At 36.6% G+C, this 143,680-nt stretch overlaps 10 protein-coding genes and 1 long non-coding RNA gene across 11 annotated transcripts in view; 2 read left to right on the top strand and 9 right to left on the bottom strand.

Moving 5' to 3' along the window:
- Window positions 1-4,573: 4,573 nt before the first annotated feature.
- Window positions 4,574-16,561, bottom strand: LOC121413409 (tubulin alpha-3 chain-like). Its single transcript, XM_041606213.1, has 4 exons — window positions 16,133-16,561; window positions 14,602-14,824; window positions 6,982-7,130; window positions 4,574-6,204 (listed from the first exon to the last, which is right to left on the bottom strand). The coding sequence occupies exons 1-4, from the start codon at window positions 16,133-16,135 to the stop codon at window positions 5,221-5,223; spliced, it is 1,359 nt and encodes a 452-aa protein (XP_041462147.1). The 5' UTR covers window positions 16,136-16,561; the 3' UTR covers window positions 4,574-5,220.
- A 5,496-nt stretch (window positions 16,562-22,057) lies between these two features.
- Window positions 22,058-42,797, top strand: LOC121413407 (uronyl 2-sulfotransferase-like). The gene is made up of 8 exons (XM_041606212.1): window positions 22,058-22,821; window positions 24,629-24,822; window positions 25,993-26,112; window positions 36,396-36,490; window positions 37,327-37,474; window positions 39,289-39,389; window positions 40,270-40,433; window positions 41,739-42,797. Exons 1-8 carry the CDS (start codon window positions 22,710-22,712, stop codon window positions 41,903-41,905), a joined length of 1,101 nt encoding a protein of 366 aa, XP_041462146.1. The 5' UTR covers window positions 22,058-22,709; the 3' UTR covers window positions 41,906-42,797.
- LOC121413406 (cytochrome P450 4F6-like) lies at window positions 29,365-35,643 on the bottom strand. Its single transcript, XM_041606211.1, has 7 exons — window positions 34,720-35,643; window positions 34,411-34,557; window positions 33,691-33,884; window positions 32,775-32,925; window positions 31,753-31,842; window positions 30,610-30,761; window positions 29,365-29,868 (listed from the first exon to the last, which is right to left on the bottom strand). The coding sequence occupies exons 1-7, from the start codon at window positions 35,059-35,061 to the stop codon at window positions 29,421-29,423; spliced, it is 1,524 nt and encodes a 507-aa protein (XP_041462145.1). The 5' UTR covers window positions 35,062-35,643; the 3' UTR covers window positions 29,365-29,420.
- Window positions 42,798-42,933: 136 nt separating the features above from the next.
- LOC121413408 lies at window positions 42,934-45,075 on the bottom strand. Its single transcript, XR_005969739.1, has 2 exons — window positions 43,392-45,075; window positions 42,934-43,080 (listed from the first exon to the last, which is right to left on the bottom strand). It is a non-coding gene; the product is annotated as an uncharacterized LOC121413408 (long non-coding RNA).
- Window positions 45,076-48,506: 3,431 nt separating this feature from the next.
- LOC121412558 (leukotriene-B4 omega-hydroxylase 3-like) lies at window positions 48,507-53,524 on the bottom strand. Its single transcript, XM_041605348.1, has 7 exons — window positions 53,186-53,524; window positions 52,265-52,408; window positions 51,592-51,785; window positions 50,407-50,557; window positions 50,060-50,149; window positions 49,417-49,568; window positions 48,507-48,998 (listed from the first exon to the last, which is right to left on the bottom strand). The coding sequence occupies exons 1-7, from the start codon at window positions 53,522-53,524 to the stop codon at window positions 48,551-48,553; spliced, it is 1,518 nt and encodes a 505-aa protein (XP_041461282.1). The 3' UTR covers window positions 48,507-48,550.
- Window positions 53,525-58,844: 5,320 nt separating this feature from the next.
- On the bottom strand, window positions 58,845-70,439 carry LOC121412557 (cytochrome P450 4F12-like). Its single transcript, XM_041605347.1, has 7 exons — window positions 70,035-70,439; window positions 67,942-68,085; window positions 62,234-62,427; window positions 60,576-60,726; window positions 60,224-60,313; window positions 59,635-59,786; window positions 58,845-59,292 (listed from the first exon to the last, which is right to left on the bottom strand). The coding sequence occupies exons 1-7, from the start codon at window positions 70,371-70,373 to the stop codon at window positions 58,845-58,847; spliced, it is 1,518 nt and encodes a 505-aa protein (XP_041461281.1). The 5' UTR covers window positions 70,374-70,439.
- Window positions 70,440-77,326: 6,887 nt separating this feature from the next.
- LOC121413405 (cytochrome P450 4F6-like) lies at window positions 77,327-85,203 on the bottom strand. Its single transcript, XM_041606209.1, has 7 exons — window positions 84,616-85,203; window positions 81,377-81,520; window positions 80,679-80,872; window positions 79,327-79,477; window positions 78,975-79,064; window positions 78,318-78,469; window positions 77,327-77,888 (listed from the first exon to the last, which is right to left on the bottom strand). The coding sequence occupies exons 1-7, from the start codon at window positions 84,952-84,954 to the stop codon at window positions 77,441-77,443; spliced, it is 1,518 nt and encodes a 505-aa protein (XP_041462143.1). The 5' UTR covers window positions 84,955-85,203; the 3' UTR covers window positions 77,327-77,440.
- A 1,595-nt stretch (window positions 85,204-86,798) lies between these two features.
- On the bottom strand, window positions 86,799-93,723 carry LOC121412556 (cytochrome P450 4F6-like). The gene is made up of 7 exons (XM_041605346.1): window positions 93,340-93,723; window positions 92,844-92,987; window positions 91,370-91,563; window positions 90,848-90,995; window positions 90,537-90,626; window positions 89,409-89,560; window positions 86,799-87,974 (listed from the first exon to the last, which is right to left on the bottom strand). Exons 1-7 carry the CDS (start codon window positions 93,676-93,678, stop codon window positions 87,527-87,529), a joined length of 1,515 nt encoding a protein of 504 aa, XP_041461280.1. The 5' UTR covers window positions 93,679-93,723; the 3' UTR covers window positions 86,799-87,526.
- A 5,533-nt stretch (window positions 93,724-99,256) lies between these two features.
- Window positions 99,257-105,518, bottom strand: LOC121412555 (vesicle transport protein SFT2B-like). The gene is made up of 6 exons (XM_041605345.1): window positions 105,398-105,518; window positions 103,241-103,327; window positions 102,919-103,007; window positions 102,335-102,452; window positions 101,489-101,547; window positions 99,257-99,606 (listed from the first exon to the last, which is right to left on the bottom strand). The coding sequence occupies exons 1-6, from the start codon at window positions 105,464-105,466 to the stop codon at window positions 99,537-99,539; spliced, it is 492 nt and encodes a 163-aa protein (XP_041461279.1). The 5' UTR covers window positions 105,467-105,518; the 3' UTR covers window positions 99,257-99,536.
- A 6,618-nt stretch (window positions 105,519-112,136) lies between these two features.
- On the bottom strand, window positions 112,137-126,099 carry LOC121413404 (phenylacetaldehyde reductase-like). The gene is made up of 9 exons (XM_041606208.1): window positions 125,991-126,099; window positions 120,999-121,200; window positions 120,187-120,368; window positions 119,360-119,494; window positions 117,713-117,919; window positions 117,071-117,151; window positions 115,889-116,010; window positions 114,738-114,943; window positions 112,137-113,609 (listed from the first exon to the last, which is right to left on the bottom strand). Exons 1-8 carry the CDS (start codon window positions 126,013-126,015, stop codon window positions 114,779-114,781), a joined length of 1,119 nt encoding a protein of 372 aa, XP_041462142.1. The 5' UTR covers window positions 126,016-126,099; the 3' UTR covers window positions 112,137-113,609; window positions 114,738-114,778.
- An 8,030-nt stretch (window positions 126,100-134,129) lies between these two features.
- LOC121413403 (serine-protein kinase ATM-like) overlaps window positions 134,130-143,680 on the top strand; it is a 61,900-nt gene continuing 52,349 nt past the window's right edge. Inside the window, exons 1-7 of the mRNA XM_041606207.1 lie at window positions 134,130-134,202; window positions 137,671-137,773; window positions 138,554-138,722; window positions 139,344-139,427; window positions 141,045-141,209; window positions 141,680-141,845; window positions 143,245-143,407. Of these exons, the coding sequence (XP_041462141.1) occupies window positions 137,702-137,773; window positions 138,554-138,722; window positions 139,344-139,427; window positions 141,045-141,209; window positions 141,680-141,845; window positions 143,245-143,407 (819 nt within the window). The 5' untranslated portion in view covers window positions 134,130-134,202; window positions 137,671-137,701. The remainder of the gene's footprint in view (window positions 134,203-137,670; window positions 137,774-138,553; window positions 138,723-139,343; window positions 139,428-141,044; window positions 141,210-141,679; window positions 141,846-143,244; window positions 143,408-143,680) is intronic.

Here is a 143,680-nt window from a genome sequence, read left to right as displayed (position 1 = left end):
TTTCCTTATAAATTTGCTGAATTATTTCCTCCAAACTTGTGAGTTTCTTGATTTTATTTCATTGAATGATCATTTGAAATCAATGATGTTTAGTTTAAGGAGTTACAGTTTGGATGGTATTTGTCCTTGTTTCTTCCCTAGGTTTAAATTGAGGATGTACAACATGACAGAATTATAGAGACTTCAAAATTAACTAGACAGTGTATGTATTTTGATGGGAAAATGCACCCCCCCCCCTTCCTGAAATGATTTAGACCCTATTGAATTATTATTTTTTTTAAATCAAGCTTTAATGAAGTGGATAAATAAATTGACAATGTATTTTATCAAGGGTGAAATTGAGAAGACATCCTAAGCTCATCTGGGGCCCTGTGAACAAAAACTTGGCAATACATTGTTATTTTAAACATTCCAAGCATACTATAATACAATTACCATGGCTTTAGACTGGCTAACACCAATTATTTAAAGGGACTATTTCCTGCCAGCTCTCTGTTTTACACTTAAGTCAGTTGTAGTGTTTGCTAATGAACAATGTCTTACCGTGGAAGTAAGTACTACTCTGACAAGTTAGTCCATGGTCTTACCAAAAGACTGTAGAGTGAGATTTGATCTCCATACCTTTCAAGTTCACATTCTATTATCCACTCTTCTTCACACATTCATTTGCTAAGCTTGTGGTACAGTATGGGATTGGTATAACTTATCGTGTTATTATTTATCACAGTGCAATGGGACTTAGCCAGGATTTTAAACCAGGAGCACAGAAAAGTGCCAATTTCTTTCTCACTTTTTGACAAGCCAGAAAAAAATATTTCCTACTCCCCAAGAGGATGTAATTGTTTTTTAAAAAAAATGTCAATCAGAAAAGATTGTGTTCTTATTTCAAAGGAGAAGGGGGCACTACTCAGAAAAGGGAGACATAATGCACACTTTAACAATTAAAAAAAAAGGTGTGTGCCCCTTTTGGATCCATACCTGACCGGATCAACATTCCTTGAGCATTTATACCTATTTAGCATTAAAGAGAATAGTTACAATTTTCATTTGAAAAAAATTGTGTATTTTCTTGGTAACCAAACAATGGTTTCTGTCAGACTGATTCCAGAACCATTCTGTTACTTAGTCATAGGATTATATGAATATTGGTAGCCAAGTTAAATATAGAAATAAATGTCTACCCAACATATGGTTATTGTTTAAATCTGTCATTTGTCCAGCTCATGCAATATCCAATCGATCATGTAGTGCAAAGAAAGGAAGATTAATTCCCCAAACAGTATTGTTTTACTTGTTAAATTAGAACTGTGATCAGGCTTTGTGAAACACTCGTTGGTTTGCTGTAAAAGTTAGAAGTTGAATTTATGATATTATGTATGCAAAACAAGAATACGACATTCATTCTTGTTTAAGTAACGTGAAAGCAATATCTATTTCCTTTTTCTTGTATTTCATTTATTTGCTGTTTTTAGTATTATTATTCATGTTATTTTTATTTTTATAATTCTTGTCATGTTCAGTAATGCTTTATTTCCATTGTGGACGACACTCGTATTTGTATTATGATTATTTTTGGTCTGATACAAGTGTTCTATATGAATATTCATGTCGACTGCTCTGAATCCCAAAAAGAAATGGTCTTTAGACTAACAAATAATCAAGTAATAATCCTGTAATATAAATTATTTGTACATTTATTGACCTTACCCACTTATTAAAAGGAAAATTATGGTTTATTAATGAATTAAATGTATAAATGAGGTAGTCCTCTGCTCATTTAGTTGATGTATGGTTGGATATATAGAGAGATCAGTGGAGTGTTTCATGAAAGGACTTGTCGGATGTTTTATCCGACAAGTCCCATTATATCTGACAGTTACCATAGGAACTGTGCTTCTCAGCGAATCAAAATCAAGGAAAGTTGTCAGATGTGACAACTTGTCAGACAAGATATTCATGTAATGCTCCCTAGGAGAACATTTTAAGTTGCCAGATGTGACAAATTACCTTGATTTTGTTCGGCTGAGAATCACTTACTATGGTAACTGTCAGATAAAATGAAACTTGTCAGATAAAGTGTCGGATTTCTTTCATGACTGACATGCTCCCCAGAACTTTGTTTACAATGTACACAATTTCTAGAAGTAAAAAAAACCCTGTTGAATTACTGTAACGTTTGGTTGATGTCTTTGCCCATTTTGGTATACTATCAACGATAATAGATTGCTAGCTATGTTCCGGTCTATGTCCCATGCATCTTAATTTATACTATGCAGTCAGTATACCATTTAAATCCCATTTCTATTGAATGACTATTGAGTATTGACAAGCCATCATCTGTAAAACCTTCGTGATCAGATATTTGTCTCGTCTTGGTTTTTTTTACAAATGTGACAAAATGATGTACAAACGATTAGTTTGTATTTTTGTTTTTTTTTCTTCTCAGAGCCGTATCTACTTCTATCTGTAGAAAATGGAAATATGTTGGTCCTCTGACCCAATAAATGAAAATAAAATGATGAAAAGAAACTCTTTGAAGCAAATCAGATTTATTTTACTGGATGTGGTTACTCTTTAGGTTTATCAATTAAAAAATAAAAAGTAGGAAAAGAGAGAAAAGGAAAGGGAAGGGAGAGGGGAAAGAAGGGATACGAGAGAGGGGGAGAGAGAAGGGGGTGAAAAGGAGAGGATGGAAAGGGAGATATATATGTTCAGTGTTTATAAGGAAGAATGTCAAGAATATATTTGAATACCGGTAGTATGTGAACAATACACAACTGTCTTCTTCCTCTCCTCACCCTCTTTCTCCCCCCCCCCCCCCTCTCTCTCTTGATCTAACTTCTGTTCTTGTATTCAGATCGGTATGTTGCATAAAATTTTCTGCCAGTGTTTACTGATGAATTGTGAAGGTAAAATTTCTTACAGCCAAGTAGGCATTCATTGCCAATTTTGTGTCAGTGAAAGAAAAGTGAAACAGGTTGCTTTGCTCTGCCCCCCCCACACTCTACCCCTCTCCCTTTATTAATCGGGGCCCGTTGCATAAAACTTTTTACCTGGGAAAACTCAGGTTGTTTTTACCAGAGTTTTCGTCCTGTGATAAAGTCAATGGCAGAAATCAGACTAACCTAGTTTTCAGTTTTTACCAGAGTTTCCTCAGGTAAAAAGTTTTATGCAACAGGCCCCTGGCCACTTTTTTTTTGGGGGGGGGTGGTTGGCCCTCGTGGACCCGCTTCTGATCTGCGGTACAACTGTGCACTCATCTACGTAAATAATTGAAACAGAATAATGAAATTAGTTTGAATGTATCAATGATGAAAATGTGGATAGCTTTATTATTTAAAAAAAGACATACAATGTATCATCAGAGCAGCTCTTGTGAGTTGTAAGCAAACATATCAAATCATGCCAAATTTGAAAAGAAAGCCTTTTTTTTATTTTTCATTTTCCTTTTCGCAACAGATTCTACTTATTAATGATAGTTAACACAAAGATCCTATCGATTGTCAAGCGGTACATTCAAACAATAACAAATTTAAAGACTATCGACAAATAGATATGAAAGGCATTAAAAAAGAGCAGTTGTAGTTTGGAGGTAACAATATTCTGATTGTTATATCTCTTTCGCATGAAATGTCATGCCGAAATAAATGTAAACTTTGGGCACATCGAATGTTCGATTTGTTATTGTCAGCGTACGTAGTCAGATCATCATTTTCATGTAATATATATGATTTCCAAGGTATTGGCATTATTGAGTTCTGAACAAAAACAATATACGTTTTTTCCGAAAAAAAAATCTTACCATGATTCATCATTTACAAAACAGTCTTATGATTGTTTTTATATATATGTATAAGAATATGTACAGACATTGGGCGCTCCCTCAAATAAAAATGCGTTTAGAATGCTCTAAAACAGCTTATTTATGGAATGTTATGAAATAATTTACTAAATAAATTCCTATGTTTCTACCACTAATATATTAAGAGATAAGGGAGGTGTCATTGTTTACAAGGAGATTTAATAAGTAAAAATACAAAATATCTAAGAACGAAAATCATATATGCGATTGCAAACTACAATGGATGAACAAATAATAGCAAGGATCAATTTTATTTCAGACAAGATTAAGATATAATCTACGATACAATCATTGTCATAAACACGATTTAATAAAGTTGTTCTTTAGAAAAAAAAAAATGAATAATATAGAAATGACTGAGGGTCAGGATTACCATTGTTAAGAAACTAAAAAGAAACCCAAACTTATCCATGATAAGGCAGTTCGAAAAGGAATAATTTATCACACTCAGGCAAGGAATTAGTTTCTCCAACCTATATGGTATGGCATTCTTTTGTAACCCTTTAGGAATATGACCTTTTGCTCAAATTTTATTTCTGAATAGGCCTTTAAGCCCTTTGATTGAGGAAAGTGAGGGAAAAATTAAAGATTTGTGATGATTCAAAATTTGACATAACTGTTATAATTTCATAATTTGACATTCCTTTTGTTTTTGTTTGCCCCCGCCATGTTCTCAACCTCTAACGTTGGAGAGCTTTCGTCAATTTTTGGTTATGCTTATTTACTTTACAGCATGAGCAAACCTGTAATTATCCCACAACTATCCAAATCGCATATAAAGTGATAATTGCGCAAGTGCAGTTGACAACGAGGGATAACATATCCCTCCCAATCTCAAAGGCAGTATAGCTTAGTCCTCCACCAATCCCCTCCTGTGGGTGAATTCATAGTCCTTTCCCCGAGATTTGTACCTTAGGCATGGTCTCAACGTTGTGTCCCTCGAAGATAATGTGTGTCCTTATTCCTGCACTTGGTCTCGGATAACTACTAGTAGTCTTATTGGCCTAAAACTTGGCCGAGGAGCTTTAAAGTGTTTGGCCTTCGATCCTTTTCCAAGGACAATCTGACCTCGACCTTGGCGGTGCGGTCTTCCGTACTACACCGATCTCGGATATTTACTCATGGAATATCGGAGGATGATTTGGATGAAAACTCTTTCTAAAATGTATTCAGTATCACAACCGAAAATATAAATATTAATTTCACGAACAGTGATTTTAAAAGAGTAGCAAAAGAAAGATGTAAGGCACTAGGGAATGCAGAAGAAAGAGCCTCCTTGTACCTCCATACTATAATTTCAAAACTTTAATAAATTAATATTGCATGCATACATCTACAGAGAGAAAAGTTTTTGTTATTTAATATTCATCATCTTCTTCGGCCTCCTCTTCACCATCGACCGAGTCAACACCAACTTCTTCGTAGTCCTTCTCGAGAGCAGCCAAATCTTCACGAGCCTCGGAGAACTCTCCTTCCTCCATACCCTCTCCGACGTACCAATGGACGAAAGCACGCTTGGCGTACATCAGATCGAACTTGTGGTCGAGACGAGCCCATGCCTCGGCAATGGCTGTGTTGTTGCTCAACATGCAGACGGCGCGTTGAACTTTAGCAAGGTCGCCGCCAGGGACGACAGTGGGTGGCTGGTAGTTGATACCGACCTTGAAGCCAGTTGGACACCAGTCGACAAACTGGATGGTGCGCTTGGTCTTGATGCTAGCAATTGCGGCGTTGACATCCTTGGGGACGACATCACCACGGTACAGGAGACAGCAGGCCATGTACTTCCCATGACGAGGATCACACTTGACTAGCTGGTTGGCTGGCTCAAAGCATGAGTTGGTGATCTCTGAAACGCTTAGTTGCTCATGATATGCCTTCTCAGCCGAAACAACCGGGGCGTAGATAACTTGGGGAAAGTGGATACGAGGATAGGGCACCAGATTGGTCTGGAACTCCGTCAGGTCGACGTTTAAAGAGCCATCGAAGCGTAACGACGCCGTAATCGAAGATACAATCTGTCCGATCAGGCGGTTGAGATTCGTGTACGTCGGACGCTCGATGTCAAGGTTTCGACGGCAGATATCGTAGATGGCCTCGTTGTCGACCATGAAGGCGCAGTCGGAGTGTTCCAGTGTGGTATGGGTTGTTAAGATTGAGTTGTAAGGTTCCACCACGGCAGTTGAGATCTGAGGTGCGGGGTAGATGGCGAACTCGAGCTTGCATTTCTTGCCGTAGTCGATTGAAAGTCGTTCCATGAGAAGCGATGTGAAACCTGATCCCGTGCCTCCACCGAAACTATGAAAGACCAAGAACCCCTGGAGTCCAGAACACAGATCGGCCTGACAAAATAAAATGTTGAACAGTTATGAAGATCGGGGTGCTTTTTCCATGTGTGGACAATTAAATCAATATAAAGAGAATTAGGGTAGTAAAAACTTATGCAATGAAGAGAACGGCGTCGGGGAAATGAATGGATGGATGAAACAAAGAAAGTTATGTGGCGTATTCGTGGTCTGTTGACCGGTTGACGAAAGAGGAGAAGAGAACCAGGAGGGGGGAATTCGAGAAAGAAAGAAGGTTAATGGGAGGAAGATGTGTGGCAGGAAGAGCAGGAAAATGAGGAATGGCAACTGGATGGGAAGATGTGATATTTTTTGTATAAAAAAAAATCGCTCCATAAAACAAACTTTGTCTTGAAGCAAGGATTTCAATCCCTCTACAATAAACAATGCCACCTTACAATACGAACCAACGTTAACCTTGAAACACTTACGTTTACAAATTATTGTAATTTACAAACAACTCCGATTTACAATATAGCAATCTATGGTATAATGATAATTATAATATTATATGATGTCATAACTGTGATATAACTGACCAATTACACTTTTCAATCGCAATGTTTTTTTTTTAAAAGTTACACTAGCATTTTCATCCATTCAATGTATGATAGAAAGAACAATGCATCCAAATGTCTTGCCCAAGAAGCCGTGATCGGGAATCGATCCTCGGACTTTCATGTAGGTACCTTAGACTAGACCAGTCGGTAACTCCACTTAAAAAAAAGGAAAAAAAAAGAAGTGATATTAAGGTCAGCGCTTATCGATACATACCAGCTTCCTAACCCTGTCGAGGACGAGGTCAATGATCTCCTTGCCGACCGTGTAATGACCACGGGCGTAGTTGTTGGCAGCATCCTCCTTACCGGTTATGAGTTGTTCGGGACCGAAAAGTTGACGGTAAGTACCGGTTCGAACTTCATCTGGAATCGGAGAAGAAAATGGAAAGGGTATGAGGTCCGTGTAAAAAAAAGATACAGACTATTTACTTTTATCTACATTTTTTTGTTAAATAGCCTTTCCCTTCGCATATGAAGCCCCTCAATTGTCGATAGTCTACTGTGAACTATAAAATTACTATAGTTTTTTGCTGAAATTCCTTCTCTATTTTTATTTTTTCCTAAGCGATTAGAGGCATGCTTTGTGATAAGCCCTATACAAATAATGTTAATTCTTATTATTATTTTTATGAATAATACACAATGAGGAAAATGGTAAATTGGGGGGAAAGGATGGGAGCGTATAGGGGGGCGATTGCTTATAGCAATTAAAGTGCCCCTTGACTGTGTAAACATGGGAAGGGGGGAAGGAGCTAGTGGAAAGAATTTAAATGTTAAAAACATGGTAATAAAAATTTATTCAATCTCACTCTGTTCTCTAAAAAGCCCTTTATTTCTCCCCCCACCCCCTTTCTCTCTATTCAGCTTTCTGACGAAATAAGCAATGATTTTTAAAACGCATGGAATACATCAAATCGGTTGTACAATTGCGCGTATTATAAACCATGTCATGGAATGTATAGGCCTATTTCAGCAGGTGATAAAATTGATCGTTACCCTCTTCCGGCTATCGATCATAAATGGCGGGAAAACAAGAAACAAAAAGTCCGAGGGTATGGACATAAATATTACGAAATAGGAAAGTCTACTTAATCACTCTCTCATATCCATTGGTTTAAATAACCTTGTTAGTATTGAAAATCATCGTTGTAGTTGATATACACATGATACATTAGGTGTAAATTACAAATTTTAAAATCTTGAGTATTTGTGAATTTGTGATCATCAATGGACGCGGTTGAGTTAAGGCAGGCACCATGCTGCCCATAAATATTGGAATACTACACTGCAATAAATCGGGTGTTATGTGACACCAAATTGGTGTTCGTTAATTTGTGATGTTACGCTAACATTGCCTGATTCATCTCAAAATATTCAGGAAGTATAGGGGTATTTGGGGGTTTTTTTTGTTGCTTTTTTGTACTTTAACGAGGACAATAATCTCTGGTTAATCTAGTCGATGTATGAACAATTTGTGGACACATCTACGCCACAGTAAACCGCAGGCCGCAGGGTGCTGTCTCTGGCTAAGTTGAATTTACTACCAGTGGTGTTAAATCAACACCATACACATGATGAATGCAGTGTAGGACCTCTATGTGTTGAATCAAATTAACACTGAAACCTGCTTCATATATATATATATATATATATATGTTTAACCACTTCAGTACTGTTTTATCATCTATCGGTGTAGCCTTCTTTTAACAGTGGGTTGCGTTAGATAGATATAAAACCCGATATAATAAATATATTTTTCGCAGAGTTTTTACAGTAGTGTACCCCATTTAACCAGTATTAAAGACAATCGTGATAATATAATTCATATTTGATCGAGAATATATTCTGAATCCTGAATACTCTGCTTAAATTACTGATAGTATTGTCTTAATTATATTTCAGTGACTGGTGTGAAGCGCATTAAAGTGGCAAGGTATATATTGTCGACACCACCAGAAACACATTTTATGGAGAGCCTATTTACTCATACAAACTAGGTAAGGATGTAGAGTTACTTCAATCTCAATGGTTATATACCTGTCTCACTTTTCGATTTTGAGAACGACACCATATCCATGTACCTTATATCTAAACGATAACGGTCGACATCTACACTAGACACAGTTATGACCTAGTACAACTCTTAATGTCAATGGCATAGTTTTAATATCACTTGATAAAGCATAGTCAGTGATTATCAAGAGGTCAATGATACCAATGGAAGTATAACCGATTCATATAGTTTCCATTTTTTGTTTGACAATGAAGAAAATGAGATTCGCATACGAATTAGAGTTTCATTTGTTTCAAATATCATATAATATAGTCATACCACTATGCTATTTTTTTTTATACTTTTGGTTTGGACAAGTTTGGGATGTATTGTACACACCCTTTAGATATACCAGGGACCGTTACATAATGAGGCCTAGCTTTAAGCATTCTAAAGTCGGTTACGAGTGTTTTGAGCGAGAGCGTTTTACTTCTAGAAATGTTCGAATTTAAATTAAACGATTCTGGGATAATGGGAGAGGATATGGAGGGGGTGGGTGAACATTATTTCCATGTGGCTTGAAATGAATTTGTATGAAACAAACAACAAATTTTAAAACAAACTGTCAAAAGTTTAATTACTCCAAAGTAAACAGTGGCTATACTTCTAACGGTAGCTTTGTATATTGGACTTATGATGACCTGAGTACTGATAAAGCACGTTGATAACGATAAACTTGAAATAGTTATTTCTTAGTAACGACGTTTCTATATCGGGGAAAGACGTCCATTGAATCTCCCGGCACGGGCCATTTTCGATTAAGATAAAACGGTCAAGTTAACTTATTTGAGGGGGGGGGGTGCGTGCCTGGGGCAAAAAGTCCCTTGCTCACGAATACACTACGTTTTCTTAAAAAATACTTTTTTCAAACAAATAATATTTCTAGGTCTATGAACATAAATGTAGTGGAGGTACTGGTCATGCTGGTGGTGGTGATGGTACGTTATCAGAAGTAGTGTGGGGGTTAGTGGGGGTGGTGGTGGTGGTAGTAGTAGTAGTAGTAGTAGTAGTAGTAGTAGTAGTACTACTACTACTACTACTACTTCTACTGCTACTACTACTACTACTACTACTACTACTACTATTACTACTACTAGTACTACTACTACTACTACTACTACTACTACTGTTGCTACTACTACTACTACTAAAGTAGTAGAAGTACTACTGTAGTAGTAGAAGCAGCAGCAGCAGTAGTCGTAGTAGTAGTAGTAGTAGAAGTAGTAGTAGTAGTAGTAGTAGTAGTAGTAGTAGTAGTAGTAGTAGTAGTAGTAGTAGTAGTAGTAATAATAGTAGGAGTAGTATTAGGAGTAGTAGTAGAAGTAGGAGTGGTAGAAGTAGTAGTGGTAGTAGTAGTAGAAGAAGTAGTAGTAGTAGTATAAGAAATAGTATTAGTAGTAGTAGTGGTAGTAGTAGTAGTAGTAGTAGTAGTAGTATTAGTAGTAGTAGTAGTAGTGGTGGTGGTGGTGGTGGTGGAGGTGGTGGTAGTAGTCGTCGTCGTCGTCGTAGTAGTAGTATAGTAGTAGTAGTAGTAGTAGTAGTAGTGGTAGTAGTAGTAGTAGTAGTAGTAGTAGTAGTAGTAGTAGTAGTAGTAGTGGTGGTGGTGGTGGTGGTGGTGGTGGTAGTCGTAGTAGTGGTAGTGGTGGTGGTGGAGGTGGTGGTGGTAGTCGTAGTAGTAGTAGTGGTGGTGGTGGTGGTGGTGGAGGTGGTGGTAGTCGTAGTAGTAGTAGTTGTTGTTGCTGTTGTCGTAGTAGTAGTAATACTACTACTAGTAGTATATATATAATGTTGGTGGAAGTGATAATAGTGGTAAAGTAAGTCAGGGTGGTGCCAAAGAGAAATGGGGGGGGGTATGGCCTCCTATATGATTTTCAAGTATAGTTAAGGGGGAGGAAGAGTATATAAAGGTCTGATTGTGTATCTATGAAAACCCTTATATTCTGGATTTACTGTAGTAGTTGAGTTGTTGCTTTCCCTGTAAGTTACATTGAACATTCAAATCCTATATGAATTATCTGCTACTATATGGTGAAAAACGTATTATATGTACATTGTAAGCTGGTTTGTCAAAATATTGCTATTTGGCAAATTGCATGATACCAGAAAATAGGATCAATGTCTATTGATACCACACTAATATTGTCACGTTTGCATATCCAATATTTGATGGGTAACATTATGTCGTTTAAATCTCCTTGACGGTATATTGATGTCTCGTTTTTTTTTTCATGTATATCTAAAGAAAAAAAACATGATACTTTGGACATCATGTTTGCCTCTATCTAATCATATGTTTGCATTTCTGGAGCTAATATCTATCTAAAACACACATTTGTAGTTTAGTAATTATGTCTTTCATTTTCCAACAGTAATATCATGCATTTTGTATCCTTGATAAATTATATTATATGGCTGAGAGCATGAATATAGCTGAACTTTATGATTGAAAACTATGTGTGCTATCATTTAAAGGAAAAACAACCATGACAAAAATAGTAACAGCATTCAAAGTTGGCTATGAAAATAATTATTTATAATCAATATGACAACGTTTTTGTTTATATCCCGTGTGAATATATTAATTATTTCCCGGATGTTACAAGACATTGATAACACCCCCTAAAAAAATAACTTTTTAAGTTATATTTTCTAGGCAACAGATGTGTTTCCAACTATGTATAAGGAATTTGTTCATTGAACTCTGGTGGTACAAAAATAATTATCTTAATGAGTCATCGAATTTTCTTTCTTTGTTTTGTTTTGTATAGAATGAAACAAAACACCGATATGATAATGATCATTTTTTTGTTCTATTGTTGTTTATCATGCTTATACGCGTGCTGCCAAAGTTACGATTCCTCGTTTCTATGGTAACCGGTAACAGATGCGCTGAAAAAGGAACGTGTACTGCACGATTTTAATACCGTGATGAAAGTTGATACTAGGCGTTAAAAGGATTCCCATTCGAAAAGACTAGTATATCTCAGGCGAAAACGCCAAGATTTATCACGTAATACTAAATAATTTAGAACGTTGATAGAAAATTATTTGATGGGGAGCACTATTGTCTCTTCAACAGTCATCCATTCATGATGATAAGAGTAGAACTTGTCGTGAGGATCTACCGGGAACCGTACACGTTTAGAATTAAAGTCAAGTGCAGGCATGGCCCAAATATTGATAGGAAAGTTTGAAACCAACGCTTTTAAAAACAATATATTGGTAATAAGATTTGACTGAAAGGCTGCAGCGTGACTTTAGCCCAGAATTGACAAAAATTAGGTTAAAAATTTTAACAGTTCTGGTCGAAGAAACCATATTTTTATTCGAATTCTCACGATCAATCTCACGAGAAATAATCTCGCTGATTTGTTGATGCTCGTGCGGTGCAATCATCTAGTAAAACTATGCTGGGCCAATATTTCACTGAATTCGAGTTTCTTTTAAAACACATAGTTTGTAGATAAAAGAGTTGGACTATTTTACTGTGCCAAGTCTACTGCAATATATTGAAAATACCAAAGACCAAAGTACACGTAGGTCCTTGGTTGGTTTCGTCGTTTTCGAATTTTATTTGTTTGTTAAATCGTTTCAAAATATTGTCTTTAAAACTAAACTCATGTTATCATTTTACCATCAACACAGAGCAGAGGATAAACGAAAATATCAGAATGGGAACATGTGAATAAACTTTTAAAAAGTATAGGAAAATACGAATAAAACTTGGGGAGAATTGGGACCATATTTTTTCCTTATTCTTCGAAGAAGGATCCTGCAGAAAAGTACCCATTTCAAGTACCCTCCTCGTTTCCTCCTCCTCATCATTACCTTGACAAACATTAGTGACAGTAAGAATAGCTAGAGCATACAGAGGGATTAGTTGAGATCGATCTCGGTGTCGCAAAGTGCCTCCTTATTTACGGGTGGATTAACTAGATAAACAGGGGCGGGATCGCTCTATGTACAGGTGGATTAAGGGATTAGCTAAGCCATTGTCCTCCAATGGACTCTAGGGAATGCTGGTAACTTCTTTCGGCAAACAACCTCCATATGAATGAAAGAGTTGACTTTTAGCGCGGACTTGATATCAATAACTGATATAAAAGGGGTTTGTTGTAACAAATGAAGCTATCGTGTTTTATGGACAATTTGCAAGGTTGTTTCTTGATCTGCTTTGTGTTGTCAACAGGTTCTTGTGAAAAACGGTTAGCCATTTCAAGTCAAATAGGCACATTGGGTAAACGATTCTTCTTCACAACTTCCAAAAGTATCCAAGAAACGATAATTGTATTGGAGCAAGAAATTTCATAAAATATATAATGACAACTACAAATTGAAGAAAAATTTATTTTTTTTCAAAATAAGGAATAAAATAATAAATGATTATTATGTACTACCTGCGCATCAAGGAAAAAAATATGTGTACAGTACAGTGTGATCGAAAATGGCATATAAAAAGTATTTTTTCAAAAGAATTTTCAAAGTTGTTGCAAAGTTGCGATGGGTATAAGCGTGCGATTACATATTACACAACAATATTGAGCGTCCTTCACTTCAAACAAATGAAGAGTGAATGTATGACATTAATATGTTTTCCCCACTTTTTATCTCCAAGAGTGCATATATATCAACACCATTGAGGTTTAGTTCATACAGGCCTGTTTGTACACTGATCGTTATTATTCAGGTTCGGCTATTACAAGCGGGGCATTTCCGCCCTTTTCAGCTGCCTTTAGCACTAAACCGCGCTAAACTGGACTAGATTTACGCTACCACTCATGCCCATTTCACTGGTCATAACAATCGATTTTTACTCCTCTTCTCTCTCATTCCATTATGCTTTTATGTAGAATATAGATGTTGTATCGACCCTCATTTTCGCTTTGAATTACACCATTCATGACACACCACCAATATTATGATCTGGAAACAAATTTGGTTCGGTGTTTTTTTTATTCTATGTTGTTGATTTATTTGCTGTTGATGCTGAAACCGTGAACACTCTGAATTCAATCTCACGCCCCGAATGAGAAATTTAAGAAAATTTACCATATAAAATATGTATTTTGAATAATAAAAACAGTGAACGGAGTACAATATGTGAATGAGACTGAGAGGGACGGGAAGGAATTGGATCAAAAGGAGACAAAAACTTAAGCAATTATCAATGGAAGAAAGAGAGAATAGAGGGAAAATATTACTAACAGTCTGAGAACAATCATTGAGGGAGAAGGTCGGTGTGAGGCTCAATCTGAAATAAATATTTGAAAATTAGAAGATAGGGTCAGGTGATTTCACTTATTCATTTTTACTAATATCAGACTGTTTTTTCTAAGTAATTTCTTGTTTGATTCTTAAAAACTAATCAGAAATCATGTCGTGGCTGACGGGGGATTTCTTGTATAGTCACGAGATGGTGAACGACCCAATTTGTTTTTCTAATTTTTTTAATGAGAATCTAAGTTCATGACAATTTTTTACATAATATCCAGAAAATGATGTCATATTTTTACCCCTTTTCTTTTCATTTCCTTTTTCTTCATTTTCTTGCTCAGTCGTGGAACTTGGTGGTGACGGAGGGGTGGGGGGAGGGCGCCCCAAGCCACCACCCCATCTGTACAGCAGTTGTAAGATTCTTGATTAGATGAAATTATTGCACCCAAACTAGTCATTTTAACGAGTGTGATTTAGAATTATTATGATAAGCATGATGATGATGAATTAGAAATGTATTGCAAAATAAAAAAAAAAATCGGATTATGATTTTAAAAAATCGCTTACCAATGACTGTAGGCTCTAAATCCACATAAACCGCTCTTGGTATATGTTTGCCGGCTCCAGTCTCACTGAAGAAGGTGTTGAAGGAGTCATCACCACCTCCGATGGTCTTGTCTGAGGGCATCTGACCATCAGGCTGGATGCCATGTTCGAGACAAAACAACTCCCAACAAGCATTGCCCATCTGGACACCGGCTTGGCCGAGATGAAGGGATAGACATTCACGCTATAAAAAAAGTGAATGAGTGGACAGAGAGAAATAAGACAAAGATAATACGAAGGGGATGAGAAAGAGGAGAAGAAAAAAAGAGAAAATGAGGAAGAAGAGAACGAAAGAGAACGAAGAAGAAGAAAAAGAAGGAGGAGAAGAAGGAGGAGGAGGAAAAGGAAGAGGAGAGAATACAGTATTACTTAATTTTTCGTCCAGCGCAAGAAAACATGATATAAATTATTCATCTTATACAGAATAATGAATATGAATGTTTTATCTGGACATGCATGTCTGTTTAATTGATTGTACTTAAACCTAATAGATTGTTCGAGTTAAGGTATTGAAGAACCATTTTCTACCCCGATGACTTATTGATTTAAATTTTTTGAAGGTAGATTGGCACCTTTAATTCTCATACACACTTAAGAATAACGGCGTAATCACAGCTCAAGGTCTAAACAAAATTCAACCGTTTCATTATCAAGAAAATCATTAAAATGCAAATAATGTCTAGGGCAAAAGCCGTGATTTGAAAAGTAATCCGAAGTTCAATTCAAAAATATCAAATGATTATCGATTGCCCGCCGTTGTCATGGTGATACTATACAAGCTGACATACTATTATTCGATATGATTTTGCAATACGTTACTAAAAGTATGTGATTGGCGAGAGAGGAGTGAGAATAGTAATGGAAATCAATGAATGTGATGAAAATCGATTTAAAATCAATCTTCTAATGATCAAGGAGTGGAACATTCAATTCTCTCTACGCTTTCCCACGATCACGAATATCAAGTAGTTCATAAATGGAAGCAAACTCGTCTCTATTCTTCACAACCTCTGCTAGAAATCATATCACTCATCCATGATTTCTACATTTTTCTGATAGATCATTGTTTTTATGAATTTAACTACGAACAATGTGTATAAACTATCACCATTTCTAGGTAAATGGCTTAAATCATTTCATTAGATGTTTCAAAGTAACATTAAGTACTGACAATCGAATTCGTTCGATTAATGACCCCCTTTACATATTTAGCTAATTTAGGATTTAGATAATCTTTATTGACATACATATCTAACATATTTTATCAAATTCTAAAGGGTCTTTTGTGGAGAAATAATTTTACCGATTTAATCCTAATCATTAAATTCTATCGATTTTTATGTGTTTTAAACAGGTACAATGTAGCTCATTTAGATAAAATCGTCGCTCATTCAGATAAAATCATTACTTTTGTGTAGGTAAAGCATTGCTCCCGATGAATATTTCAAATCGATCAATAAATTTATTATTTTGATACGAAACTTTTACTTACCATTTTGAGGTTTTCCGATGAAAGGGATCTATTCTAAGAAGTGGTGTCAAGTTGACGACGAAGCAGTGATAACATCAACTTATTTTGCTTTACTCCAAAATCATTCACTCTTTCATTCAAAAGCACTTCTTTCCCCTTTTCAGAAACAAATCTTGGCTTATTCGATGTATCAGTGATTCAAGAGCTGCTCATAAGCGAAAAATTTGAAAATTGTTGAGAGAACTCTCACGGCCAAACAATCAAGGAGTTCTGGTGAGACCAAGTAGTGGAACGATCGGTGGCTATCGGGGTTTTATATCGATACACGCTGTCGTCTGCTTCGCGGATGACTACATGTTACCTAGGAACAGGGCGTGAACCATAGTAACTCCAAGTGAAACGTCGAGGCGATGAATAATGATGGTGTCAGATTTAAAAATCGGTTGATGCAGCCTTTTGTTTGTAGTACGGTCATAAAAGTAAAAAAAAAAGATACAACGAGCATCGTCCAATCACCTTTTTGGTCAGGTGCTGCTGCGGAAATGTGCTACCAGCATGAAATATAGGTTAGCCTTTCTCAATGTGAAGAACAAAAAGCTTATCATGCTAATGGTTTGTTCCAATCCGCTCAGAAACTGTTTGCATACAGTATTTTCATCTGGGTTTTTGTTTTGTAGTCAACGAAATTTCAAGGGTGTGATCATTGCTCTTGTGAGCTATCTCTTGTTTCCACGTACTTGATAATCATTGTACTGATTATCTGCATCTTCTTTGATATGTTTAAGATTTACTTTTAAAAATCATGCAGGTAGAATTATTTTACAACTGATAAAACCGACGTCTCGGAAATAAAATATATGAGCCACAATCTACTTTATCCAAATGTACATAAACTTGATTAAAAGCGGTTTAGAATTTTTCATTCTTTTTAAATTAAGGAACAAAATTACTTTTACCGTAAAACATTAATTTTGCTGCTCCAATTTTAACATGTTTAAAAAGCATCTGGTTATCTTGTTTATAAATGATGAGAAGATATGTCAACAAAACCATGAATTTAACATTTAAAGAGATGATCCGCGCTGAAAATATTTATATCTAAATAAAAGGAGTAAAATTCACAAAGCAAAATGCTGAAAATTTCATCAAAATCGGACAATAAATAACGAAGTTATTGAATTTTAAAGTTTGAAAACAGTTATGCACATTGTCATGAATGTTCATTAGGTGGGCTGATGATGTCGTATCCCACTTTCCCTTTTCTTATGTTATTACATAAAATCATAATTGATTCATTTTTTCATACGTGTTTAATGATGTGTCTCCATCATGATGAAACAATTTGCGGCAATAAATAACTAATGCACTTTAATCAGTTGTCAGTCCAATTGTTTTAGTTCTTCGTAGAAAAAAAAGTAGACATTTGATTTGCCTTTTTGTAGCAGTGGAAAGAACCCTGGGGAAAGAATCAGGAAACGTGTTCGGTTTGTGAAACCGGGTGTGAATCGAGGTGATTATCGGTTCCTGGGGCCCGTTGCAGAAAAAGTTGCAATCAATCGCAACTCTAAAAACATTCGCAACTTGATTTTCAACCAATCAACAGCGCGCATTTGGGACTTGCGATTGATTCTTTGGCTTGCGTTTAAACGCAATTCTTTCTGCAACGGGCCCCTGGTGTCTCGTGTGTACAATAGATATTATTGGGTTATGCATACAATGAATACATTACAGATACTAATCATGTTTGTCAATGGTATCGGCTAGGTACATTAATCTTACCAGTAAGATCAGCATACCCAATATTTGAATGTTTAATAACTTGAGGAAATAAGTTGAACCGCCGTTTCAGAGAAAAGTGATTCCTTGATGACTGATGCTGAGATTTCCATTAAAATAATGTACACTTGACTTTCTTCAAAACAATATAATGACTTATTTTTACCATAGGCCTAATAACTCGGTGTTAAATTGATTTCTTCGAAGTTGTATAGGATTCTACATGGTGATGTCTGTTATATAGCACTTGGAGAGCAAGGCGCTCTGGGCAAGGTCATACAAAAAAGTCGTACATAAATACTATGTATATCATGCTGGCATGAGATCATTTGAAATCTATAATGATAATAATACATTGGTGAAATTTATAATAATGAAATTGATATTGATAAAAATTACAACTTAAAAAAAGGTCCAACGATGATGCAATATTACACTGTAAAAACTGTGGTGTTAAAACTGACACCAATTGGTGTTAATAGAGGACCACACCCTGAGGTGTTAAAATAACACCCTAGAGATTGAACTTAACACCAAAGAGTGTAAATGTAACAACCATAGGTGTTGTAATAACACCTATAGGTGTAAAACTAACACCACCAATTTAAAACCGGTGTAAAATAACTGGTGTGGTCCTCTATGTACACCAGTTAACACCACAGGTTTTGCTGTGTACGGACGGATAATGAACTGTGAAATGAAACCGATCTTGATTGGCCAACACATCTCCCCCGTTGCCTATCAACTACCTGTTCTACTTTACAGTTCTCCCATGCTGGTCCACTGATTTCAGTGGATTAAAGGACAAGTGCACCCAACAAAAAGTTGATTTGAATAAAAAGAGAAAAATCTGAAAATTTAATCAAAATCGGATGTAAAATAAAAAGTGACGACATTCTAAAGTTTCGGTTAATTTCACAAAACAGTTATATGCACATCCTGGCTGGTATGCAAATGAGGAGACTATTGTTTGTTTGTTTGTTTGTTTGCATTTATTTCTGCGTTCAAAAACACAATACAAAATTATTTATAATTACAAAATACAAAATAATTCATAATATAAACAATGTGGTCATATTACATAATAAATACAAATAAGGATGTGAGTATAAATTAATCTTTTATGAATGTAAACATATACATATAATGTAATAAATGAACACAGGAGACCGCCATCGTGAGCGGTTAGGCTTGAATTGATGGCGGCCTCAAACTATGACGTCATCCACTCACTCTTTCTTTTGTATTTTATTATATGAAATATGAAATATTCTAATTTTCTCCTCATTGTCAAGTGATACAACAATTGATTCCTCCCCGCACATGTGGAATTAGCATTGTTTAATACTATATGGTTCAGTCAAGTTGGTCCTCATTGTCAAATCTATAAAAAAATGAAATATTGTATAATTCAAACAATAAAAAACAAAAGAAATAATGAGGATGGATATCATCGACCGACTCACTTATTTGTGCATATCACTGTTTTGTGAAAAATAAGCGAAACTTTAAAATGTCATAACTTTCTTATTTTACATCCAATTTTGATGAAATTTTCAGCACTATATGCTAGTTTGATTTTTCTCTATTTATTCAAGTCAGCATTTTTCTGGGGTGGACTTAACCTTTAAGGACCCAGAGTTGTATTGTGAACATAACAAAGGCTCTCTGCAACGTGTCTGAGATTTGGGTGGTCCTTTTCAGGGCCAACACTTGCCCAAGAAAGATACATGGTGTACCGTGAAACCTACTACACTATTCATCTTCGCCATGGAATACTTCAGAAGTGTCTGGTTTTGCACCCTTCCAATAACTTTAATCACTAAATTTATTTACTTTCCATCAATATGAACTCAAGGATTTTATTAATGGGTTAATAGTATAAATTGAAAATGAAGACACATTGTCTGCAGCAAAGTTTGATCATTGTCTATATATTGGTATAGGCCTACACTCTGAAGCACTTTGTCTCCTTGTCATGGGGTCATGCTTTGCTGACAAAATGAACAATTATATAAAATTTAAAACCCCAAACTGAGAGTTACAACCATTGTAACTTTAACTTTGCCATTATATTAAGGCAGCTACCATGGTAACATGGCCCAGCAATCAATCACAACAAAGGTTACCATAGGAACTGTAATATTGACAAATTACGTTGTAATTATTGTTAATCTTTATGAAATGGGTCCAGGGGTACAGAAATTAGAGAGAAGCGAAAAGTAACCCTCAAGAACAATGAACAATAAAAATGTATTTTGGCCTTTGACCTCTTTTATCATACTTTGTTATATATTATATATTGTTATATTTGTTAATTTATTTGTTCTTTATTTATCACTAAAGTTGTTGATTAATATTGATTGACCTTTTCAAATTCTTTTATAAAATAATCATGATTTGTACAGCGCATATACCCACGTTGTTAGTTTCTCAAGGCGCTCCTATATTACCCCGGTTAAGCTATAGACTATCTATTCCGGTGCGCACAGGTTTTTGAGTTACTTCTTGCCGGCATAGGCGGCGGATGCGGGAGGTTGATGACCTTTTTTTTTTGGTCATCTTCCTCATTTTCTTCATTTTCTCTTTTTCACCATGAGAAAAAAATAAAGGGGTCGGTCACCTTCTACCCCCACCCCTCTGGCGCCTCTCTTGATTTCGCGACTAATTTTTTTGTTAGGTGTACTACCGAGGTCTCCAAAAACCGTCAGCTCGTGATAAAACCGTCGAATTGTCAAAGAATCTGATGTGATATTCACACTGATAGAGAGTGGAACCCTTGTTATATCACAATTTGGTAACCATGTGTTCGCCCTTTCGTAGCCCCACCCCCTCTCCACCTACCCCGTCGGAAATGACAGTCAGGACAGGTTTATGACAATGACGTCATTTCAGGGCTTTGCGAAATGTGGCAATTCTATTGATTTGACGTGACCTTCAAGCATTTATCATAATGATTACATACAGTCTATGATATAAGAATACGCTATGATATTGAACGCACTTTGACACGCTACAATGAGGAGAGATACCCATGATGATATATCATTTCAAATATAAGAATGTTTTACTTTAGTGTGGAAAGGGGCATGGGCTTCAAATAGGTCACAGACAGCAATCTCAAAAGATTTCCTGTTCCAGCCGCCAATTAATCTGAAAAAACGGACTACAGAAATCTACTCTAATGTGAAAATTAACCTTGTCCTACTTGAAACTATATGAAAAATATTAGATCATTGTCAAAATTACAACAGTTTCATGAGAAAGACCCAAAATATATATTTTCCATGACATAAATCATATTGAGTGCACCCCTCTGACAAAGGTATCTTTATAGTAGATTGTAGATTGTTTTAGGATTATTTTCATCATCAAAATTATATTATAAAGTGCAAACACCTTTTATAAGATTGAAAAAAATAATTAAAATATCATGATATCTATAACTAATGTAATAGAGATGCATGCATAATTCAGATTATACTTTGGGGATTGGCGTAAAATTGACAGAAAAGTGGTGATGGCGCTGTTGCAAATTTATAAAGAAATAATGATTGTTTTTATGTTGTGAATTGTGCATGAAGGGGAAATCCCAAACAATGAACTGAAGCGTGACCTGAAATAAAATGCACATGGACATCAGCCAAGTATTGTCTCTAGACCTGCACATAGAACAAAGTTATATTTTCATTTAGGCCTACAGTGAAAAGGTAGTGTAATATCAGAGGCGGATTTGAGGGGGAGGGGTGATAGACCACCTTTTGTCCCTTTTTGGGGGGGTGCTTCTGGGGTGGTAACCTCAATTTTTTTTTTAGTTTTTATACTCGGCAGAAATAGTTTTTACCAGCCACACCGACCCCCCCCTGGCCGCCCCCTCATGGTCAAGCCTGGACCCCCTAGGGTAATATATAGAGCAAACATGGCAAAATGTCGGAAAATTTGGGGGTTGCTAAGATATGTCAGGATATTCAAATTTACCCAAACCTGTGTTTTTTTTCAACTGAGGAAAAAGGAAGGATTTTTCAGCTTAGGTAAAATGAAGAAGTTTGAAGCAGGTGAAATGCTAGACGTCAACAGGAAACCAGCTCGGCTCTACCCGAACTTCTCGCAGACACTGCAAATTTCACCTTATACCTTAAAGTAGCATCATCGTTATTATATGATTCATTACCCTTTGCGTGTTTGCTCTCTTCGCAGAGCTCGCCACTATGAACTCAAGTCAGTGAAAGGTTTCTATAGGCTTTGGAATACAAACTCCAGGGTCGAGAGTGCGCGGGGCTATGATATCATTTTGGCTGATATTTGTAAGGATATCGGTCAATGAAGGTCATGAAAGGCTAGTTTGCGAGTATTGGAAGCACGTATATAATGAGGCGCCGAAAGAAGAGCTGTGCGTATATATACGATTTTTCACTGCCATCATACCATTACCAGGCAATTGGATTTGGTGATTATTATATTTATTCATATCCTGTGTTCAACTGTGCAGGTTCTGCCTTGCTTTACTGATTGCCCATATCGCATGTGTTCTGGATGAGTGCAAAAAATGAACGGAATATACCTGCATTGAGGAAAGACTCACTTCCCTGCCTGAATATTATGATAGGATCAGGAGCTTCGATCTGTGCAGCCTACCCCACGGTATTCAAGGTATTCACTGCAGAATATATCGTTTTAAAACAACTAGAGGAGGAATGCCGTACTCAAAAATATAAACTGTATTCCTGATAACTCTGATGCTGTACTTGTTTATTACAAACCCACACTGTTCGAAGCAGCTCCCCAACTGAATGCGTAAACTAGTATTTTAAGGCTCTGTGTTATGATGACGAGGCTGATCGGTTGTACACGTCTTTCTCGGATAACCATTGTCATCGTAATGTTTGCGCTGATTTCGTCGATTTTGTTCACAATCAACCTGTACCATAAACGAGGTAAGACCCGGGGGTATTAAGACAGATTATATCTTGTGAGCGAGGGGTGGGGGCCTGGCCTAGCTGGGTGGGGGGGGGTGAAGGGACGCCACAGCAGTAGTAATAATTAGCCCCCTACACCAATATCACCATGTAAATGTTCGAATGAAGTGTGGAAAGATGTCAAGCATGATCTTTACATAACATAATTCTGTTAGGTTTGTATGTTCTTATTTTTTCGCCTTTTTCACAAAATCAGCTTGATGATTAGATTTCAAGTGGATAAAGTGCTCTATACTATGAATGTTTATTGTATGATTTTATACCGAAATTCTATTGTTCTCAAGAATTCAAGCGAATGTCGTTACCTAAAACTGAACACATTGCCTTTGTTTCAGAAACATTCTCTTTTAAATAGGAGTTCCATGTTTTCACCTATTCCTTTCCTCCAACTGACGTTCGATAGCTTGAACTTGACAGTCTGATGATGGTACATGACCCCTTCTGTCAGGATTCATTAAATTCACATCAATACCATCCATTAACTTCCTGGTTAAATAGTTTGACCCAGCCTACTTCATCAAGGGTAACGCCATTGGGGTCAGGGCGACGTACGTCCCCCTTCGATTTGACAAGTGATCAAGAATATAAAAAAAGCATGAAAAGGGAAGAAAAATGAGGGAATAACTGAACTGATTAGATTGGACTCGGGATATCATTTCCCTATTTATTTTCATCGTAAATGAGGTTATTGTTGAGTCCTCTACAAAATTCACTGAAACCGCCCATGTAAATGTACTTCAATCGTATGTTAAAGGTAATAATCATGCTTACTCGGGGCCTACTGTTGTGTCAATGTTTATGTGTATTGGAAATAATGCTTGTAAGCGGAGATCTTTATTTTATTTAAACCACATCTATGGTTAAAATTTAAGTAAACTCCGAAAATACATAATACACCCCTCCACAACCAAGAATCTTGTCTTCCCAATTTAAAGAGAAGTTTGCAAAGTACGCACCCTCGGAATGGCTTTCCTGATCAAAATTATTTTGTAGAGACTCAGCTGTTCAGGATATGTAGTTGTCTGTGAAGTCGATGTGATTTATAAATGAACTTGAGACGTAGCTAAATAGAACACCACATGACAAAGCTATTTCCTCTTCGCGTAATACATACATCCTTTATGATTTTTTTAATGTATAAAACAGTCGATGAAGTGAAATGAAATAACGGCGAAGGCAAGGAAAGAATGTACAAGTCGAACACAGATCGAAGATTTCCGATTACAGCTTTATATATTCGGCAAGTTCGGTATCCGTGATGATTCGATATTATCCGAGGGTTGGGTCAATCCGAAAACGAAAAATGGTTGTTCCAAAGAATTTATCGTTTTAATTCGAAAACGAAAGAAAGTTGTTATTTCGAATAGCTCGGATAGTCCGAATATGAAGTAAGGTTTGGATAGTTGAACAGTAATATTCGTAATATTGAAGCTTCGTGATAATGCCACAAATATCGGGACTCAAGGAATCTCAAACCCTTCGCATGTTTCGGTATAGTAAATTTCGGATTATTCGAACCTTCGGAATAATGACCACTCGGAATAGTGACAATTCAGAATAACGAGAGTCAAGAACATGTATCACTTTTAAGGGTGATCATTCCTTGGACAGTGAAATTCACCCTCAAATCTCTGCCCTTTTAAAGAGATTGCTTTGAAAACATTTATTTGCGCCGCAGCATAGGATCGTCGGAAAGGACAAAAACAAAAATTCAAGTTATAGACTTCAATTATTTTTTACTTTCTCTGCATTTTCATAATTTCAGATGTGGGCTTATTCCGAGAAAACCACAACTTTGTGTCACGTGACCAATGTCCATGTGTCTCTGGATCAAGAATAGACCCTATTCAAGCTGTTTATAATGATACCAATTTGGCTTATAACAGCCTTGACAAGTCACAGAGATTGACCATTGTAAAGCCATGTGGATCTCGTTACGGAAAAGCTGTTTTAGGTGACGTAAGTAGAAATGATTAAACTAATTTGTCAAAGTTAAGTACATAAGTTGAATAAATAAATGACTTAATGAACGCGAAGCGGAGGTTAAGGTAGCCGATTTCTTTAATAAAAAATATATTGCATGAGTAAATTTTGTTAATATATTTCATATTTTAGGAGTTTACTTACCTTGTGTTTGGTTAGTAGTTTGTACTATATTGCTTTGTTCCTCGGTTTTATGGTTTTTGGTTTTGGACAGGATCAAGATTCAAGGCTCATTTGAATAATGTCTTTGGGAAAAGAGATCAAAATCAATTTCAATTAGCCCTGTGAATTTGTGAAACCGTCAAATGAATGTCTTTGGCTCATTGCGGATTTGATGTCTTTAAACGGTTCTTTTGTATCAATCTCTTGCAATCCACTCCCCCGCCGCTATCATTATGATACAATGACAAAAGAGAAATCAAAGAAATGAGAGATTTCTAGATAATTTCTAAAAAGAATTACATGTGAATGTAGTTGCGAGAAAATTTATTCATTGCCTCGCCATAAAGTCTTCCTAGCCAGCCCAGGGTCTCGTAACACAAAGGTTAGCAATAATCATTGATTTTACATTGTAGCCAATGCAATCAATCGTAATAAAATGTTCTACGATCATTGCTAAGCTTTGTGTTATGGGCCCCAGATGTTGGTTAAACAGATCTGGAGTAGACTTTGTGAAAGTTCAAGCGGGGGGTGGGGGGGGATCATAATGGCATCATGAAACAAACTGGAGCAGACGACCTAAAGCAATGAGATTGACCTTATTCCATATGGGGGTCAAAATGAAAATGTACAGTAATAGATATCTTGATTTGACTGTGTAGTTTTGAAGGAATAACCCTAAAGTATTGTGTGTGAAATTTTTAAGATTAAGTTTCGCAAAAATAAAAATTGATTAACCATGGACCTTTTCCCATCGTCTAGTTTCAATCCTCTGGACCATGTGGACGGTGCATGCACAATATATGCGAGTGTTCCCTCTATGCTGTAATAGTCAGATTGAGGGAAACAAAAATTTTATGGAATTCATGCTCTTGGTGCTTAAACTGATTGATTTGTATGCTTTCATTAATTGAGATTTGGATTTTAGATAACTTTTTCAATATATTTTTTTTCATTTGTGATCATGTGTTTTTTCCGAATCGGCAGGACATAACTGTAGTCTACAACCGAGTACCGAAGTGTGGTAGTCGTATGTTGATCCACTGTGTTAGATCTTTAAAGAACCACATCCACGGTCCACTTTCAATGATACCACAGAAATACAAGGTGAGTCTAACAATGTCTTCTTTCCACTTGTTGATTCACTTTATTGATTTTTTGTTCTACCAAAGCAATCAAAATATCGGGGTTTTTCGGCAATAAGGGTTCAAGCTTTCATTCCTGCAGATTTGCATTTTAGGAAAAATAAAATCCGTTTCCCTATGGGACACAATCTCTTGAATTAACAATAGTAAAATGGTAAAATCTTATCCAACTTTCTGAGGAAATCACTGGCGTACAGATGGGGGTGGGGGCTTGGAGGCCATTGACCCCCATTTTTAACTACCAAGAAAAAGAAAGAAAAGGGTGAAATGTGATATTATTTTCTGAATATTCTGTAAAAATCACAAATTGCAGTTATGTAATAAACAAAAAGTCGAAATTTTTCCTCGCTCGCTCGTGACTTTTTATAAATGTTGTCCTATACGCCATATCTTGCCCCCTATTTTTTTTTGTTGCTCATTACGCCACTAGAGAAAATGACACATCAAAGATTATGAGAAGTCCCAAAATTTACACTCAACACTTTCAAATCCTTTGATTTGTGTTCACTGATGTATTTTCGCAAAACCTTATTATCAAACAATATCATATCGTTGCTTTTTAGCAAAATCGGGATAGAGAATCCCTCAATCGTGACAGCTTAGGCTGAAATGCGAAAATGAGAACATGTTAATATTTCAGGTTTAACAAATAAAGACAAAAAGGAACAAGTCATGAATCTGATATCTGGTACTTGGATAGTTTCCATATTGTATGATATCATCCAATAGAGACCAAATCGGCACCCTGAGGCTCGTGCTCACTTATATTAAGTGAAAGCACGGTTACTGGTATGAAGGGGGTGGGAGAGGTTTCTTTTGATCAAAATCAATCACAAATTACAAAGCAAAATGAAAAGGAAATAACATGAGTTGCCTTCTATCAAAACACTGTCCATAAATTGTATTCAACTCCATTGGCGGCGGAAGCCAAAAATTTTAGGAGGGGACAACAAAAAAATTTTTGACAAGCAAAAAAAAAAAGGTTCTCAACCCCACAACTTTAGGGGGGACGTAGAAAAAAAATCCTCAAATTTAGGGGGGACACGTCCCCCCCCCCGTTTCCGCCGCCTATGTTCAACTCACATTTGGTATTCTTCTTTTTTTAATGTTTTCGGTTAACATTCGGACGGGGCGTGTCCCCTTGGCCTTGCCTCCATGCAGAACACGTCCCTTCTAGGCATATATTATTTTGGTACCTGTTACATTTCAATTGAATTACGATTGTTAGTGTAAATGGTAATGGGATCATGGGGTGCTGGGTTGAGAGATAGTTTTCATATCAGTGGGATGTCACAGGTATGGTAATGTGATTCCGTTTTGACGCCGTATCCAAGAGATCGTGATCGATTTTAGTCTATTCATGCAGAAGCATAATGAGCACTGGCGTACCTAGGATTTTCCAAAAGGGGAGGGGGGGCAAATTTTGTGGAGGATATTTCGTCCGCGAAAAAATTTGACAAGCCCCCCAAAAAAAAAGTAATCTAAAAAAAGGTCTTCAACCAAAAGTCAAGGAATTCTTACCAGAAAAAAATGACAAGCAAGAAAAAAAAGGTCTTCAGGTTCAAACGTCAAGTTCACACGTCTGTTTTCATTGCATTTTTACATTACATAATATTAATTTGGCTTCTCAAAGGGGGGGCACGTCCCCTGGATCAATTGTGACTCGTCAGGGGGGCAGGGATACGTCCCCTGCATGAGTTGTGAATTGTCAGCCCCCCCCCCCGTTAGGTACGCTAGTGATAATGAACAAGAAATTTCAAGGGGGCCAGACATGGCCTATATATGTGGCAAAATTTCTACGAAGTTGCAAGGGAGCAAAGATTATGATAGATTTTGAGGTAACATTAAAAGAAAGATCTCACATTTCACCCTTTTACCCTTTTCTTTTCTCTCCTATTTTTCTCGTTTCTTTCCTGGGCGACAGACTTCTGAAGATTATGACCCTATCAGTACGCCAGTTTATTCATGGCAATGAATCATTTATTTATGCAAAAAATACAAGTAAACAAGCTTTATTGAATTTGTTTAACATTACAAAGATATATGCTCACATCATTATCATCAGCAATGTGTGTTGCCATCATAGTGAATACCACACAATAAAAGTAATTATTGGTTAAATATTGTATCTCTAAATGCAAGACTTAGTAGTTTTCTCTTTCATAGTTTTCTCTACTATGACTATAATGATCATTTTGGTAAAAATACGAGCTACATTATATGGATAACATGCAATAAGAATTTCTTATACTTGTATAATATACATATGAAACGATACCAGCTAAAAGGAAATATCTTGTCCTTCTGGGCCCCGTTGCAGAAAGAGTTGCAATCAATCGCAACTCTAAAATCATGCGCAACTTGATTTTCAACCAATCAACAGCGCGCATTTGGTACTTGCGATTGATTTTTTTTTACTTGCGTTTAAACGCAACTCTTTCTGCAACGGACACCAGAACATATACAATATGAATACAAGGGGGCTATTTCTTGAAAAAAAAATGCAATCAGGCAAGTATAACATGATACAGCAGCCGATCAAAATCAAGGTTACCATAATCGTAAGTTTTATATAACAAATTCAGTACTATTTACATGAATGACACTATTCAAGCGCATATACAAGATATATGAGATGATATAAAAAAAATATCGAGACCATGATATTCCTTCATATCCGTTACATGCCACTAAATAACGAATTCGTTCTTTATGATATTATTGCTACAAATGTTGTCAATCCAAATGTTTACCAATGTATTATTTTTTATTTATTCATTAATCCTGCGAGGAGCAAGGTTCATTTAACCCTACATGTTGAAAAAGAAAAGAAAACACAAAATAGAAACAAGGAAATGAAAAGTAAAGAAACAAAGGAAGAAAACAATATAAAAGAAGAAAAAACAAAAAATGAAGGGGAAAGAAAGAAAAGATAAATAACTTAATTATGAAAGAAGCTATAAATTCTTTTTAAAAAAGCTCCAAAAAGCAGTGGCAAAAAAGTTATATCATGACTAGTTGCCAGCCAAACCAAACAAGGAAGAAGTAGTTATCGTTTTTTTTTATTAATCTGTGAAATACTATACAGCTATTTTAAAAATGAATATGAATTATGTTTTGTGTGAGAAGACTTATTCCAAGGTAAGGGATGTCTGGGACAGTATGACAAACAATCCTTTTTGTGTTGATGGAAAAACGTTGAAATTAATTTTTTCTCTTTCTATAGCAATTTTTGTTAATTGTCAAAAAGAAAAAGCCAGTTTCACAGAGTCATTTGCCGTTCCGTGGATGAATGCCGAGTAGTATTTCATTTTGAGGCACGTTGACTATTTTAAAGAATGTTTTGGAGTCACGGAGCAAAGTAAAGCCAAACTTGTCGAAGATTCGAATCGCTGCTATTTGCATCTCCTGAAGCGCGAACTGTTGGCCGATGCAGTTACGCGCACCAGCGGAGAAAGGAATGAAAGCGAATGAATCTCGACTCTCGACGTTCTCGCGATCGAAGCGGCTTGGTTTGAATGTCATGTGATCGCCTCCCCATACATCAGGATTGTGATGGAGTTGGTACGTGAACATGGCGACGACAGTACCTGTTGGGATTGTATAACCATCGATGACCAATGGTTCGGTTAGCAGACGACCTGGGCATATGAACGAATACATACGTTTACTCTCCTTTATGCATTTCATCAGAAACGGAGTGTTGCGGAGATCTTCACTGCAAAGCAAAAGAAAAGAAAAACAAAAATTGATCAGTGCTACCTCAGGCGACCTTCACATATGAAAACTGAAGTATTTCTATTTGTCTAAATGTACCTGATCATTGCCGAATTACCATTTTCTTGTAATGTTGTGTGATTGTTAATCGTTTTATAATTCGACTCGGTAACTGAAATTACGCTTACACATGTTTGAAAAGTGTTGGTCCAGATAACCAATCTGTTTCTGAATATGGGCTTGAGCGAAACTCTTGGTCAAAATCAACCCCAAATTTTCTAGTTCCTGGATAAATCTGTCCGTCTGATCAATATAATCTTGATAAAGTATTCCTGAGAGTAGTAGAGAAACGGAAAGTTTGTCAGATATAAAAGGCTTCATTAATGGAATGATTGGTGCAGAACGGTTAATTTGTCAATAAGATGCGCTATGAAGGTGCTGTCCAGTGTTTCAACTTTGCACCATGTAGACCAGAACATAGAGGTCGGAAGGGTTTTAACTGATAAAAAAAATAACGAACTCAATCCAATAACACCTGTTACAACAGGTTAATCAATATGTGCTGGTACTCCTAAGAGTTCAGGGAAGTGTTTTATGAAAAGCCCAGTGAGATATTCTCTCTGACGGATACCGTAGTAATGGCTTCTGGTTCTCAGCCAATCAAAACCCAGAAATGTTGTTGGATCTGACAACTTATCGCTCCCCGGTTCTCCTTTAATGTTTCTTCATTATGATTCCTTACCTATGTATCTCTCGATTCTCACGATCCTTAAAGAGTTCATCAACTTCTTCCTGAACCTTGGTCTGGTATTCTGGATGGGTAGCCATCAAGTATATAAGCCAAGTGAGGGCGCTAGACGTCGTGTCGATCCCAGCAAACAAGAATGTATTCGCCTTTTCATCAAAACAAAGTAAAGCAGAGAAAATATGTGAGCGAAGTTGTGTGAATTTGAAATTATAAATGTCTACTTCTGGGGACACTTCCTTACATTTTACCCATCAACCGGAGACGTTCTACATCAGGGGGCGTCCCCGGTCAAGAAATCCATCCATCGCATATAGGAGGTTCTTATTCGGCCAATTAATCTTAAAACATGTATGAGAAGCGTCGTCGGTAGCCCTATACATAATGCTGTGCTATTTCTGAAATGAGCACGGTTAGTGGTTTGAATTAAGACCTTAGAGTGAATGAGACCTAAGCTCACGTCCCCACTTTGACGATTATTGATAATTGAGTCCTCGATTGTCAAATTACAAGACCGTGTAGGGGTAGGTAGGAGTGGGCGTGTATGGAAGGGAGGGTTAATGTTGATGTGGGTGTGAGGGTGTGTGTGTGTTAGAGAAAAAGTGGATGAGATTGGATAGAGCATGGAATTGCGTGCGGAGATGCGTGTGTGGGGGTGTCTATATCTTGGCCCGTGTGTTTTTGTGTGCTTGGACATAATGCAGGGAAATAGACATGCATATACACGTCCCCACTTTGGCGATTAATGATAATTGAGTCCTCGATTGTAAAATTACAAGACTGTGTAGGGGTAGGTATAGGAGTGGGCGTGTATGTATGCGTGTGTTGGTTCGTGCGTGTGGGTGTGTATATTCTGGCACGTGTGTTTTCGTGTGTGGGTGCGTGCTTGGACAGATTGCATGGATGAATGCAGGGAAATATATATTTTCATAAGCTAAAGTGTCTTTACAGTTGAATGTATGGGATAATAAGGGAAATATATATTTTCATAAGCTAAAGTGTCTTTACAGTTGAATGTATGGGATAATAATGGGAAATCAAATGGTTTGCTAAAATTAGTGGTAGATTACAATATTTCGAATTAAAAAGACATTTCTTAAATATCTTTAATGAAATAATCTAATTACTCTCACGTAATACCTCGTCTCTTATCTCTTCATCGGTAAGACCTCCTTCAGAATCTGTTGCTAACATAATTGTGTCGAGAAAATCCATTCCTTTGATGTATTCCTGTATAACGATAAAAAATATTTGTATTAATAAGGGAAAAAATTGTGCTTAATTATCATATTGCTGATTCAGTATAAATTTTGCATTTGATTTACTTTGATCTGGGGAGGGTGTAAATACTATTAACATCAAACCTTTCTTTCATTTATTTTCATTATTATTATTATTTGTTTTGCGTCACCTGTGCCTTGGAGGCGAAAAGCGAACAGAATTACTACATGACCCGCAGGTCTCTCTTCCCGATATAACTGATTTGGGAATTGCAGGTGGACCACCACACCGGTTAACGTCCTATCTGAGGGACGGAGTGTTTTCCGCGGTAACATAACATCCATCTATAGAACAGGGGAGTGACGTTTACACACATCACAGGCTTCAGTCATCCGCCCGTGGTGGACTGGAACCCACGACCTTTGGTTCGTCAGACAGACGCTTTACCGACTGAGCCAGCTTCGCTCTCGAATATTATTTATTTATGTATTTGTTTATTTATTACCAAAATACCTATTTATTCAATCTTTTATTTATTTATTCATGGTGACTTGCTACAGAGTAGGTATCCCTTTCGCGAAAGCTGCTCCTTGAATGGTGCCACATTCTATTAGATTTTCGTAAAACATTTTGAGGCGCGATAGCTCAGTCGGGGGTTTCGGATTCCGGTGACCCGGTTTCGATTCCCAAGTGGTGCGCTAGTGCCCCAATTTGGTAAGGCATTTATCCTCATTACCAGGTCCCTCGGAGAGGACCTTAAGCCGTTGGTCCCCTGGTTGCTTGCTCACAGGCATTCGTGCTTTCTTAGCAGTCGGGAAAAAAAACCTTGGTATGTTTTCTTTGAGAATTTATACCTATTTACCAAAAATAAAAAATGGAAAACTGGGAAGCATTGTACATAACTGTTAAACGAATGCATTTCCTTTAAGTAGGGTACTAACCATTGTAGATCCACTTGTTTTGTGCTGTTCTCTACGATCTGAGATGATCTTCTTGATGAGTGTATGGACGACATTGATTGCTTCTCTCCATACTTTGTAAAGTGAAGACCTCCGGAAGATGAACTCGTAAGACAGGACTGCGCTAAAGCCTCTTTAGAGTAGTTTAAAAGAACATATATTTTCTCGTAATTTGGGCGTTTTACACCGGTTGTTTGTTAACATATCATCACGGTCTTAAAAAGAATGATCAGATTTATATTGCACATATTCCATCTGAATTAGATTGTCATTGCGCTTGTTGGCACTTAATAGGGTCAGCTCTTGGTGGAATTTGTGGCGTTAAGAGTCCTGTATTCGATAGTGAGTTGATATCGATGCCCAAGATTCTCGAGCAAAAGAAATAAATACCAAATATTTGTAATGAATTTGATGATATAGAATTGAGTGGGTGACGGTGGACGGCGTGCATGGCCACGGGTATGTCCGATTCGCTGCTCCCCCCCCCCCCCCCCGTATCTTCGTCCTCATGGCATCCTATTTTCATATATCATGTATATACGCTGGAAATGTATATATGGATCATTACGCCCAACACTTTCTCGAAATTCGTGTGAATGTGAAGTAGGAGATCTCCAAATATAGAAAAATTAATTATATGGCCATAAAAATTTGTGGAGGTCAACAACTCGAAACAACTCCTAGGTCCTCTTGTTCTACTGGACCATTCTTATTTTTTATCCTTGGGTATGTTCAAATTTGAGTCTGCAACAATATTAAAATATTTTGCCATTGATGACACAATTCCCCAATTGATTACCTAACTCGCGGCACTGAGTTTACCATTCGATTAATAAACATATAGATATTATCATCATTTTTTTTATGACATTTAAAATATTGAAACTCTTTCCTGTACCTTTTTGTAACAATATCTGCCAAAGTGTGGATTGAATTCACGAAGTCGGACTCGCCAACTTGACAGTCCGACTTGTATGAAAAGACACACTGAAGGGTGACGTCACTGGCAAAAGAACACATTGTTTTGTGCAGTTCAAGGGACTTTCCCGCCTCATTTCTTTTTGAAATGACAGACACCAAGGTATCCGCAACCTGAAGAAAGATATGAAACATTTCCAAACATATTGATAGTCTTTGATTTGATTATCTATGATAAAAAATCTTTTAATTCAATTTGAAAAAAGCTCCACATTCTCTTTTGAGTATCTGGTGTCATTGTTGAAGAGAACGATTGGTTCATTGATTGATGAATTAAAAGAGAGGAAAAGAGAGACGAAATTATCTCTGAAATAGCCATGTCATGTAAACAGTTTTTTAAATCTTTAATTTCCGGTATAATTTATCGCGTTAAACAATTATAGAAGTAAGAAAAAATGATTCCATACAAACCTTATTTCATACTAAAAATACTTCACTGTGATAACGCTGTTTAAGCGCGTCACTTTATACTGTTAAAACTTTTAAAACAACTGTTTAAACTTTTTAAACAAGTTTTAAAAACTTTAAAAAAAATTACACAAAGATTAAACAACTTGTTGTTAGAGTAACAGGCTTAAACAATGTACTATTTTTTTTTACTGTGTTGTAGGCTTAGCTTAAAAAAATAGGACCTATATACCTGATTTATCCTGGGGATGTATGTCTTGAGAGCGTTGAAATGGAAAGTGTTCGTAATAAGTCTCCGGTGTCTTTTCCATGAATTTCCATCCGCTGTGAGCATATTCTGACCAAGCCACTCGTGAAATATATTATAACCCCAAAAATTCTGTGCAAAAAGAAAAGACAGCAAATAAGATAAACCATATATTGAAAAGATATAATAATGATGCTGCGATGCTACTGATATCTGATAATAATAATGATAATAATTATAATAATTAAATGATGATGTCGGAGTTGTTGTTAATACAAATTACAAATAACTTACTTTTACGGTTCCAGTGTTGCCATTCAGGACATTCCTCACAGAGTCAGGATGATTCAGATTAACGATTGGGTTCCAACCAGCCCAGAAGACATGGATTTTTGGATAGGTCTTGGCCATGTTTCGATGCCACTCAAACCCAGGAGTCAGTGGTCCTGGTTCTTGGAGGGCATTGCCGAACAACCAGTGAGGTTTGGGACCTGGAAGAGTACGTCGAATATGCATAATCCTCTTCAGTTCTCCCCATGCTGCTATCATGCAGAGGAAGAATCGATGGCCCGCAATGCTTATCAGCAACACGACCAAAACTACCAGGGTTGTTCCATCAAGTCCTCCAAATTCCATGATCAACACTTTTCGTCTTCAGATGATATTTTACTCTGTGTCGAAACTGTCCTCTGTGCTACAGTCTCATGTGATATACAATGTTCATCAGAAACATTTGATGTCTTTCGTGTTAGACCTGCTTGTTTTATACAAACAAACATTGAGAAGTCATGACCATGACCTTGTAATATATGCGATCAAAGACCGCCAATGAACGTTTCTTATCGATATAAGATGTGGTTCAAGTTACATTACTGCCTGGCAAAGATCAAACACACACGAATGACAACACTTTGACTATAAATTATTCCGATGTATATGACATTGGATGAGAATGTTATTTTTCAATAAAGGTGATGGATTTTTTTCCTTGTAGGAACGGACTGTTTAGAATGCGTGCGGGTATGTTATTATATGAACACGTATACATAACTTAAAGGTATGCATTATGCATCGAATAAGCCTAAACTCACACGTAGGTTTGGGTGGGTGTTTGCGTTTTATATAGGGGTACTTTGCAATTGCAATGTGCGTTTGATATTATACATGTCGATAATAGATTTTTAATGCATCTGTTTTATATGAGATTTTAGTATGTTCTTACAGATCGTAAAATAATAATGTATAGAGCATGCATGGTAGGCAAATGTTGTCAGTAAAGGTTTCATCGATCACATTATTTGTAACCGATACATCCCTCTTCATCCTTGAAGATGGCGTTTTATCGAAGGTAAAAGTGCCTTTAGATGCAAGATACGGATCCGGGATGCGAATTTCTCATTCCTACATTCATTACGAAGATTGACGATTTATTTTGCATGCTAAATACATAGATCGTTCTTATTCATCCATCTCGATACCTTTCGATCCCCGTCTCAAGTGCCGTGTTTGGATTATAAAGAGAAATATTAAAGCACCCTTCTCGCAGTGAGATATCTATATTGTGATTTTGTATTTATTCCAAGGCCTAATATGAGACGAAAGCACATTACGCATTGATACAAAACGAAGACGCAAACAATCATGTCTGTCTCATCTTATACATGGTCGCATGACAACATCATTATCTGTTTCGTCACACCTCCCCAACACTGTAAAAATGAAGTGCTAATTTAGCACTTACAGTACTTGTATAGTGACTGCACCAAGAGTGCTGGTGTTCTTGTTCAAATTTAAACTCGAAAATCAGCACTCGGAGTGCAGTCACTATACAAGCACTGTAAATGCCAAATTAGCACTAATTTTTTACAGTGAAGTCCAAAAGTAACTGACATCCGGAGTTCATTTTATGTCTATAATTGTTAGGCTTATTCTGACTTTTTCAAACCACCTTCCTTTTCCCGTATCACTAGGATGAGTTGCCTCTCCTGACACGCTCGGTAGATGGGGTCAAGTCACGTAAAAGGGCGTTCCTTGAAGGTCACGTCAGATTCAACAATTTTCAAGAGTAAGTTGGATTCTCAAACATATTTTCTACTAACATTGTCAGGATATTTTGTGAGTCTACGAAGCCCTTGGAGTTGTTAAGTGAAGTTCATCATTTTCATGATTGATAATACCGGTGTCCAGTTCACTTATCGATAACCAGTTAACAGTCAAGCTTTATGCCATGGTCACATTTGTTCTACGGCGGCCATACGGCTAGTCGAAAACAGCCGTTTTAATATTTTTTGTCCAACTACATATAGGTGGTTTGAATCAAAATTGATAAAACGGCTGTTTTCGACTCGCCGTACGGCCGCCGTAGAACAAATGTGACCATGGTATAACTAGAGAGATTGCCAATATCAACAGCAAAGGTCACTGCATAGTTCTAACCACCCAGGTCCTGGGAAGCGTTTCATCAACATTTTTGTCCAAGACGTTATCACATCTGACATCTTTAATTGATTTTCATTGGCTTAGAGGCACTGTTACTATGGCAACTGTCGGATAAATCAGGGCTTGTCGGATAAAACGTCCGACATGTCCTTTCATGAAACGCTACCCTGATCTGTAAAGCATGACAGTCTATCCAGACAAAATTAAACTGAAATTATTAAACGAGAGAAACTCCCACATGAGAGTTTAAAGAAATGTACTGGAAACGTTCATAAAGACTTGTTTGTAAAAACAACACACACACACTTTTGATTTCTATTAAATTCTCTGCTGCATTGATTAACTCTTAAGAACATGAATTCAATTATGATCGAAAAAAAGACTGAAATATATCGGACCAAACTGAAATTAGGGATAAAAATTTTTTTACACTGAATTAAAATGTGCACTTTTTTTCCACAGTGAGAATGTGTACTTCTTCAACATGGTGCGAGATCCGTTGGATCGTTTAGTCTCCAGCTTTTACTTCAACAGACATGGAGATGGATTGCTTAGTCCTAAACAACTCGAAGAACTCAGGAAAAACACACATCCAGAAGTCATTGATGAGGTTAGTATAAAAAAAGGCGTGGCCATGGTAAAGACGAATGTATGAATCCCTTCACGAATGCCAGGAAATATCGACTAAATTAGACGGTGAAGATGACCCATGCGCCAGACCTCATCACGGTCACCATTAATGAGTGTAATCCCATCTTTATATCGCTTTCCAATATTGGGCCTTGTGCCGTGGTGTAGCGGTTATGACTCTCGCCTTGTAATCAAGAGGGTCGTGTGTTCGAATCCCACCATGGCCGAGCGTCCTTTGGCAAGGCGTCAATCCACACTTGCAACTCTCACCCAGGTGATAATTGGGAACCGGTAGGAAACATCCGTCATTGTGGTTGGTTTAGCAAGTTTGCGCTTAGCAGGCTTCTTGGAATGCTATGAATCAAGTAACCGGGTAATATTAATAGTGAATCGCTTTGAACAGTCGTAGATTGATAAAGCGCTATATAAAAATGCCAATTATTTTAAACTACCCTTACATCATACTCGATTTACCAGTTTCTATCAGCTAGTTTATGCCTTCTCTCAAGAACATTTTGTCCTCGGATTAGGTGCAACCAGGGACCGATTGCGACTTAGTGTCGGAACTTGATGTTATATAACACAAGGGCGGACTACGAGCGAGACCTTGGATTTATCCAAATCATATGACCTATGAATTTTATTTTATTGAATAGCTACTTTGCTATTCTTTCATATCTGTACACTCACACTAGCACAAAGAAATGCATTGAAAATGCCTATTTTCTATGCAATGACCCATTTTAATGTATTACTCATACATGTTATATTCACTATAATTATGGATGCATACATATCCTGCCTGCATACAGCCCAGAAGTGAATGTAATGACAATAGGTCCCTATTAATTGTAATATAAAGGTGTATTAAATTTTGTGTAGATATCAGGATACCAGAACTGCCTCAAACAAAATTACCAGATATACATGAGATTGAATGAGGAAACAATAAAAGTATAAGAACATACTACTTTAGTACATTTGCATTTGACCTATTATATCAAAATTTTCCTAGGGCTATTGCCTCTCAGATGTAAGAAGGAAGAGATACATAAAATTAGATAGAAGAGAGAGAGAGAAAAAAAGAGAGATAGAAAGAGAAAGAAAGATGATTTCATAGATGGCATGGCTTATAAAGAGGGGGGGGGGGTAGACTAAGATTGGAGCACACAGCCACACCCCCCCATCCCTCCATAGTTGAGCACTATTAGCCCTTAGATACCTTACCTTACTTTGTGCCTTTTTCTAAATACCTTCTTGAAGGTACCACTCTAGTTTGGGTCGAACGAATATCTTGAGCCCTCCTGATGTAATTAGGCTCATGGCACCCAAAATAACAAATCTGTCCTCAGCTTGAGGTCAGGCGAGGTCGCACGCGACAGAGATCTGTCATCGCTGGGCGAAGTCGCCCGCGAGGGCTGTTACATAACACAAGGGCAGATTCTGCTGATAAGCAAGAAACCGATTTGTCCTCAGCGTGAGGTCACGTCGCACGCGACTGACGTACTGCAGCATGCTTACCGTTACGTAATAGAAGGACACGGAGTCTGACCTCAGGAGTGCTGGGAGGACACACAAGCAGTTGGGATAAAAACAAACTCGTGAATTATGCCAAGGGCTATGTAATTCATTGGCATGCATACTGAAAATGCTAACAGTAAACAAAAAAGAAATCAAAATTTGTGACAATATACGGTATAATCAGAGAGTTGAGATGAGACTCCTTGGTATAATCATGCATTTTGATGTTGAGACAAAGGTTGTTCTTGTCCCTTTCCTTTCATTCCTCTATAGACCTTTGATGAATGCGTTCACCATGAGAGGTTGTCATGTACGGGGCCTAAGATGCTCGGTTACATGATGGGATTCTTCTGTGGTTATCATCCAATGTGCAGGTAATATTTTCAATCAAAAAGGATAAACAATCTAGTGAATTTGTGTTGTTTGGCCACTGTGGAAGAACATCCTGTAGGGTAATGTTTTCACAAAAGATTAGCTCACAGGCTTGTGGCATCATGTGCTTTTTTAGATGCATATGATTTTGTTTTCTCAGTTTATTATTCGAATTACTGGTTGATCCTTTGCATCAATATTGTAAAAAAAAGTCAGAGCATTGGCATGTGATAAATGATGGTTATTTTGTTGAAATCTCCTTTACGGAAGTGATCATCATCACCATCATCAAAATCATCATCACATCACATCATCATCACCACCATCATCAACAACAACATCAGGACCAACACCACCATCATAATTACTATCACCACCAACATCATCATCATTAACACCATAATTAGCAACATTATAATCATCACAATCCATCATCTTTAATCGTAATCACCACCACCAACAATCCACCATCATCACCACCATCATCAGCATTATCACAATCATCAGCATCATCATCACCACCATCATCATCATCTTCATCAGCATCATCATCATTATCATCATCATCTTCATCATCATCACCATCATCATCTTCATCATCATCATCTTCTTCATCATCATCGTCATCATCATCATCATCATCATCATCACCACTATCATCTTCATCATCATCTTCATCATCATCACCATCACCACCACCATCATCATCATCATCATCATCTTCATCATCACCATCATCACCATCTTCATCGTCATCATCATCATTATCATCATCTTCATCATCATTATCATCACCATCATCATCATCTTCGTCGTCGTCATCACCATCACCATCATCATTATTCATTACAATATCTCCCTATCGTCATCATCATCATACAGGAAACCTACTCAATGGACATTGGAAGAGGCAAAACGGAACCTCGATTACTACACGGTGGTGGGCATCGTGGAACAGTATAACTCATCGATGAGAGCGTTGGAGTTTCTTTTCCCATCGATGTTTTCTGGTTTGGTGAAGAAATACTACTCACATCAGGGAACGGGTAAGGGCGACAAGACACCGATTCAAAGCTAGATCGGTAGGGGTATTGTTCTTCCGAATCTGGTGCCTGTTTCATAAAACGTGGTCTAATATCAAATTCGCAATATCAGTTAAAAGCTACTGAAATCCTTCTATCTGATTGGCTAATCGTAATTTTTTAAATAGAAATTCTGTATTTGTTACTGTAACAAGTCTCCATAAAACGGGACCCTGAACATGAGTAACTTGGAGGACGGGGAGAGGGCCGAGAGGGTACATGTTTTTTTTCATATACCCCTTTCATATTGCGCTTTTCACCGGCGAACTTCACCGGCGAAGTTCGCCAGCGAAGGGGAAAGTGTCCAGTATGAAAGGTACACAGGAGAACTTCACCGGTGAAACTTTTCACCGGCGAAGTTCGCCGGTGAAACAGCCAGTATGAAAGCAAACCGGAGAACTTCTCCTCTTTAATGACGTCAGAGGTCAATTTTTTTTCTCTCCCAAAGACCCCTGTACCGAGATTCCGCGCGCGATAAGTTGCAAGCTCAGCTGAATGCTATGGCCAAGTATATACCCTCGAAAATAATTTTTTATTACTAACAATATTTATTTAAAAGCACTTTTTACATGTATAAAATGCGCTAGAATATAAAAACAAGGTGATATTGTTTGTTTTTCTCGAAATACTTCCAAAATATGTTGTAATTAATTTTTTGATACCTTTTTGTAAAAGGTAAGAAGTAATGTTTACAATTTTCTTTCGTTTTGTTCTGCAATCGCCCGTTGACTTTCGCCGGGGAAGAAATGTCAGTGCGAAAGGGTACATTTTTTTCTTCGCCGGTGAAGTGAGGAATGCGAGGCGGAGAAGTTCACCGGCGAAGTTCGCCGGTGAAAAATGAAAAGGGCAATATGAAAGGGGTATACGAGAATGTGCGACAGGGAAGCAAAATACCCTCGATTATTTTCACTCTGAATACATTGATATGTGGAGCGGAGGAGAGATTAGGGAATGGGATTGGGAATCAGGCGGCCCTCCTGATTGGCTTTGGGAAAGAGAACTTCCACATATCAACCACAGAGCTATGGATCAACGTCCATTCTAGACTAGGGATTATCATGTGAAAGCTTGAGGATCTGTGTTTATCTGTGACACGGGCATTAACAATTATACATCCATATAACTATTCAAAGTCCAATTTTGATTATATTTTGATTATATTCGTGACTGCTTTATCTGTTTATCTGTTTCTACATTCTCGTTTACGCTCTCTCTCTTTCTCTTTCTCTCTCTAACTCATATCATGTCTATCTTACATTTGATTTGTAGATTACCAGGCAAAGAGTCACGCTTACCGGTATGTACCTCCCTCCCCTGAGGTCAGGAAGCTGATGAAGGAAAAGATGAGACTGGAATATGAGTTCTACGAGTACGCTAAATTAAGATTTGATATGCTCCTTGACGAGTTACATCTAAAAGACAGTGATGTTAGATGACAATAGTTTTCGTGTAAACTGACTCAATTGGTGGAATATTAGATGAATTTGTTGACAGAAGTGCAATAAACTTAAATCGCGGCATTGCATAGATTTTTTTCCTTAAAGTTCTTAGCTCTTGTTACACAAAACAAGGTTTTGTTTAATCGGGTGCATGCCCTTGAAGATTGCTAGATCCGAAATGTGGTAGTGCCAATTCTATCGGAGAAAATATATGATCTAAAAGAAGAACTGGCGTAATAGAGGATCTTGTTATCATTCAGTAAAAGACTTGGTATATGAGATCAACATGACCAATGACAATATTTACCATTTACATATCATCCCTTTATTCATTTTTCGGCACTTTAAAACACTTAACTTACAAATTATATATCATTCTCGATAGGACCAATATGCAGAGATTACTAAACACATGTAATTTTATAACATTTCACTCTGTGCGTAGTACTGCCCAGTGCATATAGTACCGGCCAGTGAAGAATAGAACAAACCTTTACAATGTAACGGTAATGCCCAGCCCCAACCAATGCACTGGGAAGACCGGTAAAAAATAATCATATACCGGTAGACAAATTGGATGATGTTGAAATGATACAGATAAATAACGTAAAATAAACCCCCTTCATATGGAAACGAAAATCTCATTAATATTTTAGAAAAACAAAATCTAAAACTAAATTTAATATGAAATATAAAATCATTAAATGGTAATAGTGTTCACACCTTAAGAGCATTGAATTAATAATAGGAGTTGAATTGCAATTGAAATCATAGAATCATAATATATTTGTTCTGATATTTAATATCTTAACTAAATTGGATTATTTAACTGGGTACATGGTTGGATATACTATGAGAGTAAATAACGATAGCAACGTATACGATTACGTAAATGCATATCATGATGATAGCAATAAGCAAATATGACACCTCTATATTAAAATCGAATGCTCAAATAATTATGACAATAGTTAACTAAAAGGTAAATGCTGCTACATGAGGCATGACTATAAGATCTATATGTGTGACTGCCGCACTTTACCCTTGGTAACCAATGCGGAGTTTCAAAGTCAATACACTCCAAAAGAAATATATTCACAAAAATGGTGTTGGCTTATGTGAAATGGTGCTTTATTTCATCATCCCAGACGAACCAAGATTGAGATAAAATACTGCAAATACAAACAAAGAAACATATAATAAATCATAATGTATAACAACTGAAACTAATAACTAAAGCACTAAAGAATAAACTTGCCTATTCATACAAATACTATACTACCAAGGACTCTTAATTCTACAACAAAATGAAATACGTATTGATCTACATTACTTTACAGGTTTATTAAATAAACTTATTGATACAACTATTTTCTTATAACAGTCGATATGTCTGTTAACGAATACGATCCATCGCAAGTATGTTATAGAGTAACATATATCGCATTATATAATACTTAAATTACTGAAAGAATTAACTTACCAATTGGAGGCTTTAAGCAGATTACACCCTATATAGCTCACTTGTAAAATCTAGATGAGAAGCTTGTCAAAAGTACAACTTAGGAGTTCTATCTCTTTCTCTGAATCTCTGTTGCTCTCTCTCTGAAAACTTTGATAAAACTGATAGCTGAAAGCTTTTTCTCTCTATATAAAGCATGCACAAACTGAACCAACATAGATTATTCTTTTGCTATGTTCTTAAGTTACTTATTGTTTCCCAATTAGAGTTGCTGGTACTCTGACCATGTCTTAACAGAAAACCAGACAATGAACTTGATTAACCTATTCAAATCGGAACAATATAGGGTAGACCTACAGTTTGCTCTTTGGCTTGGATTTCTCTATGCCTATACATTAACACATAACCTGCCCTATGGGACTTTATGTGGAAAAGGATTAAGAAAAAGATGCAGAAATGAAACATCTAGGAAAGTGGAAATTCAATTAAAACAACATATAACAAGAAATATAAACAGCCTAAAATTACATACATCTCACTGCACACTGCTGCAGTGACAATATGGTTCACATGATTGTTTACACGATATCTTGAATGCAAATTGACAGCTTTAAGATAATTATATAGATGATGAATATGGAGTTGAACTACTAAAGAAAACATATATAATGTCATTTCTATATAGTAAGATGCACGTATAATACTTTTAATAATTTGACAGATGCATTTGACACCTAGAAATAACAAGCAGGTGTCCGAGACAACAAGATTTGTGTGTGATACCAATAACCCCATCAATTTAGAAAACCGAATGCGAGACCAAAGATCCCACATTTCAACGAATGAAAATTGAATTGCGTTTAATTTCACGAGTTTGTGTTTGATGAGAACTCTTTCCGCAGCGGGCATTTGGATCACTTGTTGCCCACCTGTCTGTCCTGCCATGTCCAGTATCTCTTACAATAAAAGCTCAGATTTATATCTATTTATTTCATAGTTAAAACTCATTACAGTGATACTGCCTAACAAATGAAGTCAAAATATTTTCTGAAAATGATGTGATGCTTCTGGTGAAGTCGGAATATGTTATGACTTACAATATCAAACTATACATCTGAACTTGTTTAATAGTTTCTTATATTTTGATTAATCAATTTATAAAAAAATAAAATCTTGATTAAAAATTGATTACTGAGAATTTTTTGTTTTGTGTGAAGTCGGTGACCTGTAATGTAAGGGGGTATGAACCAGAAATTGGGTAGGGACATAGGTTTGGTTCGACAGATGGTATACAAAATAACAAAGCAAACTAAAACTTAGGGAAACATTAGAAATCAGACAAAATTTTGTAAAAATAGAAATATAATGCAAATCATATTAATCATATTTTCAAACTAATATGACTGTTTTAACTTCATAATCTGATTTGACTTATACAAGTGCGAACAAAATGATTTAAGAAATGGGTTGACTGGTTATTGTGGCTCTTTTTTTCACTTCTTATCAGTAAGTGGTAAGTGACAAAGTTAAAAACCATTCCAATGTACTGACATATATGCATTCGTGATTTGATGATTATTCATTATGTTCATATAATTATTTCTTCTAAAAATAATTATTTTCATCACATCCAAGTAGTAGTCAATGTACAAACAAGTGGAATGCCTCTGGTCGTCTAACCTGAATCACGCGGTTCAATAGCAGCAGTGCTGACTTTGAAAACTACTCTAACTTGCACAAGATGTTCAGTGATACATGGTTATTCTTATGTCCACTTTTTATGAACTAGACCAATAAACTTACAGAGATATGGTATCCAACAAAAAACCCCAACATGGCCAAAGTTCATTGACCTTACATGACCTTGGACCTTGATCATGTGACTTGAAACTCGCACAGGATGTTCAGTGATACTTGATTACTCTTATGTCCAAGATTCATGAATCAGATCCATAAACTTTCAAAGTTATGATGGTAATTCAACAGATACATCCAATTCGGCCAAAGTTCATTGACCTTTGACCTTGGTCATGTGACCTGAAATGCGCACATGATGTTCAGTGATACTTGATTACTCTAATGTCCAAGTTTAACGAACTAGGTCCATATATTTTCTAAGTTATGATGACATTTCAAAAACTTAACCTCAGGTTAAGATTTCGATGTTGATTCCTCCAACATGGTCTAAGTTCATTGACCCTAAATGATCTTTGACCTTGGTCATGTGACATGAAACTCTAATAGGATGTTCAGTAATACTTGATTACCTTATGGCCAAGTTTCATGAACTAGGTCCATATACTTTCTAAGTTATGATGTCATTTCAAAAACTTAACCTCAGGTTAAGATTTGATGTTGACGCCGCCGCCGTCGGAAAAGCGGCGCCTATAGTCTCACTCTGCTATGCAGGTGAGACAAAAGCGGAGAATGAAATAGACGATTTTCAAACTCGAACACTGACGTACTGTTCGGAGTTTTTTTTATTCTGCGCATGATTAGAAGAAGGTAATTCTTACTAAGGGCCTTTTCTCTCATGAATCTTGAATCATAATTAAAATAATGATTGCTATTGCAAACTCGACTGTGATTAGCGTTCGTGATTCTAGTCGTGTTCTAGTTTGGTTTCACACGTGCTAAATATTCCTCATTAGCATTATTTTTCACTGGAATCATCATTCAAATTACGATTTCTTAACCGTGTGAAAGGGCGGTAAAAGTGACATGATGGTTTAATATAATGAGATAAACACCAAATCTGACGTCTTGATTATTCCTATATTGTTTTGAATTTGTTTTTCATTAGATCCACACAAAAACAACAGTGCGCCCACTAGCGAGTGGTATTTCACAGTTGGCCAACTATTGTTATATAGCAACTTGTTAATGCATTCAAAGTAAAAACGCAACAAATAGTTTCATAGAGTGTTCATTGGCCAGCGTGCTATTCAAGGGCCTTTTCACACGTGAATCTTGAATCGTTGTTATAATGACTGCAATTCGTCTTTAGAGCCATCGGACCTTTCACACGGAAAATTCGTACCGAAATTTGAGTGAAACTTAACTGGAATTCAACCTCCGGAGTAGAATTTGAATCCGTGATTGTGATTAACGTTTGTGATAATAGTTTGGTTTCGCACGTGCTGAAAAGTAGTCACTAGCCTTATTTTCCACTGGCACCATTATTCAAATTACGATTTTTTACCTTGTGAAAGGGCGGTTAGTCATTTCTGCATCCTGCTATGTAAGGCATGCTTGCATATCTTACCTTGAAATCTGCCTATCATACCAACCTTTCACACGGTACTTAAAAAGTGCCCTTTTTACGCAAGAAAAATGCTCCCTCACGAATGTGTACTGTGCCCCTTTCATCGGAAGAGGACCCGTTTAAGGTTTTAACAAGTGCCCTTTCTCGTATAAGTTCCAATTTTTCCCCAAAAAAGTACCCTCTCACGGACGTGTTTTGTGCCCTTTTCAACTGAGAAGGACTAAGCAAGTGCAATTCCTTGGTATCAGTTCCCAAATTCCCCCCCCCCCCAAAAAAAAAAAACAATCCCCTCACGAACATGTCCTGTGCCCCTTTCATCTGAGGACACGTCTTATGCCGTTAGCAAGTACCTTTTGCCATCTTATAGGTGCGCTTTCTCGTATCAGAGACCACTTATACCCAAGAAAAGTGCCCCCACGAACGTGTCCTGTGCCCCTTTCACCCGAGAAGGACCTGTTTTATGTGTTAACGAGTGTATCTTTGCCTTTTTATAGGTGCCTGCTCTTCATATCAGATAAGTTGTCCAGAAAAAAAAATCTTTCCATGCCCGATGAGCGCCCGGTTTCTTTATGTAGCGCCGTTCTGTTCCTCCTGCAAGTGCATAATGAAAAATAATCCTACGTGCCTTAAGTTTCATGAGTCATGTGAGTTGGGAAAATAAGTATTTTTTTTCTTTGCAGTTGCTCCCCCCTCCCGATTTTTTTACTGCAGATTTGTCACAAAATTCACCAAAAGTATGCACAAAATCCATCAATTTCACTTTAAAAAATGCAAAAGTGCATCAAAGATAAGCTTGGTCGCTTCGCTCCCTCGCTTTTGAGTTTTCTACCAAAAAGTTCACGCGTGCTGCCCCCATGCGAACAATTTCTGAATACGGCCATGTTTGAATTAGTGTCCTTTTTTTAAAGAAAATGTGCCCTTTTTATGTCTGTGCCCCTTTCAACTTCGCTCCCTCCACCCCTATGCTACTCCCTCACACCCCATTCATTACTTTATGTATTTCCTTATTTTTGCCATAATTTTTCAATATTCACATTTACTCCATTATGGAGTCATTTTTATTAATTTGATTAAATTTCGATGTACTGTAACTTGTCTGTTTTTAGAGATGTGAAATAAATGAATTTGAATATTCCAGCAAGTCAATTGAAAAAAAAAACATTGACGTAAACCTTAGGTCGTCCTGCCCCTAATGAAAACCTTGGCGCCACCCTTAATGTAGCATATCCAACAAGTCCAAGAGTTCCTTGAACACAGAGAGTATTACACGGGGGCAGACCTTTACGATTAAAGGTCAAGTCCACCTCAGAAAAATGTTGATTTGAATCAATAGAGAAAAATCAAACAAGCACAATGCTGAAGATTTCATCAAAATCGGATGTAAAATAAGAAAGTTATGACATTTCAAAGTTTCGGTTATTTTTAACAAAATAGTTATATGAACGAGCCAGTTACATCCAAATGAGAGAGTTGATGATGTCACCCACTCACTATTTCTTTTGTTTTTTATTGTTTGAATTATACAATATTTCAATTTTTACGAATTTGACGATTAGGACCTCCTTGCCAGAAGCACAAAATGTTAAAGTAATGGAATTCCACGTGTCCAGGGAGGAATGAAACTTCATTTCACATGACAATGACGAGAAAATCAAAATGTTTCATATTTCAAACAATAAAAAACAAAAGAAATAGTGAGTGAATGACATCATCGACTCTCTCATTTTGATGTAGCTGGCTCGTTCATATAACTATTTTTGTGAAATGAAGCGAAATTTTGAAATGTCATAACTTTCTTATTTTACATCCGATTTTTGATGAAATTTTCAGTGCTATGCTTGTTGAATTTTTCTCTTTTTATTCAAATCAAGTTCTTCTTGGGGTGGACTTGTCCTTTAAATTGACTTTTAGAACATTACTCTTCATTCCTTGGATGAATGCCAAGTAATATTTCATCCTGTGGTGCGCTAACTATTCTGAAGACTGGAATGGAATCCTGGAGCAAAGTAAAGCCAAACTTGTCGAACATTCGAATCGCTGCTATTTGCATCTCCTGAAGCGCGAAATGTTGGCCGATGCAGTTACGCGCACCAGCCGAGAAAGGAATGAAAGCGAATGCATCTCGACTCTCGACGTTCTCGCGATCAAAGCGGCTTGGTTTGAATGCCATAAGATCATCTCCCCACACATCAGGATTGTGATGGAGTTGGTACGTGTAGATTGTAATCTCGGTTCCTGCTGGCACGGTAAGACCATCGACAACCAATGGTTCGGTTAGGAGGCGGCCTGGTGCGATTGTCGAGTAAATACGCTGACTTTCCTTGATGCATTTCAACAGAAATGGAGTATTGCGAAGATCATCACTGCAAATGAACAATATATATATATATGAAATGTTTTAAATGATTTTAATTCGATATGTTGGGTTAAGTTCTCAAAACACATCATCTAGCATCGAGTTTATGTGATCATGCGGCATAAACATAAGCACCCTTAGGCAAAAGAAAAACGTGTTAGGTATAGGCCTATCTAAACACTACTGTAATAAAACAATGTCGGAAGGCTTTAATGCCAGGAAATCTTACTAAATTAGACGATAAATAGTACCGTGGCCGAGTGGTCTAAGGCGCCTGGCTATACATGAAAAGCACTTGTTTAAAAAAATAGACGATTAATTTGTCCAAGACAACAGATGGTAAAGACCTCATCAATATCACCATTAATCTACAGTAACTGTAATGTAAACCTATCTTCAGATTGCCGTCTAGAACCTTAATTTACCTGTATATCTCTCGATTTGTACGATCTTTGAAGAGTTCATCAACCTCTTCCTGTACCTTGGTCTGGTATTCTGGATGGGTTGCCAACAAATACAACAGCCAAGTGAGGGCGCTAGATGTCGTATCAATTCCGGCAACCAAGAAAGTATTTGCCTTTTTTAGAAAATGAAAGAACATCTGACAGTCTATTCAACGTACAATTATTATCATATTAATAGATAACGTTTACATTCTGCTTAATAGGTAGGTTTCTGAGTGCACAACCATTAACCAAGAAGATTATAAAAATGAATGAACCATTTTAAGACAAGTAAGCCTACAAAACAATCCCGAAAGGGGTCCAAGAGTGACAGATTCGCTTTATCTGTTGAAAATGCACTTTTCGCCCATGTCAATTTTTTGTCGTTTCTGTGTGTCGAGTGTATTAAGACAAAAATCTTGACAAGTGTTAAATGTGCGGAGACGTTTGGTTGCTAAATGAAAGGTGATATTACTTTCTAAAAGGACCGGTGGACAAAGTGTACATCAACGGTCAGATGATGGAGTCTTGCGGGACTCCATAAAACAGCGTGGAACTTGTAGGGACAAATTGCCTGTTTGTCTTTTGTTCTGAAGTTAATGGCTAATTACTGTCATTGAATTACCTCGTCTCTGATCTCTTCATCCGTTAATCCTCCTTCAGAGTCTTTGGATAACATTACTGTGTCAAGGAGATCCATCCCTTTAAAGTATTCCTGGATTGATATACAGAAAAAAAATCTTACGGTTAATTAATTTGGACAAAAGGGACAATGTGCCATTTGCTTTCGGAATTAATCAGAATCTAGAAGAGAGATGGAAACGTCAAAAGTGATTTAGTCATATTGAATATGCTTTATTTAAAGTATCAATCATCTGCTAGAAACATATACCGGATTGCTTGTGAAATCTAACTTTAAAAGTATAAATGTGTTTACAAGACAAACATTATTTTTCTGCTCACAATACTTACTAAGTTAGATCCCCTCGTTTTGTGTTCCTCTCTTCGTTCCGAAATTATTTTTTCGATACATTCATGAAGGACATTAATCCCCTTTCTCCATGGTTTGTAGAGGGAAGATCTCCGGAAGATGAATTTAAAAGGTAAGACCGGGCTAAAGGATCTGCATGATAAACATAAGTTCTTATTGTATAAGAGGTTTTCATGTTCAATGAAATTAACCGATATATATACTGTATATGATCATATAGAAAGACAAAAGGATTATTGGCAGTTATTAAGTAACTTATTTTGCCCCGGCACTCCAGTTGTTATTATCTTCATTTGCTGAGTAAATAATACTAACTCCTTCTTCTGAATAAAGGTAACATTTAATATGACGTCACAGAATCTCCCATTGACAGTGGTCATCTTGCCAACCAAAATATGAAAGTCGCCCCCCCCCCCGACATGCTGGAAATATTGAGACAAGCCTACTATTTATTCGAAAAAAAATATACAGTTATGGGTTGCACACTTATTCCTCTTTCTTGGCCTCGGACTTTTCGAGCTTCACCTTAAGCCTGGCCTCGCCTTTTGGCATTGTGCGTGTTCACGTGTACTGAAATATACTATAAAAATTCAGATATAGTTTAAAAAATAGGCCTATATACGTTTCCCTTGTGGCTAGTTCGAACCGTGGCAAAATACGAAAAAAGCTAGAAAGGTGTCCAAGAAATAGATCAAAATTAATATATAAGGGGGCCGGTTAAGAATTTACTCAACATGCTCAATGTGCCTTCGAAAAATTACCACTGAAGTATACACGTCCCCCTCTTGATGTTTACGCCAAGATGATTAACTATTCTGAACTCAGGTTTTATTTAAACTCTGGTTTAAAGTTGTGGTTTAACTATGGACAGCAAATGGTGACATCAATCTTTAAAATAAGAGGTTCAACATGTTTAATGTTAGCTCATTTGACTCTCAAGTCATTCTTAATTTTCCTGGAAGGTAAGTAAGATAGTTGTCTTTACTACTGAAGGATTAGCAAAGATCACAGTAGGCATAAGAATTATACAATGTAATAAAATTGTGATATTTTTAGCTTCCCACATAATTTTAGCACCAAGTTAGATCATCTTCTAAGTTAAACCCAAGTTCAGTGTATGGGTCTTAAGAGTTTACTGCGTCCTTTTCAGAAATATCATACTGTACCGTTTCGCAACGATATCCATCAAGCTGTGGGATGACTGTACGAATTGTGATTCGACCTTTTGACAATCAGACTTGTAGGAAAATGCACACTGAAGAATGACGTCACTGGAAAATGAAGTCATTGATTTGTAGACTTCTAGGGGCTTTCCTTCTTCACATCTCTGCGCGATCACGGAAACCAAGGTCTCTGCTACCTGAGAAGGACACGATGAATTGAACTGGTCAGTTTTGCTATTTGGAGCTATAAAGAGATGGACGATAAACGCGGGTCTCCCTTTGACATGTTTGATACAATGATAGTCGCCGTCATCTGATTATGCATATGCATCTCAAACATGTTAAATAAGAACATAAAGGTGCTTTGACAACAGCGACTACCAAGGAACATTTACAAAGGAACAGTTTTCCTGGTCTTGGTTTGTGTTGGCTAGCTTGATACCCTGATTCAGGATAGGTCATATGCTTTTTCAATCAGCATGCTTAAGTTAAAGTTAAGGTTTCACTCAATATCATAAACCTAGCATAAAACCCTATTGCAACCATAACTTTACATCTAAGACGAAATTAAGCCCCGAGCAATTATCGAAGGAGCAAAATTAATGTCGTGCCACCGACGTGAGAGCCATTTTTCGTGAAGTATGATTATTTTTCTTTGCATATTAAATTTGAATACCTGGTTTATCTTGGGAATGTTATTTTTGAGAACGTTGAAGTGGAAAGTGCCTGTAATGAGTTTCCTGTGTCTTTTCCACAGGTCACCATCTGTTATAGGCATGCTTCGACCGAGCCATTCTTCAAACAAACCATAAAGTGAACTCTGCAAGGATAAAGAGGCAAGAATATGATCAGTTATATCGATATAAGAATATTGAATCTCAGTTATACCAAAATGTATATATACCATTGCCTATATACCAGAAGTTGCGTGCATAGGGGCAGGGGACGGGCAAGTGCTCCGGGTGCATACCCCCCCCCCCTTACGATGAGGTCTCTGTTTTGGAGTCTTTCAATCAGTCTTTAAACATGTTAAATCAAATATTTACAGTCTCGCCTCAATTTTTGATAAAAAGTTCGAAAAATTGTTCAAGGCTAGTTTTCCAGCCAGAATCAATGATCTTGTCTGCAGTAATTTTATCTATATCATGTATCGTGCCACACCAGTCGAGCTGCGTTCGAAATTACTTCATATTCTGTTCTATTAATATTTATGAGGGCTGAGGCGTGGTCTGACTTAATATTGGGTAGAATTTATGTAAAATCATGTTAATTATCCCTTATCGTATAAGTGGGGGGGGGACGCACCCCAGGTGACACTTTAACGGGACGTAAATTAACAAAAAATAGGAGGTAATAAATGAGGAGTATATACAGACCTTAAGGGGGTGTAGAAAGAGAAATAATGGGGGAATAAAGACAAATATACTAAGAGGATTTCGTGACCATTCCTATTTGATGGTGAATAAATCAGAACTAATTATTCATATGAATCTAGAATACAATGATAAAATTGGTACCATTCATTTGCGAATTTTATTCGCTTTAAATAATGACTGGTTCAAGCGATAGAATAGTCAGGATCAGGGTTATGACTCACTTTCACTGTTCCGACTCTGTCCGTGAGAATTTTCCGAATCGAGTCTGGATGATTCAGCCCTACAACCGGTTTCCAACCAGCCCAGAAGACATGAAGTCTTGGATAGGTCTTGGCCATGTTACGATGCCACTCTAACCCAGGGGTTAGTGGTCCAGGTTGTTGAAGGACATTGCCGAACAACCAGTGAGGTTTGGGGCCTGGAAGGGTGCGTCGAATATGAAGGATTCTCTTGACTTCTCTCCATACTGCCACCATGCAGAGGAAGAACCGATATCCTAAAAAGCTTACCAAGCAGGGCAAAAGCACCGTGGCTACTGGACTAATGCCGCCAATATCCATTCTTTTCTAATTGGTAACGAAATCGGATGATAAACTGCTCGTCGAGGCTGTTTAATGTCGGCTGACTGATATTTTTCACAGGGGCCTTGCATACGAGTCAGCAAGATAAACACCCCCGAGATATATCATGTTTACTTTTTATGAATTTCTCAATTTGCCAAGTCATGTATTTCTGTATGTAGTCATGTATTCATGTATTTCATGCCAAGTCATGAATTTCTCAATTTGCCAAGACATGACCTTGAAGTTGTAGGGATCGAAGTCTGCATGCCCTGGTGATACGATTAATAATGAACTGAACGTAGCTGCCGCATGATATGTTTAAATTGTGTTGAATAATAAGTACCTCTTGAGTTAAGATGGGTGGATTTTTAGGTGGGTTCAACTTCCAAGTTTTGTCCTTGACCGGGATAATGCATCATGTAGATAAATAACTCTAATTACATCAGGACCAATTAGAATGAAAGATAAATCACTCATTTATGAATTTTATTTTCCATTGTCTTTTTTAATAAATTTTTCATAAGACAGTGTCCCGTAAAAAGTCATAGGGCGTCGCAATGCTATACAAGCATGTCGTAAACCTTATCTAAAGGTTGCTCAAGACTTCGAACAGAAAAGAGTCGAGACATTTTACGATGTTATTTTTCTGCGCTCCGGAAAAAAAATGTGTGGAACGTTGAAAAGGGGTCCATGGCCCCCCCCCCCCCCCCATTCCTTTTACTATTGAGCGTGCATCGATTAATTCTCAATGTACACGCTTAACTAATGGCAAGTCTACCCCATCAAATTGATGTAAATAAACGATATTAAGATGAAACAGACAAATTTGAGAATAAACTAATGAAGTTTCACTTTAATATTGCAGATGAGAGAGTAAATGAAATCAAACACTATTTCTTTATATTACATTAAATATGAAACATTTCAAATTTTGTAGCTTTAGTATCATGAAGTGGACAATTCTATTAAAATAAAAACTTTTTTACAAGTTGTTTTCAAGGGTGTGGTATACAAAATATTATACGACAAGAAAACTCGAAGCAAAGAAATTAATATTTCGTACTTAAACTTGATTTTTACAATAAAAAGATAACACGTTTTGTTGGTGTTTGTGAAAGAATTGTTACATTAACAATTATCAAAATCATTTTTTTTCAAAGCTTCAGTAAAGTAATTAGCATTCGAAAGATATCTGAATTGTTTTTTCTATGACCGAGCATCACTGAACACAATCAGTGTTATTATGAAGTGGTGGACAATAGCAAGTGGTTCTCTTTCACTGTAGGCAAACAGATTAGAATCATACGTTTACTCTGTAAATATTACTCAACTAAATCTATTTTCATAATGTTTGAATTTCATTTATTTCAATATTTTCCCAGCAGAATGTTCTTAAATAAAAAAACAGAATGGGAGACATGATGAAGCATAAGTTCTATTCCTTTTCGTTTTTCATCGTTCACTATCATGTCCACTATGCGGTATACATACAGATTGGAATCATACGTTTACTCTTTAAATGTTACTCAACTAAAGTTCTTTTCATAATGTTTGAATTTCAGTTATTTCAATATTTTCCCAGCAGAATGTTCTTGAATAAAAATAAAAAAAAGATTACGAGACATGATGAAACATAATTTGGAAAGTTCTAGTTCCTTTTCATTTTTCATCGTTCGCTATCAGACTATGTCCATTATGCGGTATACAAACAGTTTGGAATCATACGTTCACTCTGTAAATATTTAGTAGACTTGTTAACTGCAAAAACGCTGCATTTTTTAGTACAAATGTCCCACTTGGGCACAAATGCTCCTTGAGTCAAAAGAAAAAGATTCATCCAAAGAGACACGCTGTATCTATGCAAATAAGCAAGTAATATGTATAAATTTGCATATTATGTCTATATAGTGAAAACAAATATTTAAGATTATATATTTAACAAGAACTGCCCTAAACTTGGAAATAAAGACTTCGGGTTAGAAAGGGAAGAAAAGTGTCATAAAATTATTGGGATATCCTTGTTTATTATTACCTAATTTGCATATTATTATGCAAATTATAATTCAAAACAGAGTATTTTTTCATGAATCTTCAACTGTTTTATAAATAACAGCAATTAATACACAATGTCAACATTCTCCATGAAAGAGAATATATTAGTGAAAACATCGATATGCTTCATGACAGTATTGGTGTCTTAATTTGCTTAAAAAGAGGGCAAATATGTCATAATGTATGACGTGATATTGCGCTATTAAAATAAAAACGAGACCAAAACAACCTCTATGTCACAGTCACACTCACGAATCCGACTATAGTAAAGCGATCAATGGTATGTCATTCGAGATAACACAATCCCAACACAATAGCTTCCATCGGCTTCTCGTATCGCTTTTGTTGGTGTGTCTGCCACACCGTAATCTATGGTATATACGGGCAAAATGCATTTCGGTATCGGTAAAACACCATTTAATTTACATGTATTTGTTTCTAATTTGTTTCCCTTAAAATTAATAGGAGACATTGCTTTGCAGGTTACTGCTTTAATGAAGCTCTGACACATGAATCTTGATGAATGTACCTCACCTCAATCCATATTTTATCTGTATTAAAATATATATCTTTTGGAGACCCCGATGTGGCACAACTGGATTCCCCCGGCATTCCCGCTACTTTACATAACCATTATCGACTTGGAAAAGACAGATATATGAGACACCAGTCATCATGTTTCCTGAAGAAAGTTTTTTTGTTTATTTAAGCCTATGCCCACGGGAGCCCTCCGAATTTACCCAATCCCTTCTCCTTATTTCGACACTGAATAAAAAATATCGTGTTTTAAAGCCATCCGCAACGCAACTTGCGTTTATTGGTATAAAAAAAGCAACTTGTATGTCTATATTTTATATTTATCAATATTAATATTATAATAATTATTATTATTACTATTATTATTATAATTATTATTATTGTTCTGCAGTTTGTAATTTTGCTCTAGCCCAGTAAGTGACAATGTTGAAAACCATTCCACTGTACTGACATATATGCATTCGTGATTTGATGATTATTCATTATGTTCATATATTTCTTATAAAAATAATTATTTTCATCACATCCAAGTAATAATCAATGTACCAAAAAGCGGAGAATGAAATAGACGATTTTCAAACTCGAACACTGACGTACTGTTTAGAGTTCTATTCTGCGCATGATCAGAAGAAGGTAAATCTGAGTAAGGGCCTTTTTTCTCATGAATCTTAAATCATCATTATAATAATGATTGCTGTTGTAAACTGACTGTGATTAGCGTTCGTGAATCTAATCATGTTCTAGTTTGGTTTCACACGTGCTAAATAGTCGTCATTTATTTTTCACTGGAATCATCATTCAAATTACGATTTCTTGACCGTGTGAAAGGGCGGTAAAAGTGACATGATGGTTTAATATAATGAGATTAACACCAAATCTGATGTCTTGATTATTCCTATATTGTTTGAATTTGTTTTTCATTAGATCCACACAAAAACAACAGTGCGCCCACTAGCTTGTGGTATTTCACAGTTGGCCAACTATTGTTATATAGCAACTTGTTAATGCATTCAAAGAAAAAACGCAACAAATACTTTCATAGAGCGTTCATTGGCATGCTCTTCAAGGGCCTTTTCACACGTGAATCTTGAATCGTTGTTATAATGACTGCAATTCGTCTTTAGAGCCATCGGACCTTTCACACGGAAAATTCGTACCGAAATTTGAGTGAAACTTAACTGGAATTCAACCTCCGGAGTAGAATTTGAATCCGTGATTGTGATTAACGTTCGTGATTATAGTTTGGTTTCGCACGTGCTGAAAAGTAGTCACTAGCCTTATTTTCCACTGGAAGCATTATTCAAATTACGATTTTTTACCTTGTGAAAGGGCGGCTAGTCATCTGGTATATACAATTTCTGTATTCTGCTATGTAAGGCATGCTTGCATAGTATCTTACCTTGAAATCTGCCTATCATACCACCCTTTCACACGGTACTGAAAAAGTGCCCTTTTTAAGCAAAAAAATGCTCCCTCACGAATGTGTACTGGGCCCCTCTCATCGAAAGAGGACCCGTTTTAGGTTTTAACAAGTGCCCTTTCTCGTATAAGTTCCAATTTTTTCCCAAAAAAAGTACCCTCTCACGGACGTGTTTTGTGCCCTTTTCAACTGAGAAGGACTTAGCAAGTGCGCTTCATTGGTATCAGTGCCAACCCCCCCCCCAAGAAATAAACAATCCCCTCACGAACATGTCCTGTGCCCCTTTCATCTGAGGATACGTCTTATGCCGTTAGCAAGTACCTTTTGCCATCTTATAGGTGTCCTTTCTCGTATCAGTGACCCCTCATACCCAATAATACTGCCCCCACGAACGTTTCCTGTGCCCCTTTCACCCGAGAAGGACCTGTTTTATGTGTTAACGAGTGTATCTTTGCCTTTTTATAGGTGCCTGCTCTTCATATCAGATAAGTTGTCCAGAAAAAAAAATCTTTCCATGCCCGATGAGCGCCCGGTTTCTTTATGTAGCGCCGTTCTGTTCCTCCTGCAAGTGCATAATGAAAAATAATCCTACGTGCCTTAAGTTTCATGAGTCATGTGAGTTGGGAAAATAAGTATTTTTTTTCTTTGTTTTAAGATCATGGCCGTACGCATGGGGCAGTTGCTCCCCCCTCCCGATTTTTTTTACTGCAGATTTGTCACAAAATTCACCAAAAGTATGCACAAAATCCATCAATTTCACTTTAAAAAATGCAAAAGCGCATCAAAGATAAGCTTGGTCGCTTCGCTCCCTCGCTTTTGAGTTTTCTACCAAAAAGTTCACGCGTGCTGCCCCCATGCGAAAAATTTCTGCATACGGCCATGTTTGAATTAGTGTCCTTTTTTAAAGAAAAAGTGCCCTTTTTATGTCTGTGCCCCTTTCAACTTCGCTCCCTCCGCCCCTGTGCTACTCCCTCACATCCCATTCATTACTTTATGTATTTTCTTATTTTTGCCATAATTTTACAATATTCATATTTACTCCATTAATATGGAGTCATTTTTATTAATTTGATTAAATTTCGATGTACTGTAACTTGTATGTTTTTAGAGATGGGAAATAAATGAATTTAAATATTCCAGCAAGTCAATTGAAAAAAAAACATTGACGTAAACCTTAGTTCGTCCTGCCCCTAATGAAAACCTTGGCGCCACCCTTAATGTAGCATATCCAACAAGTCCAAGAGTTCCTTGAACACACAGAGTATTACACGGGGGTAGACCTGTACGATTAAATTGACTTTTATAATATTACTCTTCATTCCTTGGATGAATGCCAAGTAATATTTCATCCTGTGGTGCGCTAACTAATCTGAAGACTGGAATGGAATCCTGGAGCAACGTAAAGCCAAACTTGTCGAAGATTCGAATCGCTGCTATTTGCATCTCCTGAAGCGCGAAATGTTGGCCGATGCAGTTACGCGCACCAGCCGAGAAAGGAATGAAAGCGAATGCATCTCGACTCTCGACGTTCTCGCGATCAAAGCGGCTTGGTTTGAATGCCATAAGATCATCTCCCCACACATCAGGATTGTGATGGAGTTGGTAGACGAAGATGGTAATCTCGGTTCCTGCTGGGACGGTTAGACCATCGACAACCAATGGTTCGGTTAAGAGGCGGCCTGGTGCTATTGTCGAGTAAATACGCTGACTTTCCTTGATGCATTTCAACAGAAATGGAGTATTGCGAAGATCATCACTGCAAATGAACAATATATATATGAAAAGTTTTAAATGATTTTAATTCGACATGTTGGGTTAAGTTCTCAAAACAGAGCACCTAAGCATCGAGTTTATGTGATCATGCGGCATAAACATAAGCACCCTTAGGCAAAAGAAAAACGTGTCAGGTATAGGCCTATCTAAGCACTACTGTAATAAAACTATGTCGGAAGGCTTTAATGCCAGGAAATTTTTACTGAATTAGATGATTAATTTGTCCCAGAAAACAGACGGTACAGACCTCATCAATATCACCATTAATCTACAGTAACTGTAATGTAATCCTATCTTCAGATTGCCGTTTAGAACCTTAATTCACCTGTATATCTCTCGATTTGTCCGATCTTTGAAGAGTTCATCAACTTCTTCCTGTACCTTGGTCTGGTATTCTGGATGGGTTGCCAACAAATACAACAGCCAAGTGAGGGCGCTAGATGTCGTATCAATTCCGGCAACCAAGAAGGTATTTGCCTTTTTTTAGAAAATGAAAGAACATCTGACAATCTATTCAACGTACAATTATTATCATACTTATAGATAACGTTTACATTCTGCTTAATAAGTAGATTTCTGAGTGCACAACCATTAACCAAGAAGATTATAAAAATGAATGAACTAGGCCAACACATGCATTCATGCACGAGACAAGACAAGAAAACCTACAAAACAATCATGAAAGGGGTCCAAGAGTGACAGATTCGCTTTATCTGTTGTTAAATGTGCGGAGACGTTTGGTTGCTAAATGAAAGGTGATATTACTTTCTAAAAGGACCTGTGGACAAAGTGTACATCAACGGTCAGATGATGGAGCCTTGCGGGACTCCATAAAACAGCGTGGAGCTTGAAGGGACCATCGCCTGTTTGTCTTTTATTCTGAAGTTAATGGCTAATTACTGTCATTGAATTACCTCGTCTCTGATCTCTTCATCCGTCAGTCCTCCTTCAGAGTCTTTGGCTAGCATTACTGTGTCAAGGAAATCCATCCCTTTAAAGTATTCCTGGATTAATATTCAACGGAAAAAAAACCTATGGTTAATTAATTTTGACAAAGAGGACAATGTGCCATTTGCTTTCGGAATTAATCAGAATCTACATGAGAGATGGAAACGTCAAAATGATTTAGTCATATTGAATATGCTTTAATTAAAGTATCAATCATCTGCTAGAAACATATACCGGATTGCTTGTGAAATCTAACTTTAAAAATATAAATGTGTTTACAAGACAAATATAATTTTATTTTCTGCTCACAATACTTACTAAGTTAGATCCCCTCGTTTTGTGTTCCTCTCTTCGTTCCGAAATTATTTTTTCGATATATTCATGAAGGACATTAATCCCCTTTCTCCATGGTTTGTAGAGGGAGGATCTCCGGAAGATGGATTTAAACGGTAAGACCGGACTAAAGGATCTGTATAATCGATACAATTTCTTATAAGAGATTTTCATGTTCAATAAATAAACCGATATATATATGATTATACAGAGAGACAAAAGGATTATTGTCAGTTATTAAGTTAACTATTTTTCCCCGGCACTCCAGTTGTTATTATCTTCATTTACTGAGTAAATAATACTAACTCCTTCTTCTGAATAAAGGTAACATTTAATATGACGTCACAGAATCTCCCATTGACAGTGGTCAGTCTTGCCAACCAAGAAATGAAAGTCGCCCCCCCCCCCCGACATGCTGGAAATATTGAGACAAGCCTACTATTTATTCGAGAAAAAAAAAGTTATGCCTTGGGTTGCAGATCTATTCTCTTTCTTGGCCTCGGACTTTTCGAGCTTCGCCTGAGGCCTGCATGGCCTCGCCTTTTGCCATTGTGCGTGTTCACGTGTACTGAAATATCATTTAAAAAAATTCAGTTATAGCTTAAAAAATAGGCCTATACGTTTCCCTTGTGGCTAAACCCGTGGCAAAATACAAAAAAAAGCTAGAAAGGTGTTCAAGAAATAGCTAAAAATTAGTTTTTTAGGGGCCGGTTAAGAACTTACTCAATGTGGGTTCGAAAAATTACCACTGAAGCATACACATTCCCTTCTTGATGTTTACGCCAAGATGATTAAAGGTCAAGTCCACCTCAGAAAAATGTTGATATGAATCAACAGAGAAAAATCAGACAAGCACAATGTTGAAAATTTCATCAAAATCGGATGTAAAATAAGAAAGTTATGACATTTCAAGTTTTCGCTTATTTTTAACAAAATAGTTATATGATCGAGCCAGTTACATCCGAATGAGAGAGTCGATGATGTCACTCACTCACTCTTTCTTTTGTTTTTTATTGTTTGAATTATATAATATTTCAATTTTTACGAATTTGACGATTAGGACCTCCTTGCCTGAAGCACAAAATGTTATAATAAAGGAATTCCACGTGTTCAGGGAGGAATGAAACTTCATTTCTCATGACAATGACGAGAAAATAAAAATATTTCATATTTCATATAATAAAATACAAAAGAAATAGTGAGTGATTGATGTCATCAGTCCCTCATTTGCATATACCAACCGAGATGTGCATATAACTGTTTTGTGAAATGAAGCGAAACTATAATATGTCATAACTTTCGTATTTTACATCCGATTTTGATATTTTTCTTATTCAAATCAAATTTTTGTTGGGGTGGACTTGTCCTTTAAAATAGGAGGTTCAACATGTTACATGTTAGCTCATTTGACACTCAAGTCATTCTTAATTTTCCTGGAAGGTAAGTAAGATAGTTGTCTTTACTACTGAAGGATTGGCAAAGATCACAGTAGACATAAGAATTATACAATGTAATCAAATTGTGATATTTTTAGCTTCCCACTTAATTTTAGCACCGAGTTAGATCATGTTCTAAGTTAAACCCAAGTTCAGTGTACGGGCCTTAGAGTTTACTGCGTCCTTTTCAGGAGTATCATACTCTACCGTTTCGCAACGATATCCATCAAGTTGTGGGATGACTGTACGAATTGTGATTCGACCTTTTGACAATCAGACTTGTAGGAAAATGCACACTGAAGAATGACGTCACTGGAAAATAAACTCATTGATTTGTAGAGTTCTAGGGGCTTTCCTTCTTCACATCTCTGCGCGATCACGGAAACCAAGGTCTCTGCTACCTGAGAAGGACACGATGAATTGAACTGGTCAGTTTTGCTATTTGGAGCTATAAAGAGATGGACGATAAACGCGGGTCTCCCTTTGACATGTTTGATACAATGATAGTCGCCGTCACCTGATTATGCATATGCATCTTTGATAAGAACATACAGGTGTTTTGACAACAGCGACTACTAAAGCATATATGATCATTTACAAAGGAACAGTTTTTCCTGGTCTTGGTTTTTGTTGGATTGATATCCTGAATCAGGATAGGTCCTATGCCCCCGGGGGGGCCACTTACATTGACGAGTGGATACCATGCGCGACCAAAAAAACACGTAAAAAGGATGTCTTTTTCACGATAGGGCACGTTACGTACGTAACGTGATAAGGGTGTCAAAAACACAAAAATAATGAAAAAAGGGTATCTATTTCGCTAGGAAAATTACGTGTTTAGGGTCGAATTTTCGGGGATGATAAAACAAAATTAAAATGTTTCATAAAGGATGTCCTTTTTGCCCCAACACTTCGTGTTTAGAGTCCGATTTGCGCGAGGTGTAGAAGGTGGGGTCATACTAAACCAAATAAAGTAAAGCCGACGACCGAAGGACCCGTAACAATAAAACATTCCTGTACTTGTTTAGGGGTTCATTTCAGGGAATATATGCCAAGAGTATCGTTTTGTTTCTAATACTTGTTAAGGGTAGGGTTTCACACGCCAATACTTGTTAAGGGGTGCATTTTCAGAATATGGAAATTACGTGTTTAGGGTGCTTTTCGAGACCCCATGGTCGCGCATGGTATCCACTTGTGAATGGAAGTGGCCCCCCCGGGCCTATGCCTTTTCAATCAGCATGCTTAAGTTAAAATTTAGGTTTCACTCTATCCTATACCATAAACCTAACGTAAAACCCCATTGCTACCCTAATAGTCCGGCAACCCAGGAGGTTTATTCAACCGAAAGCCGGACAAGCAAATGACCCCATAGCTGGATGGCATGGACCTTGAAGTTTACAAAAATGCATTGCTGCCGGGTTCTATGCGTGGTCTTCCCTCCGAAATGACTTAATATATGACGTCACTACAAAATGGCCCTATTTCACCATTTTTCAGACATTCTACACATAGCATGAAGTCAAGGGAGAATATCTCAGCCAAATCAGGTTTGTTTTGTATGAAACTTTCACATTATATTGTTCAAGTAGTGCATAAGAGATACGCAAAATTTCACAAACAGAAATTATTGTTTACATATGCAAATTACGTAATGAAATTTGCATATCATTAGTTTTGGAGATTTCTCGCATAAAAAATTGTCAAAAATCGATTCAGAAATTTATTTTCTTTTTTAGTGTACTTTATTTGATATTTTTCCTCTCAAGCATAATATCATTGTCTTTATCTATATCTCTACTTTAAGAAAATATATAACAGTAATTGAAAAAGACATTATAGACTGTGATTTCAGCCCCCTTTCCAATATGGTGCGCACGTAGAAATCGTGCGTTTTTGGCCTATTTTCGCCATATGGCTGAGGTGTGCGAACGATATGCCTACTTTATTGATGTTTCCTGCATTTTGCATGATATTAAATCTTCCAAACAACATATTTTCTTCTTCATTATGTCTCTGGTGATCAATCAATGATTTCAGCAAAAACTGATTGCCCACTGGGCAGTCTATAGGCTACGTTTTCAGCCTAGTTTTCAACAACGAACCTATACCATGTAAGACTGCATCGTTGTAGTCGAGTCGGATAAGAGGTCCCTGTGTACCATCAAAATATTTTTCACTCAATTTTCAATCAACGTTTTGGTATTTGTCTAAACTGTCTCGTTAATGAATCTTGATGTTCCCTTCCCAAAATCGTGTCCAACGGGGTTCAAAATTGATATCTTTGGCGGCCCTCTTGGACTTTTTTAAAATGAAAATCAATTATTTTCATATTTTATTGCACAGAATCTGACAATGGGACAATCTTTCAATTTATACGCATTTCTCTATGATTGGGATAGTAGAAATCGATTTAATTCATTCGTTTTCTGATGGTATATTTTGAAATAAAATTTATCCCGAAATGGGCATGATTTTGGTCAAAAATTTGCATGTGCATTGATATCTATCTGTTCAATCATTAACATCAACAACTATTTCAAAATATCAGCATTCGACACGAAAGAGGATATAATATACTGATAATACTTTAACGCTACATGAGAGCATGTATGTCTTTATTTGCTTAGTTAAAGGGCAAATACCATTATTACCCATTTATTGGAAAATATGCCACTTTGGAGCCCATATTAAGGCAAAAAACGTTTCTGATATGGAATAAAGCCACTTTCATTCTTTTTAAACTACATGGAGATAAGAAGGGTAGAGTTTCCTCTATCTGCTACTAGCATACTGAAGCATACCCCCTTTAGGGAGCGTCGAAATCACCCACCCTTTTTCATATTTTACCTATTTGTGGGAAAATATGCTTTTTCAAGCCCCCATTGAGGCAAAAAGTGTTGCTGCTATGTAGTACGGCCACTTTCATTGTTTTTAAACTATGTGGAGACAAGAGTAGAGTTTCCTCTATCTGCTACAAAAAAGGTGTGCTGGTACAGCAAAGCCTACCCCCTCTGAGGACTACTAAAGTTACCCGATACTTATACGTAGTTTGCCCATTAATGGGAAAATATACTATTTTCGAGCCCCCATTGGGGCAAAAGTGCTTCTGCTATTTAGTAAAACCACGTTTATTATTTTCAAACTATATGGAGACGAAAGAGTAGGGTTTCTTCTATCTGCTACATATAAAGAGGTGTTGGCATATTGGAACATACCCCTTAGGGGGTCTCCGAAATCACTTACCCTTTTTCCATATTTTACCAATTCATGGGAAAATGTGCTATTTTCGAGCCCCCATTGAGGCAAAAGGTGTTTCTGCTATGTAGTAAAACTACTCTTATTGCTTTTAAACTATATGGAGACGAAAGAGTAGAGTTTCCTCTATCTGCTACATATAAAGAGGTGTTGGCATATTGGAACATACCCCCCTTGGGGGGTCGCCAAATTCACCTACCCTATTTCATATTTTAATTATTTATGGGAAAATATGCTATTTTCGAGCCCCCATTGAGGCAAAAGGTGTTTCTGCTATGTAGTAAAACTACTCTTATTGCTTTTAAACTATATGGAGACGAAAGAGTAGAGTTTCCTCTATCTGCTACATATAAAGAGGTGTTGGCATATTGGAACATACCCCCATTCAGGCAAAAAGCGTTTCTGCTATATGGTGAAGCCAGTTTCATTCTTTTGAAACTACATGGAATTAAAGGAGTAGACTTTCTTCAATCTGCTGCTAATAAGTGGTTGCACAGCAAAGTCTATCCCCTCCGGGGGTTCCGAAAGTCACCCACCCCTTTTCCATATTTTTTCCAATATGGGGAAAATCTGCCAATCTTGGAGCCTCTGAAGAAGGTAGCAGTCGATGTGCCAGCACTTTTTTTACATGTAGCTGATAGAAAAAATGTCTCTTTTATTTCCAAGTGGTTTCCAAAATCAAAGCTAGCTTTACTATATAGCAGAAATGCCCTTTTGTCTGAATGGGGGCTCAAACATTGCATTTTTTACAATAAAGAATGAAAATAGACATATGTAACTGATAAAGAAGATCCTACTTTGTCATCTTTATGTGGTTACAAAACAAAAACAAGGGCTTTACCGCAAGGCAGAAACACTGTTTGCCTCAAAATGACTAATTTTCCGAGAAACTGGCAAGATACGAAAAAAAGATTGGGTGACTTTGGCAGCCCCCTGAGGGGTAGGCTTTGCTATGCCCCAATTTCTTTTATGTAGCTGATAGAGAAAAGTGATATAAAGGAAAAAATTACATACTCAAAACAAAATTTTACCACACTGGGGGCTCCGAAAAGCACGATATCATAATAGTCAAGCTATAATGGTATGGTACTGTATGTAACATTTTACTGGTTCTTGTGGGACTATGCTTTAAGGTGCCAGAGAGTAATTGCATGCAAAATGAAAATGCAGAGCAATGCCTCGAACTTCTCTCTTTTTCAAGAGATTTAATTATCATAAAAATTGCTTTGTGTAGAAAATGCCTTTTACCCTCATACACATGATACAAGTAATACATAACTTTCTATCGATCGCTAAGTACGTTATTTTCTGGATGTTAGGCACATCAACAAAGGCGATCGGATGCAAGATGAAACAGATAGATGTCAATGCACATGAACATTTTGGTTCAAAATTTTTGATGAATTCTTTTTTTTTTAATATATTAACCGGACTATTCAGAAAACAATTTCAACCGATTTCTACTATCAAAATCCTAGTGAAATGCGTATTGATTTAAAATTTCCCATTGTCAGACTTTGTGCAATAAAATATGTAAATAACTGATTTTCATTTTAAAAAGTCCAAGAGGGCCGCCAAAGATATCAATTTTGAACTCCGTTGGACACGATTTTGGGAAGGGAACATCAAGATTCATTAACGAGACACTTTAGGCAAATACCAAAACATTGAGTGAAAAATATTTTGATGGTACATAGAAACCCCCTTATCCGACTCGACTACAACGATGCAGTCTTACATGGTATAGGTTTGTTGTTGAAAACTAGGCTGAAAACTTAGCCTATAGACTGCCCAGTAGGCAATCAGTTTTTACTGAAATCATTGATTGATCACCAGAGACATAATGAAGAAGAAAATATGTTGTTTGGAAGATTTAATATCATGCAAAATGCAGGAAACATCAAAGTAGGCATATCGTTCGCACACCTCAGCCAAATGGTGAAAATAGGCCAAAAACGCACGATTTCTACGTGCGCACCATATTGGAAAGGGGGCTGAAATCACAGTCTATAATGTCTTTTTCAATTACTGTTATATATTTTCTTAAAGTAGAGATATAGATAAAGACAATGATATTATGCTTGAGAGGAAAAATATCAAATAAAGTACACTAAAAAAGAAAATAAATTTCTGAATCGATTTTTTACAATTTTTTATGCGAGAAATCTCCAAAACTAATGATATGCAAATTTCATTACGTAATTTGCATATGTAAACAATAATTTCTGTTCGTGAAATTTTGCATATCTCTTGTGCACTACTTGAACAATATATTGTGAAAGTTTCATACAAAACAAACGTGATTTGGCTGAGATATTCTCCCTTGACTTCATGCTATGTGTAGAATGTCTGAAAAATGGTGAAATAGGGCCATTTTGTAGTGACGTCATATATTACGTCATTTCGGAGGGAAGACCACGCATAGAACCCGGCAGCAATGCATTTTTGTTAACTTCAAGGTCCATGCCATCCAGCTATGGGGTTATTTGCTTGTCCGGCTTTCGGTTGAATAAACCTCCTGGGCTGCCGGTCTATAACCTTACATCTAAGACGAAATTAAGCCCCGAGCAATTATCGAAGGAGCGAAATTAATGTCGTGTCACTGACTTGAAAGCCATTTTCGTGAAGTATAATTATTTTCCTTTGCATAATTTGAATACCTGGTTTATCTTGGGAATGTTATTCTTGAGAACGTTGAAGTGGAAAGTGCCTGTAATGAGTTTCCTGTGTCTTTTCCACAGGTCACCATCTGTTAGAGCCATGCTTCGACCGAGCCATTCTTCAAACAAACCATAAAGTGAACTCTGCAAGGAGAAAAAGGCAAGAATATGATCAGTTATATCGATAAGAATAATATTGAATCTCAGTTATACCAAAATGTCTATATACCAATGCCTATATACCAGAAGTGGTGCGCATAGGGGCAGGGGTGGGCAAGTGCTCCGGGTGCATACCCCCCCCCCCCCCCTTACGATGAGGTCTATCTCTGTTTTGGAGCCTTTCAATCAGTCTTTAAACATGTTAAATCAAATATTTACAGAGTCTCGCCTCAATTTTTGATAAAAACTAGCACTTTGAAAGATTGTTCAAGGCTAGTTTTCCAGCCAGAGTCAATGATCTTGACTGCAGTAATCTCTCAATATTATCTATATTATATATATCGTGCCACACCAGTCGAGCTGCGTTCGAAATTACTTCATATTCTGTTCTATTGATATTCATGAGGGATGAGGCGTGGTCTGACTCAATATTGGGTAGAATTTATGTAAATTCATGTTAATTATCCCTTATCGTATATAGACCAATTTCACGGCCGGTTTATGTATTTGGCCCTCTATCGGCGACGCCATTGCTGCGGTGGGCAAGTGCGCTGACCGCTATTGGCTCTGTGTACAAATTCAATGAAAGATGACAGATAAGCTCTGATATTGTGTCATTAACTTCATCATAAATCAATAAAATAAAGCATGGACACCTGGGTAGACGATGTAAGACAATGGCCATATCTGACCGATGAAGGTATGATGATTTTTTTGCACTTTGGCTACTTTTTCCCCTTAGTTTTGTCAGTAAAAGTGAGTTGATGATGACCAAGAATCGCTGTTGGTTTTCATCAGGGAGCTCACTTCTTGTTGCTAGTAAATTGTGTTAGAGTAGCGGGAGAGTGAACGAGACATAGAGTGAGAGAGAGAGAGAGAGGATGAGAGAGGGGAGAGGGGGAGAGAGTATGTGTGAGAGGAGGGGGATAGTGAGAGGGAGAGGGGAATAGTGAAAAAGGGGGGGGGGTAGTGAGAGAGAGAGGGAGGGGCTAGCGAGAGAGTGTGTGAGAGAGGGATAGTGTAATACAGAGAAGGGGATAGTGAGAGGGAGAGAAAGAGAAAGAGAGAGGGGGATAGTGTGAGAGAGAGAGAGGGAGAGAGGGACTGATATTTCCATCTAAGCATGATCAAATAAATCCCCCCCCCCACAAAAAAAAACCCACCACCACCACATTTTATGCAGGCCTATAAGTATCCAAAAGGAGGGGACAAGGCAAGAGAATAAAACAGAGAGGAAGGAGAAAGGAGGAAGGGGAAGAGAGGGCCACTGGCGACGCATTCCTTCATCACGGCCTGGAAACCTATGCAGGGAGTACGGCTTCACACACAAACAGGCTTCATGAGTCCAAGGCGAGTGAATTTCACATTCACTTTGCTTCCAATTCTGAAGCTTTCTCCAATTGTTGTGGCAATTGAACACAGCACAGCTGCGACCTGAACTTCTCCGATTAATGCTCATTGTGAATCTTACAAGAAATCTGCTCAATTGGTCCAAAATAAAAAAAAAATCGAACGAATGTACCAAATACCCTATTGACTTGTGTAGTATAAAAGTTGATTCGCCCACCGCAGCATGGCGACCAGTCTGCTGCCCTCTCACCTTGTGAAATTGGTCTATAAGTGGAGGGGGAGCGCACCCCAGGTGGCACTTTAACGGGACGTAAATTAACGAAAAATAGGAGGAAATAAATGAGGAGTATACAGACATTAAGGGGGTGTAGAAAGAGAAATAGATAATGGGGGGAAATAAAGACAAGTATATTAAGAGGATTTCGTGCCCATTCCCTATTTGACGGTAAATGAATCAGAACTAATTATTCATATAAATCTAGAATACAATGATAAAATTGGTACCATTCATTTGCGAATTTTATTCGCTTTAAATAATGACTGGTTCAAGCGATAGAATAGTCAGGATCAGGGTTATGACTCACTTTCACTGTTCCGACACTGTCGGTGAGAATTTTCCGAATCGAGTCTGGATGATTCAGCCCTACAACGGGTTTCCAACCAGCCCAGAAGACATGAAGTCTTGGATAGGCCTTGGCCATGTTACGATGCCACTCTAACCCAGGGGTTAGTGGTCCAGGTTGTTGAAGGACATTGCCGAACAACCAGTGAGGTTTGGGGCCTGGAAGAGTGCGTCGAATATGAAGGATTCTCTTGACTTCTCTCCATACTGCCACCATCCAGAGGAAGAATCGATATCCTAAAAAGCTTACCAAGCAGGACAAAAGCACCGTTGCTACTGGACTAATGCCGCCAATATCCATTCTTTTCTAATTAGTAACGAAATCGGATGATAAACTGCTCGTCGAGGCTGTTCAATGTCGGCTGACTGATATTTTTCACAGGGGCCTTGCATACGAGTCAGCAAGATAAACACCCCCGAGATATATCATGCTTGCTTTTTATGAATTTCTCAATTTGCCAAGTCAGGTTTAACATGACCTTGAAGTTCTAGGGTCCGAAGTCTGCCCTGAATGCATGAATCTTTCTGGTGATACGATTGATAATGGTGGGTTTTAGGTGGGTTCAACATCCAAGTTTTTCCCTTGACCGGGCCTCATGTAGATAAATAACCCTTATTACATTAGGACCAATTAGAATGAAAGATAACTCACCAATTTATGAATTTCATTTTCCATAGTTTTTTTTTGTACAAGAAGTTCAAGTTGTATTTGTTATTAGACAATGTCCCGTAAAAAGTCATAGGGCGTCGCAATGCTATATACGTATGTTGTAAATCTAATTTCAAAAGTTGCGCAAGACTTCGAACAGAAAAGAGTCATGACATTTTGCGATGTTATTTTTCTGCGCTCCGGAAAAAAAATTATTTTACTATATTGAGCGTGCATCGATTAATTCTCAATGTACACGCTAAACTAATGGCAAGTCTACACCATCCAATCAATGCCAATAAACGTTAAGATGAAACAAACAAATTTATCATAAAAACATCAAAATCGGTTGCAACAGAAGAAACTAATGAAGTTTTGCTTTAATATTGCAGATGAGAGAGTAAATGAAATCAAACACTATTTTTTAACATTACATTAAATATGAAAATTTCAAATTCTGTAGCATTTATTATATGAAAAAGAGGACAGTAAAATAAAAACTGCTTTACAAGTAGTCATCAAAGGGTGTCAAATATTATACGACAAAGAAAATTCGAAGCAAATAAACTCATATTAAACTTGATTTTACTGGCTGTATCAATAAAAAGATAACACGTTTTGTTGGTGTTTGTGAAATAATTGTTACATTAACAATTATTAAAATTATTTTTTCAAAGCTTAAGTAAAGTAATTAGCATTCGAAAGATATCTGAATTGTTTTTCTATGACCGAGCATCACTGAACACAATCAGTGTTATTATGAAGTGGTGGACAATAGCATGTGGTTCTCTTTCACTGTAGGCAAACAGATTGAAATCATACGTTTACTCTGTAAATATTACTCAACTAAATCTATTTTCATAATGTTTGAATTTCATTTATTTCAATATTTTCGCAGCAGAATGTTCTTGAATAAAAAAACAGAATGGGAGACATGATGAAGCATAAGTTCTAGTTCCTTTTCGTTTTTCATCGTTCGCTATCAGACTATGTCCATTATGCAGCGGTATACATACAAATGAACCAGGTAAATTTTTCATTATTTTCTTTTTCCAAAAATATTGTGTTCAGTGATGCGTGGTCATAGAAACATGATCGAGGTAACATTTGAATGCCTATGAGATGTACTGATTTTACATTTTTACCAGGAAAATACTTTAAAGTTGGGTCTTCTTTGTTCTAGTTCACCCTGTAAAACACGTGATTAAAAGTAGCGGCAAGAATGAAATGTTTCGTCATTAAGCAACCACGCTTAAAATGAGTGAGTTCAAGAGTTCAAGATACATTTTATTCAATTTAGCAGCTACGAAGGCTGAATTGACATTGAATTTACAATAAAAACATATAAATTGCACATAAACATGATAAAATCTCAATTACAATAATAATCTTAATTCAATATAGCCATAATAATTCACATATACAGTGATAATTCAAATTTACAAAAATAATGATTCTAATTGCAATAGTAATTTCGATTAACCATAATTATTTCAATGAACAATAATGATTCCAATATAAGAGAAATGATCAGTTGAGTGTGTGTGTAAGGAAGCGTTTACAAGTAGGACATAAAGAGGAAAAAACTGTCTTGCTGAACACAAAATCGAAAAGAATCAACATAATGGGAATAAAGATATATGGAAGAGGGGGGGGGGGGTAAAAACCATCTTTCAGCAAATTATTATTTAAGTTTCAAAATAGATGGGGCATTGTTAAATTGGCCATTGTTTCGTTCATCTGGTGTTTGGAATACAACGAATATATAATTATTTGAACATACATGGGAAATTGATAGTATTCAACATGGATATAAAAAGGGTAATCAATACATTATAAGATCATTCGGGGAAATACATAGCACGTTTAAGCATTATCATTATGAGTAATAATCTTTGCCAAAAATGATACGCAATGCTCTTTTCTGGATAGATTCTATTTGTTTTGATTCATTGGCTGTTATGGACGAGTGCCACACAGGTGTAGATAGCATGTAAAGATAGTTAGGTCTTTTCTAGAGAGGTTGAACTTTTTCAGGCTACGAATCATGTACAGTTTTTTACTTGCTCTGGATACGATGTCAGTGATGTGAAGACTCCACTTCAAGTCATTTTGGATTGAGACACCCAACAGTTTTACATGATTTGAGTTTTCGATGACTTGATGATAAAGAGTTTTGCTTACTTTATACTCGGATGATTCAATTTGGGGGAATGAGATATCGAGAAGAGACCTAATGGCCCGAATTCACAAAGGTGAAACCATCTTTCAGCAAATTATTATTTAAGTTTCAAAATAGATGGGGCATTGTTAAATTGGCCATTGTTTCGTTCATCTGGTGTTTGGAATACAACGAATATATAATTATTTGAACATACATGGGAAATTGATAGTATTCAACATGGATATAAAAAGGGTAATTAATACATTATAAGATCATTCGGGGAAATACATAGCACGTTTAAGCATTATCATTATGAGTAATAATCTTTGCCAAAAATGATACGCAATGCTCTTTTCTGGATAGATTCTATTTGTTTTGATTCATTGGCTGTTATGGACGAGTGCCACACAGGTGTAGATAGCATGTAAAGATAGTTAGGTCTTTTCTAGAGAGGTTGAACTTTTTCAGGCTACGAATCATGTACAGTTTTTTACTTGCTCTGGATACGATGTCAGTGATGTGAAGACTCCACTTCAAGTCATTTTGGATTGAGACACCCAACAGTTTTACATGATTTGAATTTTCGATGACTTGATGATAAAGAGTTTTGCTTACTTTATACTCGGATGATTCAATTTGGGGGAATGAGATATCGAGAAGAGACCTAATGGCCCGAATTCACAAAGGTGAAACCATCTTTCAGCAAATTATTATTTAAGTTTCAAAATAGATGGGGCATTGTTAAATTGGCCATTGTTTCGTTCATCTGGTGTTTGGAATACAACGAATATATAATTATTTGAACATACATGGGAAATTGATAGTATTCAACATGGATATAAAAAGGGTAATCAATACATTATAAGATCATTCGGGGAAATACATAGCACGTTTAAGCATTATCATTATGAGTAATAATCTTTGCCAAAAATGATACGCAATGCTCTTTTCTGGATAGATTCTATTTGTTTTGATTCACTGGCTGTTATGGACGAGTGCCACACAGGTGTAGATAGCATGTAAAGATAGTTAGGTCTTTTCTAGAGAGGTTGAACTTTTTCAGGCTACGAATCATGTACAGTTTTTTACTTGCTCTGGATACGATGTCAGTGATGTGAAGACTCCACTTCAAGTCATTTTGGATTGAGACACCCAACAGTTTTACATGATTTGAATTTTCGATGACTTGATGATAAAGAGTTTTGCTTACTTTATACTCGGATGATTCAATTTGGGGGAATGAGATATCGAGAAGAGACCTAATGGCCCGAATTCACAAAGGTGAAACCATCTTTCAGCAAATTATTATTTAAGTTTCAAAATAGATGGGGCATTGTTAAATTGGCCATTGTTTCGTTCATCTGGTGTTTGGAATACAACGAATATATAATTATTTGAACATACATGGGAAATTGATAGTATTCAACATGGATATAAAAAGGGTAATCAATACATTATAAGATCATTCGGGGAAATACATAGCACGTTTAAGCATTATCATTATGAGTAATAATCTTTGCCAAAAATGATACGCAATGCTCTTTTCTGGATAGATTCTATTTGTTTTGATTCATTGGCTGTTATGGACGAGTGCCACACAGGTGTAGATAGCATGTAAAGATAGTTAGGTCTTTTCTAGAGAGGTTGAACTTTTTCAGGCTACGAATCATGTACAGTTTTTTACTTGCTCTGGATACGATGTCAGTGATGTGAAGACTCCACTTCAAGTCATTTTGGATTGAGACACCCAACAGTTTTACATGATTTGAATTTTCGATGACTTGATGATAAAGAGTTTTGCTTACTTTATACTCGGATGATTCAATTTGGGGGAATGAGATATCGAGAAGAGACCTAATGGCCCGAATTCACAAAGGTGGATTCTGCAAAATCTACATATTTTAGAATCCGCGGATTTTTCAGTCCAGGGATTCTGGAAAATCCGCGGATTCTTCAGAATCTACCTTTATAAATTCGGTCCAATGGGTACAATTCGCAATCTGAGGGATAAATATATACATGTAGTTATTTATTTCAAAATATAACTTGGGCCATTATAATTTATCGATAATTTTGAAAACCAACAAGCGGCAATAGTATTTATCTGTGACCGATTGGTTGGAGTATCTTCGGAAATGAGAGTAGTCCTTTAGAGGACTGAGTAACCAGAAAGATTAGAAGAGTTTGATTAGTAGGCAAGACGAGAGGAAAGATTCTTTACTCTCCAAACTCCACTTTCTCGCCTCTCTGCTCTTACCTCACTTCTACTGATATCCACTTTCTCCTAGCCCTGTCCAGCACATCATGGTATACCGTACACCATTTGTGTGCTTGTCATATAAACTTATAGGATGTAGTCTGTCCATATATACAGCCTTTCTGCAAGAACAATGCGTAGATCATTTCTGACAAATTCTTGCTGGATTTTTTTTTTTAAGAGAAAAGATAGATTTAACTTTTGCAAAAAATTAAAGTCACCATCCTACTGAAGGTTAAACCTCCTATTATCTATATTTTAACTTAAAACATTCTTACCATTCTTACTTTATGAAAAATAAATGAATTTACACAGAAGTGAATTACATAAACCATGGGCAATTAGATGGAGTCGTATTATTACGATTTGCCAGAAACCCTTGGAGACAGAAGCTCGGAAAATGAAGCGATTTAACTGGGTTGCTCAGTCTGCGCTTCCGTGGACTATAGGCCCACCTTTAACGCAAAGAACCTCACAATGGACCGTTGTTAGAAAAGGCTAGGATGTGCATGTTCGGTTGCTCTTACAATTCATCGTCCTCAAAGCTTGTCTGACAAATCCTTAGCTCACTTATTGATATATGCAGTGGCGTAAATCCGTGTTGATGGGTGGGGGGATGATTGAAATATTTTAGTATTTTTTTGCAATCATGTTTTTAGATATGCAAGGAATTGTCATTGATATGTCCACAGTGGCGTACCGTGGGTCACGGAATTGTGGGGGCACCAGCAATACTTTTGAATCACTGAGTGATCGAGCGCGCAGCCAGTTATACTGACCTAATAGAGACATTTTAAGGACAATGTCATTAAACGGATATGTATCTCACTGATCAAATAATGCGAGCGCGAAGCGCGAGCTGAAATTTTTTTATATTCACACCTAAAAAGGGACATTATAATCAAAATGTGTGTAATCATGATAGGTACCTGTCTCTATAAACAATGCGAGCGCGAAGCGCGAGCCGAAATTTTCGTTTATTTTGACCCCAAACATCGAGATTTTAAGGAATATATTTTAGGAATCCATTAAGAGTATGCATATCTCACCATAGTCATCTCATTCGAGTGCCAAGCGCTTGCTGATTTTATTAGAATTACATCTGAACACATGAAACACTTTTTGTAGTCATTGCAATCATGATTATCATATGCATCTCACTAATCAAATATTGCAAGTGTGAAGCGCGAGCTGAAAATTTAGACCTGAAGTGGGGCATTCTAAGGTTTCTTTGTACTAGGAATTAACTAGGACCATACGTATTTCATTAACCAAATGATGCGAGCGCGAGCTGATTTTTTTATATTCAGATCAGAAGAAGGGACATTTTAAGGACTGATTTTAGGAATTCATGAAGAGCAGACATATCTCACCAATCCACTAATGCGAACGTAATCACGGACAGGAAATGTTTCATATATACGAAGACCTTAACATGGGGCAATCACTTTTTGAGTCATGTAAAAGAAGCATATGTCACTACATAAAACAATGATAACTCAAGTGCTAGGAAATATATTTGGTTTATATTGACTTGAAAACGGGGTGTTTTAGTACAGCAGGATTATATATCTCGTTAAACAGACAATGCGAGCATCAGGAACAATGAAGACGTAGGTCCTGGGCAAATTATGTTTCATGAATTATGTTTCTTATGTAATGTAACATAACATAATTATTATATAACATTATATTGAATAATATTTTCTTCTTTCCCACTACATTTCTCTTCCTTTCTCCCTCTTTTCTCCTTTTCCCCTTTTCCCCGTTTTTTTGCCAGCCGATGGGGGGGGGGGGGGCATGTGCCCCAATGCCCCCCGTAGTTACGCCACTGTATGTCCATATGGCAAATACCCCTGCAATATTATTATCCTTTTTACCCCATAATGGTTTAATGGTTTTATTAGAGATTACAGTAAAAAAAAATGACATTCCATCTTAATCCCTTCCCAAAGACCCCAACATTGAAGAATTGGAAGAAACGAGGGTTTCTCTTCATTGTTATAATAAGGACATAAGTATTTCGTTTTGAAATTGTGAACTGGCTCTCATTATTTGCATTTTGTGATTCAATAATATTATTTTATTTGTTAAGCTGTATTTTAGGAAGAATTTTCACCAATAAAACAATTATCTCACGCGATTTTTTTTTTCATTTCTTTCGTAAAAATTGGGGGATGTTTGTACAGGCCATCCCCCCTCCTCGAAAAGGGGGGGGGGGATATATCCCCCCATCCCCCGGGATTTACGCCAGTGGATATATGTAAATGGGCGATGAAATTGATTTATAAAATAGAGTTATTTTTCATTCCGTGGATGAATACCAAGTAGTATTTCATCTTGTGGCGCGCTAATTACTTTAAAGACTGGGAGGGAATCTTGGAGCAACGTAAAGCTAAACTTGTCAAACATTCGAATCGCTGCTATTTGCATCTCCTGAAGCGCAAACTGTTGGCCGATGCAGTTACGCGCACCAGCCGAGAAAGGAATGAAAGCGAATGAATCTCGACTCTCGACGTTCTCGCGATCGAAGCGGCTTGGTTTGAATGTCATGTGATCACCTCCCCACACATCGGGGTTGTGATGGAGTTGGTAGACGAAGATGGTAATCTCGGTTCCTGCTGGGACGGTTAGACCATCGACAACCAACGGTTCGGTTAGGAGGCGGCCAGGCGATACAAACGAGTACATACGCTGACTTTCTTTGATGCATTTCATCAGAAACGGAGTATCATGGAGGTCTTCGCTGTAAAATGAACACATTTTTAATTTTTAATTCTACTCGGTTACAAGCTGTTGGGAAAAGTTCTAACTACACAACATCTGGCATCCTATTTTATAGGAATTAAATGGCATAAAATCTAAAAGAATGTGGTCATCATTTTCTGTTTAGGATTATAACTTGGAGCATATATTATAGATCTACCTGAATACCCCTGCCTTTAAATATCTGACAGCCTATAGGCAGTGTTGTACCTGCTGATAAAATTCTTCAGGAGAAGCCCAAAGCCCCCCCCCCCCGGAAAAAACCCAAGAATGTAGGTCTTCAACATTCTATTAGAGGACACCCTGGTACGTAAGTTCCTCTAAGGATTTCAGATGTCCCAGTCACCACACCTCATCAATATAGTATGTAATTCCCATCTTCAGATTTCCGTCTAGAACCTTAATTTACCTGTAAATCTCTCGATTCTCACGATCCTTAAAGAGTTTATCAACTTCCTCCTGAACCATGGTCTGGTATTCCGGATGAGTAGCCAACAAGTATATCAGCCAAGTGAGGGCGCTAGATGTCGTATCAATTCCGCCAACCAAGAAGGTATTTGCCTAATTGTAAAACAAAGAAAAAAATTGCTTATACTTCACCATTCTATATTCATTTCCTGTTCATTATCATAAAAATATTTTCACTAACATTGGAAGCACCAGCTGAGTTAATGTCAGTCTTCTGGCTCGTTTTTATTTCATACAGTCAAGTTTACCTTATTGAATCGTTCAACGAGCAATAATGAGCAACAATTGGTAATTTTGTACTTGGCAATACAGGTGAAAAGGTACAACCCTTTCTTGAGTCGAAATTAAAAAAAAAATCAACTAAGGTTAGAACATGAACTGTTCTGATCGAAGTGTGTCAAGACCGGGGGAACGTTTCATCAACATTTTCGTGCGACACCTTTCCTTGAATCTGATTGGCTGAAAGGTGCACGTTTAGGCGAAGATGTTGTACATCATTTTTAATTCTTCACATGGATCTAAATCACCTTAAAATGGATTATGAGGTACGAATTGAATGTATTCTATGTTTATAATAGTAACTACTGTCAGGCAATACCTCGTCCCTTATCTCTTCATCTGTTAGTCCGCCATCGGAGTCTTTGGCTAGCATGATAGTGTCAAGAAAGTCCATCCCTTTGAAGTATTCCTAAAAGAGCAAAAGTATTCATCTCGTTTATTCATATTGAAAAAAAGAGAAGGATGTTACTAGCTTGTAAGCCTTTGCTTTCCAACATAACTCTAGCTGAAAGATGAGAACGATAAATAATTCATTTCGCATTTTGAATAGATTTTGTTCCTGTCATCTTTCAGAAATCATACTGAAATGCATATGCAAATGAAACTATTCTAACTAGTGTCAATGTGATCACACGAGAAATTTTAATTTCCAGCTCAGGCGATCGACTTACCAAGTTAGATCCCTTTGTTTTGTGCTCCTCTCTTCGTTCTGAAATGATATTCTCTATAAGTGTATGAAGAACATCAATCCCCCTTCTCCATGGTTTGTAGAGGGAAGATCTCCGGAAGATGAATTTAAACGGTAAGAACGGGCTAAAGGATCTGTATAATAAATATATTAAATTTATATGAGAGGTTTACTCATTTACACTCTTCAACACGATCACACTCAAGTCATTTGCGACCTGCAGGTATGTTGAAGTGAAGTGAACAGGGGTACATGAGGAGAAATATACTGATCTACTGCTAGTTCTCTACGAATCCAAATAAGTGGCTCCATTCCGGTCGAAAGATCACCCTATAACATGTTCTAACCACATTTAATCCAGGGCCCTGTTGTACAAAGAGTTACGATTGATCCGATCAATCACAACTATGTACGGCCAGCATCGTCAACATCTATTATACATGTTTGTTCAAAATATTTCCTAGCTGTGATGTATATTCATGCATTCATTGTTTTCTTAAAAATTCACTGCGCTTCTCTTTGCATAAAAAGGAGGACATTGTGCAATTTTTTCGTAGAAAAATTGTGACACTGATCGATATTAACAGAGTTACAATCGATCGGATCAATCGTAACTTTATACAACAGGGCCGCACGAGGTCTCACACAGACCTATAGCCTATACCTGGTTGTGTCTGAATCGCCTGTACGGGACAGGACGATGCAAAACCCTCATGTAGGATGTAGATATTGAAAAACAATGTTGGTGTAGATGCTCTTTGTGATCATGCTCGGAGGATCAGATCCACTCCCTGATCAGATGATGCAATCCCGTTTGGTTTGCTCCATTCCACCAGAACCATGTACCACATTCATTCAGCATTCAGAAGGGACTTTCATTGCAGGATCTGTGTCATTTCTTTCCCAAAGATACCATCAATTACTTTTTTGAAGGCAGGCGAGAATGGCGAGCTCATAAACTTAGACGGGAGTGATTTGCATAACACCAGTTCTCAATACTCCCAAATAATATCGTCGAATAATCATGATAATATAGCTTTTAGAATGATGTCACAGACGTCTTGCAACCGGAAGTAGGCCTATGTTATTGTGTACATTGAAAAGGTCCGTCACGGTTGAGTAAGACTGTACCAAATGGTTGGTAAAAATGGGTCATTGACAGTAATTCATTTTACTGGGAATAAAAATGCACTTCCAGAGGTAAACTTTCACACAATAATGCATAGAATTAGCGCACTATTTGACGTGATGTTACCATACTTATTCAATTAACGGAGTAAGAAAACTTCATATTGTAGAGCTTTCTGTGCCACTATCAGAACTAATGTACTGTACCTCTTCGTGACGATATCCATCAAATTGTGAGCATGCTGTACGAATTGTGACTCCACCTTTTGACAATCAGACTTGTAGGAAAATGCACACTGGAGGATGGCGTCACTGGAAAATGAACCCATTGATTTGTAAAGTTCTAGGGGCTTTCCTTCTTCACATCTCTGCGTGATTACAGAAACCAAGGTCTCTGCTACCTGGACAAGAACATGATTTGACAGTTAAATTGGGCAGTTTTGTTTATCATATTGTACTCTACCCAGCTTATATTTGCTTATAATCCATTATATCTAAATTGTAAACGCGATTGTTCAGTGTACATATATAATGCATTTTGACTTAATGATCATCAGGAGGATTCTGGATAAGGGGCTTCAACATGACTTGCAGTACTATGGCATTTTCTAATACATTTGTCATGTTTGTTACGAAAGATATGGGATACCATATGCATGTTGAAAACGCATGTCTTAATTTGATTTTTTAAATAGACTCCGTACGTTAAAACTAAATGGCTTTCACCTTTACAAGTTAATTCTCCAAATGAAGTTGTATCGTGGGTAACTCTGTTTTATCTTTAATGAAAGTGCATTGTTCCTAATATTTCGATTATTTCCAATAAGCGTGCAATGAATTTAGTTATACCTTGATGTCATATTTCGTGGATGAATTTTTGAAAAAAATATTTTAGGAATACGTACCTGGTTTATCTTGGGGATGTAGTTCTTAAGAGCGTTGAAATGGAAAGTGTTTGTAATTAGTTTTCGGTGTCTCTTCCACACCTTTCCGTCTGTGGTAACCATGTTTTGACCTAGCCATTCTTCAAACAGACCATAAAGTGAACTCTGCATAAAAACCCCATAAAAACGATTAGACTTTGTAATTCCGAAGGTTCGTAATTCCGAAACACGTAAATTGCCTATACCTCGATGTTCGTTAATCCGAAAACGTAAAACGGTTCGTTACTCCGAACATTTGTGGCGTTATTCCGAAGGTTCGATAATCCGAAAACGAAATAAGGTTCGATGTTCCGAAGGTTCGTTAATCCGAAAACGAAATAAGGTTCGTTGTTCCGAAGGTTCGTTAGTCCGAAAACGAAATAAGGTTCGTTAATCATTTAGTTTTCGGACTAACGAACCTTCGGAATTACGAACCTCATTTTGTTTTCGGACGAACATTCGGAATTACAAATCTTCGGAAATACGAACCTTCGGGATAACGAAGCTTCGGAATTACGAATGTATGCGATAAAAACACCGAAAAATAAAACTGAAAATTTTTGCATCATATGTCCCTGAGTATAATGAATCATCGATTGATAGACGCATGTGTGGGCGTTTGTGTGTTTGTTTAAAGGACAAGTCCACCCAAACAAAAACTTGATTTGAATAAAAAGAGAAAAATCCAACAAGCATAACGCTGACAGTTTCATCAAAATTGGATTTAAAATAAAAAAGTTATGACATTTCAAAGTTCTGCTTCATTCCACAATACAGTTATATGCACATCTCAGTTGGTATGCAAATGAGGGAACTGATGACATCACTCACTCACTATTTCTTTTGTATTTTATTATATGAAATATGAAATATTCTAATTTTCTCCACATTGTCTTGTGAAACAGTTTTATTTCTCCCTGAACATCCTTATTGTCAAATCTGTAAAAATGGAAAAATTGTACATGTATAATCCAAACAATAAAAAACAAAAGAAATAGTGAGTGAGTGACATCATCGACTCTCTCATTTGCATGTAACTGACTCGTTCATATAACTATTTTGTGAAAAATAAACGAAACTTTAAATGTCATAACTTTCTTATTTTACATCCGATTTTGATGAAATTTTGAGCATTATGCTTGTCTGATTTTTCTCTATTGATTCAAATCAACATTTTTCTGAGGTGGACTTGACCTTTGAGATAGAGAAAACAAGGCTGTGGGAGCGTGAGGGTATGTGTGTGGATGGAGTTTTGGGGTGGGTGTGTATGTGGGTTGAGAGAGATAGAGAGAAACCAAACTTCCAAGGCCCGCGTACTTATAGGGGGTAAATTGCCAATTCGTCTACTGCCAGCTCGTCCACTCACCACATGGTCTACTTTCATTTAGTCTAATGCCATTCCGTCTATCAACATTTCGTCTAACAACCATTTGGTCCAATCACCACTTCGTCAATTTTTTTTTCGTACATGACCATTTCGTCTCATAACCAGTTGGTCTAATTACATTAACAGTGCACTTAGCCCAATTAGACCAAACGGTATATGGACTAAAGGGCTATTGGACCAACTGGTTATTAGACGAAATGGTGAGTAGAGGAATTGGCAATTAGACCATATGGATATTGGACGAACTGATGGTAGACCGAATGATAGTAGACGAGTTGGCAGTTGGACGAATTGGCATTAGACGAATTGGAAGTAAACCCTTACATGGTAGCATTTAATGAAAGGAACTGTTTTATCCGACATTTGACTTGGTAACCGTCCTTCTCAGTCCATCAAATTCAAGGAACGTTGTCAGATGACATCTCAAAAGACAAAAATATTGATGAAAATGAAATTCTTACTAGAGATTAAACTTTTTTGCTTCTTGGCTCCTCGGCTCTGCCCCCATCTTATTTTAGATTAGATGTCTTTTTAAAGTAAAATGTATCCCTTTCTTTCTAGTTTAATCGATTTGTTTAATCGATATATTCTAATGCAAATAATCACCCCTGGCCCGATCAGCAGATGAAACAAATTCTTTCTCGGAAATATAATTCAGGAAATATAAATAGGAAGTCGAAGATAATCATTATTTTCATATGATAACAAGATGTCCGTACAGTGCCCCGGTGCTAGATATAAATAATAATTAAAAATCGGTTCGCGCTTTGCGCTCGCATCATACGATCCATATCCACTTCACAACCCTTTTCCTACGACGCTTGAAATCATGCTAAAATGCGCTCGCGCATTATTTATTTTCATAATAAAAGAAATGTATTATAGAATGCCCAGATTCTATAGGTCTAAATCTCAAAACCACACGCACACATGTTTATTGAGAGCTGTTTGTTCTATATTCAAAACGTGCTTAAATTAGCAAGTTTTATATCAGAATATCAAAAATTATCCTCTCGCGCTTCACGCTCGCATTATAAAAGATACACAATTAGTCACCCATTTCATGATTTACAGAACATGAAGAGTGTGTCCCGTTTATAGGTCTTTTTCTCTTTTTTCGTTCGCGCTTCGCGCTCGCAAGAATTGTTTAGTTACCTCTCCTGTTCATGATTACAAAAAGTGCTTAGAATGTCCAATTATTAGGTCAGAATGTCAAAAATTTTCAGCTCGCGCTTCGCCCTCGCATTATTTGATTGTTGAAATATGTATCGTTTTTATGGGTAACTGAAAACAGTAAACGGGTCCCTTTTCGATCAGGCCAGATCGTATATTAAAAATTTCTGCTCGCGATTCGCGCTCGTAGTAATTATTTAGTTACATACATCTTGTTCACGATCACAATCATTGCTCAAAATGTTTAATTTTTCAGGACAAAATATCTTTCAAAAACAGCTCGTGCTTCGCACTCGTACTATTCCATTAGGGCTTATATGATATCATTATTTATGTTTTGTGCATGAAGCTAAGAAATACTGTTAGGACTACCCCTTCAAAGAAACAAATAAAAATCCACTCTGAGCGGCCGGTCGGGGAAATACGGGTAAAACATTTTTTCGCCCCGGTCCCCACCCCCCTTGGTAAACTAGCTATTGTCTTATTGGACACAGCTGGATTTGCCCCTGGATGGTATTAGCTGCAAATAGACATACTTTGAAGAAGAGTATTGTTTTAAGTATGTTTTTATACATATATATATTTAGGTAAATTATACATCATATTAAACTGTTGGGGATCGTAATCGGTCAATTCGGGGTCTATTGTATACAAGACTTACTTTCACAGATCCTACGCTGCCATTAAGGACATTTCTCACGGAGTCTGGATGATTTAGGGTAACAACCGGTTTCCAAGCAGCCCAGAAGACGTGGAGTTTTGGATAGGTCTTAGCCATGTTACGATACCACTCAAACCCAGGGGTCAGTGGTCCCGGTTCTTGTAGGACATTGCCGAACAACCAGTGAGGTTTGGGACCTGGAAGAGTGCGTCGAATGTGCATGATTCTCTGGACTTCACGCCATACTGCGACCAGGCAGACTAGACATCGATAGCTTACAATGCTTACAAATACCGTGAAGAGTACCAAGGTTGCAGGACTAAATCCCAAAGATTCCATTTTACCTCCTGTTTTACCTCTCCAATTTATTTTTCAAGCGGGTTACAAAATTCCAATGTACATAAATACTAAAGTAAAATGAGTTTGCTGTATCGTGAAACCTTCATTTAAGGAACCATTTGGAGTGTCTGTGGCGATCGAAGTAGTTCATTGAGCAAGTCAATAAACGTTAGATAACAGTATTTGCTTTTATCAAGGGGGAGGTCACACTTGATTGACCCTGCATATGCAATCATACGTCCATGTGACGAGGCGTTTTTTCGTTAATCCTATTTCTATACATCGAGATTTGTTGTTCATTCAAATTTATCTCTTTATATAACACGAATGAATTCCTGAGATCAATAATTCGATTTTTAGGCATCAAGAATTGAATTCTTGATTACAAGAAGGAGGATTGTTACCTTGCTTGTTATACCTCGGCTGCTCGGCATAATTTAGCTAAATCGTACAAGTGTGACATCTCTTCAAATAAAACTTAGACCTATGGACGGAATAAAAGGAATAATGTCCGATAATATTCAGAACCACGACAAATGAGGAAGCTAAAGTCCATCTAAACAGTATTTTGATTTGAAAGACAGTGTCGAGATCGAATGTAAAGCTGTGATATTTCCAAGATTCTTTTCCTATTTTTCATGTACCTGTTTGATTTAAGTTGTATTATCAACAGTTTTCATACAATGAACAATATTGCCTTTTAGTGATTCCGATGTTTTTAAAGTGGAATAAATGAAATTTGCAGTTTCACAAACAGTAGCAATGAGCGGTGTGGAAAGAATGATCTAATGATGCTAATTCGAATTATGAAATTTCAAATATATGTTTCTGCGATCATTGTTTGCTGGTATTTCGTGGAAAATTTATCATTCAGTTTATTGTTATTTATGGGACAGCATTTTCATAAGAACATATGAATGTATAAGATAAATCATTTTGTAAACTGTTGTATGCAGCATATTTTATGCTTGTTTTGTAAACAGGAAAATATTTTTTGAATCTTTGAATGTGCATTTTTATATGCATAAAGAAGACTTGAATTGAAATCCATATAAAATATTCAATGTAAGACATCAATTTTGTCATGTGCTTAAGTTTTGGTAAAGAAAAAAATCAGTGTTCTATAAAAGTCGCACTTTTCAAATGCGTACATAGTTGATCATTTACCCAAACCTAAAAAAAACCCACTAAAATATTGCATAATTTATGTCTAGCATTCACTCATCACTCGAAAGATTCGTTCTTTGAAAGTTTGATTGGATATCTAGACAATAAATAGGCCGTATATATAATTCGGATCGGTATCTAACTGTTGGCTTTATATATCAAAGAATTTTATTCATTTTTCCTACAATTTTCAACAATCATAACATATCAGCCTTACATAGTACTTGAAGGTTACACTTCCTAATTCCGAAGGTTCGTAATTCCGTAGGTTCTTGATTCCGAAGGTTCGTTATTCCGAAACACGTAAATTGCCTATACCTCGATATTCGTTAATCCGGTAACGTAAAAGGGATCGTTAATCCAAACATTTGTGGCGTTAATATTCCGAAGGTTCGATAATCCGAAAACGAAATAAGGTTCGATGTTCCGAAGGTTCGTTAGTCCGAAAACGAAATAAGGTTAGTTAATCATTTAGTTTTCGGACTAACGAACCTTCGGAATTACGAACCTCATTTCTTTTTCGGATTAACGAACCTCCGGATTACGAACCTCACTTCGTTTTCGGACTAACGAACCTTCGAAATTACGAACCTTGGGAAATACGAACCTTGGGAAATACGAACCTTCAGAATAACGAACCTTCGTAATATCAGAACCTTCGGAATTGCGAAGCTTCGGAATTACGAATGTATGCAGTACTTGAAGACCGACCTCACATATACATATAGGTAGTAAATACTAATATCTGATAAGGGTATAGAGTTAAAATCAATTGAACATGGGATTATAACCATGAGATAACAATAAACAAGTAGTATGTTACAATTTTATACTATTGCTATCATTTTGCCTGAGTACAAAACAATGACAAAACTATGCTTGTTAACAAGACTGCATTTTTTTTATATTATGCTAAACATACAAAGACATTTCTTACTTGCATCCAGTAGCTTTATATAGGCAGAGAAAAGTATGTGATCAGTTTTATTCATTTCGGTAGGCCTAATGGCCTATTGCCTTGCTTTGATTTTTACAAACTCCAATTAAAGAATAACGTATTGGAATGAACTCCGCCTAACATGCCTAAGTCAATGGGTTTCATAAAAATGTGATACCTAAGTTTTGGTTCTACATGTTTCTGAAGGCAGGTGGGCAAACGTCAACATATGGAAATGAGCGGCCGCTCCATGTTTTAAAATGGCCAGCTATAAAGATAAATGATTATATGGGGTAAAATTTATATGAAACATAGCTACGGGCCTATTAGTAGGTTGGGAGAAATTTAGTTAATTTCCAACTACAGCGTAAGTCCTTTGATCAAACGCAATTTGTTGGACCATATATATCGAGATAAAAGACACATAGGCCGAAACTTAATTGGAGATGGATGGATTCATAGCCAACTTTAGTCTTTATTCCGAGGATGAATACCAAGAAGTATTTCATCCTGTGGCACACTGACTACTCTGTAGACTGGTTTGGAGTCTCGTACCAAAGAAAATCCAAACTTGTTGAAAATTCGAATCGCGGCTATTTGAATCTCCTGAAGCGCGAACTGCTGCGCAATGCAGTTGCGCGCTCCAGCGGAGAAGGGAATGAAAGCGAAGGGATCTCGACCCTCAACGTTCTCGCGATCGAAGCGGCTTGGTTTGAATGTCATGTGATCGTCTCCCCAAACTTCAGGATTGTGATGGAGTTGGTACGCGTAGATTGTAATCTCGGTTCCTGCTGGAACGGTTAGACCATCGACAACCAATGGTTCGGTTAGGAGGCGGCCTGGCGATACAAACGAGTACATACGCTGACTTTCCTTGATGCATTTCATCAGAAACGGAGTATCATGGAGGTCTTCACTGCAAATTTAATGAACAGACACATTTAATAATTCAAAAGTAAAACGGTTGTAAATTGAATTGCTACAAAGTGTTCAAGGAAATTACAGAAATAATGACATTGTCAATCTGCTAAAATGGTAACATGTATCCTTTCATATCCATCCAAGCATTTTCAAATTGAGTGTATATATAGGCCTAGTCATACTCATTCAGTCTGTAGAATATTATTACCGAATGTCCTAAAGCCCCCTCGGAGTAGCCTCTTGTCGAGGCCCTGTCGGCTGCTTTCCGAGCGAACATCACGTGGCGAAGCAAGGTATATAGCGAAGCAGAGCGCCGCGAGACAGGTCTAATTCGCGAATTAGGAAATCCCTCGCTTCGCTCGGGAAGCAGTCGCCAGGGCCTCGACAAGAGGCTACCCTCTGAGTTGAAAGCTACGTAAGTAGGGGAAGGCGGGGTAAGTTGTGACAGTTTTTGCTTTTTGCATGTTAGAATTGATATGATTAATAATCTTGTCGAAATAAGTACCTTGCTTTGAAATTTAATTCTTCTGAAATATTTTCCACCTATATATAACTTTCTATCCCCACACTGAAAGTCATCGTGACCTTTGAAAAAAAAAACTATGTACAAAATGTATGAGGGGAGAACCAGCATGTCAATTTTTTGTTTAAAGTTTTTTTCACTTGCTAATTCTCTGTAAATACTAACATCCTTTAAAAGGAAAAGAGCAGTCATGTAAATTTGCTCCTTTCAGCCAGCATTTCAATAGATTTTTATGGGGTTTTTTTAAGATACATTACCATAGGAATTACCATGGCTCAACTTGCCCCATGCTGTTTGGCTCAACTTACCCCAGTCCGAACTTAGTGCGATAATTTTGTATCCACACATTTATTATGCATCCATCATATAAAAGACTATGACAAGAATGAAGATCCATACCTGGACTAATAATGTTGTTATCATGTCTTTATTATATTTAAAGACGTGTGTGTTTATAAAGCACTTATCTATTTCACACTCTTTTTTACTTTTTTGGCTGAAATTCATATTTTTCCCTCTAAAAACTACTTTTTGTTTCAAAGTTGAAAACAATGTGGTGGGGTTAGGGTTATGCTATGGGTAATCTATACATGACACCACCACAATGTCTGACTCATTCATTATTGGCCTTGGGTTGGTGGCTCAACTTGCCCCTATGCTCAACTTACCCCGCCTTCCCCTATGCCATAATATCCTGCTATCGTAGTATACAAAGGTTCTAGAGTTAATAGTGAACCGCTATACATAGCGCATGTGCAAGTCTACCTATGGTAACGGATCTATCAACCTTTCAACTAGGTTTCATTCTATACTATTGCGAACCTATATTTGATTTCGGATCAATTATGATCAGTAGGCCTATGTGTCGTTTTGGCCAATAATGAATGATCTAATATTGATTTATACCTGCGAACTTCAAGAATCTCACGATCCTTGAAAAGTTCATCAACTTCCTCCTGAACCATGGTCTGGTATTCTGGATGAGTAGCCAACAAGTATATCAGCCAAGTGAGGGCGCTAGACGTCGTATCAACCCCACCAAAGATGAAACTATTAATCTTTTCAAGGGTATAATAAAAAGAAAATGTCGAGTGAAAGTTTATAGATTGTTAATCATCGTGCTGCAGACATACCGGTAAAACCGAATTCAGATCGACAAAGCTGTTTCGGACTTTTCGCATTTACTACCGGGAAACTCTCTACAACGCGCCAATTCCTTTGAAAATGCAGGTCAAATCACAAGAGAGCTGAGAGGCTTTTGTCGAAAGTTGCATGAACCGGGACAGCAATGGAATCTCTTGACTCTGGACAACGACATAATTCCAATTGCTCATCCGGTTCAAATCTTCGGATGATCTGCTGTCCCAGTCGACCAACTTTCGACAAAAGCTCGTCTCGGCTCTCCATTGCGATTTTAATAATATTTTCAAAGATCTCGATGAGTTGAAGAGAGTGCACGTCTCCATAGTAAAGGCGAAAACTACCTATCATGTCATCACCAACGTCATACATTCGGGCGGTTAAAGGAGTGATTTCTTTGATGTGACCCTTGAGTGTGACTTCTGTCATAAGGGAGTTCCGCTTAGCGACGTACAGAGGATTGAAGAACAGAGTAAATGTACAGAAAATGTTTGTCAAATGACGAAGATTTTAAAAGCTGGGAGATCTTTGTCGAAATTGGTGAATTGGAACAGCAATATCGTCCAAAGTTTCGGAGCTGACGAAAACTGCACAAGATGTCGTTTGTCCAAAATCAAGGATCAAACCCTTGTTTTGATTCACTATTTCCTTTGACCAAGGACTTCTGGGGTGTTTTTGTCATGACTGGCATTGAACAATTCATTTACTCTGTTCTTGAATACTAAGTGCGTCCTTCAGAAAAATCTCTCCATTATTATGTCATTGACCGACTTTTGTCGTGCTAATACCAGTTTGGTTGTCTACGTGGTGTCCTTTTCCATAATCATGTTCACAAAATAGACCTGAGAGTGTCGTGCATACCTCAAGAATAGTAAAACAGCCTGTATTACATACCTCATCTCTCATTTCTTTTTCAGTGAGTCCACCGCGTGCATCGCTTGCTAACAGGAGAGTGTCCAAGAAGTCCATTCCTTTGTGAAATTCCTATGGGCAATATAATATATCGAGGTAAATCTACATCATATTTCAAAATCGTGAAAATCCTCTTCAAGTGTTTACTTATCTGCTATTCAACATAAAGTTAGGCTACATTCTTCGAGCTTTCAATGTTGAAAAAATAAGATTCCTATAATATTCTCTAAGAGAAGGAGAATACATATCGGTGGAGCGACGTAAAGTGTATTCTTCATTTATGGAGTTCTTACCTTACACCCACTATTTCGGTGTTGCTCCTTGCGAGCTGATATGAGTTTATCCTGGAGTGTGTGAATGATGTTGATCTTCTCTCTCCAAACCTTGTATATTGAAGACCGTCGGAAGAAAAACTCGAAGAGAAGAAGAGGATTCATTGTCCTGCGAGAAGAAAACAAACCCACTAGGTTGGCACTATGATCGTATATAGACTTTAAAAAACGGACACTGAAGGAGTAATCATCCCTTGATCTCAGATCGTAATGAATGCTCATCTATTCCCCCTTTCCTCTTTCACTCTGGACCGACGACCAAAGATTAAATTTTCCAGTAAAGAAGAAATTTGAACAGACAAATGAACTGTGGTAGATAGCGCTTTATAAATTGGGAAAACGTGTCTTCCAGATAAATGAATACCATTAACTCAAGAAGTATGACTCATCTTCGTTTACCATGTTTACACTTTAATTGCATTATTCATGTTTGTCTGTCAAGACATTATGAAAATTTAAAGTTAAATTCTTTGTCGTTTATACCTCTTCGTGACAACATCTGATAGAGCAGCCACAGCTTCTGCGTATTCAGACTCGTGTTCCTGACAATCAGATTCAAAGGAAAAGGCACATTGTAGGATGACATCGCTGGCAAAAGCACTTGTAGTTTTATGAAGTTCAAGAGACTCGTCCTTCTCGCTCCGTTGTGAAATAACGGAAATCAAGGTGTCTGCAACCTGTATAATACAGAATGATTTTCATTTCACATTGAACGATACAAGTTTCATCCAAGGAATTAAAGATCTATTTGTTCTTAGTTTCGGGGCTGACGAAAAATTGCAAATGTGTTGTTTGTCAAGGCCGGAGCGTTTCATCAACATATCTGTCGGAGTTACTATGGTAACTGTCGAATTAAACAGGACTTGGGCCTATTGCAGAAAGAGTTGCGTTTAAACGCAAGTCAAAAAAATCAATCGGAAGTCCCAAATGTGAGCTGTTAATGGTTGAAAATCAAGTTGCGCATGATTTTTAGAGTTGCGATTGATGGCAACTCTTTCAGCAACGGGCCCCTTGTCAGATAACATTCCAACAAGTCCTTTCATGAAAATCTACCCGTCGTATAGAATACTGACTTCATGAAATCTAGAGAATGTCTAATAACCCCAAAAAATATCATGCTTGAATGATCAGGCGTATTAAGACAAGAGAAAGCCAAGGACACGTTATACCAAATAAATAATTGCTAACAGAAATTGAGAAACTATAGTGATTCAGATGAATGTCCCAAATCTATGTGCTAGTACTACTAAATACAATTCTTCATATTTTCTTCAATAAATTTACATACATTTGAAATGGGAAATGTGCAAATAATATACCCACTGCCCCCTCATCAACATGTCAACGCTTTCTAATGAAGATATAATATGGCGCCAAGGTTCGAATGACTTCACAAAGGGATGTGGGTTATACAGTGACCCGGGGTATGCAATCCCGTAGAAGTGCTTGTTTGAGTCATGGCTCCTACGGGGGGGGGGGGGGGCAGTCAAACGTATTGCTGTACTCACGCGTGACCAAGAAATTTTCAAACAACCCCTAAACGAGTTTTTCTCTGTTTGCAAAGTGAACCCAAACAAGTTTTTCGCGGGCTTTATTTACACATTTTGGCCCCTAAACAAGACGTCGACAAAATATGACCTGGTGGGAAAAAGCTTGGGGGGAAAAAATATATACCCTAAACAAGTTTGGCTAGTCTAAAAAAAGCTTTGGGGAAAATAACATACCCTAAATACGTTTCACCCCGCGACTGACCATTGACCAGTCTTTCAAAACCATCCCTTTTCCTGAAAATCAGTGTTTTTGATACCCTAACGAGTCCACGCGCGGACCGCGTCCAAAACTGAAAAAAACAAACTTTAAACGGTCACGCGTGTGTACAGCAATATATTTGACTGCCACGGCCCCATGGTGGGGCGTGGTGGTCCCTACGGATCATGACCAACTGTATACTACTCACCTTATTTATCTTGGGGATGTAGTTCTTAAGAGCGTTAAAATGGAAAGTGCTTGTTATGAGCCTTCGGTGTCTCTTCCACAGGTCACCATCTAAAGTAGCCATAGGATTACCCAACCATTCTTCAAATAGACCATACATAGGACTCTGTAATGCAAACATAAATTGTTGGCACAGGTCAACTGAGCCATATTGCTCAAGTGTGTCAAGGATATGTCTAGTACGTGGCGGCAATGTATTTTAAAATAGGGTGAAGACGACCTGATTTTTTTTCTTCAGTTGAATTACAGGTAGAGGCGAATCCTACCACTGCTTTTCATGTTTTTTCTTCTTCTTTTTCTTCCTCTCATCTTTTTTTGCCACTTGAACTACTAAGCAGGTGGTCGCCCCTTCCCCCTCGGCGCCACTGACCCCTAGTAGGGGAAAACCTTTTACCAATCAAGTTTCTTGCTTATAATTAAAGACCTGGCAGAAGCATTACAGTAGAAAACTGACTTACCTTGACCGTGCCAACTTTATCATTGAATATATTCCTCACCGAGTCTGGGTGAGTAGGTATTACCATAGGTTTCCAAGCAGCCCAGAAGACGTGGAGTTTGGGATAAGTCTTAGCCATGTTACGATGCCACTCAAACCCAGGGGTTAGCGGTCCAGGTTCTTGTAAGACATTGCCGAACAACCAGTGAGGTTTGGGGCCTGGAAGAGTACGTCGAATATGCATAATCCTCTTCAGTTCTCCCCATATTGCCATCATCCAGTGAAGACATTTGTATCCTAACGAAATGATGATCACTGTTAATAGCAGAACTGCCGCTGGACCAACATTCCAAAATGCCATGGTTGGTGCTAGTCTTCTTAACCGCAGGGCTGGTTTATCAAGCAGTTATTGGTACCTTCTAGATCAAGAACTTTGAATAAAATAGAAGGTATCGCGATATATAGGCTCATAGGCCTACGTAAAATGATCTTCCGATTGAGATCAAAGTTCAGGTTAACCGGATACCAGATATGCGTATGTAAGGAAGCAATCAGGGTGAATTCCAACCAGGGCCCTAGGAACGATTTTTTTGCCTGGGGATGCTGATGTAAATTTGAAAAGCCCCCCCCCCCCAAAAAAAAAGGTTTTCACAAGAAAATGGAGAACAAATTGGTCCCGAGACATTATAAAAGGAAAAAAAAGAAAAGGAGAAATGCCTACCCTACAATATCAAAAAAGGCGGTCCAAGGGAGCCGAGCCCCCCCCCCCCCCCATTGGAGGAGCAAAAAAAAGGGGAAAGGAAGGGGAAAGGAAAAGGAAGGGAAGAGAAGAGCAGAAAAAAGGGAGATGCGTGAAAAAAATAAGGTGAGGGGACTTGGAAAATAATTTTGAAAAATCTTTCATGTCACTATGTAAACTTTTCTCTTGCGCTTCATGTTCGCATTGTATATTTGATGAGATACATATAGGCTACTGAAATCCTCCAATCTGATAGTAAATTTGTTATAGAAATTGAGCATTTGTAATCATAAATTATTATGAAACAGGATCCAGAATGTTTTGTATTTTACATCTGATTTCACAGAAAATCTAGTGTTATGGTTCTTTGATATTTCTCTCTCCGTTGCATCAATGTTTTGTTGGAGTACACTTAATAATAATAATACGCTTCATTTACATAGCGCCTTTTCATCAGATACAAAGCGCATTAAAGAACGAAAGAATAACAGAACATAAATAGCGAGTATGAAACTTCATCTCGATTTATCATGAAGAGAAAGTACTTTACACATAATGAGGCCTATCTACCAAAACACATTTAACAGCTACATAAAAAACAACAACACATGTCTTAATGCTGATTTCTCTATCCAATAGATGTTTATTTACAAGAAAATTTAGTATCACTTGACTTATACCACTTAAAACTACAAAATTCTCATGACAAATAGTGGTCAAGTTTCTTTACCTACTATTTTGTTTCAGGGGCAATCTGCAAATCTGACATAAGATTTATCTTCAGAACAACCTGGTTTGATAATAAATTAATATGAATCCACTTCATAAAGGTAAATCATTGTATCTGGCAAAATATATATTCCATACGAAATTTCCTGTGTTTATTTGAAATAATGCACAGAAGTTCTACAAACATTTGTATAAAAAAATAAAACAAAGACAAACTAATTTGACAAACATAATTTTATAGCATTACATTAAAAAATAACAATGCTTGCAGGAGAAAGAAAAGTTCACAAAGTAACACAAAATATACCGAACAACCGATCTTACAACATTTAGTTAAAGCTATATAATAAAATAAAATGTAATTTCACATATCATTGTGATTGGCACTTTAGAGATAAATGTATCTGCAGATCAATTGAAATCAAATACCACAATTGTTTCATAAAGGCAGATTTTGAAGTTATCAACACAGAATTTGAATCAGTACTATTGAAAAGTCTTTTCAAGGTTGTTTCAAAAGACACTCTTTTGGAAGATCATTTAACACATGGCAAAACTGACAAACATGTACACATTACAATGTTCAAACATTATATTACTTACTTTTGACAGATTCAACAATTAATTATATATTCAATGAAACAGATTTCATGTTATTTCACTTCACAATTGTTTTTAGAAATCCTATTTATCTAATTTTTTTTTATATATCTACAGTCAGACAATTGTACCTATATATGTACTGGGCATCTGCTTCATGCATAAAATTAGAATTATGCTCGAAAGAAGAAAAAAACTGCCATGTTGGCAGTTTTTGTGATTCATATATATATATGTATCTATGTATATATATATGATTTAGATCAGATATAATTTTGAAAATAAAATATTTTACTTTTTTTTGTTCCTTATTATGTACATCATTCTGTTTTTAAATACTTTATTATGTATTTTCTCAAAGAAATTAACTAGGGACATTACTTTCTTCATAATGAGCATGGAATTTACAATTCAATCTTTATAACTTGGGGGCTGCATAACCACAACAAGATACGCATTGATTACTTTGTACATTGCATACATAACCCTTGAAGTTTTAAGAGTGTTGGGGGTGCCTCAGTACCATGAGGGCTACACTGATTGCTGGGGTTGAAATGCATGCTTCAGCCTCTACAAACATGAAACTAAGTACTGCAGAGTATAGAATGATGATTTTATTAATTGGTTGAAATCTTCCCCACGGTAAAGCCAAACAGGAATCAAAACAAAGAGAATGTACTCTAGAATACAAAGACCAAAGTCATGTGTACTCTTGTTTTAGATGCTATACAAATTAAGTTCAAATGCTCTACTATTTTATTATAAAAAAACAAAAACAGGATCCAAGAGAGCCAAAAAAATACCTATCCTATTGCTGACCCCATCTCAACTAAGTTGATGAGGTCAAGGTCAGATAGAAAGAGAAAAAAAGGAAGTGAACCTTTTGAGAGACCCGTTCAGACAAAGCGCATCAAAAATCTTAATCCAACACTACAATAGATACATATGCATAAATCGTTACCAAATGCAATCAACCACCATCGCTGACAGAAATAGTGCAATCATATCAGACAGGAGCAAATTTCACAAAAAGTCTTGCTTTGATGATGACAAAAAGAATAACACAGTTCTAGAACACCTGCAAAAATTTGTTTCTTTCATTATTTTTTTTTACCCAGGGTAGTGTCTTCTGTCAAACTATTTTACAAGAGGGCCCTGCACAGGAAATGGAAATTAACAGTGGTCTCACTGAAACAAGAATGTCAAACTATGGCTTCAAAACTGATTGATAGCATCTCAACTCATGTCAATTTCTTGGAAACTGACATCCTTGAGAATAAAAAATTAAGGAGTGAACACAGGATTCACTTTCTTTTCTCGAAACTAAATGATTGCCAAAAGATTCTAGAAGAATCATGGTGAAAATATGCAGTGATCTATATTACACTCATTTGCAGATCAACTAATTTTTCTTGTGCGACAAACTCCACAGTACTTACAATGAAACAGATAAATGAGTAATCAAAACCAAATTGCACTTCCTTTCAACAACAAATCCACATTGTAACAATGTCAATCCTCAATTTCATCAATCAATAAGCGAATAACCATGTAGGACATCTTAACACTACAGAGGCTTACACAACACTGAAGCAAAAAGAGAATAGAAAAAAAAACCCAGAAAATCTCTGTTCACACATGTGGCAGATTTAGGCACTAGGCTGTGAAAAGCCGCCCCAAAGATAAGAAATGATTTTTTTTTTTTGCTAATGCAAAATCATTCACAAACCATGAAGTATACAATATTTTGGGAAAAAATTGTTAGACCTGGTAATTCTGACATGTGCATGAAGAAGACCTTAGGTTTTAATATACGGAAATGAACTCCCTCATAAAGTCTTTGGCCATCATTCTTGACTCGGGTTTAATTCAAACTCTAGTCTAAAGTTGTGGTTTAACTATGGATAGCCAATTGTGGCACAAATAACTGACAGTTATAGGTTCAATTTCTCACCTCATTTTACATTATAGTAATTCATTACTGTTTGGGATTAAAGGTTAATTCTTCATCATAGAAACAGTAGGAAAGAGCATAGACCATAATATACAATGCTAACAAAATTTCACATTTTTTTTCTCTCTCCATATCCTTTTAGAGAGAATTTTACAATGGTCTTATTCAAACTGGACTTCAAATATGGGGCAATGGGTTTTGGTGCAATTACAGTAATAAAAACATTCGTGCAAAAGGTGAATTTACTCTTTATATCCTGTCCAATACTATCATAATTTTATTATTAGTGTGCAAGTAAGGAAATCAACATCAAATATACATTTAGTACAACTGCTACCATTAGATTTTTTAATCCATTAAATGCATAAAGGCACTAATTTTTATACAAAAAGTAAGAGAAAATAGTATCAAGGCCTGAAAAAACTTTGGTACAGGTTCAATAATGTAACCAATATTGGGCTATAATCCTGAATTCCAATCATTAAAAAAAAATAGTGAACATCATATAACTTTTCATTCCCTGATGCTTGATGAAAATTTAACATTTTTAGCTATCTTGTTTAGCGCTTGCTCAAGGTAATGTGTTTATCTTTCCAAATAAAGGTCTTTTGAGCACTCACATCTTACAAATGTTACGGAATGCATTTCAGAAAGCTGCGTAGACAAATCGTCTCTCAAAGTTTTGCCCTTTTCATGCTTCCACACAAGATTTTTGATGCCAAAAAAGAAGCTGTGCTTTTTAAGCATAATTGTTGCTGGGCACCCATTTTTTTTACATAAGATTTACCACAAGTATCAGATTTTACATCAAATTTTTCATACATTATATGTTTTATGATATTTCATTTTGTTCTATTTGGCAGCAAATTCAATTAAAAAATACATCATCATTATTTACCGAGATTTAAAACAGGAGTAAATCAAAGTGAAGATAAATCTAAAATGAATAAAAACTAAGATGTGATATAATTCCTCTGATACAAAAAAAATATGAAAAGAAAAAAATTATGAATATCATAAGATTTGCTAGAAAAGGTTATTCAATGTAATAGATCTCTATTCTAAATAGTGCATTTCTGTACAATAATATACATGTATAAATAGCATTTGGACAAATGAAGGCTAATGCTTGTGAATGAAAGGCAGAGGCAACAAGGCATGACTCATCTCATATAGAAAATCAAATTAGCCATTACATCGATTGCTTCATGCAGCTACTCATGTACACAGAATAAATTAGAATTATATTTCATGTATGAAAGGGTTACACTTGATCAGATCTTTGAGGAAACTACATGAGGATGTTCTATTAGTAATACTGTGATCTGACAAAACAAATTCACATTTGTAGTCAACCATGCCTTAATCAATCTCGCCTCCCATAAAAGATTGGGAGAGTTGTTTCACAAAGATTTAAAGTATGACTGAAGAGTCGCACATTAATGCCAACGCATACATGATATGTAATGCACAATCTTATTGATTACACAGTAGTGCGCGTCCTCTTGGCATGATCTGACCAATGCCGTAATGATTTTAAACCGCACCGCAGCTAGGCATATAAGTGCGACCGACTCTAAGGCATACTGAAATCTTTGTGAAACACCCCCCCAAATTTATTTTCATGATACCAGGAGGTGTAAAGAAATATAAAGATATGATAACGGGTACTTCTGTACATGGTCTGCCAAAAACCTAACTTTAGCTTTCATGAAAAGAAATATATGCAGAAGGTGGCAAGGTTGATATAAATCTCTTTTAACTAAGTGTATGATAATACAAGCCACAATTACTCCAGGTGGGTGTTTCACAAAGCTGTTCATAAGATAAGGGCGACATTAAGAATGACTGGTGAACTGTTCTCATGCGCTAAATAATCACCAATGAACATTTAATGGTGAATATCATTTCCAACAAGAAAGGATCACCAGTCTTTCTTAAAGTCACTCTCAACTTACGAACAGGTTTATGAAACGGCCCCCTGGGCAAATATTAATCCAAGGCCCTCTAAGGCCACGGCTTTGGATGGCCCTCTCATTCACCTTGGACATCCTTTTCATGCCCTTTTTTAATCTTGCATTTGTGGTGTGATAGAAGAAAAAAAATGCAGAAAACATACTCTTTATAAAGATGAAAGCAGGAGAAAAAACATATTGCAGGTTCCTGACATGTGTGGCTCATACCGATTGTGTTGGACCTACGCAAAGCATCCCTCACAGCATTTCTTCACCGCATCTCTTGCATATGGGATGTATGATATGGAATACCTGTGTGGTAAATGACAATGAACAAAAATGGTTGGGCATCGGGAGTAAGAAATACGGACTATAAAATTAGATGTTCTGCATCATACCGAATAGCCATCAAAAATTGTATAAAAACTTGATTGTAGTACTTAACAAGATATGCAAATAAAAAGATTTTAAAAGGCTTGGCATCACGACGAATGAAATAGACTGATACTGTGTACACGCACATACACATTAGAACTCTTTTCTTTTCTTTTATGTGGATATGCTACAAAATCATCTTCATCTTCGAGATAGGCTGCAGAGCACTTTGAAGATTACAGCAGATGATGATGAGGAAATACTATTTCAGGGCAAATTTATCTATTCCTTCACACAAACTTGATAGATCATCATTCCATTCAAATAACCACAGGAAAAAATTAAATGGGACAAAATAAGTTTGTTAAATCACGTTCTGATAACCTTTGAGCTCAGTGCAAGTATTTGGTATTATGAAATACACATATTTCAAACTTAGCCTTTTTGTTTTTTTTCTTTAGAATACACTATTTTTTTTAGTATCAAACTAATTCTTCATTACCCCTAATGAAAGCAAGTTACTGGTATTTATCTATTAACCACACTCTCTGTTATACTACATGTACAGTAAGTGGCAGGCAAAGACTCTGATTAAATCTTTGATCAATGACTGGGTTTTGAGTCAAAGAAAGAGCAAATACATGTTTAAATTTCAAAGAGAGACCTTCTATGCAAAGGTCCCATTCAGGGGATTTGGGCTGCATATTAAGACCACTTTCCTTGAGAGAAATGTTCCGCTAATTTCACACTCTCCTATAAACCAGTTCATTGTACAATTTAATCTAAGTACTGAAAAATTATGTTTGATTAATAATACCTTCTAAGATATTAATCCAAAATACAATTCAAATATTGACTACTACATGTACATGCCCATGCAGTGTTATGTTAATATGTTAGCTGGTGCCTCACTACATTTGGTTAACATGAGTGCACATGAAAATAAATCCAATTAGTCAAGGACAGTGGGTAGTCATTAGTGAACTAAAGATGGCAATATGGCTAAGTTTATTTACATATCTTTACAAACTTTTCTATTGAATGGAATGGAGATGTTAAAGGTGAATGGACAAAACCAAGACAACTCAAGTAAATAATTAATACCATTTTTCGAGTTCTAACAAATATATTAGAGACCTTTCGTTTTCTGTGACGACCCATGTGGACGTACGAGATTAGGGAATTTTGGGAGCGCTGCGCATGCGCAAAGTAATCTGTAACGAGCCTTCTCGTTCACTGCCCAAATCTGTGACTCGTATTTGAGGGTTGTTTTGACGTTCAGTGTCATAGTGCTCGAACGAGCGCTAGTTCGTACATGATGACATCATCCAAGCTTAGCAAAAATGAATGAAGCTGCATCAACAATCGAGTTTCGTTGATTCAGAAGGGCTGGTAAACTGAAAATTACTGCTTGTTAGCAGCTTTTCCATTACATTTAGTGTGTCCTGTTTTCAGACACTACATATCTGATAGGTAATTGATGTTCTATTTCCAAACAACTGTGTTTTTATGACTTTTTGCGCAAAAGTGTAAATGTTGCACCCACAGTCGCCCCACTGGTTCGTAGCGTGATGCTACGCCTGATTCTCCGGCCGAGCATTGGCCCACGGCCCGCTCGCTATCACGCTGGTATATGCTGTGGCCTGGTACGGGTACGTCAACTTAAATCGAAACTGTTTTCATCAATGTGCAAACGTGATACTGAACGAGCAGTGGCACCACTTCCGGTGAACTAGGAATACATTGCAGTCACAGACAATCGAAAGCTTGTTAATGTGGTGTGTAAAATAGGCTGATTACAAAACTTCTTAATACGTACCATAATGATGCAAGAAATTGTAAAAAGCAGAAGAGGATTGCCAGAATGGTGATTTGCCACTGCAAAAGAGAAAGACAAGAGATTGTGGATTTATTATCAAACTAAACACTATTATATAATTAATCGTTTACTAATATTCAAAACACTTGTAGTCAACTTTCAGTGTCCTTTTAAAATTAGTACTTATCAATGTCAACTATTCAGCACATAGCTGCATTATGATGGCATGTGAATCTTCCAACCATATTTCTTTTCTCAGACATAAATAATGAAAACTACTTTTTGTAATTCTTTACATGTACTAGTCTAATTGGCAATTTGCTCTTCCTCTAAATACTAGTTTAGTCATTTTATACAGTGATTGGATATAATGAGGTCTGATGCATTATTTCTAACAGCCACATAAACAATATAACAATGTCCACCATGATCAAGATCACCAGAATCACCAACTTTTAACATCGTTGACCATCACCACTAATTGTACAAAACATCATCATCATCATCATCACAACCATCATCAACATCACCACCATCATCGTCACCACCATCATCACCATCACTATCATCATCATCATCAACACTATCATCTTCATCATCATCATAATCATCATCGTCACCATCATCGTCACCATCATCATCACTATCCTCATCATCATCATCATCACCAACACTATCATCATCTTCATCATCATCACCATCACCACCATCATCATTATCATCATCATCAACACTTTCATCATCTTCATCATCACCACCATCATCACCAACACCACCATTTTTATCAATTTTACTACTTTCTCTAATCCTCCTCCTCCTCATCATCACTCACTACACTTTACTAACCCAACATGCAGCCATGAGTGTCAATGCAATCATTAGGAGCATTATCAAAGTTGCTATGATCCTCTTCTCCTTGAACATATTCTTGAGCTGGTTAATGGGTCCCATTAGAAACAGGGTCCTGCAGAAAGAACATACAAACAATAGAAAGTGAATACCATGGAGCATCTTTACGTGCAGGCCTTTGTCTCATAACAGATTTAATATTTCATTCAAGTTATCACTCTATTACATATTATGTAGAAGGAATCAAATTACCAATGTAAGTTCCAAAAACTTGCCATAATGATGAACTCCTATGATTGCGAGCATCACTAAGACAGGAAGACAAAACCATTCTTATCTAGCAACAAACAAGAACACAACAACGCAATGTTCAACATGACCAGGCCATTCTACGCCACTCGGAAGCACTCTATAGAGTCTATAAAACCGCATGTTCTCCACTACCCCATTCATTCAATCATGCCCATTGATAGCACCTCTTGAAATAATACAAGCAGAGGATTCAAACTTATTAATATTCAATATATTATAGACTTTCTACAAGAACATATAGTTACTTGACTGAATTTTCTACCACTTACCCAGAGAGAGCTATTACAGTGCCGAAGCAATAAAGAATGGCAAATGAACGAAGATTGTGACTTGAAGGAATGAAGAGAAGGAAGGAACCCTATATAGAAAAAGAAGAAAATAACAATTCATACAGACTTTGATCATACGCGTTTAATCAGCACAAATATGCAAATCCTTTTTACATTATTTCCACATTATTATTCCACATAGTAGATATATCTATCAAATCATAAGTTTCCCTAGTTTTAATGTTGCAAATTTTAATGGCTGGTGAAAGTTTCAGTTTTTTTCATCAGAGGAAAAGTGCTATGCCAAAATGAGAAATCTTACCAATATGGAGAGTGCACAGCCTATGACAAAACAGGCAATGAATCCCTTAATACGTGTTGACCAGCTTAATGAAGATGCATTGTATACCTGGAAACATAAAAAATTAAAAAGAGAATAATTGAATGGAGAGCATTCATTTAAAAAGAAATCTCCTAAATCTCCTTGAAAAGGAGACAAAAAGTTTATTGTAAAAATAGCAGGTGTAATAACAAATGTTGGTGAAGTTTTGAGGAAAATCCATCCAAGATTAAAAAGTTATTATAGTTTTAATTTTTTTGATTTGTGATGTCATACTCGAGCAGTTTCCCCATAGATCTACAACATGTTGTAAAAAACAATAAAATGGCATTTTCTCAAAAATATTAAAATTTTATTTTAATGTCACTTCAGTTTGTTAAAGGCCAAGTCCAGCCCAGAAAAATGTTGATTTTTATCAAAAAGAGAAAAATCAAACAAGCATAACGCTGAAAATTTCGTCAAAATCGGATATAAAATAAGAAAGTTATGACATATTAAATTTTGCTTATTTTGCAATAACACTTATATGCATTTGTAAATCAGTAATACGCAAATTAGAAAGTTAATGATGTCCACCACTCATTATTTCTTTTGTTTTTCAATGTTTGAATTGTACGATATTTCATTTTTTTTGTGGACAATACGGACTGTATCATTAAGTGTTAAAACAATGGTAAAACCACATGTTCGGGAGGAATAAAACTTTTTTCATGTGAAAATTAGAATATTTCATATAATAAAATACAATGAAACAATGACTGGGTCACAGCATCAGTCCCCCATTTGCATACCGCCCAGGAGGTGCATAAAATTGTTTTGTGAAATTAAGCGATACCTAAAAAATGTCTTCTTTTTACATCCGATTTTGATTAAATTTTCAGTGTTGTGCTTGATAGATTATCTTTTTATCCAAATCAACTCTTTGTTGGGGTGGACTTATCCTTTAACAGAAAATTAATTTCACACTCACTGCTAAAAGAATAACTCAATCATCATGAATCATTATAAAATTGAAATTTGTGCATTTCACATTACATAACAAATGGGCAGCTGCTTGTATCATCATAAACCACAGACTTATTATTCTGATAACTTTCTTAATCTTTGATGGATATTCCTCAAACTTTCACCGATCTTTTTAAAAAATATTTCTGGTCTATTTGCAACAAACTATTCCTCATCCTCAATGTGAACTTCCCCATTAGAAAAAAAAAAGCTATTGAATCAGTTCATTACAATATATTATCTCTGATCTGGTTCGCTAAGTTCTTAAAGGGCAGAGCTCCCAAGTCTCACACATTATGCGTGAGACTTAAGCATTTTTTACTCTTGTTCATCCCCTCTAATCTCTGTCTCACGCAACTATCACAGCCTAGGCTATCCCCATATTGATCATTGTGCACAATGTCTGTCACTGTGATCTCACTCAGATTTACAGAAAATCTCACGCATAGCTGGTCTTTGAACTTGGCATCTCTGAAAGGGGGTAGATCTAACGTCAGATCTACTCCTGCAAAAGGCAATACTGATAGGGTCTCACAGCGTGTGTGTGTTTGAGTTTTGTCAGACGTGTATCAATCAGAAATGATTATTCACATCTGGGAGTGGGACCGACCTTTAACGTCACCATCCGAAAGACGTGACCAGGGCTCGAACCTCGACCCTCTGCATCAATTTGTAACTTCCCCACAGCTTGGATTACAGGCGCACACCACAACGCCCAGTTGTGGCACACACAGTTTAACTTAGAATATTATATTGTTTCAAACTTACACGGTTAAAAATAGAAAAATTTCAAAACAAAAAAGTCAAAGCCAAGGCAAAAATACAATTTTTTAAATCTTGTGAAGAAGAAAAGACCACCCAATGTTATAAAATATGACCCTAAATTATAGACTGATTATAATAAAAAAAAATATGCTGATGTACTTTGTTGCAATAAGTATACTTTAAAATTTAAGGATGTTTTATTAGTGTGAAGTTGCTGCAAAGGGTGGTTTCCTTTCAGGAATCGAAGTGCATGGGACTACAGCCAGCCAACATTTCCACGTAGAGGTCCGGTCCGTGCCAATCATTATATCACATTTTTTTTCTACATAAAAATGACTTAATGTAACTTATACTGCGGCATATACTCACGTCTGTTATTATGCTTTGTTCATCTTGCTCCTCTTCTTCTCCTCGTAATACTTTCTTCAACTTGTCCATTTTTACTCGAACTCTCACAATTTTTGTACACAATAATCACCAGCAAAAGCGCAAATTACCGTATACGGTCACTGATCTCTATATACGGCCGGTATAGGTACGGTAGTAGAAGTTCGTACATTTACAGGCGACCGGTGGCGCCGTGGCGGCCGTCTCGTCAAGGTCTATTTATAGCAAATTTGCAATCGCATCCAAAGTTTTGATCATATGATGACGCAGCTTGAAGACTTTTTTTTCTAATAAAAAGTTATTATCAATGGATCACAGCATTCATCTAAACTTCGCGCGGAATTTTCCCCCTATCTTACATGTTTCATCCAGTCTCTTTATTCCCCCTCTCTCTCCCACGTCCCCCGCCCGGCCCCCGATAGTATTTCACTCTCATAAAAGAGCATTCTACACATAGATTAAATAATTACATTTTTTATTCTCAATATATAGAAATTCATCAATATTACAAAAATACAAAAATTCTACTCTTGACAATCAACCAATTGCAGATATCTTGGGACTATTTCATAGACTTAATAAAGGAAACCAAAACCCAAGAAGAGAAGCAATCTTATTGGAAAGAGTAAAATGAGAGGAACAATTAAAAAAAGTTTAATCAAAATCGGTTATGAAATAAGCAAGTTATGGATGATTAAAAAGTCTTGTTGTACTTACTATATATGTGGATCCTCAAATTGGCAAACGTGCTTCAAAATGGCTGATTTTGTGGACAACTCTCCCAGAGATGCCAAGTTCAAAGACCAGCTATGCGTGGATTTTCTGTGAATCTGAGTAAGATCACAGACATCACGGTGTACAATGTATATGGGGATAGGCTGTGATAGTTGCGTGAGACAAGAGATTTGAGATGATGAACAAGAGTCCAAAATGCTTGAGTCTCACGCATAATGCGTGAGACTTGGTAGCTCTGATCTCCACTTTTTGTGGTACACATATTTTCAGATTTCCCCTTTATTTTACATACTTCATATTATCTCCTGACCTTGACATACATGGTGTGGATTATATTTTCCCATGACATATGTTGTGCTCTGAAGGAAGCAAGATGCAATTTGACAGAAAATGAGGAAAATCTGAAAATTTGTGTACAAAACAAATGGAGAGTTGTCCCCAAAATCAGCCATTTTGAAGCACGTTTACCAATTGAGGATGCCCATACACATTACAAGAGTTTTCAAACTCCCATAACTTGCTTATTTCATAACCGATTTTAATGAAACTTTTTTAAAATTGTTCCTCTCATTTTACTCTTTCCAATAAGATTACTTCTCTTCTTGGGTTTTGGTTTCCTTTAATTAAGTGTGACTTAAAATCAACCTTTCTTCCTAAATGAAAGATTCAGTAAAACATCAATGGTAGCATAAACTTTATCATTCATTGCAATTAAGTTGATAACTTCATTTATTATCATTTATTATAGTGCAGCTACTATACTTTACTGCACTTAATACTTGTTATCATCCTATTACCATGGTTAAAGCTTTCAAGGAATAAATCCTATCGGGTACCCATTCACCTAGCTCACCTGGGGCAAGGGCAGCCATTGTGGAAGAATTTCTTGCTGAAGAAAATTAATTCCTGGAGTATGATATGAACCAGAGATCCTCTATAACTCATAAGACTACAGTCAGAACCACTAGACCACGTCACTTCCACTGTACTGTGAATAATATACATGTACTATGCTAGGAAAGATCAACAGACAATCATTTTCCAACATACTGTATATAATGATTTATAGGCAAATCCATCTTTGATTGCAAAACTGATGAAAACTAGTAATATGCCAGCCTAGTATTCAAGATTATTATTACAATTTACTCTGTATAACACATACAAATGTGATCACATGCATACATTAGCAGACATGCCAACCTGATCAAGATCATTTACATGACAAGTCCACACCAACAGAAAATTGATTTGAATAAAAAGAGAAAAATCCAACAAGCACAGCACTGAAAATTTCATCAAAATCGGATGTAAAATAAGAAAGTTATGACATTTTAAAGTTTCGCTTAATTTCACATAACAGTCATATGCACATCCACGTTGGTATGCAAATGAGGAACTGGTGACTTCATCCACTCACTATTTCTTTTGTATTTTATTATATGAAATATTTTATTTTTCTCCTCATTGTCAAGTGAAACAGTGATTAATTCCTCCCTGAACATGTGGAATAAGCATTGTTAATGCTATATGATTCAGTCAAGTCGGTCCCTCTTTTTCCAAAAATGTGACCAAAACGTAAAAAAATTACCATATGATTGTGATTTTTTGCATGGTCAGCCCCACTTTGAAAACCGTTCCCCAGCCCCTGTTATCTTTCTTTTTTTTGTGCGCCTCGGAATAGAATATTTCTAGATAGATGGCGCTATATAAATGCATACTATTATCTAAACCAATAAGGCCATGTTTTGATATATACTGTATAAACAAAATAAGGCGAAATTGCAGAGACGGTGCACACATTTCTGATGCTTTATAGGAATGTAACAGGTCCTCACTGCCTTCTATCATCTAACCAGTGTATTGCATTAATTTACTAAACGTTATATTCATTGTCTCATTAGTATCGAGCAGTAAAAGCTTGCACTGTACATTGATTGATAATTTTTGGTGTTATATACAAATTCACAAATCAAATCATATTTAATTAACAAGTGGAATGCCTCTGGCCGTCTCACCTGCATCACACAGTTCAATATAGCAGCAGTGCTGACTTTGAAAACTACTCTAACTCGCACAAGATGTTCAGTGATACATGGTTACTCTTACGTCCACTTTTTATGAACTAGACCAATAAACTTACAGAGATATGATGGTTATTCAACAAAAAACCCAACATGGCCAAAGCTCATTGGCCTTACATGACCTTTGACCTTGATCATGTGACTTGAAACTCGCACAGGATGTTCAATGATACTTGATTACTCTTATGTCCAAGATTCATGAATCAGATCCATAAACTTTCAAAGTTATGATGGTAATTCCAGTTACAACCAATTCAGCCAAAATTCATTGACCTTTGACCTTGGTCATGTGACGTGAAATGCGCACAGGATGTTCAGTGATACTTGATTACTCTAATGTCCAAGTTTAAAGAACTAGACCAATAAATTTTCAAAGTTATGATGGTAATTCAACAGATACCCCCAAATCGGCCAAAGTTCATTGACCCTAAATGATCTTTGACCTTAATTCATGAGACCTGAAACTTGCACAAAATGTTCAGTGTTGCTTGATTACTATTATGTCCATGTTTCATGAATCAGATCCATAAACTTTCAAAGTTATGATGGGAATTCAACAGATACCCCCAATTCGGCCAAAGTTCATTGACCCTAAATGACCTTTGACCTTGGTCATGTGACATAAAACTCACGCAGGATGTTCAGTGATAATTGATTAACCTTATGTCCAAGTTTCATGAACTAGGTCCATATATTTTCTAAGTTATGATGACATTTCAAAAACTTAACCTCAGGTTAAGATTTCGATGTTGATTCCTCCAACATGGTCTAAGTTCATTGACCCTAAATTACCTTTGACCTTGGTCATGTGACATGAAACTCTAATAGGATGTTCAGTAATACTTGATTAACCTTATGGCCAAGTTTCATGAACTAGGTCCATATACTTTCTAAGTTATGATGTCATTTCAAAAACTTAACCTCAGGTTAAGATTAGATGTTGACGCCGCCGCCGTCGGAAAAGCGGCGCCTATAGTCTCACTCTGCTTCGCAGGTGAGACAAAAGCAGAATAAAGTTGTTGTGCATTGTATAATAACTAATTAAGTGTTTCAAAGTATAGTTCCTAAGCCCCTTGTTTCAGGCTCCAGAAAGAATATTTTATAAAAATATTTATCAGTTTTAACAGAATTAACCATGAACATAAATAATAATTCATCATAAATATCGATCAAATCTCAAGACAACTATAAATAATATTTCCTAATACAGATACACAATGTTAAAATCTGATACATCATTTGAAATATATTAACTCTCTCCAAGATAATGAAATATGATAACAATCATGAGTTTACTTTTCTTAACATTGTGAGAAGAATTCAAATACAACATGACACCTATAGATAATTCATAGTACAGATAAACGTGCTTCCATTTTATAATAAGAAACATAAAAATGACCAACATCTCAATACAAGCTTGAAATGGTATTGATCCGGGGGGGGGGGGCACTTCCATTGACGAGTGGATACCATGCGCGACCATGGGGTCCCGAAAAGCACCCTAAACACGTATTTTACATATTCTGAAAATGCACCCCTTAACAAGTATTGTAAACAAAACAATACCCTTCGCAAGTATTCCCTGAATTGAACCCCTAAACAAGTACAGCGATATTTAATGTCACGGACGTCGGTTTTACCTATACCTACATCATTGGGCTTATTACGGCCCCACCTCCCACACCTCGGGTAAATAGGACTCTAAACACATAGTGTTGACTGTTGGGGCAAAAAGTACATCCTTTAATAGTTTGGTCTTTTTACCCTTGCAAATTTGACCATAAACACAGCTTTCCTAGCAAAATAGATATCCTTTTTTCATTATTTTAGTGTTTTTGACACCCTTATTACGTTACGTACATAACATGCCCTATCTTGAAAAAGACATCCTTTTTATGTGTTTTTTGGGGGTCGCGCATGGTATCAACTCGTCAATGTAAGTGGCTCCCCTCCCCCGGTATTGATCATAGTCTTGTTTAATCTGATTAAACAATAAAACACGAGTTTAAACATATATGTTTGGATAAAAAGGGATCTGCCTAAGACATTCAGAATGAAGATCTTTATATATTTCACAAAAAGACAGCAGTTGATAGTTCCTATTTGCAGCAGGTACCAACTTATAAATGACAGGTGTACACAACATGAAAATACTCCAATGATCACAAAACATCAACACTTGATTGTTTCTGAAAAAGTGCCTTTAACACACTTGTATTTCAAAAGCAAATACTCAAAACAAGTATTACCAGGCCACAAACAATAGATTTATGCACAAACAAATTCACCTCATTAATTAAGGAGTAAAAATCTGATAAAAAGACAAAATTCCTGAGATTCTGTGCATTATTTTCTAATAATCAGCAGCACTGTATCAAACATTGCACATAAAATATAGATCTAAGCATACCCTGACATCAAGATTCAAATCGGATTATATGTCAATAATGTTTTGTCTTGTTGTCTCTTCTACTCCTACTGTAACTATCAACTGCACTACAGTATCATAACTTCAGATAACGGAGGCTTCAAACTGATATACATTTGGGTTAAGCCATTTATCTGGATTCCATCTTTAGCACTCTCTTTGGTGCTAGATGAAGTGGTTTTGTAGTGATGATCTCAAGTGGTTTGTGGTCCGATTGGACTCAGGCTATTGGGAAGTTGACTATCTGGAGAAGACACCCTCCACCAATGTCATTAGTAAACTCAAGGGCCAGTTGGCACGATTCGGGATTCCGGATCAACTTATCACAGACAATGGACCACGGTTTACTGCAGACGAGTTCAAGAGGTTTGCAAGGAAGTGGCAGTTTGAACATACAACATCGTCTCCCCATTACCCTCAAAGCAATGGGAAGGCGGAAAGCAGTGTGAAAGATATCTCTGCTGAAGAATGCTAAGACAGCAGGAAGTGATCCATACCTCAGCCTTCCAGCATTTCGTAACACACCAACACCTGGAGGCCGTTTCATAAAGCTGTTCGTAAGTTAAGAGCGACTTTAAGAACGACTGGTGATCCTTTCTTACGCGCTAAACCATCGCCTATGGCATATACCATTTACCAAAAGAAAGGATCACCAGTCGTTCTTAAAGTTGTTCTTATCTTACGAACAGCTTTATGAAACATGCACCAGATATGGGAAGCAGTCCAATACAGAGGATAATGAACAGGAGAACTGGGACAGTGCTACCATCTACCAAGAGGCTGCTCAAACTAAAGATACAAAAGAAGGTTGGAGAGGAGATGAAAGCAGCCAAGGAAAGGCAAGCATGCTACTACAACCGAGGAGCCAGAGATCTGACACCCTTGAAAATAGGTGACCATGTTTGTTTGAAATCACTTTCACAGCAGGTTTAGCCGAGATGCTGATGAGATATGGAGTATTTAGCCAAATTTGTTATTCCCAGAATTTTTTTTCCTAATCATGTCGGATTCACAAATGCTGCCTTTGGATTATTCATAGAAAGATTGATTTTAAAAAAAAGAAAAGAAAAAAAGATTGCCTCAAAATAGGCTACTTTCAATTTAATTCATGTGCATGAATTATTGCAGAAGGTAAAGGGATTTGTTTTATTTGGAAAGTGAACTCAATAAAATGTTTTTTAGTGTATACAGTACAGATTGGGACTTTGATATATTTTGTTGACAAGCCATGTAGTCCAAATTATAGTGTTGTTTAATATTGCTACAAGGTTTGCGCATTTTACATAGGAAGCTTGTCTAATTACCTTGTTGGTCCACAGGGAAGGGAGCTCTACGAGACAATAAAACCTGAAGGAACCAGAATACCAAATGGAACAGTGCAAGACGTCACTTTGGCCCAGGCTCTAGATGTTTTTGAAAAGCATTGTCAACCAGAAAGGAATGAGACTATGGACGTTTTTTTACTCGAAGAATCAGTTGATTCGTTCTTAACTGAACTCAAAACTGTTGGTGGCTCACTGTAACTTTGGAGAGTTTAAGGAGTCTCTGATTCGTGATAGGATCGTATGCGGGATCAGAGATGGCATGCTGAGGGAGAGACTTCTACGAGACTCTTCACTTGATTTGGACAAGTGTGTCAAAGCTTGTCAACTGTCTGTGCTCTCCAAGGCCAGAGTGGATGTTCTTGTCGGTGATCAGCGACAAGAGGTTCGTGCAGTGAGCAATAAAGAAAACCCAAGAAATTGCAGGCAGTGCAGTGTAAATTCTGTGGATGTTGTCATGAAAGTTAAAAAGAGAAATGTCCAGCAATCGGGAAAGAATACTTCTCATGCAATGGGAAAAATCATTTCTCTAGTGTGTGCAGGAGCAAAGCCAAGAAAGACCAAGGTAAAGATTAGAAGAAGCCAAAGAAAAGACCAGTCCATGTAGTTGAAGTAGAAACTTCAGATGAAGAATTGGATGAAGTTCAAATAGTTGAGCTGGAAGAAGAGCATGCAGTGTACAGGGTAGACGGGGGAAAATTCAAAAAGAAAATCTTCATGCTGATGACGCTGGATGGGAAGAATGTGAAATTCCAGGTAGACTGTAATGTGATTCCTAAGGCGCTGGCAAAAGAAGTCATCAAGAGCAAGCGCCTTGTAGTTACTGTCTTTAATCAGACAACTGAAGTACTCCTTGGCAAGACCCAAGTGAAAGTGATGAATCCCAAGAATGGAAGGAAATACAAAGTGGATTGCATCATTGTAGACAGAGAGTGCATGCTAATACTTGGGAGCAGTGCAGCCCAGCAGATGGGATTGATCAAGGTCTGTGAGGAAAACATGTTGCTGAAGGCTGATACAGACTGTGAGAGTACTCTAAGTAAACAAACCCTGATGACAGAATATGCTGATGTGTTTGAAGGGACAGGAAAACTTGAGGGAGAGTATCATATGAGTGTGGACGAAGAAGTTGCACCGATTATCCACCCACCAAGACGAGTACCAGTGGCTTTGAACACCAAACTAAAGGAAGCCTAATGGGAATCTAGTAATAGTATGCTTAAACCCAGGAGATCTGAATAAGGGATTGAAACGAAGCCACTATCCCATGACAACAATACAAGATATCCTATCGGACTTGACTAATGCTAAGGTGTTTAGAACCTTTGATGCGAAGAACGGATTCTGGCATGTCCAATTAGACGAGGCTAGTTCAGAGCTGACAACATTCAACACTCCCTATGGCCGGTATCGATGGAAGCGTATGCCTTTTGGTCTGTCCACCGGTCCTGAAGAGTTCCAGAGACGACTGAACCTGGTGCTGGAAGGTCTTGAAGGTGTCAGATGTGTGGCTGACGACATACAGGTGTTCGGTAAAGGGGAGTGCTAAAGATGGAATCCAGATAAATGGTTGAACCCAAATGTATATCAGTGTGAAGCCTCCGTTATCTGAAGTTATGATACTGTAGTGAAGTTGATAGTTTCAGTAGGAGTAGAAGAGAAAACAAGACAAAACAAATAAAAGATAGTTTCATTTTTTCTTTAATATGAATTTTTATTGAATAAGAACTAATAAAACCCCCTAGAGAATTATCAATATCTATTTAAGGCATTTTTTGATGTAAAAAAGATATGCACATTTTGTTCAGCATGGTTCGCCTGTGCTATATCAGAGAGTATTGCTAGATGCACTGATATCTAACGAATTCCCTATAGGCTTACACGCAAAACCAGCTGTGCAATATTGGACTTACTGCATCGTCAAATGAATAATAATCATAAAATATGATATTAATTTTATTGGATAGCTTTTATTCAACTTCTGTGGTCCAATACTAGAATTGCACTCATCTTGAATTTGTGCAAAATTCAATAAATTGTGATACTCTATTCGGAGCAATCAAATATATCTAAGTAGAATGACTAACTGAATATCACACCAAAATTGATTAAATTGCTGTCAGTGATGAGTTCCATCTCTTAGCAAAGGAATGGTATATTTCAGTTAATAGTTTAATAAATCTACATGTACAGTACTGGCAATGAGTAATAGTGCACTAAATAGTGTTCAAAGATACAAGTGCTCAATATAAAAATGGCTCTAAAGGGAGGAAATTTGATTGAAGACAGGTAGATTAGAGGTGTTCTGTCAATGTGAATTACAGAGTTGCCAACCTGAACAAGAACAATTCAGTATTATAAAACATGAAAATCAGTATCCTGGAGAGGAAATTAGTATTTTCAAAGAAATACGATAGAACACATGAATTTGAAACTTTAGAAATCAGTATTTTGCATGAAACCATCAGTATTATTCACAAGTTTCAGTAATAAAAAATATGGAAAAATCCATACTACTCGGCAGGTCTGGACTCTTCAAATATTTAAGAGAAACCAATACTACATGTAACTGTACACAAAAGTTATATTGACTGCCAGACATTATTTTAAATAATGCAAGGTGGCTGGGATCTTTTCTTCACAAATAGCATGTAAATTCTCACATGTGTTTAATGTTTATATTGAGGTGTAAATCTTTGGCTCTTATGTACGATTTGAAAATAGTTTTTTTGAGGAGAAAGAATGCTTACAAGCTGTATGATTTAAATGCACTGAAGGTCCATTGATGTTTCTACGATGACGATGATGATGCACTAGTGCCCTCTGCTGTCTGTTGATCCTTTGGATTGAAATATTGCTTCTTCTTTACTATGAATCCTTTATCTATGCAGGTGTAAGCCATGTCTATCAATGAATCCTTAGCGTCATATGGTTTGACTCCAAGTACTTCAGTAAACTGATAAAAAGAAGAAGAAACATGCATTTCAAAGTACAGATTTCACTTCATACTACGAATTATACATAATTATAAGTAACACTTTATCGACTTCAGTGGATGAAGATGAAATGATCATGCAAAACTTATCAGGTCTAGCCTTATTACTTCGATGTATAAGAATGTACCATTACACAGTTACCAAACCAGCTAACCATGTTAACTAGAAGTTGTAAGCCATTATTATTATTCAGGGATGAATTACTGCCTGCCCCTACCCTCCCCCCACACACACATGCACAAACCAAATACCCAACTATGCAATACTTTAAACGATCTTTTGAACCCTAGATGACCTTTGACCTTATCTTCCTCATGAGCTCACATGTGGTATTACCCATGGATCGTATGAACCAAGTAAGAACATAATTGATGCAGAAATAGAGAAATGAGAGCAAGTTGAACAAGATCTTTAACATTTAACAAACTAACAGACGGACAGACGAACATACTAACAGGAAAATTGATTATTATGTCACTCCTGAACTTCGTTCAGGCGAGACAAAAAACCCCAGGGTTTCCAGCTTTTCAAGAAAACAAATTTCCCTGATTTTTCCCTGAAGAAGTTTGACAATTCCCTGATAATCATTTAAACCCATTCACATATTTTCTAATAAAGTTGTTGGAGTGAATTACATGTAAAAAAAAACACACACACTAAAACATCACCATAACCAGTCATTCAATGAATGTTGTATTGATATGAAAAAAATATCAGAGTGACTGACTACCGTGCTTTCGACTTTTGGGCCGATCTAAATTTCCTGATTTTTCCCTCATTTCAGGCATTTTCCCCTGATTTGAGGTAATTTTTTTAATCGAATTCCCAATTTTTCTCTGACTGGAAAAAGGTAAAATAATTTTCCCTGATTCCCCGATGGGCAGGGAACCTACAACTCTGCTTACCCTATGGTTTGAAAATGTAGCCTTGTGCCCCTGTAGTGGTAGAATATACTTTACAGAGGAATCAAACCAGCTTACTACCTTTAGAAGAACGGGTGGGGCCATCAGACTTGGCGGCTTGTAACCTACATGAGGATGTTTCAAATTCTCATTTATCTCACTTTGCAATAAAAATATAGGCCTATAGTTAAAAGGCATTACAAGATAAACAGATGACAAAGGGGGCTGCCTCCAATAAGGAATTACACAAATAATTGGCGAAGCCAGAAAATCATCACAAGTATTGATCATTTGAAAATTAGACACAAGACATGATAAAAGTACAAAATAAAAAATAAAACAATTAAAATTACAAAATGTAACCGAAATTCAAGTGAATCGATGTGGTAGGTTTCCAATACCTACATATTTGTTCATTTCCATATTAAAGATAAATTCCAGTATTGGTAACGATCTCAAAATGACTTTTTACAGAATCTAATATAATGACCACCCAAGTGTCTGTTTATATGAATAAAAAATATGTGCCAAATGATTCTGGGAGAAATTGTGTAATTGCTGAGAAATAAGCAAAATAAGCGCGGATTCGGTCACTTCCGTCGGGTCTTTATTCCAGCAATAATAATACACTGTCCCACGTGTGCCTATCTGTGTTGGTGATCTTCAGTGTGAACGTTTTTCAGCGTAGATTTCAAGATTTCACAAAGTTCAGTTAATGTAACTGTACCAGATCTAGATCCTCGATGATATACTGACAATTAAGCCCGGTTTTACAGACTTTCTCATGAAATCAGTGTTTACTGCAACTACTGGCATTTCTCTTTAAACTATCACGCACCAAACTATATGTCATACTCTTTTATTTCAACAAATAAACCGTATTCCCAATATCATTTCATTTTCATAGCACCAATGTGGCAACAAAACTTGTCAAGAAACACAAAGCAAATTTTTCTTCTTAATTGGTCTGCTGATGGTCCAGATTGATACAAGGGAAAGTGAAATGAAACAAAACATGACGGAATGAAATCATATCAGTTTTTAGAATACAGGTTTACGACAGTCAGGGTGAACAGGTATAGTCCTACAAACATTGTTGGATTAAAATAAAGTAAAGAATAAATATACTCAAAACACCACCCACAACATCATGTTCTATTTGCAAAGTGGCACGTAGAGTCTTACCTTTATTTGTAAACTCTTCCTTGAGGATATCTACCATTTCTCGAAACCACAAACTGTGAGGAGCGACGATATGACGATGACCTGTGAGAATCATCACTACATCAAAACAATATTATTCCTTATTTATACATCTGAATTACATCTTCAAGCTCTTATTAACAATGGTCATCAAAATTTTGCTTGCCCATACATATTGTACACATATTTGACAGAAAACTTACAGGGAGGAATCAAACATTCTTAAAAATTCTTGATACAAACCTTTGTTCAATAACTGCAGTTCTTGAACTTTCACAATGACACACATTATTTTTGAAGAGAACATTGAACATAAAATATGAAGGTCAGTTGTTCAGTTGTGGCAATTACATTTTAAGCTGCACTGTTGCGATAATGAAAACAAAAATATGAAAAATAAGAAAAAGAAGATAGAAACAATAAATAAACAGAATAAATGAAACAATTAAAAAGGAAGTGCAGGTCAAAGGTTGAATATTTCATGGTCAATCTCCTGCGAAGAAATGCCAATTCCTGAATCTAAACACAATAATAGGGTGCTTGTCAATTCTATCCTTTAATTTGGCCTCAACTCAAAATCTATTTACATCGGTCCTGGTTAAATGGGTTATTCTTCTTACAAACCTGGTGCCTCCGGGTGCGTCATGGCAATGACGTGAGCCTTAGCAACATCCCTGACATCACATACGGAGAAATTGAGCTTGGGAATAGCAGGTGGGTCTCGTTCGAGAATGCGACGGATCACTTCCACGCTGGTTCCTGGAACTCCGCAGATGACGGGACCAAGGACCATTGCAGGGTTGATGACAGTAAACTCAAATTTAGACTCAGCTGAAGGGGTACAAGAGAAATGGATTTAATTAATAATGCTATCTTTGCAAAGATGGTGTCTGGTAAAGTCTAAGATTACAAAGGTCATGTACTACCGCAGGATATAATCATAATAAAAGTCATGATGCTGCTGACCACTACTCACAGAAGATATCGCAGACACTGACAAACCCCTACAGCAAAATAAAGAAATTCAGAATGCCAATCACACATGCATAGATAAATTTTATTCATATGATTTTTAATTTGAATGCCAATATTCTGAGAAATATAAAAAGAATATTAAGCGGTTGTCCTGCCATCACCCGTTTTGTCAGAACACCAGAATGAGAAAAACTTAATAACCAGAATCCAATCACATTGGAGAGATTACAGTATATTCTGGCATGACAGACTCAGAACTCCCAACGTTCCTGATTGAAAATAAGATTTGATTTGATTTTTATTTGGTTTATTGTTTTTGTAATATAACACATTTTTCATTACATAACAAACATACTATAACATATTGTTTATTGATTTTTGGCATGAATCATAAAGGGAAAAAAGGACTTAATAAAAAGTCATTCTAAACAAATATGATCTTTAGTACGGAAGATGTTGATCATCGTGGTAGCTGAATCTGAGTAAAGAATTAATCTGTTGTCTCACGATACGGCAAACTGAAATTGCGATGTTTCGACTGCACCTGCTAGTCTTCGTCAGGCAATGAAGTGGACACTCGCTGCGCGCGCCTTTTATACCGTAGGCTACGGGCCGTCGGTGCCGGAACCGCTGTGGTGTGATTGGTCGGCGCAACCGACCAATCAGAAGCCGCGGACGGTGCGATCGCCGTGGGGCTTGCGGACGTCGGGGAAAACCCGTCAGCTGCAGTCGGCGTGGAAAGCGGGCAATTTGCGGACGTCGAGGAGTGAACCGCGGTAGCTGTGCAAAAACTAATGCGGTTGGATGCGGACGTCGGAGGGCGGTCTACCGGTGAGCAACGGGTGGTCGCCCCCTACGACCACCCGTTGCTCACCACGGCGGTTCCAGCACCGACGGCCCTTAGCCTACGGTATAAAAGGCGCGCAGCGAGTGTCCACTTCATTGCCTGACGAAGACTAGCAGGTGCAGTCGAAACGTCGCAATTTCAGTTTGCCGCATCGTGAGACAACAGATTAATTCTTTACTCAAATATGATCTTCTACCAAATAATTTAATCATTTACAGTATGCAAGAGGATTGTCATTATAAGCAGATTGCTTGAAAAAAATGACAAGAGATAATTTACTATAAAAAAAATCAAAGAAATTGCATAAGGAAAAAAATGAAAGGAAAATCTTATATACAAGAGCTCTGAATGGTAAAATTTCAAAATCTTCCCTTCAAATTCAGAATGGTTCTAAATCTGCAGATTTCACATCCCAGAGCTCAAACAGACAGAAAACACTAAACATGTACCTGGTAGTTTCTCTACAAAATCCCAAGCCGCTTTCTCTGCTAACGCCTTGCTCTTCCCGTAGGCATCCTCCATAGGACTGTTCATATTCCTCCAGCTTTCCTCTGTGATGGGTTCTTCATTAGTCTCGGTCAAATCTAGAATAAAGGAATTAAGCAAAAATAGTTTTTATTATACTTTTAAATAAAAAAAAGGTTTAAATATTGTTTAATGGAGAGTTGAAGTCTATCATTTATCTACTAACTTTCAATGTTTTAGAATATGATAAATCTTGGCAAATATACTGCAGGTTTTGATGTTGTTACCAATGACGATGATGCCCCTGATGCTCATGATGTGATTGCAGTGATAATGATGACGACAAATCATGCTGATGACAATAGTGGTGATGATAACAATAATAGTAAAGACGATCAATGAGATGATAATGATGGTATGATGATGATGATGGCAATGATGATGATTATTATGATGATAATGATGATTATGATGATGATGGTGATAATCATGACAATGACGATGGTGATGATGATGATGATAATGATGATAATAATAATAATTACAATGATGATAATTATGATGATGATGATGATGATGATGATAATGATGACAATGATGGTGATGATGATGATGATGAGGGTGATGATGTATATCTGATATCTGTGGTGGCAGTGATCAACCACCATGATGATGAAGATAATGCTAGTGATGATGATGATGAATTTAGTGGTGATGATGATGAAGTTGCTGGTGATGACGATAATGCTGACATCAATGATAAACATTTTAAATAAACATTAGTATTACCTGAACAAAAAATATTACATACCACTGATGGCAAGTATAGAGCTGGTGAGTACGACCCTCTTGACTCCGCCCACATCTACACACGCTTGTAGGACCCTGGTTGTACCTTCTACAGCAGGCTTGATAATAACACTCTCATCCTTAGGACTCTTGTCTGGGAAAGGGCTAGCAGTGTGGATAACATGGCTACATCCCTGGACAGCACTGCCAAAGAGAGAAAAGTTAAAGCTTCATTAAAACAACAGTGTATTTGCCTACAAAATCAATGAGATAGAATCATAGAAGGATTAAAACAATGATGCAAATTATGGCACAATATATTGCTTTTTGTTATTGTTATAGTTGTAAGGCACTGGCATAAATTCAAGCAGCGAGCCAATTGTTCAAGAGGGGGGAGGATGAACTATTGTGCCATCCCCCTCCCCCAACATAAATAGTATGACATCATGGATTTATGCTGTGTTGCAAGGTGACAAAAACTGCACTAATCCTTGAATATCTGGTCCGCATTTCCATAGGCAAGCTCACAATACTGAAAATGATTCACAATCTCATAATGAAGTCATGACATCATAATAACAAGACTGATGACATCACTCTGAAAAAGAATGCCATAGGTTAGTCTGTGTAACTTAAAAAATCCTGTTTGCCTAGAAACATGTAATGTACAGGTTACATATTAATCAGAAAAATGGGTTTACAGTTAACAACTGTCTTGAACAAAATACTCTGTATCAACACTATCAATGAGATATCAATTTTGAATCCTGGACAAACTTAACTGCCTTTAAATCAAATCAAATTGACCTGTCTATAAACTACATGTAAGCTTACTCTTTCCAGCATTCATCATTTGTGAGGTCGGCTTCTACGAGTTCCAGTTCATGGGCAGGATTCTGACAGAGTTCCTTGAGGGGTCCTACTTTCTTGGGGTTGGTGAGACTCCTGACTGTTCCTCTGACCTTGTAGCCAGCTTCCTGGAGTTGCTTTACAATGTGTGTGGCTATGTAGCCAGACGCACCAGTCACCAACACCTCTATGGGTCAAACAAAATGACAAATAGTTAAAATGCTACTTTTTCCCTCTTTGAGCTTAATCAAGAATACATTTAAACGTTTTGAAATACCTGGTACCCTTTAAAAATATTTAAGCTTTTAAAGGAAAAAGAGATTGAAGGGAAAATTAAATGGACTGGAAAAAACTGTAAACTGTATGCATTCAATGTTTGGTGAGAGGACTCAAGTCAAAACCAAATAAAATAACAATAGTAACAAATAATTTACTGGTGAAAACAGTAAGACATCAGACTTGAAAGTGTGAAAATATAAAATTAACTCTGTATCATACATTACAAGGTACAACATTAAAATAATGTCGATAGTTCTAGTTTCATAAAGTAGATGAATAAAATCTAATGATAGCTGCACATATGCTTGAACAAAATAATTGTAAGAACCTGAAAGCAAGCCTACATTTTTTTCATTAAAATTCCATATCTTTGACTCAAAGGACACTTAAACAATGTACGATCAAGCTATCTAATGAACAATACACACATTACCACAGATTATTTGGTAACATGACCTTTCATTTCCTGCAGGTAAAATTGATACTACTGGGCATGTGCATGTCTGATTATCAAACACACAATACACACATATATGAGTAAGCTGATGCCTGTTAGTACTCTCCAGTACACAAACATCGATATCTAGATGATTCTCTAGGGCATCAGTAATAATAACAATATTGCATTTATAGAGCGCTTAATATCATGATCTCTAAGCGCTTTACTCTACATGTACAACTTGTAGAAGACAACATGAGCAGACTATGAATGTAAATACATGTAGTAGTTTGATAAATTCACTAGAATATACAAGATCTATATCTCAAGTTGATAACAAATATTACTCCATTTATTGTTCTATATTCATAAACCTTTTGACCTTTGTATCATTAATATATGCGTTATCTTTGATAAGATTTTAAAATTTCATGAAAAATATCAACTTGTACTTGGCATACTAGTACACCAAAACAAAGTCAATACATGTACAAATGCATTAAAGTTCATTTGGGAAACAATTTCATACTGTATACAGTATAGATTTCAATTGAATTTTAAAAAACAAAATGGAAAAAGTTTTAAATATTCATTGTTTCAGTGATTGATCTTTTTTGACGATTATTTGGACTGGTTTAAATTTAATTATGTAGCGCCATCTTCAGGCTACTAATTTTGCTATAAGGAAATGGCACCATTTTCGAATTCCAGTTGATGAAATCTGTCTAATTTGGAGACATCGACGTGTATTATGAAAATATACACATAAGAAGGCAGAAAGGAGGTATGTAACGCTCTAAGGTAGTGATTATTAAGAATAATTAAAGTTCAATGATAAGATTATCTATGTATAAGTGCATTCAATAAGCACAGATTCATGATAGATAACTCAATGTGTGTACATTACATTAGGCCGATGTACAGTACATTACTTTCCGGCGGCCGACCCAATGTTGATTCGCAAATTCCAATTGTCATTATGTAATGTAGATTACGGCACGAGAACGAAATGCACATGAATGAAAGAATGTAAAAAAAAGTATGTAAACAAACGTTGGCCACTGTTAGGTTGATGTACTATTATGAGTAAATTAAGTGCATGACATGGAGAAATTGAGAAGGTTAATGCAAGTTTGATACAGTGAAAGGTTGATTCATTCTGATAGAAGTATAGTTAGGAATGAAGAGTTATACAGGTTTAAGACATGTTATCGCTATGAACAGAGTTGAGATACAAAGAATGCAAATGGTCAGAAATCTTGACTTTAGTTGAATGATGAAGGATAACAAATATGAGAAAGGTTACATTATGAAGAATACAGATAAGAAATTATGGTTTCAGAAAGATTATATGTGTGCATAATGTATGAAAGCACAGAACAATGAAATCATGGTATTATAATGGAAATATGTTAAGTTGAAGTTAAGACAAAGGGTTATAATTAGACAATGTAAGATGCATATTTCTTTAGGTCATTGTTTTCTGTACATGCCTATTCGTGAACTGTTGATTTATTATTCGTTCGATTTGTTTCATTTGTATACAGTTTTTACGGAGCATATGGATCATTTGAGATAATTAAAGAATGATTGGAACCCCAAAGAAATGACCAATTGTCCTTTATAGAGATGCTTCAGCTACATTCATTGTCAATTCTTCTTCCTATTCATTTTTTATTCTCTTCCTCTCTGCCTCCTCCTCCTCATCATTCTATGATCCCTTTGTAATATTTTATTGATGCTTCTGTTCATTTAGTTAACATAATTGTTGTTTATATTGTTTCTTAAAGACCATTTGTAATGTTTCTTATTTCAATTGTATATTCAATGTTAAATGGGAATGAAACCTTTGGAACAAATAGGCTTGTGTCGAAACAGAAAAATTAAAGAACAAGAACAAAGAAAGTTTGAGAAAAATTGGAAAAATAATGAGAAAGTTATGAGCATTTGAATATTGCAATCACTAATGGTGTGGAGATCCTCCTATTGGCAATGCGACAAGGATGTGTGATGTCACATGTGAACAACTTTCCCTTTGATGGACTCTACAATACACCAAAATGTCTCTTTTTGCTTTTTCTTAAGGTGGTACAAACACTTCATCCATGATGTATTTTTTTTTAATCTGTATTATATGCCCTCCTATAGAGAGAACACATGATCTACTGATAGATGTGATAAAAGAGGCAGTTTAAGTGAAGTACAAATGTATATAAAGTAATAGGGAGAGTTGTTCACAAGTGACATCACACATCTTTGTCATATTGCCAATGTTAGGATCTCCATAGCATTAGTGATAGCAATATTCAAATGCTCATAACTTTCTCATTATTTGTCCAATTTTTCTCAAACTTTTGTTGATCAATCTGTTTCTTTGATTTTTCTGTTTTCACACTTAAGCTATCTCGTTCCAAAGGTTTTATTTTCCTTTAACTTTTGGTAAAGTTCAATCTTTGAACTGTTTGGGCTTTTTAACCGTGTCTAAATAAAATCAATCTCATCTTATTTTATCCAATTAAAGTACACAATAACTGCATGAGTAGAAGAGACCCTTCCTTACCTCCCCTAAAAAAAAAGATGCAGGAAAGCTTCTCATATATTGACATAGGTAAGTCAGTGGAATATTTTCCTAAACTCTTAGAGTATTTTTGGTATTTTCTGAGCCATCCAATATAATATAAATATTTATGCTGTTTGACCTGCGACTGATCGCATGCGATGTTTTGAAATCGGCCGTGAATAATTAATAGGTGTGAGGAAATAGATACTGGCCAAAAAAAATCACCAATTTTAAGGATAACCGGAGGATGGACACGGAGTGATACGGGTGAAGAATAAGAAATTAAGCTATATTTCTATCTCCTTATATTTTTTTCCTATAATTTTTACAATAAATAACATTTTCATCCCACCTTTGTGACTCGGAATATCCAATCAAGTTAACTGTCCTGAAGTTCGGGTAGGTGGAGTGTATTGTATAGTCACGTATTGTATCACCGGACACTATCATATTTCCGGACGCGCATATTACTGCGTACGAAATCAATTTCGTACCGTAAGACTTCCGCAGTTCAATTTCACAGATCAATTCAAAGAACAAGTTTGCAAGAACAAGGCGAAAAAATCCAACTTTTACCTTATTTTTCTCTAAAATGACAGAAAATGCTTAAAATATCATATAACATAGTTTTGCATTAACAATTGATCCCAATTGATCTATTTTCTGATGGCAGTACGGACCTAATTTCGGGCCTGATTCGCCGAATTTCAATCTCATCCGCTCCATCGATCAGATCGTCGACGGCTAGTTCTCAAGGTATGTACCCCGGCCGTCAGTGCGCGCGAGGTAGATAGAGAGCCGTCAACGATCGTCTGCGCATCGATAGAACTTGACTGAGGGTCATGATATGAACGAGCATTAATACTGGAAAGTGCCATATCGAACACGCAATCAAAAAAAAATTTTAAAAATGAAATTAGTTAGCAAACACCTATTTATTACAAAGATCTGCTCAAAATCGATATAAGAAAGCAAACAAAAACTTAGAATTTACTCATGAGATGATATATCATGAAAAAGTCACACCAACTCTTTCTTACATCATTATAATCAAGAATATTTTTACCCGTCCGTCGCGTGTCCGGAATTATGATGTAATTTGTCACGCACGAAAATAATTGTTTTTCGCGGAGGGGTATGCGGCAAGTGCGGTGCAAAGAAAACGGTTGGAAAATATAAAATAATTTCATCATATTCATAATTTTCAGAATATTTGGAATAGCAAGGTATAATTTTTCTTCATTGTATTTCCTCTAGTTGTCATTTTTAAAGCACTGAAATAAAGGTGTCCGGTAATAGGATACACTGCCATACTATTTGTAGCACTAGCAGTAGTAAAGTGGAGTGGAGCCTGCACGAACTTTGCTCAAGCCTCGAGGTACCGCCATCTTATTCTTAACATTAAATAAAATGACCACACTCCCTAATAATTCACACTCCATTATTCATTAATTCTTAGATCCTTCACACCAAAGCTTTCAATCACAACAAGAAGGTATAGATCTACTAAGTAGTACCAGCTGCACACGACAACTCACATTCACAACGTCAACGAAACCTAGCTCGGCCGCGCCCAGACCCAGGCCAGGATGCACGGCGCTCCCGCCGGCGCCGACGAAGTCAGCGGGAGCTCCGGCCGTGAACAAGTGTTCGCATACAAAAACAAATTGTTACCGAATGTGTCCTAAATGATACGTACTTTCTACTCCAGGTTCAGTAGACATGGCGAAATCGATCAAGTGTTATCTTCAAAATAACTCATAAAATGAAGCTTGACACTGCACTCCAGACGATTTCCCAATATTTTTGTCACGGGTTCTAATTTTCTCACTCTCCGAATCTGTTATTATTCTCAGTAACAAAACCGGATGCGCTCTTACGGATCAGCTGGTTGAATTTGGGGTTGAATTGCGTAATATCAGGGAGCTGGAGGGCCGGGGGGGATGGGAAGGAGGGATGTGTGCATGCATACATCCATCCATCTCAGGAGGGGGGGGGGGGGTGGCCCATCCCCCCTTGAGAGTCACAATTAAAATTTGTAATGTGAAAGTGCCGTTAAAACAGTAGTGTGCCCCCCCCCCTTGAAAGTGAAGACTGAAGACCTTTTTTTTTCTTTCTCTTGCTTGTCAAAATTTTCCTCGGGAAAATCCCCCCTTTTGGAAAATCCTGGGTCCGCCCCTGCATCAATCCATTATAGCTTTCTGGAGTTCGGATGGCCGGAGGGTTGTACAATCAGCCCCCCTGTTACACCCACAAATGTAATAATCGCCCACAAATGTAATAACACTTTACCCACAAATGTAATAATTTTTGATCGCCCACAAATGTAATAACACTTTACCCACAAATGTAATAACACTTTACCCACAAATGTAATAACACTTTACCCACAAATGTAATAATGCACTTTACCCACAAATGTGATAATGACTTTACCTACAAATGTAATAAATTTGAAGTGATTTTTGGCGAATTCGTTCTAAACTAATATCCTATATAGCAATGCGTTCATATAGCACAAAAGTTCAAAGTCTTTTTTCCAGACCCGGTTAATGAAATATTACAGTACAAGTCCAAGTCTTTTTCCAGACCCGGTTTTTCAAAATTATAATATACGTCCAAAGTCTTTTTACCAGACCCGGTTGTTTCAAAATTATAATATACGTCCAAAGTCTTTTTTCCAGACCCGGTTAATTCAAAAATTATAATGCAAGTCCAAAGTCTTTTTTTCAGACCCGGTCGTTTCAAAAGTTATAATATACGTCGGTGAGGGGTAAAGACAACACTCTAAGCCCAAGCATTTTAAGTGGGTTTAATTTTGAAGATTGGTCTCAGCTGTCATTTTTTTCAATATTTCTTTATCTTTTAAAAAACCGGGTCCAGACGAAAGACTAAGCATAATACTCGTGTTATTCCACAAGAATAAGAATATGAGTCTTTTGTTGTTAGGATTGTTTAAATCATTTTTAAATCACCGGGTCTGGAATAAAGACAACGCTCTAAACATGTGCTTTTCTACATGCATGGTCTTAATTTGGAGGATTGTTGGTTCTTAGATTCGTTGTTGGGGGTTGATTTTTATTGATTTTTCATTCCTGAAATAATTGTGTCTGGAGGAAAGTCGATCTTCGACAATCGGTATTCATGTTGTTCCACAGTAATTAGATTACTGGGTATTCGCTTTAGAATATTTGTAAAAACTATTTTATTTTTCAAATAGGAACCAAGTCTGGAGAAAGGATGTCTGCTTTACCCACGCGTTATTACAATGTTTTGTAGGGGTAGTAGTATTATTTTAAAAAAGACATATTTTTACTGGGTGAAACTTTGGAAATTTGGTCTTAGATTCGAAGTTTTTCAGTTACTTTTTTTTAAATAGCCGGGTCTGGAGGAAAGAGTACGTTTTAAAACTCGTGTTATTCCACGAGAATAAGAATAAAAGGTCTTATGTTAGAAGATTTTTTTTCGTAACTGTTTTAGGTCTGGAATAAAGACAACACTCTAAACCTCTTTTAAAACAGGTTCTTAGGTTGAAGGTTTGTTTGGTCTTAGACTTTGATTTTTTTTATTTCTTACTATTAGCGTTTTTTTTGAAGAAAAAAATGGTCGGGCTGAAAGACTACGCTATATCCAGCATTAATAAGATTATGGGGTCTTTATACTGTTTTTGAACTGTTATTCATAATGTTTAAATAACAGGTAACCGGGTCTGGAGAAAAGACTACGCTTGATTCTCAATTTACTCGTAGTGCATATATTCACAATATACACCGTATAAGTTGAAACAACAACAAAGACATTAATTCCACCAGTTTTAATTAACTGCGTCTGGAGAAAAGACTAAGCTCCATTCCCATTTTTTCCACAGGAATATCATTATCGTATATTAGTTTGGACTTATATTATAAATTTTGAAATAACTAGGTCAGGAAGAAGACTTTGGACTTATTAAAATTCTTGAAACAACCGGGTCTGGAAAAAAGACTTTGGATTTATATTATAATTTTTGAAGCAACCGGGTCTGGAAAAAAGACTTTGGACTTATATCACATTTTTTTAAACAACCGGGTCTGGAAAAAAAGACTTTGGACTTTTATTATATTTTTTTAAACAACCGGGTCTGGAAAAAAGACTTTGGATTTATATTATAATTTTGAAACAACCGGGTCTGGAAGAAAGACTTTGGACTTGTACTTTGATGTTTTATTAACCCAGTCTGAAAAAAACTGGACTTTTGTGCAATATGAACGCATTACTATAGGATTTTAGTTTAGAACGGATTCGCCGAAAATCCCTTCAAATTTATTACATTTGTGGGTAAAGTCATTATTACATTTGTGGGCGATCAAAAATTATTACATTTGTGGGTAAAGTGTTATTACATTTGTGGGCGTTATTACATTTGTGGGTAAAGTGTTATTACATTTGTGGGCGTTATTACATTTGTGGGCGTTATTACATTTGTGGGTGCAACACCACCCCCCCCCCCTATTTCAAAGTGGAAAAATATTTTTTTAATGAAATATTCTTAGATAAACATATAGGCTAGTCCTGTAAACCGATTATCTCATTTTCTGTTTTTTTTCTTCTCGCACACTCTTAGATAGTATACAGACACCCTAGCTCCAGTGCAATACACTCACATGACTCGTGCTTGTAGAGCATTCCCCCACCCCAACTTGAAAAGTTGTATAAACCATAAAAAAAGAGGTTTTGATTTTGAACGGGTCAAAATGGAGAGCGAGATGAAATATATGAAGGGGGAAGAGAGTGGAAGGACAAAAATGGACCACATGTGCGATTGGAAAGAGAGGTAGTGGAGGAGATCGAGAGAAAGAGATGAAGAAAGGGGAGTAGAGAAACGGGGAGGCAAGGGAGAGAAAGAGAAGGAAAAGAAAAGAAGTGGGAAAAGAAAGAAAGAAATGCGCTTTGCAAATCATTAAAAAATAATTTATTGAACCATTGATCTTACATCGACCGCCGAGTATACAGAATCAATCATGCAAATAATATTCAACTTGCTTTAATTTGAAGCCAATACATGTATAGGAAAAGCGTGATCAAGGCAATCTCTCATGGTTAGAGGACGGTTCCACCCCAACAAAAAGTTGATTTGAATAATAAGATTTTTTTTTAATCCAACAAGCATAGCATTGAAAATTTCATGAAAATCTGGTGGAAAATGATAAAGTTATGACATTTCAAAGTTTCGCTTATATAGTATTTCACAAAACAGTATCCTGGTCGGTACGCAAGGGAAATGATGACAGCAACCACTCACTTTTTTGATGAAATGTGAAATGTTTTAAAATTTTCCTCATATGTGAAACAAAGTTTTATTCCTACCTGATCATGAGGAATTTCTATTGTTTTAAAATTTTGTGGTTCAGTAAACATCTGTAAAAATTGAAATCTTGTATAGTTTAAACAATAAAAAACAAAATAAATAATGAGTGACGGATTTAATCGACTTTCTCATTTGCATATCACTGTTTTTTGCATATAACTGTTTTGTGACCAATACACGAAACTTTTAATTGTCATAACGTCCGATATTGATGAAATTTTCAGCACAATGCTTGTTTGATTTTTCTATATCGATTAATATTGTGAGCGTGAGGGACCTCATCGACTCTCTCATTTGTATATCACTGAGTTTGCTTTTTTTAAATTCAAATCAACATTTTCAGTTGTGTACTTGACCTTTTATTAGAAGCATTGGTTGATAATCAAGGATAAATATCGAAGATCCGGGCCCATGACCATGATTCCTGTAATTTTGTAGTCATATATGTTGACTTTCTTTCTTGCTATAACTGGGAAGTCAATGTGCAGTCAATATAAAAGTCAAGGTTATAATGGCAAAGTTGCCATTATTGTATGGCAGTACGTGGCGTAACTACGGGGGGTCACGTGGAGCACGCCCCTCCCCGCATCGGTTGGTCAAAACACACACAAAAAAAAAACGAGGGAAGGAGAAAATGAGGGAGAAAGAAAGACAAACATAGCGGGGGAAGAATACTTTATCATTTTATATAACATGATATATTTTCCATAACTTTATGAAACATATTAATATGGGTATGTATAGGGTATATAGGGCATATTCGTCACTCCCGTTGATATTAATCCTGTTCACTAAAACATTTCCCGTTTTACACCACCATGTCCAGTCCGTGCTTCTGACGTTCGCATGAGGATTGGTGAGATGATGTTTCCATGAATTCCTAAAAAAAAGCAATCCTCAAAATGTTCCTTTTTTCTGGTCTTAATTTCAAACATTTTCAACTCGCGCTTCGCATCATTTGGTTAGTGAAATACGTATATAATCCTTAATGAATTCTTGCCTTAGAATGCCCTCTAAATCAGTTATGAATATCAAAAGCTTCGCGCTCGCCTTGATTAGTAAGAAACGTACGGTTTTGCTAATAAATTACAATTACTACAAATGTGTTTAGGTGTAATTCTAATAATAATAAAAATAAATCAGCACGCGCTTGGCGCTCACACAAAGGCTTGGCTAACGGATGCAGAGAGGATGTAACGCAAAAGAATCTTGCTATTCGCTGGAATTATTTATCCGTTGTGTACCCTTTGCACACGTGTTTCATACCAGTGGCGTAACTACGGGGGGGGCATGGGGGGCACGTCCCCCCCCCCATCGGCTGGCCAAAAACGGGGAAATGATAAAAAGAGGGAGAAAGGGAGGGAAACGTGGTGGGAAAGAAGAAATTATTGTTCGTTATATTATCTTATTATTATGTTATGTTATATTACATATATTTTTTTTAATCCTAACTTTGTGAAACATAATTTGCTCAGGGCTTATGTCTTCATTGTTCCTGTTGCTCGCATTGTCTGTTAAACGAGATATACGATCCTGTTATACTAAAACCTGCTTTTTTCAAGTCAGTATACATCAAATATATTTCCTGCACTTCGAATTATATTGTTTTATATAGTGACAAATGCTTCTTTTTCATGACTTCTTAAAGTGATTGCCCCATTATAAGGTCTTAATATAAAACATTTCCTGTCCGTGCTTACGTAATTAGTGGATTAGTGAGATATGTCTGCTCTTCATCAATTCTAAAATCAGTCCTTGAAATGTCCTTTTTCTGATCTGGTGAATATTCAAAAAATTCAGCTTGCGCTCGCATAATTTGGTTAGTGAAATACGCATGGTCTTCGTGAATTCCTATACAAACAAGCCTTAAAATGCTCCTCTTCAGGTCTGAATTTCCTGATTAAACCATCGCCAATGAATATGCAATTTGCCACTGGAAAGGATAACCAATCGTTCTTATTAAGTCGATCTTAACTTACAAACAGCTTTATGAAACACCCACCAGGTCCCCCAATGGGTCCCATGCCGTGACCCCGCCCCCACTCCGGGATCGGGAGGACCGCATGTGTGTTCCCAAAATGTCCGGTAAAGGGGTACTTTTTCGCGGGACAAGTCCGGCCCGCGAAATGTAAAAAAGGGGGGTATATTTGTATTTTCACCTGGAGATTTCTTTAAAAAGGGGGTGTTTTTATCTCTCTCTTTGGACTCCTGAGAAATTTGAAAAGGGGGTTATCAAATATTTTGAATAACATAGAAAAACTTATCAAATCAAAGCTTTGAAAACTCATTCGAATGAGCCTGAATAATCCTGAATTCAGGATTATTTCATTTTGAAAAGTAAAGTACGGACCTTTTGTTGGAATGAGAGACTGGCCAACGACTCACCTGAGATAAGGGGTACATTGAGCAGGGTTCCGGGTTTAGGGGGGTCTCCAAGGCAGAAAAAAGCCCGCGAAAAGCCCTCGAAAGGGGGGGGGGTTCAGAAATTTTGGCAGACCTTCGATAGGAGGTGTTTTCAAAGGGAGGGAACGAGCATAGGCGTACCCTAAATAACACATAGGGGGGGGGGGGGGCGGGGCCGTTACCCAATGTTATGAAACAGGGCACTGGACAATAATTATCCATTAACGTATGAGCCTGGAACGGAATTCTGAGGGAGAGGGGGTAAATCTTTTCCCCAGGACACCATTAAAGGTCAAGTCCACCCAAGAAAACTGTTGATTGGAAATGATAGAGAAAAATCAAATAAGCATAATGCTTAAAATTTTATCAAAATCAGATGTAGAATAAGAAAGTTATTATATTTTTAAGTTTCGCTTATTTTTCATGAAATAGTTATATGCACAACTCAGTGATATGCACATGAGAAAGTCGGTGATGTCCCTCACTCACTATTTCTTTTGTTTTTATTGTTTGACATACAATATTTCAATTTTTACAGATTTGCCAACAACTAAGGACCAACTTGACTTAATCAGAAACTGTTGAAATAATGGTCAGGGAGGAATAGAATTTGTTTCACATGCAATGAGGAGAAAATAAGAATTTTTATGTTTCATGTAACAAAATACAAAAGAGATAGTGAGTGGGTGACGTCATCGGTCTGGTCATTAGCATACCAACCATGATGTGCATATAATTGTTTTGCGAAATTAAGAGAAATTTTCAAAATGTCATATTTTTGCCATACGTACGATATTGATAAGAATTTCGGTGTTTATGCATGTTGGATTTTTCTCCTTTTATTCAACTCAGCTTTTTATTGGGGTGGATTTGTCTTTAAATCACCACCGGCACAAACAAAGTGCTATAAAACGCAAACTTTGAGAATGAAAAAAAAAATGTATCAATGGACTCCCCTCTTCTTCGCATATTGACTAAGATGAAAGTCTTTCTGTTATGAATATCATAGTGAAGTAGAGTGCAATAGTTAGCGAGAGAACAATTATTAAAAGCAAAGGAATTATTTTGTTTTTCTTATTAAACTATATTATACAACCTTCTCTCTTTTCATTATCATCCTCTTCTTTCTTATTTTCTACCTTCTCGTTTTCTTGCCCCTCTCTTCTTTCTCTTTTTTTTTCTACCGTGTCATTTAGAATTGGAGTTCCATATCTCTTCCTTTTCTTTTGTTTCTTTCACTTCCCTTCCTCTTCTTTCTTTCTATTTTCCTCTCCTTTTCTTTCCTTTTCTTTTCTCCCTTTTATCTTCCTCTCCCTTTTATCCTTTCCATTTTCCTATTTTCTTCTCCCCTTTAATTTACCATTCCGCTTCTTTCTTTCTTTCTTTCTTTCTTTCTTTCTTCCTTCCTTCCTTCCTTCCTTCCTTCCTTCCTTCCTTTCTTTCTTTCTTTCTTTCTTTCTTCCTTCCTTCCTTCCTTCTTTCACCAACTCTCGGTGGTCTTGTAAATTGCCCCGCTGAAATATTTTTTGGGCCGGGGGTTGAGGCACCGCCCCCCTCTCCCCTTCCAAATGTTTGGCACAGATGGTGTTTGAAAATTTCGATATGATAATTTCCCTTGGCTTATATTTAGTCCCCTAAACTGCTTATACCAAGATTTAGGCTGTTTGGTTTTTATTTGTTTTCTTTCAAAGTATAATATTGGGCATGATGTTAGATGAAATATTATCATAGAATAAATTGATGTAAAATTTCAATGCTCAGTACGAAGAAAAAAATGGAAATATAGATGATCAATAGAGGAATGAATACATTTTTTTTCACGATAAATCATGATTTTCCTCACCCGTAGCCATGGGGTGGCTATAATGATTAATATCGATTATTTCATTAAAGCAAGAAAAACAAATAAAGATGATCACATTCACATGTGCATTAATAACAGTCTGACTGTATGTTCATTTTATAATGAATATGCCCGCGAATATGTCAATGGCGTAATAGGCCCGCGCCGGGGGGCCGCGCAGTGGGTTAATTTTATTATTAAAAATGTTATTACTCTTAGGTTTTTTTTCCAATTCTATTTGCGTAGTCAACTACTCCTTCGTTGCTCATGTCCGACGAAATTTAAAGTCGAAGTCTGACAGAAACTGAGTCAAAGTTCGTAAGTGGGGTTATTGAAATGTTTATATTGTGCAAGAAACAATTTGTTATATTTAAATTTTGCAGTCATATGTATTAACGATTGTCTAATCTTTCAGCTTGGGTACACTACCGCCACTCTGTTTATCATCGTTCTGGCCAGGCATGCCAGACGTTTGGGCTTCTGTCTGGCCACGGCTATGCCTATGGCTACCGTCTCGGCCCGGTAACATAGTCATAGGGAGCGGAGGCGGAGCCCAGGATCAGGGGCCTGTTGCATGACGAGATGAGCGATACGTAGGATAGGAACGTCCTCGGACCATTCTTCCGAGATAGGAAGATTGGCGACAAATCAGCGCTTTCTGTTTCACGAAGGCAATTTTGTCTTCCAAGTCTGCGACATCGTTTGAATGATATCGATACTTTTTAGTATCGGAAAAATATTTTGTCTTTGCTGAAAGTTCTGAACCTTTTCGGAATGACGACTTTTCATAAAATCTTTTATTTCAATAAAAGGAGATCAAATGATTTTTTATTTATTACTGATTGTAGAATTGAGATATGGAGCTTACTTTATGAGGTAAAAAGAGAAAAAAACTTTGAAGATTCACAAACATAACTGAATAAAATCGAAATTTTCATTATTTCCCTTATTTAGAACATGGTGTCCTTTAGACTGTTTTAGAGACACCTTTCATCGATATTTCAATGAAAGAGACCCTTGTCCGATGTAAAAATTGATTTACCTAAGTAATTTCGACATTTTATTATTTCCTAATTCAATATTCTGTATCTTATAGAGTCTATATAATGATAATTTTGCAAATTATTATGCCTTAAGTTATTTGTTGAGGTAAAAATAGGGTTTGAATAGAGTAAACAAAATCAACAGTGTCTGATTGTATGAGACTAAAAAGGAGGATATGAGAGAATGATTGAAAAAAGGGAAGAAAAAAAAATAGAAAAAAAATGAAAATAATATTATTCAATTAAATTGTTTCCCAACTCTTTATACAGTGAGTGGCAAAAATAGTCAATTATGACTTATTGCCAAATAAAAACAAGGAATGGAATGGAATAGAGGCTGCGTGTGAAAAATTCATTTATTTTATTTGTCAGGTATAACAAAAGAAATGCAAATGTGAGTGTTTTAGAGTATAAACATACCTAAGTTGCATGATGAGTAACCGAAGACAAGGAAAATATTACCATTGCTGCAAACATGTCCAAGTGAATAAAGTAGTGCTTTGCAATAATGATTAAAACATAGAAAAAGTTGTGCAATTTGCAATTGAAAAATACTATTATTCAATTCAAATTCAATTTATTCTTGATAATAATAAAAACATCAAACTGTACATTCATATACAAAAATATCATTGCAAGAAAAGGAGGACAACAAAAAGTTTACACTTGAAACTAAGAAGCCTCCAAAGAATACAATAATCAATATAAATTATGTACACATCAGATGAAGAGGGGGGGGGGGGGCGAAATATGCTCATTCACACACCCACCAAGGAACATCGTCATCATAACACACAAAAGCACACCCGAAACATCCATTATCTTGGTTCATTAATTAACAGAAACAATGCTAAAAATTACAACAATCATAAACGTTGGTCACATTTAAAGTTGATCACTTAATTTATGGAAGTTTATATAAGAATATAAGTTTTAAGATAAACAAAATATATATGTTCAACATTTCAAAGTTAAGGAGTAGAGTGATTCTTTTAACATGACATAGGAGCCAAAAGGGGCCTACCCTACGATTTAAAATGCGCCTCTTCGTATCTTTGATGAACTTATCTTTTCTTTGATGAACTTATCTTCATTTGTAATGATTTTGATGGATTCGTAAGCTATAGGCCTAATCTGTATCTTAAATGCAATTAGCTATTTTGTTACTGTAGAGTTTTGTTTTGTTTCAGAGCTGTTTCACATCTCAAGTTATCCCAAATCCAAGAATTAATTCTTATTGATTAAAATTAATCTAAAAAAAATAATAATGAAAATGAAATAAAAATAAATAAATGATTTAGCATGTTTAACGTCTTAGTTTTGTATTTTTTTTTGTTTTTTGCTGAATGTTATAAAAACATTTTTTCCGTACATAATTTCTTTAAAAGAATTTTTTTTTCATGTTGTTTGATTATCTATAATGAGAAAGCATGAGGGGTCAGAGAGATAGTGCCGCCCACTTCGATAGTTCAAGTTTATTTTTTTTAATGGAAAAGGGGTGGGGATAGGACGGAGGGAGAATAAAAGAAAACACTTTTTGGGCCTATATTACCCCCAGAGAAGTTAAAATGACATCCTTGTCGTCTTGTCGACCTGAAATTGATGACAAATAGCCCCCACATAAAAAATAACTTGGCGCCATCCCAGATGAAATGCATTATCAACCCTCTAAAAAATATGTTTAAAGGTGATATGTCAGTGTGACTTGCCGTAAACGCAAATTCTCTCTATGCCAACAGTGGTGGTTGGTGTGCAAAGAAGATCATGCATACGTAGGACATGTCTGGAGGTGTCTTTCCAAGGACCATTTTTTGTATTGCCTAAATTGGCTTTGTGAAACAGTTGAGCGATATCTCGTTCTTATGTAGAACAGTTCTACGAAAGACCATTTCATGCAACAGGCCCCAGGACTTGTCCGTGTATATTATTAGGCGGCGCGTACTCTTCAAAATGGGGTAGATTGGGGTCGTAATAGCACCCCAAATAAAGGGGAAAAAACAAATTAATGCACTTACCTCAATTATGTATATTTGAATTTGGCAACATTTGAGAGGCATTTTAGCAAAGTTGAGTAGTGTCATTATAAAAATAATGATGAGGACAAACAAGTCCAGTTCTTTGACTTTGAGAAGTTCTTTATTTCTGAGTGGCACCTTCACTGTCAAGGAGCTTAAGTAAGGGGCCTGGATTAGGTCAAGAATTGCAGGGATAACTGTTGGAGAGAGTATTTTGTAAATTATCAAACAAATACAAAGGTTCCTACTTTTCAATTATTCAGTCAACTATCTAGAAGGTCCAATCTATCAATCCATGATTTCAAGTTCCTTTCCAAGAAAAACACAAATTGCCATCCAGTAACGGTATATCCAATGCAATAGGTAGATATGAATATGGCCAGATTGTTGATGTTGTTGCAAGAGCATGCTTGTGCGAGACACAATGTGTTTTGTTTGTGATACAGTTTATAAGATTGTGCATGACATTGAGTTGATGAATTGATCAAACATCTACAGTTCAATATTTTTGTCCGTTGGCTTTTTGTAGTTCAACCAGATTTACATCATGGTTTGGATTACATGTAAACCCGACTTCGGTTCAAAATATGGGCAGTTGAATTTACAGCTGTCAGCTCTGATAAATATTGTTTGATGGAGGTTGTTGTCATGTTGTATTGTCAGATTGTGGAATTAGACAAGACCTTTTAGAATTTAGATAACGGTTGTTTTATCATTTATATCAACAGGTAGCAGGGGAGCTTTGAGGTTATAAGAGATATGGCCGAGATCCTTATACCTCTTCGCACTGCTTCTGGATACCTGAGCTCAGACAAGATCAATGAAAGAAAGGTAAGGTTTTGATGGGTTTTATTTATATTTCATGAGTAAATAAATTTACCTAAAATACCTGCAAAAGACATTGCTCCTGGAAATATTGAGCATAAAGCCAAACTTAAATCTCACCAAAATTCTAAACCTTACAGTGTTTTGAACCAAATCTCTGTAATCCTTCATCTTCAACGAAATTCAGTCAAGAGCAATTATTTCAGAACAAATGTCAGATCACCTCATGAAAGTTGACTTTATGATATGTGAAGAACTGAAGATTATATTTATTTTAGAAAAAAAATATTGAACTCTGTCTTTACCTGCATCCTTAATCTCACCATTCATTTTTTTAAACTCATTTTTTCAGTTGCACAGATGTCTTAAATTATGTCATTTTCTTTGCTCAATTATCATTTTGTTCCAGACATTTTTTTTCAATTGAACATTTAAGTTCAAATCAAAATTTTAATTGAAGTAGTGCATAATAAAATTTTCCGTGCATTTTGAAAAAAAAATTCTAGACAGTTTATCAAAATTTTTGAAAATATTTTAGGAGTTCTGATATTTTTTTAGATTTGAGGTGCTGAAAGCACTTCTGAGGTAAAAATCTTCACAATGTCTCCAGTGTCTTGACACCAATCATATTTAATTACTGATGCTCTTATGATAGATATGTTGGTTGTTGGGTCATCTTATGCATTGCAAGCAAGGTGTGATGAATTTTAAGTACTAAGGCAAAAGTATCCATTTTCTTGTGTCATACTCAGAAGTATGTTTATTTTTTTCTTCCTATTTCACCAGAAACAAATAGATATTGTGAAGAAGGAGGTTAATAAGAAGAGTGTCCAACTTCAGCTTGATAAACACACCCGTGAAGGGAGAAGTAATTACACATGGCAAGAAGTCTTTAAGTCGGTCTGGGCCTACTTGGTCAAAGAAATTGAAGTACTGAAAGGCAAAGGGGCTAGCAGTAAGTCCATGATGCTTTTTAATACTAGGTGTACATTTTTGTAGGTTTTTATTAAGGTCACTTTTGCTTAATGCTTTACAATCATTTGAAAAAAAGAAGAAAATTCATGAAAGATCAATCTTAGTCATGTCTTAATAATTTCAGGATGTTTTTAATGGCAGTTCCAGGCTTATATATATATATTGTTTAAAGCACTCTTTTTCGTGAACCCATCAACTACTGAATTATCTTATTCCCATACACTAATTTTGCTCAGGGATACCTAAGCATTTCGTGAAAGGACTTGTTGGAAGTTTTATCCAACAAATTCTTTTTAATCTGGCAGATACCACAGATATGTTGCTTTTCAGCCAATCAAAATCAAGGAAAGTTTCAGACAAATAGTTTATTGCTGATGGAAATTGCTGTGTGATTTCAACCCCATGGCCCTCTGATTGCGAGGAGAGAGTTAAGATCACTAGACCATGTTGTTCCCATAAGGCCATAACACTCAAAACATTCCTTTGTTAAGATAATTATGCTTCCCTTTGTTGGTGTAGTTTTCTGAGAAATATAGCTCAGTGCAAATGGTGTTGTACAAGAAGTGATGTTTTTCACCCCTTGCAATATATTTTTTTCCAGGTTCTCGTACAACCACTACAAATCTGACGAGGAAGAGAGAAGTGAGGTCAACATTGAGATGGATCGTTGGTGTAGCAAATGGACGTAAGTAACAAGTGATTCTATGCTGGGATATCATGATGAAAATCTCTGTTTGAGAACACATATACCCCAGTTCTTCCATGGACCTACTCCATGGTTTTTCTCAATCAATTACTGCCTCAAGTAAGTATCAAAACACCTGTTTCTTGACCTCGGTCCGAAGATAACATAATAGCCTGAACGCGGTCCCCGGCGAAGCATGCCGCCATTTTTTATTCACTTACTTTCCTTATTTCGAGGTCGATTTTCTTCGTTCGAGATTGAATATGGACTAACATTGAATTTCTGAATACAATATGCCTTTGAAAATGCAATCAAATATCAAATAGAATAATTTCATTCCGAAGGTCCTACTACAGGCAGAGAAGTCTTACGTAATAGCACAGCTGTTGTTTATCATTTCGTCCCTGGTCCAACGCTCGTAATCTGGTCTGTGGAGACAGCGGGGATTACCTGGCCAAGCGGGGTTGATCAGGCGGGTGTTTCATAAAGCTGTTCATAAGTTAAGAGCGACTAGTTAAATGGTACACACCATTAGCGATGATCACCAGTCATTTTTAAAGTCGCTCTTAACTTACGAACAGCTTTGTGAAATGGCCCCCATGATCTAAAACTCAATACTTTCTGCAAACGGGGGTTTGACGTAATGGTTGTTTATCATTTCGTCCTTGGCTCAACGCTCACCACCACGGCCTGTGGTGGTGAAATTGAGACAAGCGGATTACCTGGCCAAGATGGGTTTATCGGAGTTGGAAATGTTGTTGAGATTTTTCAAATGAAAAATGGGGTATGGGGTACGTCAAACCCCCGTTTGCAGAAAGACCGCAGTTTAGACTGCAAACTGCGGTCTTTCTGCAAACGGGGGTTTGACGTAATGTTGTTTAGAAAAGCTGACGTCTTTAGCTAGTAAAGTATTGATAGAGTTCTCTTACCTCAATTCTAAATTCAATTCGAATTAAAAAAAACTTGTGCTAAAAGACTCATTATTTGTTTCATGCTGATCAACCTTGAGCCATTTCATAAAAAAAGGTCTGTCAATTACGTATGACTTTGTGCATGACTTTAATTATTACTGGAGACCCTGTCTTATTTTAAATGTGATTTCCTAAATTTGTAGTTTTTTACGTAATGAGACTGCATTCATTACACCCCTCACAAATTTTGAAAAATAATAGAGTTTCAATTCAGATACTCATTAACAATCAGAATTTCAATCTGTAAATATCTGATTTCAATATTAGTTGATAATAAGAATGATGAATGCTAATTTATAAAGATCCATTTATATAATCAGTGCCCAAGAAAGTGTTCCCAGTCATATGTAAAATGATGTGTAATATATAAACAGCCACCCTGCGCTATTCATTTATCTAAAGTACTTGCCGTTCTCCACCCAACTTATGCATGGGGGGGGCATTCAGATTTGCATATTCCAGCTGTTTGGAAAGTTATTCATAACTTAACAAACATCTTTACCAAACAATACCTCCTGAGCATCTTGTCGTTAAAATATGTGTATTTATTCATGTTGATATGAAACATTTTTTTATTATCATGAATTCTGAATAAATAAAATATGACATCATTATCTCATTATTCTAATCATTATCACCTGTCTAGGTGGGCCACAGCTCTCTGTTGTGAAGCTGGTTAAAAAGCTGATTTCCTTGCTGAAGGATGATTTCACCGGTCCTGAGTTTGGTGCTGATTGTTGTTCCATCATAACCAGGGATGTCTTGGGATGTCAGAAGTATTGGCATGAATTGGATCAACGCACCTGGATTGGTCAGTATTCACTCAAATTTTTAAGATACAGTATGTTCAATGGACCTATGATTTCATTTCACGTCCTGATCATCCTGCCGTCTTCATCATTGTCATTATTGGGACCATTTTCATCATCATCACCACCATCATCAAAGTCATCAACATCATTACTTTGTCACCATCATCACCATTACTGTCAGCATCATCATCACCATCATCATCACCACCATCATCATCATCACCATCATCGTCATCATCAACATCATCATTACCATCATCATCATCGTCATCATCATCATCACCATCATCATCATCACCACCACCATCACCATCAACATCACCATCGTCATTATTAGTGTCATCATGATTATGCAATTTTGGGTCGCTCCAAAATTAGCTACTACTCACTACTTCATATAAAATTCACATGTTGTTTTTAGTGAAAATTTATGTAAACTTTAATCATTTAAAATTCATTATTCTTCCAGATCTGATTGAGACGGTCACTATGGCACTTCATAAGACTGACCAAGGTGTGAGTCTTGACCCACAGGCTAGAGCTGTTCAGTCACTGGTTGCCGGGGCAACCATTCAAGGAGCACTTCCTGCAAGCCATCTATTTAGTTTCTTTAGGAGCATGCTCAAAAGAATCAGGTAAATTTCCTGATGTAGGTTTATAATTTGGGGTCAACAGAGTATAAAGTTATAAGCTATTTTAGTGACGCTGCTTGTTTCTGGTGGTTGCCAAAGAAATTATGTTTTCTGGTCGTTTGTATTTCTGGCTGTAAATCTGTTCTGTTTTTTTTTTTCTCGAAACTAAAGAACCATTTGATGGGTCAACTTTAAACCTAGTTCATGTATATATATTAGAGAGACAATTATCTGAATAGATTTGGGGATCATGGGGTCAAAGGTCACAGGGGTCACTATTGTAATGTGTTTAGAATTGAGATGTGTGATGTATTCTTAGTCTGGCAATGGCTGTGGCATAAATTTCAACTGAGTGCAATCGAGAATCCATCTAGTTTATTCCATTTTTCTTGAATCGATTCCGTTCATTTAATTGTTCTGTATCAAATTCATAATTTTCTATTCTATTCTATGGAATTTTGTATATTGAGACTGAAATGATTCATCAGAGATACACAAATACATTGCTCTGCTAAGTCAAACGGCAAAGATGTATTTTTTCTGCCAGAACAACCGGAAGCTGGGGTTTTATATCGGTACAATTTAGTGTATCAAATTGCATCCTTTCCTCACATTTTACTGTTTTATAATTTTGCAATTTATTCCATGAAATGTAGTGTGCGTGACAGCTGTTCTGCTAAAGCCAAGGTAATGCTGCATTATTTGAAGAGCGTTTAGAGACTTGTGATAAAGTAATTGTTAAAGGGACGGTCCGGGCTGAAAATCTAAATAAATACAGTACAATTCACAGAGCAAAATGCTGAAAATTTCATCAAATTGGATAACAAATAACAAGTTATTGAATTTTAAAGTTTATCAATATTTTGTGAAAACAGTTATATGCACATCGTCATGAATTTTCATTTGGTGGGCTGATGAAATCACATCCCCACTTTCCTGTTTGTTATGTTATTACATGAAATCATAAATGTTTCATTTTTTCATACATGTTAATTGATGTGTCTCCATTATGATGAAATAAGTTGTGGCAATGAATAACTAATGCACTTAATCAGTTGTCAGTCCAATTGTTTTAGCTCTTGGTAGAAAAATTTTGAATAAACCTAATTTCATATATTATAATAAAATAGAAAAGAACAAGTGGGGATATGACATCATCAGCCCACCTAATAAATACTCATAAAAACATGCCTAGAACGGTTTCACTGGAATAATGCAAATCTTCAAAATACAATAATAAATACTTGTATAAAATAATAATATTTGTTATTTGTGATCTGATTTGATCATATTTTCAGCATTTTGCTGTGTGAATTTCTCTCTATTTATAAATATTTCCAGCCTGGACAATCCCTTTAAGTGCTATATAAGCTAGCATAATTATTTTTGTTGTAATATCTAGAACTGAAAGAAGTACAACAGTGATCTCCTGTACACTGTCAGCCCTGAACACCTTCAGTCTTCATGTAGCTCCTGATAGAAGACATCATCTATGCAAGCTGGGAGAAGACTCCTTCACTTACCTCATAGCAACATGGAGAAACAACTCGGCTCAGACTATTAGGGTGAGTTATAGAATAGATCATATATGGTTTTAGCTTGCTCCAGAGGGCATTGTCTATGTACGGGTCGTGTGGTCCAGTGGTTAGAGCATTGGACTCATAATCGCAAGGTTGTGAGTTCGAATCCCAACTCTGCCATTGTCTCCACTTCGATAAAAAGGCCCAAGAGTGATATCTGTCGTCTATTACGTCAGCCACTATGACTGATTAACCTAGATGTTAAATGTTTCCAAGGTAATTGGTTATATAAGAGCTTGGCGTTTACCAGCAAAAAAT

This window comes from Lytechinus variegatus, chromosome 4, assembly GCF_018143015.1.
Source record: "Lytechinus variegatus isolate NC3 chromosome 4, Lvar_3.0, whole genome shotgun sequence".
Taxonomy (NCBI): Eukaryota; Metazoa; Echinodermata; class Echinoidea; order Temnopleuroida; family Toxopneustidae; genus Lytechinus; species Lytechinus variegatus.
Note: the sequence above shows the minus strand (reverse complement) of the source record. Positions and strands in the feature narration are given on the sequence as shown.

What these genes read in the sequence shown, in the direction of transcription:
- LOC121413409 (XM_041606213.1), bottom strand. An exon ending in TTTAGAGCCTACAGTCATTG is followed by an intron (nt 7,131 to 14,601) that starts GTAAGCGATTTT and finishes CTCCGATTCCAG; the next exon opens with ATGAAGTTCGAACCGGTACT. An exon ending in TCGACAGGGTTAGGAAGCTG is followed by an intron (nt 6,205 to 6,981) that starts GTATGTATCGAT and finishes TTATTTTGTCAG; the next exon opens with GCCGATCTGTGTTCTGGACT.
- LOC121413407 (XM_041606212.1), top strand. Translation starts at nt 22,710, where the DNA reads ATGATGACGAGGCTGATCGGTTGTACACGTCTTTCTCGGATAACCATT. An exon ending in AGATTCAACAATTTTCAAGA is followed by an intron (nt 36,491 to 37,326) that starts GTAAGTTGGATT and finishes TTTTTTCCACAG; the next exon opens with TGAGAATGTGTACTTCTTCA. An exon ending in ATCCAGAAGTCATTGATGAG is followed by an intron (nt 37,475 to 39,288) that starts GTTAGTATAAAA and finishes ATTCCTCTATAG; the next exon opens with ACCTTTGATGAATGCGTTCA.
- LOC121413406 (XM_041606211.1), bottom strand. Translation starts at nt 35,061, where the DNA reads ATGGAATTTGGAGGACTTGATGGAACAACCCTGGTAGTTTTGGTCGTG. An exon ending in GCAGATATTGTTACAAAAAG is followed by an intron (nt 32,926 to 33,690) that starts GTACAGGAAAGA and finishes ACTACTCTAAAG; the next exon opens with AGGCTTTAGCGCAGTCCTGT. An exon ending in GAGAATCGAGAGATACATAG is followed by an intron (nt 29,869 to 30,609) that starts GTAAGGAATCAT and finishes TTTGCTTTGCAG; the next exon opens with TGAAGATCTCCGCAACACTC.
- LOC121412558 (XM_041605348.1), bottom strand. Translation starts at nt 53,524, where the DNA reads ATGGATATTGGCGGCATTAGTCCAGTAGCCACGGTGCTTTTGCCCTGC. An exon ending in ACATTCCCAAGATAAACCAG is followed by an intron (nt 51,786 to 52,264) that starts GTATTCAAATTT and finishes TGTCCTTCTCAG; the next exon opens with GTAGCAGAGACCTTGGTTTC. An exon ending in ACAAATCGAGAGATATACAG is followed by an intron (nt 48,999 to 49,416) that starts GTAAATTAAGGT and finishes GTTCATTTGCAG; the next exon opens with TGATGATCTTCGCAATACTC.
- LOC121412557 (XM_041605347.1), bottom strand. Translation starts at nt 70,373, where the DNA reads ATGGATATTGGCGGCATTAGTCCAGTAGCAACGGTGCTTTTGTCCTGC. An exon ending in ACAGTGTCGGAACAGTGAAA is followed by an intron (nt 68,086 to 70,034) that starts GTGAGTCATAAC and finishes TTCTCCTTGCAG; the next exon opens with AGTTCACTTTATGGTTTGTT. An exon ending in ATGAAGAGATCAGAGACGAG is followed by an intron (nt 59,787 to 60,223) that starts GTAATTCAATGA and finishes TTCTAAAAAAAG; the next exon opens with GCAAATACCTTCTTGGTTGC.
- LOC121413405 (XM_041606209.1), bottom strand. Translation starts at nt 84,954, where the DNA reads ATGGAATCTTTGGGATTTAGTCCTGCAACCTTGGTACTCTTCACGGTA. An exon ending in ACATCCCCAAGATAAACCAG is followed by an intron (nt 80,873 to 81,376) that starts GTACGTATTCCT and finishes GTTCTTGTCCAG; the next exon opens with GTAGCAGAGACCTTGGTTTC. An exon ending in AAACAAAGGGATCTAACTTG is followed by an intron (nt 79,065 to 79,326) that starts GTAAGTCGATCG and finishes TTGCTCTTTTAG; the next exon opens with GAATACTTCAAAGGGATGGA.
- LOC121412556 (XM_041605346.1), bottom strand. Translation starts at nt 93,678, where the DNA reads ATGGCATTTTGGAATGTTGGTCCAGCGGCAGTTCTGCTATTAACAGTG. An exon ending in TCAGATGTTGTCACGAAGAG is followed by an intron (nt 90,996 to 91,369) that starts GTATAAACGACA and finishes TTCTTCTCGCAG; the next exon opens with GACAATGAATCCTCTTCTTC. An exon ending in GAGATTCTTGAAGTTCGCAG is followed by an intron (nt 87,975 to 89,408) that starts GTATAAATCAAT and finishes TTAAATTTGCAG; the next exon opens with TGAAGACCTCCATGATACTC.
- LOC121412555 (XM_041605345.1), bottom strand. Translation starts at nt 105,466, where the DNA reads ATGGACAAGTTGAAGAAAGTATTACGAGGAGAAGAAGAGGAGCAAGAT. An exon ending in AACAAAGCATAATAACAGAC is followed by an intron (nt 103,328 to 105,397) that starts GTGAGTATATGC and finishes TTATGTTTCCAG; the next exon opens with GTATACAATGCATCTTCATT. An exon ending in GCTGTGCACTCTCCATATTG is followed by an intron (nt 103,008 to 103,240) that starts GTAAGATTTCTC and finishes TTTTCTATATAG; the next exon opens with GGTTCCTTCCTTCTCTTCAT.
- LOC121413404 (XM_041606208.1), bottom strand. Translation starts at nt 126,015, where the DNA reads ATGTCTACTGAACCTGGAGTAGAAA. An exon ending in CTCTATACTTGCCATCAGTG is followed by an intron (nt 119,495 to 120,186) that starts GTATGTAATATT and finishes CCTTTATTCTAG; the next exon opens with ATTTGACCGAGACTAATGAA. An exon ending in GGAAGAGTTTACAAATAAAG is followed by an intron (nt 116,011 to 117,070) that starts GTAAGACTCTAC and finishes ATCCTCATGTAG; the next exon opens with GTTACAAGCCGCCAAGTCTG.